The sequence below is a fragment of the Fundulus heteroclitus genome, chromosome 12, assembly GCF_011125445.2.
Source record: "Fundulus heteroclitus isolate FHET01 chromosome 12, MU-UCD_Fhet_4.1, whole genome shotgun sequence".
Lineage (NCBI taxonomy): Eukaryota > Metazoa > Chordata > Actinopteri > Cyprinodontiformes > Fundulidae > Fundulus > Fundulus heteroclitus.
This window is the reverse complement of record NC_046372.1, coordinates 1,846,682-1,958,585: the sequence shown is the minus strand read 5'-3', so window position 1 is coordinate 1,958,585 and position 111,904 is coordinate 1,846,682. Positions and strand designations below refer to the sequence as shown.

Below are 111,904 nucleotides of genomic sequence, written 5' to 3'. Positions count from 1 at the left end.
AAACTTTTCAGAGATGCTTTTGCTTATTTGATCTGAAATAAAGCAAGATAAACTTAACTGGTTTGTAATTAAGGAGTTTAAGGTTGTTTTTTTTTTTTACATTTTCTATCAATATAGCATGATAAACTTCGTTTCAACTTTAACTTAAATTAACCTTTTGCTTGCAACAAGGGTTAAGAAAATTAGCTAGTTTAGCATTGTTGCTAAACCAGCTAAAGCTTGATACAAATTTTCTCTAGTCATTTTTAATATGAAACTTTTCTGTTTAATATTATAAGCCAAAAGTTGCAGTTCATGTACAACGACTGCCTCGGGGAGGGAAGAAGCTCAGTTGTTAGCTAGCAAAGTTGACTTTAGCTTCAGGACTTAAATAAACAACAAAAAGCTAGATGAAACTTTTTTACAATTATAACAATATGGCATGTTATATTTATAACTTGGCACTTCATCAGCAATCAGGGTTAATAAGCTCAGCTTCCCAGTAAGTTTAGTTTTAGCAGCACTGTAGCTAAAGTAGTTCATGTTAGAAACAAACTAAGATCATTTCCCCATTACAAAAATGTCCCTGACATTTTTCTTATGACGGTTCATAGCTTTTACTTAGTTAATATACTGTAATTACAATCAATATAAAGTTACTATTCTTACCTAGACTTTGCAAATGATAAATTAGCATAGTTAAATTCAACGAAAATTACCAAATAAAGTATCTATGTTGTTAAAATATTGACATTATTGGACCTAAGCTTTATTAACTGATTTGCTTCAGTTAAATGCAAAACATTTTAATTGCTAATATTTGATATGCTCCAAAATTCCTTTTTACAGTGCACCAATGTGACAATTATATATACACTACTGGAAAAAATAAAGGGAACACTTAAACAACACAATGTAACTCCAAGTCAATCACACTTCTGTGAAATCAAACTTGTCCACTTAAGAATCAACACTGATTGATAATCAATTTCACATTCTGTTGTGCAAATGGAATAGATAACAGGTGGAAACTAGAGGCAATTAGCAAGAAACCCCAAATAAAGAAGTGGTTCTGTAGGTGGAGACCACAGCCCACTTCTCAGTTCCTCTGCTTTCTGGATGATGTTTTGGTCACTTTGAATGCTGGCAGTGCTTTCACTCTAGTGGTAGCATGAGACTAGAGTCTATAACCCACACAAGTGGCTCAGGTAGTGCAGCTCATCCAGGATGGCACATCAATGCGAGCTGTGGCAAGAAGGTTTGCTGTGTCTGTCAGCTTAGTGTCCAGAGCATGGAGGCACTATCAGGAGACAGGCCAGTACACCAGGAGACGTGGAGGAGGACATAGGAGTGCAACAACCCTGCAACAGGACCGCTACCTCTGCCTTTGTGCAAAGAGGAACAGGAGGAGTACTGTCAGAGCCCTGCAACATGACCTCCAGCAGGCCACAGATGTGAATGTGTCTGTTCAAAAGATGAGAAACAAACTCCATCAGGGTGATATGAGGACCCGATGTCCACAGGTGGGTGTTAGCTTACAGCCTAACACTGTGCAGAACATTTGGCATTTGCCAGAGAACACCAAGATTGGCAAATTCACCAATGCGCCCTGTGCTCTTCACAGATGATAGCAGGTTCACACTGAGCACGTGACAGACGTGATAAAATCTGGAGACACTGTGGAGAACGTCCTGCTGTCTGCAACATCCTCCAGCATGGCCGGTTTGGCAGTGGGTCAGTAATGGTGTGGGGGGTGGCATTTCTTTGGGGGGCTGCACAGCCCGCCATGTGCTCGCCAGAGGTAGTCTGACTGCCGTTAGGTACAGAGATGAGATCCTCAGAGCCCATTGTGAGACCATATGCTGGTGCAGTTGTCCCTGGGTTCCTCCTAATGCAAGACAACGCTAGACCTCATGTGGCTGGAGTGTGTCAGCAGTTCCTGTAAGATGAAGGCATTGATGCTATGGACACGTCCGCCCGTTCCTCAGACCTGAATATAATTGAGCACATCTAGGACATCATGTCTCGCTCCATCCACCAACGCCACGTTGCACCACAGACTGTCCAAGAGGTAGCACCTCCGCCACCTCAACAGAATCATGCCCAGGCGTTGTAGGGAGGTCATACAGGCACGTGGAGCTACTGAGCCTCATTTTGACTTGTTTTAAGGACCTTACATCAAAGCTGGAACCACCTGTACTGTGTTTTTCCACTTTAATTTTGAGTGTGACTCTAAATCCAGACCTCTATGGGTTAATAAATTTGATTTCCATTGATAATTTCTGTGTGATTTTGTTGTCAGCACACTCCACTATGTAAAGAACAAAGTATTTAATAACAATATGTCATTCATTGAGAGCTAGGATGTGTTATTTTAGTGTTCCCTTTATTATTATTATTATTTATTTTATTTTGAGGTGTGTGTGTGTGTGAATATTTTAGCTTTTGTTTAATAAAATACAGTTGGCTGGATGATGTCATCATCTACCTCCTGCACCAAGTTCTGATCCACCTGGTCTTTGATTTAATTTCATTTTTCCAGTACTTTTAATACTGTCCAGCAAGGACGGCTTAGGGACGGTCAGGAATGGACCACCAACTGGACAACCTCACTGGCTGCCTTCAGTAGGTGAAGACGCTGGGCTGTGTCCCTGGCAGTACGGGCGCACAGCAGGGAACGGTGCTGACAGCGTTCCTGTTCACCCTCTACACTGCAGATTTCTCAATCAATTCCCTAGGCTGCCACCTTCAGATGTTATCTGGTGACATAGTCTCCACACTGGTGAGGACAACTCAGGGTACAGACAGTGGACACAGGACTTTGTGGCCTGGTTCCAGCAGAACCATCTCATGTATGTGGAGAGAAACCAAGGAACTGATGGTGGATTTTCATAGGTACAGACTCACTGTATGTACACTGGTGAACATCCAAGGAACTGACATCGACGTAGTGGACCCTTATAAGTACCTGGGTGTTCACATAAGCAATAAACTAGACTGGAGTCAGAACACCGATGCTCTGTACAGGAAGAGTCAGTGCAGATTCTGCCTGCTGAGGAGACTGAGGTCTCCTGAAGACCTTTTTGGCCTCTTATATGGTGCGGTGTGTTGGACCAGCACTTTATATACAGTTGAGTGGAATTGGTTAGATGAGGAAGGCCAGCTTTGTCCTGAGACATGTCACCTGCACTGGGTGAAAGATGTGCCTTTGACCCAGTGCAGGTGGTGGGAGACAGAAGGACAGGCAAAATAACATCACAGTTGGACAGTATCTCCTATCCTGTGCCTGAACTGTTGCAGAGCTGGAGAGCAGTGACAGACCGCTGCATCCTAAATGCACAAAGGAACATCATCACAGATCCGTCCTCCTAGCAGCTGACTATATAACCATCACTGCTCCCAACAAACTCAATGAGTTGTTTGCATCACTGCTGTTATTTCCAGCGTTCTTTCTGTTTCTGCTTTCGGGTCACCCCACTCAGTTGCACATTTCATTTAATCTGAAGACGCCATTTTTAATAAACCGCACAGTGTTTTTTCTTCTATTATGGACGTTTTTCCCCTTCCTTATTGCCGATACTCCTGAGTCTCCTTTTTTGTAAGACAAAATAGGGCTATTCTTTTCAATAACCTCAACCCTAATCAAAAAAAGAAACACTTAATTTAATATTCACTGCAGTTTTTTTGTTGGTCTGTTGATGGCGCCAGAGCTCTAAAGTTTTCTGCTGCGTTACAGACCAAAAATCAAGAGCGTTTTGTCTGCTGTGCTGTTTTTTTTGGGCACAGAATATTGATACATTTAATTTTCAGTCGCAAATATCGAAATCTCAGTCTGTAGAGGTTGCTTCTTTTTTTTTTCTTTTTATAACATTTTTCAATAAGCTTCTTTCACCCTAACAGGACAACGTCCTAATAAAAAGCTACAAACAGGTTCCTTCATTTTGCCTTTCATCATCTCACCCCCTTTTTCCTCTGAAAATTTTCACACTCATGATGGCGAAGGACTCATCCGTCATCTCACATCCTCCTCCTCTCTCCCATCTGCCTCTGAGGCCAGCAGTGCTGAAGGACACAGGGAATCTCTCACCACCTCCTAGAAGAGGCTAATCCTCTTTGCCCCAACTTTAACTGGGCCACTAATCCTGCAGGTTTATCTAAGCAGTGAGCACCTAGCACTGCTGACAACTTGGCCTGCCCTCCTCCCTTCACCCCGTTAAGTAGGGCAGGGCTCGGTCCTGCAAGTGTCACTGTCAGCAACCCTGGAACCTCGCACGCTTGCACAGGAAGTGTGAGCTGTTAACAAAATGGCTCGCTTGCTGCAAGCAGACGTCTGCTGGCTGCCACAGAAGTGTCTCAATGAACCGAGTGACAGCCAGGCGGGACTGTGTTGCAACGGCCTTCGTTTTGGTAACCGCACAGAAGGGAAAGTTGACTCCCTCGGCTAGGAGGTCTGACGGTGACTAACTAGCTTAGGTTTTGGAAGGACAAAATGTTCAGCAATTGTTCAGTCAGTTAAGCTTTAAGATGTTTAGGCTGATTGGCCTGACGAGGACACAACACTGGACTTGTGCGAAATAATTCTTCATAGACTAAACAACACTTCAGAGCAATGGACAGCTTCACATGACCAAACACATTGAGCAGAAAAAACATTTAAGAAACTTACAGTGCCTAGAACGGTCACATTACAACCACACAACCTTTTACTGGAAATGCTTTAGATAGACAAACCCAAAGTAACACATCATTGTGAAGTGAAATATAAACGGTGCATTATTTTTTACAAATAGGAATCTGGAAATCTTGGCAAGCATTTGTGTTCAGCCCATACCAGTCAATACTTTGTAAACGCACCTTTCGCTGTGATTACTCCTGCATTGTTGTCTGTTAGGGTATGAGTCTTCGATAAAGAAATATTTGTCCATTTTTCTTTGCAGAACAGCTCTTATCTAGACATTGACTGGGCTAACACACGGATATGTTTTAATCCAAACTATTTCATTGTGTTTCTTGCTGTATGCTTAGTGTTGTTGTCCTGCAGCTAGGTGAACCTCCGTTCCAGTCTCCCGTCTTTTACAGCCTCCAACAGCTTCTCTTGGTAGTGACCTGTGTTTAGGTCAGTGTTCTCAAACGCCAACGCTCGAGGGTCGGCGCCCTGTAACTCTTTAGATGCGCCTCTGCTTCAATGCATCCGACTCCAATATGAGGTCGTTAGCAGAGCTCTGTAGAGCTTGACTGCATGCTAGTGAGGCAGTTTAGCCGTTTGATTCAGACGTAGTAGGGCAGGGGACAGTCGCAGGACACTGGCGCTCACCAATTTGAGTTTGAGAATAAATTAAGGGGTTGCCTGCGAACTACCTCAGGCACTCAACTTGAACTGTGCAGCTGCTTCCCACATGGTATTTCTCACACACTGCAGAATCATGTATCAAGCATACCGTAACTTTCTGGATGGTCCATTTAAGTTGCAAAGACTCCTGCTGTACTCTGCTGCTTCCCGCCTGCCTGCTGCTCTTGCTGCTGGCTGTTTCTGCGTGGTTGTCTTCAGACCCTCCATCACCCCCCCTACCCCCTTTAGGACACAAGGTCAGGGACCCACTTCTCACTTCCTATTTCCTTACATGCAGCAGACGTGTTCAGGGGGTAGAGATGAGCTCTACACTATGAGTTGAGATTGGAGCTGGGATGCCAAATTGGATTATGCACTAAATACATATGTATTTGCATTTGTAAAAAATAAATAAATGGAAAAGCTTGAATTATATTTTTTCCATTTCAGAAATAATGTACCACTTTGTGTTGGTCTTTCACATAAAATACCAATAACTTATACATACGAGCCTGGCTGTAAACTGTACAAAATATGTAAAAGTTTAGGTTGTATTAATACCTTTGAAAGGCTTTATATGTTTATCAAAATGACACACTGAGTATGAAAAGAGCATTTTTATTCTCTTTCCTTCTGTCTTTAATTCCTCCTAATAAAATGTCTCAGCCAAGAAGAGTGACATTTCTAAACAGAATGAGCAATCACTGGAAGCACTGGGAGATGAAGAGCAAGAGACATATTGGTCAGGTGGCGTGTGAGATGACCTTTCAGTCCATATAAGATGAAATGAGGTCAGTGAACCCGAAATGATTCAGAGTGTCTAAACTGACAGGCGAGGGCACTGCCGTGGCAGAGTTTCGGCTCGGCTCCACCGGCCTCGGTGGGCGTCTCTTGTGATTTATTGTGAGATTGCCAAGGACTCAATGTGGCGTGCAGGTGAATGAGTTTTGCTAATAAGAGCAGCATTTCTGCTCCACGGAGCTCTTTTTCTGTCTGAGCGAGCGCGTGTGAAATCATTGTGCGGCGTCTCCCACTGCCACCACATGCTCGGGTTGAGGCGGCTGGCTCATCGCTCTGTGGATTATCCGGTGTTATAGGTGGGCGTAGAGACTGGGGGTGGGAATACAAAGCTACGAGAACGGGTCGAAGGTTCTTGAGGATACCTATGTTGTTAAACATATGGATGAAAATGGTGCATGGTTTTCAAAAAAATCTGAAAGTGCTGCATGCATTCAGCGCTCCCTTTCACGCCGTTACCCTAAATAAAATCCAGTGTAATCCATGTGTTCTTTCACATGGTTACCATGCGCAATTAAAAGTTAGCATGAACACAGCCATAGAAAGTCCGTGTTAATATAAAAGCTTGTTTTTGGTTTGAGATACAGCAAAAATGTTGTAAAAGGTGCTATGGTCAGATGTGCTCAAACTTAATCTGTTTGGCTTTACCTGTGGATGAAAAATGACACGGTACCTGGCTGTGATAACACCTTTCCCATGACAGAGTACGAAGGTGGCAGCATCATGCTGTGGGAATATGTTTCTTGAGCAAAGGCAGGAAAGCTGGTCAGAGTTGTTGGGAAGATGGATGGAGCTGAATAAAGATTCCCCCAAAAAATGAAACTGCTGGCAACTTGGGTTTTAGGTTTACCTTCCAGCAGAACAACAACTGAAAACATACAGCTAGAGCTACAGGGGAATGGTTTAATGAAAGCATGAACCATAGTGAAAAGTGGTTTAATAAAGTTTTGACTCAGATGGGACTGAACACATTTAAAAGACAAAGTTTTAATTTTGTTCTATTTTTCACAATATTTTTTTTAAAACCTTTTCCCCTTCTTTCATCATATTGATCTACTTTGTGTTGGTCTATCGCATGAATCCTATTGAAGTTTGTGCTTGTCATGTGACACAAATGAGAAAAGAAAGATCAAGGGATATGAAATCTTTTGCAGGGCTCTGCTGTGCAAAAATATCTAGAACAGGTAACCGCTATATGAGCAACCATTGTTGCAGCATCACGTTTGAGAAATGGCACGCTGCAGCTGGAGCACCTGCCTTTTTTGCCCACATTTGTAAATTGCATTCATATTACCCTAGCTTCCCTTTTCCACTGCTAAAGAGCATTCTCAAAAGCACAACCCACAAAGAAAATTATTAGAAATTACCTAGGCATGAAACCAGCACTGTCCCCCCCTTTTTTTTTTCTGCCTGTGTTTCCCTGAGGTGAGGTTGTTACCGCTGTAGAGGTGAAGAAGGTCAAGTGAACAACAAGATTGTCGGGGCGGGCATATGGCGGTGATGTGAAAGGCAATCCTCAGACTAATATGCTTACCTCCGTTTATCAGAAGGTCAAGTCCTGCGTCTTAAAATGGGAATTTAAAAAAAGAACGGAGACAGACGTAGAAGTCATCTGCTTTATTTCCTCATGTCAAACATTGTACATAAGAGAGGAAAGGTCAAATGAAAAACAGCCAATCTACATTAAAGTAAAGAAACTCCAGTCCTGAGAATTGACGAAAAGCAGGGAGCCGAGAAAATGTCTCCTGTGATGGTCGGGATGGAGGAGTGACTGTGGCAGTTTCAGCAAATTGAAGATGATGGTTGCAGATCTGGAGAGGGTAAGCCATCACTGCGATGCTTGGCTGTAGGCACATTCAAAAGCTGAAAACCCCCACGACTAAAGGATTTTACAGCTTTTCTTTTTATATTCAGACTTCTTTTTCAAAATCTAAGACTCGTATATCATTATTGTTTGAAAAGAAGAAAGAAGCATTGTACTCTTTACATTTTTTTTTTCATCCTGAGGAGACAAAATCATTTTTTTAAACACAGTACTGCAGGGAAAACAATAAGAGAGATGCTTTATAGATTTCCCATTTCCATATATATTATTTTCTCAAGGTTGCGGCACCCTCGTAGTTTGGCAGCGTTGGTGCACTTGAGATCATCTGGGGGAAAGAAGAAAACACAGGAACAGCCTCACAAACCGTAAAAAGAATCAGGAGAGAGGGGAGGAAAAAAGAAAAGGCAAAATCCCCAGACTTTTGCGTTTAGATTGGATTCAGTAATAGACCAGCCGCATGAATATGTGAAGGCTGCGCGTTTTTCCAGCCGAACATACAAATAAAACGGGTGTATGCTCCGAGAATTACACCCTGCTGCACTGCTTCTGCAGAACGAGGCAGTGAAGCTGTGGCTTTTGGGGAGAAGATTTGGATTTTTGTGCAGATTTTTTATGTGGTGGTGCAGTTTCTAAAGATCATGTTTAAAATCTTAGGAAATATTTATATATTTAAAATCTCCTAAGATTTTAAATATAGATACAATTGATGGGAACCATTACCTTGGTGTCAGTGGTAAAAACACAAACATGTACAACATGGTTTAATTTAAAAGAGAAAAGCCGCAATTATTTGTCTTATATTATTATTATTCTCCTATTGATTATTGTATTATTGCACTTTGATTAAGAATCCTAAACTGAAGCAAACCTTATTGCAGTAGTTTTTAAGTGCTTGTTGAGCAGAATACTACCTATTTTTTTTCTTTTTTGCTGTTTCTGCTCTTTTGGCTCAGTTTTCAGGAGCCCGTTCTTTCAGCACCCAAAGTGTCTGTTTTGCCATAATTTAGCAAATTCAAATACTTTCTGTATTTATTATTTTCAACACATTCATATCATATTTTTGTGAAAATGTAAAATGACCGCCTAAGCGCTGAACCTCTGGTATCTGAGTAGTTTTGCTGTTGACCCAATTTAAAAAAAGGGTCATTAAATAGAAATATGGCCACGTGTCGCTTGTTGCTCGAGTTTTGCTAATTTATTCATCATGTGCCGATCAAACTAAAGTCCTGCCAGCACTGATTCTCACCAGAACTGAGGAGGAGCCACTCAATATTTGCCTCTTAGATCTGGTGGATTCACAAACGACACATCATCAATTAGCCGCCAGGGTAGCTAGCCTGTAGTCGACAAGCGGCTCTTGGATTTTGTTGTTTAAAGTCATCAATATCTCGCAACCAGTGATAGGCGGTGCCCCTTTAGTTTATTGTTTTTTTGGTCAAGATTTTTTTTTTTCTGTCAAGATAGGGAAACGTGTACTAACCCTCTTTCAGCTAGATCAGTGAGTGCACAGCAACATGTGGGGGAGGGGCAGCAGTTTCTCCATTCAGCCCGATAAAACCTTGTTCACTTTCTCTGGCATCCCAAATGAAACCATTTGAAGCTATCAGTATAAAGAAAGTGTTTTGTAGTTTTGAAACTGTAGCTTTTAAAAACCTTGGAATACCCTGACCCCACTAACCGGTCCATCGGAGCTGTCCGCTTTTATCCACGAGGATACATGAAGAAAAACAGCATATTTTCAAAGATATGTGATGCAACACAGCTGTAGCTGGTGGTTTGCAGACACAATTCTCTCCAGGACAATGGGAATTATTGATAAAAGTATTTTTTGCTGCCGGGTAAGAGTGAAACAAATCGAGCTGGCGTCATTAACTCATCCCATCTCAGATCTTAAGGAGGGATGCTGGGAGAAGCTCAAAGATGAGAGCAAGTGAGGAGGGGCTGCCATGTTGACTGGATTTGTCCATAGAAGTAAAGAAGGGACCTCCTCCACACCCGTCGTCTGTAGGTCGGAGAAGCTTCGCCAGGACTCTACAGAGCGAGCAGCTGCCTTTAATTTTCTCCTCTGCCATCCCCATGCCCCCCCCCCCCCCACTTCTAAGAGCAGAAGAGCTGAGCCTGCTTCCCCTTTGCTTCTCAGCAGTATTTAAGGTGCATAATATGCTACTATAAACCTTTGCACAGGGCAAAGGTCTTAATGGACTTATTGGGATTTACTAAGGGATTTTTACAGCCAGCATAAGTCACTTTTCCTACACTTTTGCCCTCCAACCATCCTCCACAAGACTCGCGTTGCCCTTGGAAAACGTGTTAGCAGTCAATAGCAGTCTGTAGTCCCAGAGATAAGTTATAGATTTAAATGTCCCCGATCAGAGGGGGGGCTGTTGTTGTAATTAATCATTTGCTGAACAGGATGAGTTAAAATGTTTTTTTTTTCTCTAGTTGATGAAAGTAGAGGATTTTGCTGCAGCAGTCAGAGACACAATGGGTCTCCAGTCAAAGGAGACTTGAGAGAAGGTGTCAGCTATCCTCCTTACTGATAATGCCTTTGAGGCTTTTTTTACAACCCAAACTACCCGCATCCTTTCTTTTTTAAAAAAAATCTTCTTATTCTTTCCTTCTTCCTCTGTCAGATTGCACAGGGCCCCTCAGTCATGCGGGGAGTGAGCATGTATAATCCAACAGAAAACAAATCCCTCTCCATCAAACGCAGCCCAGCTTTTAAAACAAGCCTGGGCGCCATGGTGCGGCACTCAGGCCCTCAGAGATGCTGTGGCGTCTTTGATATAGCCACACCACCCGCCTCCCTCCCTACCCACCAGCACGAACGCTCAGACCCCGCTGTCCTCTCCTCTGACGCCAGCCAGACAGCCTGTCCTAACCTTCGGTTTGTTTAAGCGCCGCTGAACCCTGTTGGCCCCGGACGGGGGGGAGGAAGGGTGGGCTTTAGATAATGACCTGCCATATGCCACTCTGCCTTTGCAGCTGAGTGAGCCGCGGCTGGATCAGCCCAGGCACAAATCCATTTGAAATTTAATTCTATTATCCTAATATGAGCTGAGCGTCCATTGTCCGAATGAGGAGCAGAGCTGCAGGGCTAAGATGCGTGCCATCAACAGGAGCTCATTAATGTGTGTGAAGGAACCAAGGGACAGACAGTTTGGAGCCTCTGCTTCAGGAAAAGGTGCTTCAGGACAAGCCTGAATTGGACGAAAAAGGATTTAAAATGATCATTTCTCTTTGATTTTTGCCTCATCTTGCCTGCCTCCTTGAATCCTTCACTCTTTAGTCATGCTACACAACCCAATGTATTTTATGTGATAAACCAACACAAGGTAGCGCATATCTGTGAAGTGGAAGGAAAATGCAACATGTTTGTCTTCGAAATGAAAATATCAAAAGTGTGGCGTGTATTTGCATTCAGCCCGCTTTACTTTGGCACCACTAAATAAAATCCATCGCAATTGAACTTTTTCTTCCTAGTTGAAAACATTAAGTGGCCAAAAAACACACCCTCCCCAGGGTGAAACATGGTGGTGGCAGCATCATGCTGTGGGGATGCTTTTCTTCAACAGGGACAAGGAAGCTTGTCAGAGTTGAGGGGAAGATAGATTTGGCTAAAGACACAGAAAGACGAGGAGTTGGAGGCAGGAAATGTTTTGAGACTGCGGCTGAGGTTCACATTCCCACAGAACAGCAACACCTAATTTTCACGGCTACAACGAAAAGATTTAGGTAAAATTATTTAATGGATTACAATGGCCTAGTCAAAGTTCAAACCTGCATCACATTGAAAATATGCATCAGAAATTCAGATTTACGTTCACAGAGGCTCTCTGTACTTTCAGACTGAGCTTCCAGTTGAGCAGGAGAATCAGGCTAGTTTTGTTGATGGTTATTGTGTTAACTGCTCTTATTCTATTCATTTTATCATCGATGTTTTTTATAGCCTATTTTGGGTTTTCTTTATTTAGTTTTATAGACCTGTACAGCACTTTGGTCACTTTGGGGTGTAGAGTGCTTTAGAGATAAAGTTTGATTGATTGATTTAGGTCTTTACTGAATACAAATACAGTAGTTTCATTTGTGTAAAACTTTGAAATTACATATTCTTGTTCCTTTTTCACAATTGTGCACCATTTTGTGTTGGTCTATCACATGAACATCCCAAGCGTTTGTGGTTGTAACGCGATAAAACGCGGTGTCAATGATTTGATCCGCTTCCTCTCAGTCTCCGTTCTGAAATCCCCCCGTGGTTTCCAAAACCTGGGTTTGATTTCAATCTCCTTGTCGGGATGGACGCTCTCAAACGGCAACGTCCACCAGCCAAGACGTCGCCCAATATTTCTATTAGCCTAGAAGGCCTTGTGCCTCAGATCTCCACTGGTGGTGGTGGTGGTGGGGGGGAACACAGACGCTAGAAACTCCACAGCCTTAACACATCTCCCTGTTCAGAGCAACATCATGTGACAGGGTTTAATGCTTGGATGCAGAAGTCAAACGGAAGGGATTTAGAGATGGGACGTATGTGTAAATCTGACAAAATAGTTCTGCCACGCAGAAAATGTGCCGGAACCAGGCTGTGGCTAAAGCATTAGGCTGCTGAAACATAATGCGTCTTTGCAATGTTGAGGTTTTACAATGGAAATTCAAGCCAAGTGGTCTTGTATTCCTCCGTCTGAGATATCCGTCAGTCATCAGAAAAAAAATCAACCCATGTAAGGCTTTTAGTTTGTATAGTTGTTTGTGAAAAGGTACGATAACCTATAGTCCTGTTTTATGTCCCCTTTTTAACCTCTGTGATCGTGATGACATCTTCCGTATTTGAGGAAAAGATTTTAACTGCATCGGTTTCTCCTTTTCTCGTGGGATGACCACAGTCTAAACATTTAGATAATCAATCAAAGGTACAAGGTTCCAATCCATACAGAATCACACATCAGATTACGTTATGGATCTGGCAGACCCGCTAGAACAAAGGTCCAGCGGACCTCTAGAGAGCAAATGTGAAGGAAAAATAATCACCAAGATATGGCTTCTGAATATATTCTTAAAGAAATTTATTTTACACCTTAGAACAAATCAAAACAAAGAAACCAGAGATAACGATTAGGGATGTGGTACATTGGGAATGTATTGACAACTGTAGTTTACATTTTTTTTTGGTGTAAGCTCAGAGAAAAAAAATGTTAATACAGTCATTATAATTGCACTTCATAAATCTAGACCGATGCCAGTATTTCTCCACAGCAAAGCTTCCTGTTCTCTCATTCTCTCCAGTTAATAAATTCAATTTGCCGCTGAAATTTGACTGACAAAAGAAATGCTAATTTAAGACCAGAGAGCCGCTGCACTGATACAATTTTTCTCACCCGCTCGAGTCCCACAAGGCAACAAAATATTGTGGTAATTTAAGTGCAGTACATTCGAGGGAATCTCACAGTCATAATGAATATTTCACTGCTCTGAATCACCAAGTTAAGACTGGCCTGGGCTAAATGCATCCCCACCTGGAGCCGAAATAGGAGACAAAACAACAAAATAAAAAAAATAAAAAAGCAGTGTCTGGTCTTTTTTTTCCTCCCTTTGACGCCAAAAGACAGGGCATGATTGTTTTTCATTTTGAATTCATTTGCAAAATTAAAGTACCCCAAAAGTACAATGTCATTTGCTTTCACCGCCACTTTAAGCACAGCTATAAAAAGGAGTCGAACGACTCCGACTGCACAGAAAATCCAAAGCCTCCAATAAAAAAATGGAGCAGGTTATCTCCTGTACATAACTCAGTCATAATGTTTATGGGACTGCTGAATCAGTCGGTCAGTCTCGCTGGAAAGCTCTGGTAATGACACAATAAAATCAAAAAAAGTCTGAGGATTTCAAAGAACACAAACTAGGAAGGTACGAACACACATGCACTCGGCCGCACACACGCTTCAACATACAGCGCCTTGCAAAAGCATTCCCTTTTTAGCTTTTAAACAATTTGACACGTCGTACACCCAAAAATTTCAATGTGCTTTACTGGGATTTTAGGTGATTTACCAACAAGAAGCAGTGCAGAATTGTGACGTGGACAGAAGAGGACATTTCTGAGTCGTCAGGAGACTCCTGATCAGTAAAAAGATGCTACATGTGATTAATTTTCGTTTATAAACCTATTCCAAGCTTTGAATGTGTCATACTGTTTAAGACACCCACCTAAACTGACAGGCTGAACAACTAGAGCATCAATTGGAGATGCAGCCGACAGGGCAATGGTATCTCTGGGGGAGCTGCAGAGATCCTCAACTCAGGTGAAAAAAATCAGCCAACAGGACAACTATTAAGTCGTGCACTCCACAAATCTGGCCTTTCTAAAGGTGAAAAGAAGAAAGCCGAGCTAAAGCTCTGGTCAGAAGTGACCAAAGTTGAACTTTCTGGCCTACATGCAAATATTTAGGAAAACCAAGGTTACATGTCACCATGAACAGTAGGGTTTGGGTAGCTTCATGATGGGGAGATGCTTTTCTTCTCCGTGGACAGGGGAGGTATAATTTACAGACGATTGTTTGTAAAACAAAAATTCAGAACCATTTACCCTTTATCATCCGGTTCACAATTGTGCACTACTTTGTGTTGGCCTGTCACATAAATCAAAATAAAAACACTGAAATTATGGGTTTCACTGTGAAAAAATGTGAAAACCTCTCAGGGATGTGGACACTTTTACAAGCTACTGTACATTTAGGGTTATCTCTATAACCTCATAGTCACATTCTTCATTGTAACATTTCTTTTTCTTCTATTTTTTGCAACATTTTTTTTCTTTTAAATAAGTATTTTGAGATTTATTGTTGGTTCCAGTGTTGGTTAGGAAAAAAAGAGAAAGAAAAAAAAGAGCTCTCCGTTCAGGTTCTTACAGAACCAAAGCAGCAACTCTGCCTCACGTCAGAACACAAAAGACTGCAAGTCAGCTTGAGGAGGAAATTTGAAATCATAATAACAAAAATGGAAAACAATAGAATAGGATAAAAAAAGAGAACTGTCGAGACACTTTTCCTTGTAGCAGCCAATACATATAATATACCTACAAATATATCAAACAACAAAAAATAGGTTCAAGTTTTTCAAGTTTCTTAAATATATCATATCCAAACTACCCAATTCCAAACTTCAAAGTTAACAAAATTCAAGCAGTGCAATTAATTTATCAATTATAACAGCAACAATAACTAATATCGTACTACCCTTTTAGATTCAACCTTGTGATCCTTTTACAAGAACACCCTAGAACTGCTATTAATCTTCTCGTGTTTATTTTCTCAGCACATTTCTGTACGCGCGTGCCGTTACTGAGTTTTGGGTTTTAAAAGCAGCCCTAAGCGTCGGTCCTTTAAGACCGTTTCAGTGACAACCTACACAGTAGCTTCATCCTTAGTATTTGGAGAGGAGATAGACAAGCTATGATTCTCATCAAAAAAACTGTTTAAGAAGATAAAACAACAAAGCGAAAGAAAATTATTAATAATCCCAAAAATCCTATTGGCAAACCACACAATGGAACATCAGGAGAATCTTGGAGCCCCTTTTCCATCCCGCTGGCAGTAACTACTACCTGTTTGTGTTAGGGATCCCCCACAGCCTGCTTTGAAACCAGCAAATCTAAGGTCCCACAGCAGAGCAGCAGCTCTTCCCGAAGCTCCCGCCGTCGTTAAAGCAGTGGCACTCACAACAGTCCCGTAACATCTCGGTTTTTTCTTGATTTTCTTCGTGAATTCACAACTCTTGATTAACTTCCTTCTCCTCTCCCCCCCGACCGTCCGTTCTATCTGTAAACAGGAAGGCGGATGTGTGCATGCTGGTGGTCCAACAGCCGCGGCACGGACACAGTCTCGTAGCCTTTGCCGAGCATCTGCTCCTTGATGCAGGGAGGGTGGATGTCGTTGATCAGGTACTCCAGAGACTGCAGGCTGCTGCTCAGCACCGAGGTGTTGCACAGGCTCTTGCTGGGCAGGCTGCAGCACAGACCCCCGCCGCTGTCCACGGCGGGGTGGTGGTGGGGATGGTGGTAATGGTGGTGGTGGTGCGGGTAGCCCATTTCTCTGTGGCCCGTCGCCGGGCCTCCTGCGGAGCTGCCCAGGAGCTCCTGGGGGTTGTAGCAGTCACTGTCGGGTGTCACCAGCACACTGTTCCACGGCGGAGCAAAGTACTGACCCACTGAGAAATTCCCGTGCATTCCCACACAATTCAAAGGGGACGAGCTGACTTTGTCCAGCCCAGCTCCCCCGCTGGCGCTCGCTGTCAGGTGGTAGGGTCTGGAGGAGGAGGAGGAGGACACCTGGGCTGCCATGAGCCCCCCACCCAGCACACAGGTTTCAGGGGACTTGCTGATGGCGCCCCCTCCTCCGCTGCCTCCGCTGTACATGCGGAGGACGGCCTGCTGTTGCTGCTGCTGTTGGTGTTGTTGCTGTTGCTGCTTCTGCCACAGGATGTAGTCCATACCCTCCGCGTATACGCCGCTCTTCATTATCTCCGCGCTTTGAGCCGGCAGCCCCGATCCCGCGTACACCATGTTAGCCTGGTGGCCCATTCCCACGACATAGCCTCCACCTGAGGAGCTTGAACCAACCCCCATGACTGCTGTGACTTGCTTGGAGGGGCTGGAATTTGTCGGTGCGGTGGAAGCCCCCTGACACACTTGCTGCAGGGCCTGAGCCTGGCAGTGTTGGTTGATCTGATAGATGATACTCTGGATGGAGGGGAGATTAGACTGTGCAGGCAGGGACAGGCCACGGCCCCCTGTTACGGGAATCACAGAGCCAGCCACAGTGACGTTTGGGGGTACGGAAAGTCCGGGGCCTTCTGGAGGCTTTGAGGGCCCAGAGTGGTATACCATTTGGCCATGACCGCTGGCTAAAGTGCTACTATTAGGGGGTGGGTACGGGGCCACAGCTATGTGAGCTGGAGAAAGCTTAGTCCGTCTGCCTTCTGAGTTCTTGAGAACACCTTTTGAAGGACCAAAGGTGGATGATGACGATGAGGATGATGAGGATGAGGATGAGGACTTGACTATGGCAAGGAGACCCTGGTAGCCTCCTGTGTGGAGATGGGGATAAGGGCTGTAGCGTTGCCCTGTGGTGTCATATCCGTTCACAGTCCGGTTAAGGTGCTTGTGCTGGGGAACCCTGATGTTGGTGGGAAAAATCTTGATGGACAGCGGGGTGTTGGCCGTCTTCTGAGCGTAAGCATCAAGTTCGGAGGCTGTTGGGTACCGTGTGGAAGGCGAAGGTACCACCAGGTCACCTGCAAGACAAAACAGGAAAAAAAAAACAATATGAACACATGAACACTGCAATCATAGATGGATAAATGTAGAATAGGTTAGGTGGGGTTTGTTTGGAACAGAATTTCCAAACTTTACAGCCAAATTCTTGCTGGGTATATAAAAAGTTCTACTGAGTCATTGAAATGGGTACACTGCAAAACGGAACTAAAAATAAGTGAAATTTTCTGAAAATTAGTTTATCTGTTCTTGATTTGAGCAGGTAAATAAGGTGATATGCCAATAGAATAAGATTTTTGCACTTAAAATAGGAACAACTCATCTCCATCATCTTATTTCAAGTGCAGGATGTCTAATTATTTTAATTTAGGGGTCAAAATACTCATTCCTTTGGCAGATGATCTTATTTACCTGCTCTAATCAAGGACAAAAACACTATATTTAAGAACATTTTGCTTATTTTTAGATCCGCTTTTGCAGTGTATAATGACAAATAAATGGCATCAACAACCAATGCATTGCTCTTGTGTATTGCTTGGTACTGCTTTTCAGATCTCTTCTAACCCCTTGTTGCTGCACACTGCCGGCCAGCTTCCTGAAAAAGGCGGCTACACTTTTACCTTGCATAAAAGAAAATCAAATTCATCTATCTGGAAATATTTCTGGTTATAAAATAATTGCCAAATTGTATGGTGGACACTAAGGGAGCGTCAGCTCTCACTGTTCTTCAGGGTCTGTTTGTCAGCCGACCGCAGGCATCTGAAGAGATACCCTAACTAATTAACCAGCTACTATCAGCTTGGTCTGCCTGTATTAGTGTATAAGTATCTAACACAGGCAGTATTGACTTACATTTACAAATTCAGTCACCTACGCATGCATTTATATTGACAGTTATCTTACTCCATACTGCAAAAGTCTAAGATCTACATCTCGAAAATTTTTATCAAGCGGTGCATAGTTGGATAAAACCAAACGGATACACTTCAGTAAAACCCCAACATAGTTAGAAAGCTTTAAACGAGGACTGGCATTCATCAGTCTGCTTCTTCGCTCAGAGCTTTCTTTCCATCTCATTTTCACACCCTGATGTGGATGTACATCCCTAGACAAATGAATCTTTTTAAAAACTCATTCTCTCAGAGCCTGCTACCTTAGGCGCTGTTAAATCAGTGCATTGTGAAATTAATTCGGACTCTCTTCAGCACTGAATTGGGTTAGCCTTGGTACCAGGCACTGAGGGAGGAAAGGGGAGGGAATAAAAGCTTGTTTAATTGAAGTGGCACATTTTAGATTTATAAGTGGAATCACTTACTGGGTCTTACCCTTGGCAACTGAATTTTCACATTCATTCAATCTTGCAGAACCGGGGAGAAACAGACCCCCACAAAGAACCAATTAAAGGTCAACTGGGAATTATAAGCTTGGTTAAGGTGAATCCAACTAAATACAGCCCACTAATGAAAGCTCAAGTTATGATTTTTGTCGTAAAAATAGATTTTTTTTTAAATAGACAGAGACAACCGTGAAAAATTGGGACATCCTAGAGTTCTTTCAAATTGAACCTAAACAACAAAAATAACCCAAACAACATATCTAAATAAAACTGTGTCCTAAATGAGAGAAAAATCCAGACATATACCCATATTTGTATAAATATAATGTATATATTTGTATATATACCCATATTAACTAATGTTACACCCTTTAGCTGACTTCAGTAAAAAGCTGCTTGTAGTAATCTACCAGTCCCTGACATCGGTCAAATTGGGCCCATTCTTTACGTTCGAACTGTAAGATATTTCATGATGTGCAGCCCGTTTCAAGTCATTCGCAATGAGATCGAGATCGGGTCTTTGAGTTGGCTGTTGTCTTTAGTGGATGTTCTTGTATGTTCTTTGAGTTGTTTTCATGTTTCACGTGCCGAGTTCTGTTTATGATTAAACATTTTTACACATGGTCTCACATTTTCCTCAATCATGGTAGGATTTCTGGAGCACTCCATGATGGTTAGCTGACCAGGTACAGTCCAGCAAAGCATCTCCAAATCCTGACTCTTTCACCCCCATGCTTTGCAGGTAGTATGCGGCTATTATACCATGTTGTATTTGCTTTATGCCAAACATTACAAGAGCAAAGGTTTCTACACTTCCCATAAAAATTTACTTGTGTAGTCTTTTTCCCGTATCACAGTCATAAGCTTTGGACAGATAGTCCCTTGATGACATTTTAGGCACTTTGGAGACTTTTATTAGCACCTTGCAGTCTGCTTTGTGGGTAAACTCGCTGGGATGGCCAGACCTGGGCATGTTGATAGTTGTTTTAAATATTCTCCATCTGTAGACTAGTTTCCTCACTGTGGAATGGCGGATTTCAAATTCTTTAGGCACCTTTTAAAATCCTTTGCAGACTCCTAAACAGTCAGGAGCACATCAGCATAAGTGTATTGAGTTTGAAACAGGTCAAACCGCACACAAAAAGCAAGTTCCCTTCATGTGGACCTGATGTGATAAACCAGTGTGTAATTTCAATCATTTGAAATAGACTAAATGTGAGGGCGTCTCTAATTTCTTTCTCTCCAGTGATTATGTTTTTTTTTTACCTTTTTCAAAAAGAAAATAATTAAACGCTCTTTTTGTTGATTATATAACTTGATTTTTTTGTTTTTTAGAATCAATCAAATTAAATAATAAAATGTGAGGCAAACATGCCTAACAAATACACACATGCTTACAAAGATGCTGTCAATCTGTGTCCTCATTTTTTCACAAGACTCTACCTTGGTAGCAGAAAAGAAGGATTCACGCATGAGGAAAACTTATGATTTCAATTCTGAGCGCAAAATAGCATAAAATTGGATTTAATGTGCATCTGAGATTAACTTTAAAATATAAAACAGAGAAAAGCCAATTATATGCTACATTTAGGTATTTTGCTTTAAATCTATATGTAAATGCTCAGCTCTGTTTGAGCAAATTCTAAAGTTCAACCCAGCGCTGAGGGTTCAGGAACTGACCACAACCCATGGCCAGTGTACCGGCACTTGGCCACAGTAGCAAACAGGAAAAATGCAATTTCAAAAAAGCCCACCACATTTCATTGTCTGGGGGCTGAGTACGGAGGTGAGGGACCGCGGTGAGATTGGATTTAAACGACATTATTCAGGCAATTTCATGGCTACTTAGTTCAGTGTAACAAAAAGCATGGGGGGTTGGGAAAAGGACTCAATTTACAAACAATATATCAGCTGCCACAAATGACTTGCAACCCGTTCAAATATGACATTTCGATGCAAAATAAAAAAAATGCTCAAAATGAACCTCGGTAACAACAGTCAGCAAATGTCCCGGCTACCTGAGGCGTCGGTGACTGGGACGCAGTCCATTTCCTTTTCAATCGTCAAACCACTTTAAAGAAACTCCACAGCCAAGTAGTCACAATTCTCATTTCTTTGCTCCCATTACAGATATCATGGGGAGTTCATTTCAACAACCCTTTGGGACTCCAACTGTGAAAATGATTAAATCTACAAGATCCATATCATAAAAGAAATAAATTAGGAACTGAATGCTAAGGGGTGAGACTGTGAATATTGAAACTAAATTTACAGGTAGACCGGACGGCTGAGTTCATCAAAGAACCTTTTTTTCCCCCCAGATTCACAAACGTTTCCAGAATTTCCTCTGTAGTTCACACACAAATACATCAGATTTGACATTTTACCCAGAATAACTGATTTTCTTTGGGTCTTTTAATTTAAACAGAGTCGGGGAGCTACACAAACATTTGGAAGCAGAGAGAAAGAGAGACCCTGGGTCAGAACCAACAGCTGGAAGTCTTACAGCGAGCTTCCAGGTACAACACTGTCTGTGCCGAGATTCCCCACAACATCAGCCAAGACTCCCGACTTCGAGGCATTAGCAGGAGTCCAGTTTTGATTGAGAAAACAGCCTGATTTGGGACCACAGTAAGGTGTTCTATTATTTTATTAGTGGTGTTTCTGGTGCTGAAAGTTGACTAATCGATGTGGTTCTTAGAATTTGAATTGCTTCTTCCTTTTTCCTTTCCGCTGTCTGATTAATATACATATTATTAGATAAAATATGCAGCAACAGAGAGACAAATAACCTCCTGGTAAGTTTGCTAATTTAATATTTAACTTTCTCCCAAACATTAATTCCTTAGTTCAGATTTAATACAAGATGTCTCATAAGAATCAGAGACTTTTCATAGTATGTGAGACTGAACTAAGAAGTTGTTATTTTCCACTGTCGCCACGTTCTTTTTTAGGAGGAGAGGCTGTTGCAAACTCTACCGGCTGAACCAGGATATAAGTAGGATCGGACTTTAACACGTGTAAATAAACTCTAATCTGTCTTTGCCTTGCAAAATCTCCTGGAATGACGTTTGTTGTGCAGCATATATATAAATGGAATTAAATAGATTGGTTCATATAACAGAGCTTAATCACGCTAAACCTTCAAATTTGTGAAAACACAGCGGTAAAAGTGAATAAACCCTTATCAGATTTAGGGTGACATCTTAATGGGCTGTTATGAGCGCGCCAGACCCACCAATCTGAGGTCTAACCAACCTCGGCGAGGCACAGCCCTGCTTCCCCTGCGACAGCAGTGTCATTTGCTTTGATGTTCTGACTTGCAAAGGAAAACTGACAGAAACTTATTTCATTTGCTCAGAAGAGAAAAAAAAAACATGCTCATTTCAAAGCACATTGCGGGTCCACATGCAAATGGCGAGGCAGCATTTTTTTTTCTGATCTTCTTTACATGAGGGCAAGAAAAAAAAAAAACATCTTTGATCATCACATGGTCTAAATGAGAAGAGATATTTGGCTTTCAGGCATATCAAGGGCCTGTGCCCTGCCGCCCCTGCGAGCCCCCAGCTGCAATATGCCCATCATTCCACCTAATTACTGCCACATGAGAAAAGAAAAACTCTAAAAATGCCAGGAAATTCATTAAAGGGTAGCTAATTCTATTCCTTCTCACTCACTGAGCCCTATATTTTTCATGCCTGCGCCTGTGTTTCTTCTGAGCGAGAGGAGGCAGCCCCTCTCGCTCGTCTTTTCCCGGCTTGGCCCTTGTTTGTCAATAGGCAGAGCCTTTGGCACACCAACCTGGCATCAAAGGGCTTCACACTTCACAGGCCACAGGGATTAGAGGCCTTTCAGGCCTACAAAACCCATCTCAGCTCCACAAAGGCTTCCGGTTATTAGAACCCACAAGCATAAAGGAAGAAGAGGAGGAGGAGGAGGCAAATGAGCATCTGGATGCTTCTGATTCTCGCTTCCTCTTGCAAAAAGTTCCATGGAGGAAATTTTATAGCAAAGTTGATTACAGTAAGTATGGCCACAAACCAAAGCATATTTCACTCTCATGCACAAGCTGTTACAGACCCTGTGTTTGATGTGCAGAGCTTCCTCATCTCTCTCCTCCAGAGCTTTAAGTCTATAAGTGAAGACTCTGAGGTTAAAGGAGAGAGTCTCTTCTTAGGCAGCCACTCTGTGACTTATTGGTTTAGGCAGTAGATCATAGCACTGAGCTGCAGCATACAGATGGTGCTGGCTGATAAACACCCTCCGAGGCAGCCAATGTTTGTGTGAGCCCTCCGTTTCTCATAAGGTAGGGGGTTTCCTGCACCTGTGCACACGCTCCAGCGTGGCCGTGCATGCAAACATAATGCATGAAAAACTATGATAAAAAAAAAAAAGAGGAGCGCATAGACAGAGACGCACACGTACACACAGAAATCTGCATCTGCATTTGTGTGTCTCATTTGCCATCAGTGGAGCATGTTGTTATCCTCTGCTCGGCGCTCTCTCATGAAATGTAGGGCAGGGACAACAACAGGTGCCTGTGCGGGCGACAGCCTGCAATGCCTCCTGGGCTAAATGCTTCACACTCGCTTCATTTCAACATGCGACAGCCTTGTAAGGATTAATTATTTCCCCTGAGGATGGAAGAATATGCTTTTCCCTTCCTTAGAGCAGGAGGCTATGTGCGCTCACAAGCACATGAAACAGCTTACAGTAAATTAATAGGAAAACCTGGGCTTGAGCTGCTCCTGCAGAAGGTGAGGGGGGGGAGAGAGAGAAAAAAAAAAGTTTCACATGAAAGAAATGTAAACAAGCCAAGCGTATGATTGAACTGCATTGGAGATCAGATAAAAACTCAGGCAAACGCATGCATTAGTTCTTGGAGATCACGCTCCAGGGAGCGGAGATGGCAGGGAGGCAATTAATGGGCTGACCTTCGTCCTTAATCACCCAGTGCCTGGCACACAATGCCCATGTGTCAGAGCAGCCCATCTCTAAATGCCACCCCTCATTAGCACCATGCACACAGTGAGCGAGAGAGAGGCTATCTGTTCAGCGCTGTACCCTCTCCAGCGGTCAGACACAGATAGCGGACTAGAGATTGGATAACGCAGAGGCGGACTGAGCCGCAGTAGGCCACGATATGATCCAGAAATCCCATTTTATTTGGAGGATGGGCACTCTCGTTTTTCTCTCTCTTTTTTTTTTTTTTGATTGGCATGAAACTCCCCAAGCGCGACGTCCTTGGTGTACCCAGCGTCGCCGAGGTGATTGCATGGCGCTGCTTGTGTGTGTGTGTGTGTGTGTACGTCTGCGCATCCGCGTGCTTTTAGCGAAGGGGCTACCCAATTCTGAACACTCAATTAACACTCCTTTAATTAGCCAGCGGTACATTTTGAATTCTGATGAACTAATTTTCTCAGCGCGAGGGTGGAGGAGGCAGCGGAGGTGAGTGGGGGAGGTTAGCCTGGTAAAGATGAGGTCCACCGGGTACAAAACAGCAATAAAGAGGGAACTGGTTAGATTAGACTGTAAAAAAAAAATCCATTAAATGTGGTGCACTTCTTCCAAGTGAGAGGTCAAATTGTATGGATCACAAGAAGCAGAAGCATAAAGGAGGACTTTAAGGTGATGTGGGGGGGGGGGGGGGAATCAAAGGCGGTGCGAGAGTGCAGCAACATATCCAGAGAACCCAAGAATGCTTTGCATTTTAATTAGAGGCTTAAACGAATGAGCAGGAGTAAAACTGAACTGCCTGAAACACCCTTGCTACCATTTATTAGTGTTCCAAGTATTCAAAAATTATGAGCCGCTCGGAGAAGTTTCTCCTTATTAGCGGAGGAAATGCTCTAAAACATCAAAAAGCCCTCAGGGTTTTCCCACTCACTCCTGCAGGCATGCATCCCTTCTGCACTGCACGCTTTGATCCCTTCTGACCACGTCCACGGCGAGCGGAGGGGAAAAGTGCTTGTTTAGATGAAGGGAGAGGACCCGTACGGCTGAACTGCAATTAAGTTTTCACAGAAGAGCAAGCGTGTAATACGCATTAACTCTGGCCAAACAAAGCAGCGGCGCAGTCTGTGACGAGGTCGGAGCAAAAATCAGGAGCAGAGATGCTCACGATGCTAAAATAAAAAAAAAAAAAAACAGAAAGAGAAAGAGAAAGAGAAGAGGGTCTGTTTAGTCTGCACAACACTCAAACGGAGCCATTCCTCGGAAGTCGCCAGGGACTGGTTCAGAGGCACCGTGTTGCTTTTTGACCTCCATTCAGGTGTGCTTTATCTCTATTTCAAGTAACATCAATATTTGGCCTACTGTTCATACAAGACAAGATCCACTCAAAGTTCAGGCTTCAGAGTTTCAGTTCACCAAGTAAGTGTTTGTTATACATGTCAATCTGGACTCCTCCACTAAAAGACTTGTTGTTTTTTGATACACTGTCATACATTAACTAAGATCAATAATTAAGAGCTGAAACAGAAATTCTGGGACACATTGGGGGTGAGAAATGAATCATCCTTTTTTATAACAGCATTCACAATGGTGATACTGCAGACACGTTTTTGGAAGGGAATCATTTTTGGAAATCCTACTCAAAGTGTGAGAAATTCACCATCTGAATGCCAATAAGATATTCAGTCTACTGGATGGAGTCTCACTGCAGTAGATGCCACAGATGGCAGCTCCCAAGCGGTCAAAGTTCTTTGCCTCTGGTTTAGGAGCGGCTTGTCACATCTGTACCCCACGCATACGATGTATCTGTGCGTCGCAGCTCTTGATGCGCTGACCCCAGCCTCAGTACATTCATTCTAGAGCTCCTCCGAATCGTTGAATGGATGTCGGTGGTGCAACTTTTCTTGACACTTTTTTCTTCCATTCAACTTTCTATGAATATGCCAGGATACAGCACTCAGTGAACAGCCTGCTTGTTTAGCAATGACTTTTGTGGCTTACCCTCCTTCTGCACGATGGCAAATGACTGTTTTGTGGCCATCTGCGAGCCAGCAATCTTTCCTATGATGGAGAAGGCCATAATGTGTTCATTAAATAAGATGTATACATCAAAATTACTTTTTTCAAGTTTGTATTCTAATACTAAGGCTGGTAAACCCAGTTCAGTCAGCACGGACAGGTGGCCGGCCACTCAACAACACTCATTAGTGTGGAAGTTGGTTACAGTAGGAAGAAAGCTGAAAGTTAGCTATTACTGACGTCAGCAGACAGAAGAAAGGCTGAAGATAGTACAGCAAGGTTGCTCTGTTTTATCCTTTCTTTCTGCTATGTATCATGCTGGATTTTCACATCTAAGTTTATTTTGGAAACCCACAATTAAAACGAGTATATACATGCTCCATAGGGAATACATACAGTGACTGATGTTTATTTGAAATGCTAACCCCTCAAACAATGTTAATATAAAAAAAATACAATGTATAATTTTTAAAAGCTTAATATAAATAATTATTAGTGGCTCATGGTGGAAAGCTAGACAAACCATGAAACTCTTATCAGTGCATCTTCAGATCTAATTTTTTTACATTTGAATTCTGTTAAACGTAAAAGACGTTGACATGTCCACCCAGGGGAAAATGAACAATATTACCCTCTGAAGGATCCCGTGACCTGTTGCTATTGTTTACCTCTTAGCAGATAGGATCAGGGTCTGTAACATGGTGTCCCCTCCTCTGTTGGCCGGCACAGAAAGAAGACGGGCTAGCAGTGGGGGAGGCCAGAGCAGACCAGAGGCGGCTTCGTCTCCTGAACAATACCTGCCTTGTGCTAATGGAGGTGTCATCTGGCACAGGGCTGATTAGTCAGCGATTACAGCCATGCCTCAATTGCCGTGACAACTGCTGCAAACACAATGGGCCCTGATAGAGCCAGCTGTTTGGTCCTCTGCAATTAACCCTGCATCCCACTCGTCTCCGGCAGTGCGCTGCCTCTAATTGACTATTGGGCACACAAAGCAGGGGCTGTCGGCCAGACCCCCTGGACACGGAGCCTCCGCCCCTCCGCCGAGGTGGAGATGATAATAATAGAGGCGTCCCGCGGACTCAGCCGCCAGTCAATCAAAGCTTCGGCTCCCCACAGGAGCTTCCTGAGGAGCTAGGGAGCAAAAGGAAGCCCATGTATGAGCCAGTCATCAACAGGGTAGAGGAGCCTCGCAGGGGGGAGACATGTTGAATATGCCCTCAACCAAAGTACTAATCAATTCAAGTGCACGTAAGGGGAAAGGAAACCCTGCTGCTTGCTTGATATCAGAAAAAGCCATTTTTAGGAACATTCATCTCGCTCTGTTCATCTCTAGGTTGATTTTTTTGTGCAACAATGCAGGAACGGGGGAAAAAAAATCCAGGCAATTATTTGTCGGGCCTTTGCTATCTATAATTGTGCAGATAAAAATCAAACTGCTGTGATTTCTCAGAGGATAAAGCTCTCTGAATTCAACCACTGCTTGTGTCATCATAATCATAATAATCAAACAAATGTTCATTGTAAGACAACATAAATTAAACCGAGGTTTCCACATATCTCCCTTTGATTTCGCCCAATTATTGAGTTATATTTTTTTTACTTTGTGCAGAGGAAAGTCTTTATTTTTCAACATCACATTACCTTCGAAGCACAAGAAATTTGCCATTCTCTCAATCAAAGCCCAGGTAAAAGTAGTAATAGTTGGGGATTGCTTTTGAAAACGCTGTGCCATACTGCCTCCCATATTGGGCTTTTAACCTGCCAACACAAATAGCAAAGAGGATAATGAGAATGTTAAAGCAATCTGCACACTGATCCTTCACAGGCAAGCGGGCATGGCACAGCTTCAAGAATGGATTTATTCATTAAAATAGATTTCAAAAGAAGCTTGGACAAAACTCACAAGCCTAATCTTTCGTTTCATTAAAGCCAATCTCATCCCAGATTGGATCTATTTTCTGCTAGAGCAGATGGAAGAACTATTAACCTGGGAGCCTAATTTGGGCTTCCTGCTCGCAGATACTGCAGCATGAGGTCATGAGGCTTGGTTGGCCTGTAGTGAAGCGGTACACGTGTGAAGTGGTAGGGAGGAGGACTGAAGCAGGGATAAAAGCTCACAGGTACAGAAAACATAATTCTACCTACAGGACAGCTTTACACACAGTGCTTTGCAACAGTCATTTTTCACATATTATCACGTTACAACTACATACCTCCATGTATTTTATTGGGAATTTATGTAAAAGGACAACATAAAGTAGTGCACAAGTCTGAAGTGAAAAGCAATATATGTTTTTAGTCCTCCTTAACTGACAGACTTGCTGAAACAGACAGTATTGTTGAAGTAGAAATGGGCTATTACCAGTACCAAGGTTTAAATACCATAGTTTTAAACAGCCAGTACATGGTTTAAAGTCTATGTAATTACCAGAGAACGTGTCAGAGTGACTGACTGGTGGTTGAGGGAGGCTTTACGGAGCCGATCGGGCCAGAGCCTTATCAGTTTGAGCCGCTGACTCAAGGCGCTGACTCAGCAAAGCTTAAAGCCGGTGCTGCTGAGGCAGTGTGCAGGCAGGTTTTAGGACGAGGCAGCATCTGCCTGCCTGTGATACAGTCTATGGCAAGACGATTAACATTTAAACGCTACACTTATATTAATTACTGATATCTCCAACATAATTTTGCCTAGTCAAAACTGATTTTAACAGATAAAAACTGCAAATACATATATATATGTTATGAAGTGTTGCCAAGTAATATTCAAACTATTTTGCCATTCATATGTAATTGTCATCATAGATATATGTAATTTATTTTTGACTAATCAGAATGACATTAGCTATATCTTAAATCAAAATTCATACTAGTCACAGTGACATTATCACTAGTCAAAATGACATTATAATGGTAATTTGGGATAGTTAAACCTATTGCTAAATGTTAAATCAGCTTGCCATATTCCAACAGCGGCAGATCTATTGAAGTCAGTTCCTCCAAATTACGTCACAAACTTTTAAACCAATAGCAATACAGATTCTAAATTCAGTGCAAGACCACCGTTTAACCCTAGGAGGGCACCACACTGACAATTTTAGGCACAAAAGCAGGATTTCAACAAATATGCACTAATTTGTCAAAATAATGACCAGGATATGTAGACAGTACTATAATACAACCATGTTAACAGTTCATTGCCAAATAAAGTTGATTTGGGGGTGAGCTACATTTTAACTTAGTTGATTTAAGTTAACTTAATGTAACTTAATACACAACTAAACTTAGATACTATGAACGTGCAGCAGAGAAGTACTACTTTAATAAAATACAGATACGCAAAAAATCGAAAGATATTTACAAGTTAGATAAAAAAGCTGGATTCATAAAATACAAAAATATTAAAATATTAACCACAAATGTTATAGGTCAAATCATCTCATATATTAATTGGTATATCAATTTAGCAGCCGTAGGAGTGTTGTGCATTTTTGTTTTAAACTTTTGTGTAAATACCTTCATAAAAAACATAATATTTTTTACTCAAGGTCATGTATTCAGAATATCATTAAGACAAATGCCTAATCTGAAAAGATCTACCAAAACATGAAACATGGTGGTGGTGGCAGCATTATACTGTAGCAGTGCATTTGTTCAGCAGATCACGGGGTATTTGGTCAGAGTTGATGAGAAGATGGATGGAGCTAAATACAGGGCAATCCTGGATTAAAACCTGTTAGAGGCAGCAACTTCAGCCTGGGGTAGAGGTTCACCTTCCAGCTGGACATGGACTTTAAACCTACTGCTAGAGCTACTATAGAATGATTCAGACAGAGAGAGACATAGCCCAACAAACGTACAGCTGTAATTGCTTCAAAAGGTGGTTCTACAAAGTATTGACTCAGGTGGTTGAACAGAAATGCATGTCACACTTTTCAGAACCTAATTAGTAAAAATGGATGAAAAGCCTGTGCCATTTACTTTCAGTTTTACAGGTATGCACTATTTGGTGTTGGTTTAGTTAAAACATTTCCAATAAGAATATGTGGTTGTAACAAGGCACTATCTGACAAGGTCAATGCTATAGTAATGTTTTTTTGAGCCTCTTGGTCTGTGTCAGGTTATGAAGCTCTATATCAATCTGTGTGTTACAGGCTGCCCTTTCCAGTAAAAAGAGCACAGCTAACTAAAAAGTAAGCTTCACAAACTCAACCGAGAGTATTAGCTTCATTACCGTTAAACCGATGATAAATAAGGAAATTTGAGGAAGCTAATGCTAGCTGCTAACTGATAGCCAACGGTTGTCTGTGTCACACGTCTTCAGACAAATGGTGCTGCGCGCACACCTGGCACACGAAAAAAGGTGCGAAGCACTGCATGTTTGAGGAGATAGCTGTTTTAGTTCAGGTTAACATACTTTAATTTTTTTCTTTTACATGGCAGTGGAATCATTTGAGAAGAATACTCTATCCCTCTGTAGCCAGGCAGCTGCTTTTTAGAAAGAAACGGTGTGAGTGAGTTTAGGATTGGAGCAAGTGTTGCCTGTTCTTGTGAGATAAACAAGCAACCAGCTCTATAACAGCTACCTTGTAAACGAAATAAAACAAACAAGCTCAAAGTCGCTGATAATAATAGGATGGAGCAACACTGCTGGAAGCTTGGAACACACTGCAGGACTGACCAGTCCCTTTTCCTTATTAGTTACTTATTGTTGCAACATCAGTCATATCAATATTGTTATATCTAATGTGCATTGTATTTGATTTGAGAAGCATAAATAAAACTCAGTTTCATCATTGCTGTGTAGAAACATGTTTTCATATCCTATACATGCTTGTTAAATGTTCCTTGAGGAGTGCCATAGGTTAGTCAGTAAGCTGAGCCAGTGTTTTTTTACATAGGTGTTGAAAAAATAAAAGAGTCCCGCTGAGCCATGCAGCGACCCAGAAACCCACTCTGAGTCCAAACTCCTTCCACCTCATGTGGTACTGGTAACAAACCCAGAAAGCTCTGTTACACTGTAATTAAAGGGTTGGGGTCACACAGCAGCATACTTTTTGCAGAAAAAAACGTGGATACTGGAGTTTCTGTTTTTGAGCAACGGGAGCTAACAATATTAAGAATGAATCAATACAACAACAAGAAAAGTGAGAAGAAAACAACACAGCTATTAACAATGTTTTTTCTTTTTGTAAAGCTGTGACTGCAACCGTTGTTGAGAAGTCTGTGACGATGTGTAGTCAGAGCCAGGACAGTGACGTAAACGGCAGATTTACCATTGTTTTCATCATCATAGGCATCAAAACCCAATAAAGAGGACGATAACCCGTCCGCAAACAGCTTCTAAACTTAACGTAAACAATAATGCAATGAACTAAAAGTTAGCAAAGCAATTATCTGTTTGAGGGTTATTGTGGCTATGCCCACCACTTATAGGCAGCATGACAGTGGATTGGTTTAAATATATCGTATGTGTGTTAGAAAGGCCAAGTAAGTAAGGCATAAATCTGACTTATATACTTATATTCAGGGACACTCCACATCTATCTGAGTTTGAGCTGTTTTGCAATAAACAATGAGCCATAAAAATCAGTCACTAGATGCACAAGCCTGGTGGTGATGAACTCTAAGAATTGTAGATAAATAACCTTTATCTGGTTATTCAGCCACCAACAAATGCTGACTGTTGGTGGCTGAACACAAAGGAACGGCACACTTTTTAGATGGATAATTTTTCGATTATCCATCATTTATGTTGGTCCAGCACATAAAATCCCAATAAAATCCATTGCATTTGAGTCTCAAACCTGATAAAATGGTAAGATATTGGTACAAATGCTTTTGAAGAGCTTTGCATTTGTCGAAATGCGCTGCACAATGTTTCAAACCCAAAACCTCTAATTAGGTTTTTATTTTAAAGGTTGCAACACAGGAAATGTGAAATACTACACCACACGGACACTGTCATGTTTACATTTTCTCATTAGAATTTATCTCCGAAGCCAGATGTAACAGAATCAGCAATGAAAATTAATTAGCTAGTTTGATGTGGCTGCCTCATGCTCCTTCCAGACAGACCTGGCTTTTTATGGGCTGTGGAGGAAATTACTGAGAACTGATTGATCCTGAAGGACTCCTCTGTACATATGGCGTGGCAGACACACACACACACACACACACACACACACACACACACACACACACACACACACACACACACACACACACACACACACACACACACACACACACCAATCCTACCGGTTCCCACCTTTTACCCCTGCCATGACAAAATCTGTGAACCATTTTTTCACTTCTCATGCAAAAAACAAGCAGATTTTATACTAAAATACAAATAACCGATCTTTCCTGTAAGTCAGGCGCACAATGACAACACAAACTTGCATCCTCTAACCTGTAAAACACAGAAATTAGAATCTCTCTCCACCCATCTTTGGATCTTTCTCTGCATTTTACCCCCTTCCCATCCTCTGCACTCCATTTCTGTGTTTTCTTTGTGCTTCTCTCAGGCTTCAAACCCCTTCTGTCTTTTCATCCCCCCCCCACTCTTGTCTCTTCCGTCTCCCTCTCTGAGTAAGTGAGTTTCATCAGGGATGCTTGCAGGGCGAAATCACCTCGGGGCAAACACTTTATTATCTGTAGTCAAAGCGTCACCACAAATACCATTCTACACACACAAGTGTCACTTTCCATTTGTCTGCGCTCGGGCTGCGTTAGCAGAGCCCAGCCGGGCCCTGAGCTTCATCTGAAATGCACCCACCAGAAGAAAGCTAACAGTGTGGGAAAGCTCTCGTCCTGCATTCCTGCCCCATTAACACCTCTGACAGGACCAGAGTATACATCCTGTCGACGGAACTAAAGCATCATAATTAAACGCAACTTATCAAACGGCAAAAATCGAGTAGCATTTGTGCAGACATCTCAGAGTCTTGGTCTTATGTGTACATTTGACTCGGCATTAAAGCCGACAATACCAGAGGGGGTCACAGTTCATGTCAATTACCAGTAATCTGACTGGGAGTCTGGCAAACCCGACACTAGTGGGCACTTCATGTGCACTTTGAACCACAAAGGAATGCAGGCCAGCAGCGGCGGCCCTGTCAGGGCTTTTGTAGGACACCCGTGCAAAACAACAAACACAGAATCTGGGGCAACATGTTTACCTCACACTATGCATTGCACTTCATGAGCAAAATGTCTAAAAAAAACAAGGAAAACAAACAAAACAGTAAGCAAAAAAAAAAAAAAAAAAACACAGCAAAATCTCTGTGCTTGTTCCCATGACAGTAAATAAAACAACAAAGAATAATAATTTCAGTGGAAAAACTTTTACGCAACCTCCTTTAACTTCCACAATTTTCATCCAGAGGCAATATAATATGTTGGACAAATGCATATAAATTAAAAACAACATCAAAATACAATATAGGCGATAAAACTAAACACAGACTGATATATTTAGGTGCTTATTTCTTTTCATTCTGACGGTTAAGGCTCACAGCTAATAAAACACAGAATTCAGTTTATCAGATAATTAGAACCTTTCTTACAGTAAGTCCAAAGAAGGTTTTTTAGCTCAGAAATGTGGGCTTTCTGAAAAGTATTACCATTTACTGTATAGTGTATGCACTAAAGGCTTAATCAGCTCGTTGCTCTGCTGAGGTGTCAACATCCTTCAGCCTCTCTGAGTTGTTGGTTCTTGAGTCTCTCATCTTACTTCATAAGTTCTTTTGGGGATTTAGGTTTTATTGACCAATCAAGAGCAGTGATATAATAGTCATTAAAGCAGGTATTTGGTCGTGTGGACAAGTGCCACTAGTACCAATGGAAAATGTGCTCATTACTTCCATAAGGCTCGTCAGCAAAAGGAACCATTAAAGCTCTAAAATGTTCTGGTAGATAGCTGCTCTGTCTATGTGGGCTTGATGAAACACAATGGACTGGCACCAGATGATAAACATCTACTTTAATCTGAACCTGGGATTACTGTCAGTGCCATGTGAATCTCCCCCAAACTCTGGGCTTTACTTTACATTCCTCCTTCTATTAATGTACTCAGATAACGCACTCTGTAAAGTCAAGTCAGCTGTCTTCCCGATGCCTTAATATGACTACAGCAGAAAATTTCTGCGTTCAAAATCCATTTTACTTGGTCCTCCTTTTAATATTCAAATTTTCTGAGGAACTCTACTTTGGGTTTTAACTAGCTAGAAGCCATAATTATCAAAATTAACAGAAATAAATGCTTAAAACACACCGCTGTGTGCGTAATGAATCTATATCTAATCTGCTAAACACAATTAATAACATAAAATTCTCGATGATATCATAATTGACTGAGATGCACCTGCATATTAGGGGAATTTTAATCACAAAGTTGCTTACTGTTTAATGCTAATACTCTGCCAAAGTGGGCTTATCTGAGAGCTTGCCTCGGTATAGATTGTGGGGGTCTGTGAGCCGTCTCTGACGAGGCAGCCCTCCGGCCAGCCCAGGCCACCCTCATTGTGCATACAGCATGGTCTGGAAAGCAGAGCTTTATCAGCAAATACCCCGAGTCAGCACGAGCAGCGGGGCGGTTATGCGCTGCGACTGGCACACCAGCCGATATTGTCATGTACGATTAGGCCAGCGCTCATGAGCCTGTGAACTCATTCGCCTGGCATCAAAGTCAACGCCAACTCCTACCCTCCTCCGTTTATATCCCCGCCTCTGCGCTGCCCTCCCGTCCGTCCCCGCGTTGTTCCATTTCACATTTAGACTCGCTGCTTCATACGTGAACCCAGGGTGAACCGCTTTAATAGCCCTGCTCTGCTGAAAACAGAGCCAAAGCGGAGCTAAAAAAAAACATCAGGGAGGACCAGTTTTATTTTCCAAAACAAATCTCTGCTGCTTAATTAACTCTATCCAGAGAGGTCAGCCTCAAGTCGCAACCAGCCGGCGCAGCCGAGGAGACGCTGGTGCCAGTTGTTTTGTCTCGACACACCTCAGCAGATGACAAAGCTGATAGAGACGGAGCGGAGCAGGAGGCAGACGAACGGCGAGGTCAGTTATGGGGAAACATCAGGAGGTGGGGGGGGGGGGGGGGGGGCAGAGATTAAACCGTTCAGTGAGGAGACAGAAAGCAACGCATACCACTAAGACAAAAAAAAAGAGAGAAAAAGAATCATGCCGGCTGCTCCTCGTCCCGCCTCTAAGAGCATATGCCATGCTGTGAGACTATTTTCTCAAAGGGATGTGTGTAGAGCCAAGAGCCAGAACCGTTCTCTGTCGCGCACAAACCTAAATGGATACGACAACAACACAAACACGCATGCAGGTTTGGAGTAAAAGACCCCGGAGGTGGAGATAGCCAGGGCATGCAGAGATAAGAGCAGGAACTAGTACAGAAAGGGAAGAAGGAGGGGGAAAAAAGTGTGTGTGTGTGTGGGGGGGGGGGGGGGGGGTGAGAGGAGGCTGCAGGCGCCCGAGGAGGGCTGTCAGACCGGAGGAAGTGCTGGTGTGCAGGCCTGCAGGTAAATGGAAGAAGAAAGGCGCCTGCAGGCTGCCCAAGGCAAGCCTGGGCCCTTCTGTTCTATCATTTAGGAGACAAGTCCTCCACTGATTCCCAATTAATATTTAACACCGCGCAGACAACAAGGCACTCTACTGCGGTACACATGCCAACGAGAGGAGAGGCAAGGAGAGAAAGAGGAGAGGAGACGAAGAGGATCTGGGGATGCATAAATGGATTCACGCTCAGTTAGATGAAACAATATTTTGAAAGACTTAAAGTCAGCGAGGAAGGGTGTTAATAGACGTGGCAGGTTTTATTTTTAATCACTGCTCGAAGCTCAAATGGGTGTCTTAATAGGACTGTAGTGACAGCTGATTGACAAAGTAATGCTTTCTAGTGTCTGTGATGAACTAAAGTTTGGGGTGGAACCAAGAAGTCAGTGATGTTTTACTTCTCCTCCAACATAAAAGACACATTTTCGCAGACGATCCTGTGTGTCCCTGGTGGGAAATTAGATTTAAAAGCCAGATTTATAGTGTTTTTGCGAGTATTCATACGCCCACTATTGTTTTCACATTTTCTCACATTACAACCATTAAAGTCTATATATTTTTGTGACAGATCATATTGGTGAAATGGAAGGGAAATAATAGATTTATTCCAAATAGTTCTACAAATTACAACCTGACAAGGGTGGCATGCACTTGTGTTTAGTCCTCCTGTGCAAATACTTTGCACAGCCACCTTTGGTTTCATTCACATCTGCAAGTGTTATGTCTCAGAGATGCAAACTTTTCCGGCAGAACTTCACCGACTCTCACAGTGACCTGGAGAGGGTCATGCTTCACCAGGGCCCCTGATGCACCGCACTTCATTCGCTATGAAGAGAAAACCATGTAGAATTTTCCTTTCACTTTCCAGTTACGTGTTACCTTGTTTTGGTCCAGGAGTTTTGGAGTGATGACAAGGAAATGTGATTAAAAGACTCGAGGATCGTCATCAAAAGAGCTGGAACATGCACCAAAAGGTCAGGAAAAGACACGCCCTAAACATAAAACCATCTACGTATTCAAATCTGACAACAGGGCCGGTGCATGTGGAAATGGGCTTTAGGAGAGCCCAGCTGAAGAGCAAACCATGGAGGGAGTAGTTAAATGTCCCGCAGGAATAATGAAGCGAACAAAGCGCTGTGGTCACGTTGCACTTCCATGCTTTCGCTACCAAACCCTCTCCGACGTTAGAGCACATTCACTTAGGTTCATGACCTCAGCAGATAAAAGCATTACTTTGTTTCCTTTTACGTGTCTTCTCGTACATTTTATATTCACACCCGGAGAGCCAAATATTAGACCAAAGTGTCGTTTTAATTTAGGCTTTTAAAATGAGATCACTGAAAACACTGCGTAGCCTGCCAGAAACGTGCAACGCTTTCTCAGAGCCTCTCCCAGAAACCACAGCATGGTGTGCTCAGCTCCGCGAAGACAACCTGTGTGTCGTTTCCTGTGGGACAGCAAGGGGCTGCACACAGTCGCTCCTGTCCTCCAAAGACACCCCCACGATCTGGCAGGCGAAGACAAGGGGGCGGTGAAGCCTTGCACCTGGGACGCCCAAATGCCAGCTTGGAACAGGGATCCTGCTTTTGAACCCAAGTCCCGCTGTGACCAAAACTACAGCAGACTTCCTCCTCCTCCTGAAGCTCACCTCTCGGGGCTGGGACATGGCTCGGCCCCCCGTGCGCGCAGCAGAAGGCGGAGGACATGGCTCTGTGGGGCACCACCAGCCGGAAATGATTCTCCGTGTGCCAGCGCTGAGACGCCAGCACAGCAGAGAGAGAGACAGCGCTACGGATGAGGTAAGAGTAATACAAGTAGCGCGTGGCCGTCTCTCTGAAACTAAAATATAAATTTGATGGAAACGTGACTATTGCAACAATCTGTCTAAAAAAACTGCCTCAGTAGGCATCGATGGCTGGAGTTATGGATCCTACGGACGGCCGACAGTCACCTTCTCACATAAAAACCTCCTGACCTCTGCTTCTCCTCAGCAGAACGGGGAACAATGACAGTCTCAGTGGGCCTCCGGTGGAATTTCAAATGGGAGTGAGAAATGAGGTGGTTCAATCAGTGGGAAAAGGTCAAGTGCATGCAGATTCGCTCTCTCCCTCGCCATCTCCATTCCTTTTTCCTCCCAGTTCGCCGTGGAGGCAATCAGGGTAAAGGTTGTTATTTCTGCCGCTGCGGCCACCGGTGACCGCGCTTAAATATTCAACTGAGGAACACTCCCCTTCTCGCCGTTTCTCCCAAAAAGCAGCCGTCGAGGTCCTTTGCCGCAATCTGATATACGCGGCTAATCCTGCCGTTATGGTCCACGCCATCTCAGACAACAGCAGAGGGGAGGTTACCTGAGCATATTACCTGTGTTTAGGGGAAGAGAGGCAGCCGGAAAGCAAGGCCAGACGAACGGCTCTGGCAGCTCTGCCTGCAGAGCCACAGTGCTATTAGGAAAACTACAATTCCCCGGTGAACCTCTGTGTCATGTCCTTAGGCTGAGGGTGACAAGGCCCCGGTTGTCTCTGTCGATCAAGCTCTAGGAGGGCTGAACCCGGCCTGACATGGAATGAACCTGGGATATCAGGCGCAGTGGGGAAATTTCATTTACACCTGGCTGATTGGCACAGCGGGCCTCCGGGCTGTTGTCACAGAGGGTTACAGCTACAGGTGGGCAAGTCTGTTACCGCGTGCAACAAGGAAGCGTTGGGGATAAATTCACATCTACACACCAGGTGATTGGCTGTATTTACCAGGAAATTATCTGAAATGCCTCCGTTTCTTTCAGGTATAATTAAAATGATTGAGGTTATTTTATACCAAAATCCCTATTTCTGGGCTTGGACTTAGAGAGACAAGGGGACACTTGGTGCGCCCTGAAGTCTGAACCGGTAACAGGACAAATCTGGGAGCAGCAGTGAGCCTTGCGGTTAACAAGGGCAGCAGCATCTACAGTGAGCCTGGATAAAATGTGCACACACAGTGTGACAGCTGCTTTCTGAGAACATGTCATCCGGGCACAAATGCGACTGCTAAGGAATTAAACAAATGAAAATCTGCCGAAATCTGAAAAATAACCAGGCAGAAATATCTCCATCAGCCAGTCAAGTGACAGATTCTGGACCTGTTATTCTTAAGCTGACATGTGGCGGCGTAATTGGAGTCTGGGCCAAGAAGGGAGGCAGAGGGACGGAGTGAAGGTGGGGGCTGGTGGGGCCTCCTGTCCAGCCACCTCAATGTTACTTACCCCTGGGTTGCTTCGAGTTTCCTTCCCCTCACCGGGGAAAGGGTTTAAGTGAAGATGCATAGAGAAATCGTCTGGAGATCAGACCCTTTATGACCGACCGGTCGGTTGCAAAAACATGCAATATTTTCCAATCAGTGAATGTATTATAGATAAGTGCCACTACTGTGTGGAAGGTGCTACTGCAGGGAGATCACTCAAAGCGAGCTCTCTTCGCCATTAATGAGGTGTTTAAAGATGCTCCTTGAGCCTCTTACTAATAAAAACATGGAGCTACATTTCAGCAGATTGCAGGACACTTAACATGCCGAGTTTGATCCAGTTGTTTGAGTTCATCTTTGCCCGTCACTGGATTTGCCAGATCAGGAAATGTTGGAAAGGTTTTAGAAATCTCCTAACTTGGCCAGCCAGATTGATAATGAGTAGCACTCTACGTTCTGCATATTATCAATCTGGGGCCGTTCCCACTGAATCTGTTTGTAGGAAGGAGGGACATTCAGCAGAACTCTCTGAGTCGCCTACCAAAGGTTTGTTTTAGTCCTCCTGCGCTGCCATGTTTATGTTGGGTTCATCAGCTTTTGCTTTCATCCCACCGGTATGTCTCGCCATAATATTGCAACGTGATTGGCCTGAACCGTTTTTTTGGACACAAAAACAGTTGGAGTTAGAGCGGTACAAGATGGATTCTCGTGTGTTTGTGAACGCACAAATACCGTGAGAACTCACCGTGAAGCCAAGGTTAGAAATCTCCCAGGTAAGGTAAAAATCTACTGACCACTCATAGATAATACTGCATAATTGTCCTGTATTTAGCTTAATCGATCCTCCCATTAAGTCTGACCTGCTTCCCCGTCCGTGCTAAAGAAAAGGAGCGGTGTTAATTTTCCACCACAACCCTGGGAGAATTAGATTTAAAATTGTCTTTTGATTTGAGCAAGGCATTTCTCCCGACTGAAAGTACTATTAAATGTTTTGGAGTGACTGATCCAGAGCGCCAACCTGAACCCGAGGAGAATCTGTGGAGGGAAACTAAGATGAGGAAGAAGGCAGGGAGAACTTAAAGACTGGGAGCTCATTAACAAGGACAAATCAGCACAATACCAGAGCAAACATGCAAACTTTGCAAAGATCGCCAGCAATTACGACCAGGTTAAGTGACAGTTTTTATTTTTTTCAAAATTAATTTTACTTTTACGTTGTTTTATCTTCTGAAAGATGCGTGTCTCATTTTCTATCAAAACAAAGTTCTTGGTTGAATCAGAAAGATTTTGTCAGAAGTATTGATAATTTGGGCTTAAACATTAAGAAATGCTAAACATGCTAATAATGCTAACTGCTGTATGCTATCAAAATTCTAAAGAAACTTTAAATTTGTTGATCTCGAATTATTTTGTCTTTGCTTTGAAATAGTTGTGGAATCCTGTTTAATAGCAGAGCTGTGTAACAGGGACTGCTCTCCGTCGTCCCTGTGGGACGGTCAACAAGGCAAAACACTTCTTGAGGCACCTGAAAACTCCCAAAAATTTAAGGAATGATTTAAAACATAACAGCAAATATGAGTCAATTGAACACAGATATTTACTTTGGAAGGATGTTGAAGAGAAAAAAAAATTCTATCTTACAATACGATGTACATTACATTGTCAGGAATGCGAAACCGTTTTTATAAAGTAAACCAAGATATTTATTTACTTTTAGTTGAGTTTTATCAATAAATACCTCTGTCCAAGAACTTGGAGGATTTGTCTATATCTGTAGAGTTTTTTTGGTAAATCTTTTGTTTTTCTTCACTTATAAACATTGTATTGTTAGTACAATTAACCAATTTATCAATCCAGAAAGTAGAAAAATACTGATGTATTTTCACTCATAATTCTTAAAGAGTAATCGCGTTAGCTAAAACAGGAAGTAGCTTTCCAAAATCAGTGATCTGAAACCGGGCAAAAAAAAATCTCCGATCGGCCGAGCTCCGGTTTAAATGTTTACCTTGAGGCCCACGCGTCAGACAATCAAGGGGAAGAGATGGGTGAAAAAAAAAAAAAATGAGATGGCCACTGGCTAAGGCTGGCTGGGGTCAGTGCCATCCATTCACCCCCTCTCTCCCTGCAGGGCCTCTCTCTCACTCATCTGTCTGGATGGGTGCCCTCTCTCTGGGGCATGACACTGCGAGAGGGCCTGGCTCCACCGCCGTCTCTGCCTTTCATGTCTCCATCTAGGGCAGCGGGTACAGAGACGTGGAGCGGAGGACGGCGGAGAAGGTGGGGGTTGTGGAGGGGGTGGCTAGAAATGTCACCCATAAGCGGGGATTTAATTAAAAATGACAGCGGCTGGTGCTGGAGAGTGCAGCCACATATGCGTGGAATTTGGGCGCAGCGAAAGCAAGTGCCTATGATTTATAATTCAAGCAATGCTCTACACTGCTTTTAATTCTCCAGCCAAAGAGAAAAATATCAAAAGGCTGCCCCTGTGAGGCTAATCCAATATGATATTTTTAAGGGCAGGCGGTCAATAGCTCTCTGAAAAGCCAGCTTCTCTGTCTGCCTTTCTGCTTCTGTCTTTTCTCCACTCGTCTGTCTCTCCCTATCTCACTCCGCTGCCTCCCTCCTTCCTCTCCCCGTGCACTCCTCGCTCTCCAGTGCATCACCCCGCCCCTCTCTCAAAGCCCAGACTCGGAGCGGGCTGTGATAATGGAAACATCCCGCTCTCCGCCTCCCGTTTCTCCTGCTAAGCTCTGCGCGCTCAGGGGAAATTGATTGTCTGGCTAGGCGATCTGAGCGCTTCCAGCTGATGGTAGAGCCAGTTAAGTCCTTTTTTATTGAGGGTATGAGGGATTTTTAATGGGAGTCGCATCAATGAACTGTGCAGCCACTCAGCATCTGCATGCACTGTTTTTTTTTTTTCTCTTTTTGAAAAAAAAAAAAGCTTCTTCTTGTGCTCTTATCCCAGCTGCTCAAACACACACACACACATCTCTCACTCACATGTAACGTTTGAGTAAAGGACAGCAGATGCAAATGGCATCGCTCACTCTTTCTTACCCGCCAGGTAATCCCCCCCCCCCCTCCCCCCCATACGCTCCCACTCGAGCTATTTGGAGGCTGTGAATTAAAAGCTTCGCTGCAGCCCCGGTCATCCCACCCATGACCAGCCTCCATTCTGGCAAAAACTGGGCCACGACCAATCAGTCACGAGGACCGGGCTCAGTTTGGCGACCCGAGTTGGCCCACTCCAGCAGCCAGGCCCACCGTCTGCTTTTTTTTGCACCCCTCCTGGGCATGGACGAACAATCGCCTTATTGAGGCCAAGTGCTGCCCCAGTGGTGGAAATCCAACACTAACCACCCCCTCCCACCCGAGGACAGAAAGAAGGCCATTATGTCCAAACATCCTCATTATGAACCTCGGACTGGGCCGCTGTAGTAGTCCTTCAATCAAAGGGTTTAACAGGTGGGGAAGTGCAGCTAGACATGGAGGGTCAGTGGGAGGGAGGGGAAAAGGGGGAAAGACTGGAGACTGTTCTTTTTCGCTATTGATTTGAGTCCTAACTCACACTGGCTGCTCCTCAATAAAGAACCTTGAGAGGAAGTGGGCTAATCCTGTGAAATTGGAAGTGGGGAATCGATTAAGAGCACTATGGAGGATTTCCTCCATTTCTCCTTCTTACCCCTCCCTTCTTTTTGCCTTTACTAATTTTATTTTCAACAGTCCGTCTTCCTCCCTCCCCCCTCTCAGCTCACCTTTCCCTGAAACTTCATTAGTGAACACGGGTGAACCTTTACTTAGACAAAGAGCCACATCTTCCAGAGCTTTATAATCTCTCAAGTTTCCGCTCTCTTCCACAGCTCCTTATGGATAATCCCCACAGAAACAAGGAAAAAAAAGCCAAGTCCAGAGCTGAGGACAGAAGTAGCACACAGTCACCTTGTTGGTGCTGCTCTCTGGAACAGTCTACTGACGTGTGATTTGGAGCTGAGAAGTAGCTAATTGGTCAGACAGAACCTGTGAATGAATTTGCTGGCCAGCGCACCACCTCTCCCTCCCCCTACAATAAAAAAACTCTCATGGCTGAATAAATCGCGCCTTGCAAAAGTATACATACCCCCTTGATCTTTCACGTTTTTGTCACAGTCCAAATTACCAAACCTGGTTGTGTTTTATGGGAATTTTATGTGAAAGATCAACAGAAATTAGTGGAAAGTTGTGAAGTGTAAAAAAAATGTGTGTGTGTGCGTTTGTGTGTGTGTGTGGGTGTGTGTGTGTGGGTGTGTGTGTGTGTGTGTGTGGGGGGGGGGGGGGGGGGGGGATTTAAACATACAGCCAGGTTTGGATCAAAGCATATTCATGTGTTAGAGAACGGCCTCGCCAAAGTCCAGAGGCTACTAACGACATACAGCTGTAATTGCAGGGGGAAAGCGGATCTCCAAAGGGGGGGTTGAATACAAATCTACTACTTACAATAGATTAGCAGTAAAAAATAAACCTTTGAATGTCCTGTTTATTAATCCTTCCACCTGAGAAATCGTGCTCTGCGTCGGTCTGACTGAGAAGTCCTGCTATTCCCACGCCATCTTTGCACATTTAGGTTAAAACTGCAGGATTTCAGCTGTTGTGCACATCAGGAGGATTTGCAGAAGCTCGTGGGTTTGCCATGTAAACAGCAGTTGTTATACATGCATGCCTGTTCAGTATGGAGAAAATTACCCCCTTCTCTCACTTATTAAAAGGTGCTTATCTAAATCACCTTCTGAGTTGGGGAGAAAATCACCTTCCTGACGGCTGCGGCTCTCTGTAATCCCAAACTGGTTAGGGCTAGTTCTGGGAGGTCTTTTACAGTTTTCCACCCTCGCCCTCCTCTGTCCCTTTACACCATTTTGTGAGCGGACAGAGGACGGTGCTCGGGGAACAAACACAGCAGCTGCCACGCTTTAGATGCGGCCTGCGCGGCCAGGGCCAGACACTGTAAATGTTTACAGACCCTCAGGGTCAGCAGGGCCGGCGAGGCCTGTTAAACAGTGTCTGTTCAGCTCTGTTGTCACGACTGCACAATCAGCACAGCTAAACAGCCGCCCGCACAATGAGTAGCCAAACAACTCGGCAAGCCAAGGTCTAAGTGCAAACCGAATAAAGCTGTTTAGAATTCAACAGAGTGGCGAGGGAACAAAGCGGCAACAATGGAAACTTTTCTTTCACCTCACCGTCCGGGTTAAACACCGACTTCCATCATTCAGCATGAGCAGCAGATTAAATGCAAACGACAAACAGACAGGGTTCCTAAACATCTGTTGTGTGGAAACCTCCGGACTCTGCTCTCCGGGTTCCTGAGTCCTTTGCCCTCCTCGTGAAATATAAAACACTAAAAGTTCCCTGACTTTATGACAGGCAAAAAACAGAAACTGGAGGGACGGGGAAGAAGGACGGAAAAGCACAGGTACCAGAAAAAAAAGGACAGAAGGAAGGAAAGGAGTAAGGCCAGAAGTAGAAAAGAAGGAAGGAACGACATAAATAAGACAGGTAGGACAAAGTAATGGAAGGATGAAAGGAAAAGAGAACAAAAACAAGGAAGGAAGGAATGAGGGAAAAAGGAAGGAAACAGACATAAGGAAGGAAAGAAGGGAAGGTGGGATATAAGGCAGCATTTAAGAATACAGACACAAAGCAGGAAGCATATGACATTAAGACAAAGAAGAATCAAGTCTTGAAATCCAAATAGTTTTTCCACACTCTTCTTTTTCCGGACTTATCCAGACCTGGAAAATACTGAAATCAATTCCCATAATGCCCCAGACTCCTTCAGCCTTTTTTTTAGCAACCCCAAACACAGGTGAGCTGAACACCTGACCTCCACTCCGCTCCTCTGTGCTACTAACTTACATTTCCGTCCGAGGACTTGCGGCGGCTCCAAGGTCTTGGTAGCGCAGACCGGGTGCTGGGGTGGAGGGTTCTGCCTCCTCTGCAGACAGGCCAGCATGGCGAGGTGGACACAGTACTACAGCCGGGGGAGTTCTGCGGACAACCTGAGTCAGAGCGAGAAAAAAAGAAGGGAGGACGTTAAAGCGAGCTGGATGCGAGGTCAAAGCTGCGCACGGACGGGTCTGGGAAGCCATCAGGGGGGCTTTCTCAGCGAAGATTTAATTGGGAAGCATGCCTACAGCTGCCTGCCTCTCAGCTCTGTGCGCTGAATGATAAACACACACCTGCACGGTGTGGAAGTGGGGTGGGGGGATGAGGGGGGGGGGGCACTGTTGACACGGGAGCGGAGCAGAGTCCAGAGCAGTCACTCTGCAGCTTCAAACAGCATATCCACAAAGCCATTCAACCGCATCTCCTGCCTGTGAAGCCCCGCTCCAAACCAAACCTACAGAATCGCACAGAAAATAGCAACACTCAGCCACATCGGGCCACATTCTTTCCAGGGCAGGCTGGATGTGGTGATTGATGGCGTTATCTATGAAGAGCAAAAAAAAAAAAAAAAAGAAAAGGGAGCGCTGAGAAAACAGCAGTCGGTCTGCAACAGCTTAACATTCAGCAGCTCTGGGGGACTGTCAGGGAAGGCCTGGGGGCCCCCAGCGAGCTGCGTCGGGATGCATGTGTTGAACTGTACAGTCGCATGTGAAAGTGTGTCTACGTGAGCAGATGTGATGGGATGGGAGGGGAGAGACTGCCAACCGTACATCAGGGCTGGTGGCGGCACTAATCAATCTCCCTCTAGGCCATAAATCTCCAACTCTCCTTCCCATCCACCACCTTCACTCAGCAACAGGGAGGCAGAAGCGACTGGTCTCCTCTCAAAACGCCCGTCACATTCCCAGAGGAAACGGAACGTGGTCATATATAAATATGAATGTATATATATATATATAAAAGAAAGCTGAATAACAACCCCGAACAATCAGAAACCATGGAGAGGATCATTCATCAGGAGCATCACTGTGTCACACCACACAATGATGACTGATTACAAAGTCTCTCACTTGCATTATACGGCAGATAAAAGCAGCCAAAGCAACTATTTAAGCCCAGAAAGTGTTTTTGTAATATAAAGGATCCAGATTTACTCCTCTGTTGTTTATTCAGCATGTGTTGCTGCATGCTTTTATTGAAGCCCAGTTTCACCTACAAAGGATATTGGTCACATTTATAATAATAATAATAATAATAATAATAATAATAATAATAATAATAATAATAATAATAATAATAATAATAATAATAATAATAATAATAATAATAATAAAGGATAGTGGCTTTAATCTTGGCCCTGTCTGTGTGTACGTGTTTTTTTCAAATACATCAACATGAAACACTATTGTTTCCATCTAAGCCGGTCTCCTCCCATATTAAAACGCAGAGCAGAGGCAAATATTTCATCTGCGCCTTCACCGCCGGCATCTCTGGCTACGCCGCGTGGCAGATTATTGAAAAATGATTTCTCACGCGCATGTCACAGCCTCGTCCTCTGCTATTTATTTTCCCAGTGAATCACTAAGCGAACATTTAGCCACCTGCCATCAGTCCATTACTGGCTTTCATAGATTATCACTGTATTATGAAAGAAAACAATTGCAGTGATTACAGAACAAATTAATGGCACCTCACGCAGCACTGGCCCCTCTTTTTTTCTCACTTAAAGGCTATACAAATGCAGAACACTCCTGCAAATGGTCGTAAATTTCCACCAGTTGTTGAAGCATTCAATGAAAAGAGCTCCGTAGATGACGGAATGTACCTGATGTAGTTGATTAAAGCGGAAAGTATAAAATGTCGCCACATACTTTAGCATGTCCAAGAACACTTTAATAATTATTTTTGGGCCAGTTGAAATATAGCATTCTGCTCAAGGCCCTTGGAAGCCAAAACTGGTGACGCTCTGCTGAGCAAAGTGCAAGAGAATCAAATCGGTGGGACTTAATCTGGGGGAGTGGTGGTTAGCGCAGGGCTCTTGCATCCTGAGAATGCTGCAAGTTCCTCGGTTCGAACTCCACATGCTCCCACTCTGTGTCCCCGGGTGAGACCCTTACTCCCAGAATGCTCTCTGGGTGCTGTGGCAGAGCCACTGCTCCCTACGGGGTCGGTTAAATGCAGAGGACACATTAATTTTCAATGTAATGACAAATAAAGATAATAATTATTTTTTATTGATCGGTTATCTAACACAAATAATAGGTTCTGAGTCGCACAAGCAAGCTGTTTTTTCTTGCTTTTTGTTGTCGTGTTGTTTCACATGCTTCATTACTACTCCGCTGAGTGAGACAGAGCACAGGCACAAGGGGAGGAGCCCAGCAGACTACATGTGCAGGACCATTTTGGCATGCAAACATCGCATAGTGTCACGTGTGTTGTCCACACTCCCTTCATATGAGAGCCTAGTCTACAGCAGGGGACACGCGTCACGTGAAGTAAGCGGCGGTTGGGTCAAAAAGACAAAAACAGTATCTCTATCATTCCTCTCAGTGATTAAAAATAAGTTAGCCCAAGGTGGCTCCTTAGAAATGAGATAACATTTGAGCAACTCTTCAAAAGGAATGGACCCACAAGATCCGGCTCCGTTTAAACTGTCGTAAATCTAATTTGTGCATCACAGTGTGAAGCTGACTCCTGCAGCAAACCCAGCGCATGCTGCTTTTGGGCTAAAAAACACAACAGAGATATACATTTTTCACCACGGCCTCATGCGGAGGGATAATTCGCCGGTTCATCAACTGTTTGCCTGAAGAGAACACCACATCAATCCTCTTTTTCTATGCTTGTAGTCCCTGAGGGAAAAATCATCAGAATAAAGAAAGAATATCTTCTGATCTCCCCACACTGTCGTTCTATATACAGTCAAAACTGTTGTTGAAAGAAAAACTGCAGGGGAGCATGCTTTTTCCATCTCTGTGGAACAATCTCCCTTTAAACATTCGGTACGCATGTTCTGTGGAGGTTTTTAAAGTCCAGCTAAAGACCCACTTATGCTGCCTAATTCAATGCCTGAAACTATATTGTTTTAATATTGCTGTTTCCTTTTGTTTGTATGTTTTTACCTGTTTTTAAATTGTATTGTTTTATTTCTTCTTTTACTATTTTTATCACTTCCTGTACAGCACTTTGAATGAAAGCATTTTATAAATAAAGTTATTATTATTGTTGTTGTTGTTTTACTTCAGGTTTGATCTGACGTGGATCTTTTCTGTTTGGAGCCATGTTTTGAAGGGGAAGCATTACTGTCACAAAAAACCTGGCAGACGAGGCAACTCTTCATTATCTAAAACAGCGGTGACAGATATGGCGGTGTTGGATCCTGAAGGATTAGAACGTGTTAAAAATTAGGCACGGGATGATCTTTCTCAACTTGTCATTAAATTGTCTATTCGGGAACAATGCGTCCATTTCAGTTCTATGTTCTAGCACAGATGGATCTGTCTCATTTTTCTACTTTTTCTTTAGTTTAATTAAATAGTTTCTATGTAGTAGGGATAAAGCTAAGTGGTTAACATGATCGAATTACGGTAGTAATACCATTTAACATGGAATAACCGTCAAAAGGGTGTTTGGGTCAAAATTCTTTTAAAAAAATTGTCAAACGCAGCATCTCAAACACTTCAGAGAACATGGAAGCAGACGGCAATGAAACTAAAGCAGGGATATTTCGACCATCAAAGAGCACAAAATGTTAAATGTTGCCACACTTTGAACTTTATTACTTCACAAAGACAACCTTTTTGAAGAGGTTTTACTCTTCCCTTCAGGAAATACAAGTATTCCTCTGCCTCCAGCTAATGCTGAAAAAGTTAACTTATAGCCAGAGGTATGAGGTTTGCAATTGGGTCCGGTTTCACTGTTCAACTTGTTACCGTCTTGTTAGATCTCTTGGACCTACCGGTACCCCAGCCAGTAGTCCAACACTACCACTGCTATAAAATAATTACTTTTGATCTTGTTGTGTTAGAAGACATGAATTAGGTAATAGGTATCATGGCTAATGTTGGTTAACACCTAAATAAATAGCTAATCCTACTATTTTCTGACTTGTAGAAGGCTCTCAAATTGGGCGTGACTGACTGGATTCGTTAATAAAACAGTCTGGATCTGGGGAAGCTTTATTTGTGAAATCCTAAAAAAAGGGAATTTTATACTTCATCATAATTATTCTTAACATCTCATCTTGTTTTTATAAACCTGATATCAGGCATCAGCTTCTCTCTGGTTGTATCATTACACTCTTATCATTACTAGCACAAGCATTAATCCTCCTACTACTACTGCTACTAATAATAACGTTGACACGTTTATGCTGTGCTGTCTTGATACAAAACTTTTATTCTGGTATGTTCCCCAATATGTAGCATATGCAGAGTAAACTTTACCTGAGCCGTGGTATCTTCCAAAGTAAAATGCAGGAGTTAGATAAAACACTTTGGGATGCAGTGATCTCCTGTCAGAGTATTTTTAAAATAGCTGTTGTTTTTGGCAAAATTGTGCAAACTGATTCAAATCTAATAAGAAATGTTATTTTCCTGTCTAAACACTGAGGCAATCATGATCACGATAGTGGATTTTAATGTTATTTGTATAACTTCTGACATTTTTTAACAATGTATTTAATTCATTTCCAAGCTTTAGCCACAAAAACACACAAAAATACTGCAATTTTAAGGACTGTGTTTGGGTTTTTATATCCCCCCGATTACGAAAACCAAAGTTTTACCACAGCCATTTGCATTTGAGCAATAAATCCCCAAACGAAGTGTGGCGGATAAGCATTTGTAATTGCTCTATAACAAAGGCTGAATGGTTTTCCCGGGTTTAATAGTTAAAGATCAGGAGCAGGTCCTAAAAAACATGCGTCAACCTTGCAAATAGCTCAAGTCTTTCACCCAGAAACAGCCTCTTTTTTTTTTCTCTCCGTAAAACTGTTTTCTCAAGACATTACGTTTGACCCTGGACCCCGAGGCTTCTACAATGCACTTAACACCTGAAGTCACATGAGTATTTTTAAAGCCTGTCACCAGCAGCACAAAACAACACTTTTAGCACAAAGCTGACAGTGAGAAAAGCACTAAAATGCATCTCACTGATAAATCTAAGCAAATTAAATATCCACACAGTCTCAGTTCACATCACCCCCTTCTCACGCTCTCTCTGTCACACACACACACACACACACACACACACACACACACACACACACACACACACACACACACACACGCACGTTGCAGATAGAAAAGAGGGACCACTCTATGTCTCGCCAGGTGCTCGGGGAAAAAAAAAAAAAAAAAAAAGAGGTCGCTCACGGTGCCATTTCCTCTCGCACACAGGCAGCCCTGGCCCAAACACACTGGTACTTTGAGCTCATTACTGGCTATTCACATAATCCTTTCTCTGTGTTCTCTCTGCAAGGATACTAATTTCCCAACGAGCCCATCCTCACAGTCCATTTGTTCAAAGATAGTGGTTGAGAGAGGGGAAGCAGACACGTGGTGGAGATTGAGACTAAAAGCTGGTCTTAACAGGGAGGGTGGTGGGGGTGGTGGGGGTGGGATGCCGGCACACTTTTCCCCTCCCTGAAATGAAAGACAATCGTGTAACTACCCTCCATTTTTCTCCATTTGCTGTGCACCAAATGTATTCGGAGGCATTATACTTTGCTAAAGGAGACCGGCTCTTTTTTTTTTTTCAATTCAATTTCAGGAACCAATTTACTGCTATTATTGCCTTTAAGAGCGAGGCAAAAGGAGCAAGTCTTCAGCTTGTTTGTCATGTCCCCCTTTTCCCCCTCATCTCCTCCCATTAGGTCATTGTGCTACTTAGCAGATGTCCATCAGTGGCAGGAAATTATCCCCGAAACCAAACGCCTGTGACCCATCGCCGGGCTGCCCTGAAACCTGCCCGTCTTGCCGAGGTCAATCTGCGCGAAGGCGCTGGGCTTTCTGTGTATCCGCGCGCACGCACGCACTCGTCGCTCAGAAACGCCGCCTGCACTTCACTCGCGCATCAAATCCGCCGGGTTTCCTATTACACCGGTGCAGAGATATCTCCAAAGCTGGGATGTCTATCGGCTCCATCCCCGTTCTCCTAACCCCCGCTGCAGGGCTCGCAAGGCAGGGCGAGAGGATCACTCCCCCCGCGAGATGAGGGAATAAGCTGGAATCAAGAGGCTGTGGGCTTGGCAGAGGGCTATTTCTTAGTTAAAAGGTTCTTAAACTGCAGAGGAGATCAGAGGAGATGGCTCTCCGCACCCAAAGCTGTCTACTCAGATAAGCATCCTGCCGAGTGTGGGGTGGAACAGGGTGGTCACGGGTGAACAAACGCTGTCTGTCTCTCTGTCTGTGTGTGAGTGTGCTGAGGTACACATGTTGCAGGTGAAAGACAGAGTATGGCAGATGATACCCAGTGGTAGCTAACCTTAGCACCTTTTGGTTTCACATCGACGGCTGCTAAATAAAGGTTTGGTGTTCATGCATCATGCAGAAAGTTCCTCATATTTGTCTATCCGCAACCGACATCAGTGCTTAAGGCTAATGTATGAACGCTGCACTGGCAGGCGGGCAACTCTTATTTCTAATTTTTCAGCGGTTTTTTTTTTCTCACCTAAATTATTGTCTTTACAGTTTTTTTAAAAAGGTATAACAGCTTCTTACACTCAGCCAATGGCTTATTTTTTTTCATTGCCAGGAGGAGCGTGGTTACGCTCAGTGTGCTATTGCCATACATTCCAATTATTGCTCTCAGGGACAACCTTGCAGGCGACTGTAACAAGGAGAGAAGGCATTTGATTATCCCACAGATTGCGGTAGGCAAAAGCGTTCTTTCTTTTTAAAGACAAAAACTAGCTTATTATTTTCGACAGGACCACAGGAGCCAGGGCCTCTGCAGAGAGAGCTACTTTGCAAACTGGTGAAAAAAGAAAAAAAAGAAAAAAAAAGATTCAATACATTTGTTTTTATCTGATAGTGTGCTACAGCAAACTTTTGGGAATGTTTGTCTGCTACACTTTGGGCACAAATATCCTTCTAAAACTTAGCCAAGCACACACACAAACACACACACACACAAAAATGTGTGCTCACAGAAAATTAAGAGTCATTTCTGGTTTTATAGTTTTCATAGATTAAAGGACTGTGAGAAAGCGCATTAATTTCCTTCTTTAAAGTGAGGTTTGTTCACAATCAAATATTTATGCCCCAACATTAAGAAAATGTTAATAAGATTGAATAAAATCAGCTGCAAAACCCATCAATAGGAATCTTGTGGGTGATTTTTGATCTGTATTTATAGTCTTCCACAGCTTCCTGTTCTCTCTGTCTCTCTCCTGAACTACCCAATGAAATGACTGGTTGTAGAAACAAGTTTCTTTTTATAAATACCATATTAAAAGTTCGCTGCTTTTACAGATTTCATCTTCTGAAATCTCACAGATACAAAAAAATACCTAAATTCGAGTGTTCTTCACTCAGAAATGGTGGCCTCAGCATAACCTTATAGATCTGATAGTAAAAAAACAAAACAAGGTATTCCTGTTTCTCACCGTCAGCTCAAACTGGACATTCCCTGATTCTGGTCACAATGAAATTTCTCGCCGCATCTCTAGAATCAACAAATAGCCGTGTCCTTCTCTCCGTAGGGCGGAGTTGCCTGCGGAGCGCTAAAACTGCTCTGCTTGTTGGAAACTTCAGTCCTCCAGCTGTTTTTTTAAAAGCCAGATTAGAACCATCAGAAATCATGTAAGAAACATTATGTAATGTCCAACATGAAAATCAAGCTTCAATGTCCGAGTATTAGGAGCCAGGCGTAGAGCCGACATAATGTGTTGGGGGGGGGGGGGGGGCGGGGCTTCATCCCAACTGAATGGTGACCCTGCCGTCTCACAATGGGACGACCCATGCAGTGCTTTTAACAAGCTGCTGTGTCTCCCCTCTTAATAAGCCCAAACAAGTTAATCCAATAGACACACTCAAACCCTTTCTTTTTCTTTTAACAAGGCACTGCCTCTACCTCGCTAATCCCTGGCTCCCCGTTCTCCGTCACCATGCCGTCACATGAATGGAGGCAGACTGAAAGCCTCCATTAGGAAGTCCCTCACCCCCACCCCACCATTTACCAGCGCTTAAATAATTTGCGCTCATACTGTATATTCTAAACACCCACACACTGTGCCACCCACTCACATGTGCCAGATAGAAAACTGCTCTATTCGGACGGGGGGGAACACAATGGGAAGGGTTATGCTCGCCGACCCCTGGTCCACATACTGCAAACAAGCAAACCGCACACAAACGAAAATTCAGAGGGGACGTTTGGCAACAGGCACACACTCTGGGACATAAAAAAGGCATTGTTAACAAACCATCCCAGCTCCACAAACAAGAGCCACTGATTCTCTAACAATACAAGCCCCTGGATGCACTCACCCACCAGCTCTGCAAAACCTCACACACGCACAATAAATAACCTGCACAACAAAAGGCCATTGTGTGTAAAAAAGCCCACAGTTTGGACATTATTGCCATGATATACGGTGCCAGAAAAACATATTGGCAGCTGAGCATTATAAATATATAAGTGATATACTGTTGCGTGTCAGCGTTATGGCGGCTCATACGGCCCCGCGTGCCGAGAAGTCGCTTTTATAACATGTTTCTCTGTAGATGAAGGGCAGCTTGGGGAAAAACACTCATCTGCTAGCTTTCCATATTCAAGTCAGCTTCAATAGCTTCACCCATGGGATGAAGGGTGAGGAATGTCTGGCAGTCCAATCACAGCGAGTCGTCTGTCATCTCTAATCAAAACACGCCTGTCTAGACTAATGTCAGCCCTGTTATAGAAATGAGCGCTAATTGACTTCACAGCCAACTGCTGCATCTGTGAACAAAGCAACCGGGCGTTAAGTTTTAAACTTTTGCAAATGCAAAAGGCATTGGTTTAAAAAGTAATAAACATTGTCAAATAGAGACAAGAGTTGCGAATTCATTTGACATTTAAGGTCGATTTTTTTGTTTTTTATTATGTGGAATATTTAGTAGCGCTCAGAGCAGAAACGTGTCCATTCTTAGGGTTCATTCAGTATTTACAACATCCACCCATACATCCAATGTCTATATTCATCAGAGGTGCCTATCTCCAGTGGTCATTGGATGAGAGGCGGGGTACAGCCTGGACAGGACACCAGTCCATCACAGTGTAACATAGACACACACTGGACAAACAACAACACGCACACACACTCATACTCACAATCTGGAAGGACCAATTAACCTGACAGCCATGGTTTTGGATTGTAGGAGGAAGCCAGAGAACCTGGTGATCCAAACCCCATGCAGAAAACACTCCATGCTGGGATTTGAACCCAGGCAAAAGTGCTTCCAGCTGTGCTGCACATATTTACAGCATGTTTAAAAAATTATCATTATTCCCCTCAGTTTTACATATTTGACCCCCCCCACACACACACACAAAAAAAAAAAATAAATAGCAATTCACATAATTAATCGAGTTTTCAAATTTTGTTTACAAATCACGAAATACCACATTGGTTGGCTTTGATTCAACAGTGATGTAAAGGGTGGTTTAATTTTGGCATCTGAGCCCCTTAGGATCAGTTAAAACTTACACTACTTAAATATCTGGACTGGATTATCCTGGATTAAATACAGATCCTTTAAATCCCAGTTTATGAACAGCAATACAATCTTTACTAACACGTTTCTCTTGACTCACAATAAGAACAGGTCGGTCGCGCAAGCCTTTCAGGAATAAACTGCAACATCTCCAGCAGATGATGACCTCTGTGGAGCCCACCTATGATTTGATACCACAGAAATCTTTCTCTCAATTATCATGCATTGCCTCAGGTGGAAATTGCCATGATATTCTTTAAACAAGCACTAGAGGTGAGGTTATTTTTTTCCAGTTTGAAGTTAAATATTATTTATTTTTCCCCTATACACGCCCTTACAATCTCCCAACGTGTATAGGCTGGATTAATCAGTTCATGAGAGAGTGATTTGGGCCGATTCCTCTGGGGGTGCGCATGGGAATTCACCTGGCTACTTTGTTGAGTCTCTGTCGTAATCAATGCACTAGTGAGAGAACAAGGGCTAACTTCAGTAGTTATAGCTTTCTTACTTCATTAGACATTACGCCTCTAAACAAAAGACCTGTGCAGTCACAGCGCCAGATGCTTTTCTTCTTCTCCCATGCACGTGCACAACACTGGTGTCATTTCAACATGTCGCCAGAGGGGGCAGACGTCTGCAAAAATGGAGTTTGTGCTATGCTCCTTTAAAAAAAATGGATGTGTAAATAACTAGCATCAAACTAGACATGATTGCTGCTTTCAAATAAGCTCTTGTCATTGTATTGTGATTGTTAATGTAACATAATCTGAAGGATGGTGCTACATGTTGAAGAGGCTGTCAGGACTGTTGCCCTGTCGCAGAAAAGTCCTAGGTTTGAATGCCAGCTGGGGGCCAATGCTGTGTGGAGTTTGCATGATCTCCCTGTGCATATGTGGGTTTTCAATAAAACCAAATATACCTACTGCATAAAAGATTAATTTACCAAAAAGTTCAGTGTTTCTTAAAACTGTGATTTTTAACCACAAAACAAGCTATTTTCAAATAGGAGGTATTCGGAAAACACATAACTTTTCCACAGGACTGTGGACGTTTTACGGCTCAAGAAAGGAGCCGGGGCAAAAATGTGTATTTGGACTGTAACTGTTGCTGACTCCTAGTGTACGTGGATTTGCTCAAGCTTTTAGCCACAGTGGGTCATGATTGTTAAACTTATGCTGCTTTTCATGTGCCAATTCAATTAAAAACAGCTTTAAAAAGGCAGGAATACTTGCTAAGCCTTTTTTCATAAAGCTTCCCTCTACAAGCCATGTTTTTTTAGTCGATGTGGCAGATGTGAAATCTAAACATGAGGTAAGTCCTGACGCTCATTACTTTTTTTTTATTTTTACTTTTTTAGATGTACTCGATTTTCATCTAGAATGATGGATCTTGTGATTTGCACAGAAAAGCATTTGCAAATGGTTCCTTTTTCTCATTGCCAATAGAGTCAAGATGCACCTACAGCATGAATGAGCTTCTGCGTCCTTGAGCAGTAAGAACATGGCTTAACATTATCAGACAAACCACAGGGGAGACACAACCTCCTCTCCTCCGACTGCCGCTGCATCAGGTGTAATTTAAGCAGCGTAAAAGTTGTAGCCAACCTAACTGATGGGGAGTTCATGACTATTCTCCAGGAAGGACTCCAGATATAAATCACCGGCAGCACCCCGACTTCAACTTCTCCCAAATGTGAGAAACAAGCTGTGCTTTCTGTCTTTCCCCAGTGAGATTTATATTTTCTTGCTGTAAACCTCCTCACACAACGTTTGTAGAGCATTGTTGATATTGCAGAATCTCTTATCCCAACGTGACACCATTCTTCATTGTCCCAGACACCTCCTTTCATGGCTTAACGTGGCAACAATAACACACTGGTTCTCAACCCATCCTGTGGCGTCTCACTTGAATATTCAAAAACTGCTCATTGTCTCTCTCCTCGTGTGTGTGCGCGCGTGTTTTGTTCGTTGTTTGTTGTGCTGTCATTCCTCGTTCCTTTGGCTCCTGAACTTCAAAGAAAGGCTTATGTCAGTTTATGATAGAATAGAACAAGCAGGCGGGAGAACAGGGAAGAAGAAAGAGAAAACCTTTTTTGTGCAAAAGCACTCCTGCCCACAAGCGCGTGTTTATTGACGGGTGTCCAATAAATCAATGGGAAATAATTGAATTGAAGTCCAAACACCATCCGCCTGCAGGACCCGGCTTGACTGACCCAGATTCCCTCGGTCCAAAATGACAACTCCGTTGTCTTTCACTGGAAGATGTCACAGATCCAATAGTCAGTCATGCATAAGATTAGTGTGTTGCCAGGCCCACAAGGCAATCAAATAGTGCACCGTCTAGATGTTGACACTGATCTCATTCGATATATCTCGAGTGTGACAAAGCCATTTTTGCTCCGCTTGATATTAAGGACTGAAAAAGAGCGGATGACACAAGTGCTCAGAGCTAAGCTGGTAGGAAACGCTAACCACCATTTTCCTTCACGTGCTGCGCTGTGCATACTGATTCAACTTTTCGACAATTTATCGATGTATTTTATTTGAGTTTTATGTAACCGACCGACTCAAAGTACCATGTCATTTTAACAAAAGCAAGAACAATCATTTACACTGTGAAAAAAATTTCACAAATATCATCTAAAAGGTGTCATGTGCTTTTTTATTCAGCTACCTTGAGTAGTCTTTGAAATCTTATTTTGCTAAAGTGAAAGCTGCAAACGTTTTTGGAGTATGTCTCTGAAAACCATTGTTTCACCGATTTAGCTCAGTCCTCACACAGACAGCTGGATGGAGAGCGTCTGTGAACGCCAACTTTCAATTCTTGAAATTCTCAGTTGGATTCAGCATTTGGTCGTTTTAAATTGAATTTGCGTTGATCTAAACCATTTTGGCTCTGGCTGTACATTTGAGGCCATGGTGCTGCTGCAACACCCTGGTCTCCAGCCTTTTGAAGTATCTAACAGGTTTCCTCCATGGACAGCTGTGTTTTCAGGTCCAAATGTTCCACTCGGGTCTTTTTTTTTCTCATCTGGGCTTTCTACACTCTCGTCTGAGTCAGGTGTGAGCTTCTACTGATCTGAGAATCTATAAAAAAAATACTAAATGGTGTGCTAAATGAAAGCTCATGACATTTTCAATCTATTAGCAAACAATGAGTGCATTCAAACCGTCCTCTGTTATTATATTCTCTGACACACTGACCCAATACATTTTCAATACATATGCGCAGCCCTAGACCAGAACACCGTCTTTACAGATCTTTGCTGCATCTCCTCTATTGCTTGCGGGAAACTACACTACAGACAGGATTTCTTAAGGGTTTTCTTCAACAGTGGCCTACCTTTTGACACTCTTTCACAAAAGCCAAATATGTCAAGTGCACAACTAATGGCTGTCCCATCGACAGTTTCTCCTACCTGTGAGTGTCTGTAGCGCCTGCAGAGTTACGACTGGCCCTCTGAGCTGTTTCTCTGATGAAGGCTCTGCTGGCCTGTCAGTTTAGATGGACGGCCAATATCCTAGAAGATCTGCAAATGTCCTACGCTCTTTTCCTCCAAAGGATGGATTCAACTGTGAAATACTCAATGCTTGGGAGGTTTGTTTCTGAAAACATAACCTTTCTTGGTGGCACTGAAATTTAGATTAGGACTATCAGAGAAAAGGGGATGGTCTATAAATGCATGCCGGACACACTAAAAACCATGCATTCCTTTCCTTACATCTCACCATCATGGAGTACATTGTGTCTGTCATATGAAATACAATAAAATATAGTAGATTAAAGTTTGAGGATGTAATGTAACAGAAGGCAACCCCCCCTAGTCTCTTTACTGTAGTTTTCATCTCTCAGACTCAGCAGTCTTTCTCTTTACTCCAGATGTTGCCATCCTTCTCCCTCTGGAAAATTGGCCCTGGCCATGCGAGCATAGGGAATCCAGTTGGACAGAGTGGGAGGTGAGTCTGCGGTTGGTAATCACCTGCCGGCTAAAGGCGCAGATGGCGCAAACATAAGCAAATGTTTGTGCAGCGGTGATCCAAGAAGTGTCTCTGACAGAATGACAGACAAATACAGGAATGTGAGAAGCCCGCAGCAGGCTAAGGAATTACCACATGCAGATTTACTGCAGGAAAAAACTGTCAACCTGGCAGAGAGTGAGCTACCTGTAGTGCAAAATAAGAGTTAAAGTACTGATGTCGGCTATTTTAACAGGTAAAGTGTGCGCGGAAGGGCTTGAGGGGCGGTGAACAGAAACTGAGATGATTTAAAATGGGAAACATACAATGTGATACAACTGAATAAGGGCAAGCAAGCCCAACCATTCCAGGGAGGTCATTGCGTCTGTGCAGATTAAATATCCCCTCCTTCGCAATGATTTTTTGCAATCGTATCAATGCTACCTTTATTTTTTTATTTTTTTGCTAACCACAAGAATTGCTTTATCTCCCAGATCTCAAAAGCTACCCAACCACTCCAAGGTGGTAGCGTTCAGATTTTCTTCCTATCGCACATCCTGACACACTTCCACCGTCCTGATGCACATAAAACGATCAGCACAATCGGGTGTAAAGCCTGTTAGCGTTTTTCTCTCAACTCTAGTTGAGAGAACTTAAAAAGAGTCTTTTAATTTATTGATGTTTGCCAGCAGATATGTTTTTATGGTAGTCAAAGCATCAAACATCAAGTTAAAAAGCCCTCTGAGATGTGTCTCTTCTAAAAGCCTCTCCTTTAGCTTGCACGCGTGTTACGGCTTGGGTGTCTTGGTTTGTCCTTCACCAGAGACAGGTAGCACTGCCAAGACCCAGTAATTAGTGCAGATGGAGACCGTAATACTCTCTTCCCCTCCCTGCAGAAATGCCAAGGGAGCCGATCTATAAATTCCTGCATATTAATGCAATTTAAAACCACTCCAGACACCTTGCTGGAGGCAGCTGATAAAAAGGTGAAAGGCGGGTTGGTTTAGCCGCTGATATGTCGGTGACATAAGTCTTGTCTCAGCAAATTTCTGACCCCTAGTACCCACACCAAAATAACTTCATAATCTGTCTCTTTGCTGGAAAATGCTCCCCTAATCCTGAGCTCAGGCCCTTACAACTGGCTGGCTATCAATAATTAAATGGTAATCTAAAAACCCATTTTAGTCGGGTCATCTTTCCGTGCCTTTGTCCCAGCCTCTCTCCCCTCTCTATCTATTTTTTCCTCTTTCTGTAAGATCTAGTTTTAGATTTCATTAGCATGAGAAAGCAGGCTGGTAATTGTCTTCACCCTACTGAGTGATCCCTGGATAGAGGATTAGGAAGAGAAAGCCCTGTTTCAACTCTGAGCACACATGCCGCCCAGAGCCACCTCACCCAGATTAGATTTGTCTGCAGGAGGAACGAGACAACTGGTAACCTCGGGCAACATTAAAGGGACAGTTCAGGATTTTTCTTTTGAAGGGAGGCTATGTTAAAAGGTTACAAGCAGTTGACATTTTCTCTGTTGTAGATAACTTTTGGCATCAGGGCTTCACAATATTAGGAAGACGTGTGATAATGTTTAACGTTGCAACGATAACATTGTGCGTATTGAATATGTACTTAAATTTGATTGTCGATGTCTTTCTGCTTTGGGTTCATGCAAACTTGTGAGTAGCTTCTGCACACACTGGGCGAAAGATTAAATATATAGTTTCCATTCGAGTGTAATTATATAATCTATAGCTGCTGTTTTGGCAGTAAAACAACCTGGTTGCATGACAATTCAGATTTTAAGGACTCACAAAACATCCTAATGCCCCTCTAAAAACCTTTTCAAATGATCTTATGGTTAGCCTTATGAAACATTTAAGAATGTTTCATAAGGCTAACCATGAGGAAAACTGCGGTCCGGTTTTCTTTGAGCTCTAACTTGCCAATCACTGGTCAGACACAATGATGGAAAAAAAATGCACATTTCCTTCACTGGATTATTATGTTTTGCATCGCTACCTAATATTTATAGAAGCCCTAGCAGTCCTTTGTGACATTGCACAACTGAAAGAATACATTTGCTATATAATGTTTGGCAACTACACTTAGTTCAAATCCAGGTTAGTTGGTCCAGGAGGTGTTTTACACAGATGATGATTATTCGCATAGGAAACAGTGGAAGGATAACAGGGCACCAACGTAAGGTAATGAAAAAAGCTAAATTTACAAAAAAACCTTCTACGTGTTCCTTTCTCAGCACTTGTTTCACATAGGAAGATGTGGTGGCGCACATCCTCCGACTCTCCATTTCCTGAGTAAATAATTAGCACCATCATAATAAATAATCTTGCAGTGTGAATATGAAAATGGTTTAAAGATCCATAAAATAGTGTTTTCTGTACCCGATGGCTAACAAATTATCTGATACAGGTATATAGAAGTTATTGCTCAAGACCTTTTAAATACAGATTCATCAGTTAATTGGTCAGAGATCTGAAATGGGCAATTTTTATTTTAAACTAACAGCGCCAATCTGTGATTGGAAGGTTAAATACAGACAAATTGAATACATTAAATACATCAAAACTAAGAACTCCCATCATGTTGGGTTTATACACACACACCAACCAATAGCATGTGCCTTGATGCCCATTTTTTGAATTTAATTTAAAAAAACGTATTTGAAGCAGAGATTGGAGGTTTCCGTTAATCCTTCATTTTCCTTTGGATTGAAAACCATCGCTTTATGGAGTGGATGGGAGCTTTTGTTTCTCCCAGCACCAGCTTTGACCCCTCTGTTTACCATTTTCCAACCTTTCTTCGGTAAATTTTCATTTTAATCTACTAATATGCTTTTCTGTTGCAAATACGGATTGGGAGAAGGCAGCTTATAGTTTCTCCCTCTCTGATACGCACAGAGTATTTAGAGCTGAATCTCCCTAAATCATCCCCCTGGGCCACCCTGTCCGTCACTAATCTGCCTGCCACCGCCCACTCATAAGGAGGTGTCACATTTCTGGCACTCCTCCACGGGATAAGCACTTCAAACACCAGAGCCTCTCCACTTGACCTTTCCACGGAGATGATCGATTAAGCTCCTTGGATTTATTCCATAAACAGGCAACCATTACATCAAAAAGGCGAGGAATTTACCTCTGAGGCAAACTTGAGATCCATATAAGCTTCATGAGGATTCCGATTTTTATTGGCTTTTTAAATCCACTTCCCGCACAACATTAATAACCACAGAGCTTTTTCCAGAGTCTGTTAGGGTATCGGGATCAGGGCGGCTCTCTACCTGTAATAACTGAAGCAAACCGCACAGCAGAAGACCTAATTCAGCAATCTGTGCTGTTTGAAAGCAGCCAAGCAGGAAAAACAGTTGAGCTCCACAGCAGCAGTGCAAATAAGGCAGCTTTAAATAATGATGATTTAAAAAAAAAAAAAAATAGCCTAAAATTCAGACCTGTTCAGGAAGCTTCGTGGAGTATACCAGGGAGCAGTGAGGCCGGTAAAAAAAAAAAAAAAAAAAAAAAAAGCCTCTCGCTTGCAGCATAAGCCATTAAGTTACAACACTGCAGGCTTCCTGTTTTCATGCTTGAACACCTTCTACATGCTCTCAGTAAGGACAAGAAACAATCCCGGGCGAAACAACAGGCGGGAGAAACCCGAGACGACAGAGAGCATTTCAGCGACAAACTGCTTCAAACCACAGCAAATCGCACACGCCACTTCAAACCTTTAATGTGACTTCTCCGAGGATTCTGAATCCGGTTTTGTTTTATCCGTAAAAAGATTTCTTTCCCCCCGTTCCTGGTCACAGTGACCAGCGAGCCCGCGCCTCGACTCCTGCTCTATGGTAATCATATCCCATTTGAATAATGAGGCAATACCGCCACTCCTGCTGCCCCGTTCCCCCCCTGCATCCTTGACTGGAGTCTTTGATAGACACTAATTCTAGCTCCATCTATAAAGCTCCGCTCATACATTTTTAATGGATTCTATTACTTTAGGATTAAATTATAAAAGACTGTCCTCCTTAAATTTTTAATAGTTTGCATAATTGGTATCAGGGCCCGAATGCGCACCATAAAAACCCAGTTTGTACAGGACTGGGCTACAGAACGAGTCACACAAAACCGCACGTGGCAATATGACACTGTCATACTGGAGCACATCTCTGCCCACGCCTGTGCACGCACACAAGAGCGGGGCTTTATAGCTGCTGCTGCGGTGGGCTGTGAATGAAAGGGGACAAAAAGGTCAGGGATAGCTGCTTCTTGGCTGCAGAGCTCCTGTAGGAGTCGGAGACAGGAGGAGTCACCGAACGCGGGGGGGGAAGTGGAGTGAAGCAGGTGTCCATGGACAACCCGCTGACCGTCTAAAACACTCACCAGGGCAAACAGCAAAAACTACTTAGCTGCTTTACAGCTCCTGCTATCCCAACAGTCTGTGACGATAAGAGAGAGTTCAGTCTGGCTAAATAATAAGTATTTCTCCTCCGAGTTAAAGGGGCAGTTCAGAGTGAAGTAAAACATCTCAAAAGGTTAGAACAGTTAATATCTTACCTGCAGTAAACAAATCTCCTAGCAACTGCATTAATTACACTCCCAGACCACTTGATCTGTGAGGGGGGAGTGCTTCAAAGTCGGGTTTTACCGTCTGAAACAACTCCAAACTCAAAAGCATTCCAGAGATTTGTGTCTATGCTACTTAATGAACCTTTTGAAGCATTGCTGCGTGTGCTCTGGGCATTATTTACATGGGAGATGGAGGCTGGAGGCAGCGGGCCGCCAATGACCTTCCCGTGTGAAACACCTACTGAGAACACGTAAAGCATATCCGGTAAAACTAACTACCTGGTAGAAATGTGAAAATGCGTAATGCCGCATTCAGTTCAGCTATTAACATCGTTTCTTTGTACAACGCTTAACATTAAATCAAGGTCACACCAACACAGATATTATGCAAAGCAGAGATTTACAGCTCAGTAGGCAGCTCCTGTCCACAAGCAAACAGTCTTTAGTGGAAAAAACCGAGGTAATTAAACCGTTTTGTAGACTGTGTTCGTCTTATAAAAGTGTATAATGAATATAACTGGACTCACTGTAGGTTTTTGTTTGGAAATCCACAATAACAGTAAAGCTGTTTTCATGGGTTATTCCACGTCTTTTTTGCTTTTTCCTCACAGTTTTCATTAAACTCAATCAAACTTAATTGGAATAAGTCAAAATGACTGAGAGGCTGGTTAAGCACAGAGCTAAGATAGAGCTTAGCCTTAGCCAGGAGGTTCTTTTCCTGAATTTTGAAGTGGTAAATGTTGATGTTATCCCTGTACCTCCTGCTGGAGGGTAGAGGTTACAGTTTTCAGTGTTTTTTTTTCAGTTTTTAGTGACATCAAACAGACCTTGTGGACACAGGTTGTTTTCCAAAACATGAGGAAAAAAATACATCAAGTGTTATGCACGCTGTCCCAAAATGCACTAATTTTTTCATTACCAGCATGTGTTTCATACAGGAAAATAATATGTGGTGCACCGCCTCCAACCGTCACTTATAATATAAGCCACCATAACTATTTTATGTTTTTTTGTTTAGTTTTTTAGTTCATACGACATCCCTCCATAGTATGTGCTTCACAGAGAAATGTTGTTGGTGGGACGATGCCTCCTACCTGCATTTCATGAGTAAATGAGCAACCAATACAAACACGGTGATGATTTACAGATTTAGGAGACATTCTTATGAACTGCCATTACTTTTTGGAGATCGGGGATATTTTAAGATGGTTGTGATGCTCTTTGGTTCTAGCCTCTCTCTGCTAGCTTCAGCCTCTGGGAACAACTAATCTGGATTTATACCTCATTAACATAGTAGGAGACTCATGTACTGCAGGTAGGATGTTACTTGCCCATAACATTTTACCACATCGTAACTTTTTTTTTTTAAACCAACCATCCCTTTAAATCTCATTTCCTGCACCTCCACCTCAGCTCCTTCCAATAACAGAGTATACAGCAGAATAAATGTGTGTCAGGCATCTCCTTTTAAACGGGAGGCTCCTTAGAAATCTGTGCACGTCACGTCCCCCCCCCCCCCAAATTAGCACCACAGGGACACCTTTCTCTGCGCCCCCGCCTGCTGGCGGCAGCTCTTTGGCATATCTGTACCGAGGAAAATATTTCACACTGTATGAATTATTAAGCGCGGGGCCAGTGCTAAGCAGTGTGGAGATAGACCAGTTATTCACAGCTCTATTGGGACGGATACGACGGGAACCCGGGCCGCTCGCCTATCAGATCATTTGTCTCGAGCGATAGACAATTTACAATGAGAGAATTTTTCAATTTATTCATTCTGCTGTCACTGCATTTTCCAACCAGCGCTCTTTCCTCTCAACAACCCCCTCCTCCTTCAACTTTGTCTCATCTGCTGAGGGGGCTCTGTGCCCGAAAAGGATTTTCTGTCTCCTGCTCACTTTTTTTTTGTTTTTTTGTTTTTTCAGTTTGAGGAAAAAAGATGGCAGGAGAAGGTTCCTTTCACTGTAATCCTAATCTTATCTGAGGTGAAGGCATGGTGAGGACATCCGGTGACATCTGTTGGGTTTAGGCCCCAGCGATGGAAATTCTGACTGTGGTGAAAGAAACAACACATGGAGCCAGTAAGAATCCGCTGATCAGAATTACGTGGCCAATTTCTGATCTGCAGCTTTGTCAAGCTTTGACTTAGAGAAATGCCGCTTCTGGACGATTTCAATTTCTCTTTGGAGAATATACCGCAAGAAGGCGTTTAACAGCATAATTAAAAGTACTATTTCTTGCTTTTAAAGAGACGTGTGCATCTCTGCATCCTCTGGGTTCATTTTAAACACCTTAGTGCAACTGAACTTTTCCTCATCGCCTGCATCAGTAACAGCCTCAGCACTGAAAACAGCTGAAAAGAGCCACCAAAGTCAGACTCAGGACTTGAAAAGTTGGAGATCCTAACACTGGATCATATATTATTGTACAATGTCTAGTTATTTCGCATCTGGGGCCACTGAATGTAAAAAAAAAAAATTATTAGGTTATATTGCTATTAGTAATTCATAATGCAATCGTTACATCCTTGTAGTTCTCTGGGCTGCAACTTGAACTTTCTTAACTTGGCTGTGACATTATTCCTAGATAAGACTTATGAGACCAAATGAATACAGCAGTAGACTCTAGCAAGTTTGGACCACTTCTGCTTAATATAGCCAAATACATCTAATGAAGACAATTAAAATAAAATGTTTTTTGGCAAAGTTACATTATTGGTCGGATTAAGAAAAAAAACTCAAAGGGAGGAATACTGCTTGTTTTTGGTTAGAGGACAATGCCAAGCATATATGTGTGTGTTTAAGCAACAGCTTAAACACACACATATAGATGGACTTATAGCTACAAATGCACTGCATCCTGCAATTTCACTCTCAATTAAGTTGAAGCAGCTGTCTAAACACCCACAGATATCACTTTTGTTCCCTTCAAACACTGTTAAAAAAGGACAAACCACAGAGCAGAGCAGGATCAGGAGCTGAAAAAGCGGCACTCGAACATTTTACCAGACAGAATCTCAAATCCACAAGGACAAATAAAAAACAGTTGTTGGCTCGCAGAGCTGTCTATACAATAGATAGAGAGTAGACATTGTTGCCGTTTTCTTTTTTTTTTCTTTCTTTTTTTTAGGTCTAAACATTCAGTGAGAGCAGTTTGACCTGTAAAGCTGCCCTGGCTGTTTCTGTGGCGTCCTATGAACCCCAATCAGAGACGGGATGCACTGAATGGGTCCTGATGTGAACAGGGGAGATGTTAGATAAATGTTCCTCCCAGGCCAGGCCTCTGTCCTCCTTTAGATGATGCATTCTTACACTCAAACGCTGCCCAGCTCCCCACCCTCAACATGCAAGCGCGCACACACAGACACACACTAACGCAGACATGCAGTGCCAACAATTCCAGCGAGGGCAGCGTTTGTTTGGGGACAAGGTGACCCTGTTGCCCGGGGGCCTGTGAACAAGCACAATAGGGGCCTCTCATCCAGCACACACCCAGCCGGCTGTGTTGGGCCCATGACGGGCGGAGGGTGGGGTGTGTGAGGCATCACAACACCCCTCTATTGCAGCTTTAAAGCCTCATTCAGGAAGCCTTTCACACCCTGCACAGACGGAGCAAAAATCCCTGCTTCTAACCCAGAGTCACGCAGTCAACAGATGGGGCGGCTATTGAGTGAAGGATCGCGCCGGCAGAGGCGGCTCCCCATCCATCCCCGCTGGAAACAATGGGGCAGCAGGTCAAGAGTGCTGTCTCCTGGAGGAGGAGGGGTCAGGCAGGAGGTGGTGCTGGAGGGGTGTTGCTTTGAAAGACAGTCAAGCTATATGAGCACTTTGAAAAGCAGAGGAACCGAGAGAAACGTTTTCTTTCGGATGCCGGACACAGGGGAGGAGGTTGGTGGCTCGCTGTGAGGCGCTGGTTGCCGAGGATTGGAAATCATGTGGAGGAGTGTGTGTGTGTGTGTGTGTGTGTGTGTGTGTGTGTTGGGGGGGTGGGTAAATTTGAGTGAGCAATGTTTGTATTTAACCTGCAAACAAAAACATAAAGATACGTGATGTGCACACACACACACACACACACACACACACACACACACACACACACACATACATCTGACACTTCCAGTGGCAGAAAACAGGAAAAAATAGCGTGCACAATGCTGAGAACTTTTTAGTTATTAAATAACAGCTATAAAATTATAGAGACAGATGCCTAGCGCACAATCTTATATCGGCATTTATGAAACTGACTATATGAAACCATCCAGCTCACGAGATGATATACATACTGGATTCACAAGAAGGAGACGCATTGAAACAACAGTTTTCAGTCAAAACAAATTACGAAAAATGTCTTTTCAGTCTTTCAGTCTTTCTAAACTGGTGGATTCCGAGTCCCAAAAATGTCTCTAAGGCCTTTGTCTGGGCAAACAAATGCCAAACCCCACCCTGCCCCAGAAACAATGGACTCATCTATTCACAGTCTTTACAGTAGGTGGCAATACTCTTCTACAATGTGAGCTGACAACTATCATTTCACACCATAGAAGAAGAGATATAAACTCGTTTACATAGCTAACTGGATCATAGGGAAACACAGGAACGACTCAGACTGTTTGAGGGCCAATTTTCCTGGGAAACAAATTGATCACTGCAAGATGCACCACCCCTTCAGGATCAACAGGGAAGAGGTCATGTCACCAAGTAACCATGAGAGTCAGTGGGACGCCTGTCATGTGAAATTCACAAAGGTGGGCCAATCCAAGTTCTGGTGCTGCTACCTGATGGGCAGCATCAGAACTTGCTACTCAAGCAGTATAGATCCTCCCATCATTCAGCAGTAGCCGTCTCTGTGAGTCTGGCTCTTCAGGTCCGCTTTAAATGAAGACAAAACACAGAAACAGACTGGACACTGAGCGTGACTTCAAAGCCGCTTGGTCTACTATAGCACCAGACTTTGAGGCACTCGTGACGGGCAAAAATGTCCTCAATTCTCCCATTAATTTCCGCAAATTCAGGTTTATGATGTTTATGATGATCTTTATTTGTTGTTGCAATTGTATATTGCAACAAAATTTGTCTTCTGCATTTAACCCATCCCTTAGGGAGCAGTGGGAAGCTTTTACAGCTGCCCAGGGAGCAATCTGGGGCTAAGGGTCTTGCTCAGGGACCCACAGTGGAACCAGATCAATTCAGGTACTTATAGCCTTCTCAGAATGCAAGCATGCTGCCCTAACCATAGGCCACCACTCCCATGTGTTACACCCAAGGTTGAACTTAGACACCCTTCAGTTCACAGCACACCCTTTTCAGTATTTGACTACGAAGAAAGCAGGTACCCAGAAAGAAACATGTAAAAACTAGTATGTTTGAAAAAAAAAACCTGCTGCTGAAGAAACAATTTTTTTTTATAGTTCATTGTTGGTTATAGTTCCAGTGAAAGTTACATAATTTGAGGTTTTTTTTGTGCTGTCAGTAGCTGCAAATTTTCATTTCATGTATCTTACATCAAAACACAAAGTGTTGTTGTGCGATGTTTGGTCCTAAAACCCATGACTACTATTTTAGAGAACCTACTCAGTCTAATATTCCTGTGCAGGTGTGAGTAATCTACGAATTGCACTTTTTTTTAATGTGAGTCTAGTTCTAGTGTGGGATGCACTCATCTCTCTTCAGCATACAGTTATCCAGTACAGTTTTTTATATCTATATTCATTGTCAATTTTTGTAATTTTTATGACTTTTTAGGACCCTGCAAAAACCCTGCATAGTTATAATCATCGGAAGAGAGATAAGTTATGCTTATTTTTACCAGATGAAATGCCAAGCTGGATAGTGCTTAGTGAGACAGACTTTAATACTTTTAACATCGCAAAAAAAAAAAAAAATAGATCTCATTACGCTGCTATAAAGCCCGAAATTAACAGTCCACCATTTCCTTGTGCAGCTCAATAACTCCCCTAAAGTCTACATTACTTTGACAATAGATTGTTCTAATTTCGTTACTAGTTAATCGATTTCTTTTGTGTGCGTTTCTTCTCAAAATGAAAAAGCAGCTCCGGACCACGGACAGCTATGAATAGTCAGTCAGTCATGTGTGTGGACGTGCACTGGGCCATGACCGCACAGATGATCGCAAGGCAGTCGTTGCTCGCTCTGGGAGAAAGTATATCCATTTCCATTGACCAGCAGTGCTGCTATCATGTGGCTCTGACCTGGGAGTCTATTAGTCATCTAGTTTGCCCTGCCTCACTGGGTTTCCATGGCTGGAGTGGAGACAAAAAGACTGGAGGGTGCTATTCAGTGATCCCAGCATTTCTCGTATCCCATAAACATTCCTGTGAGCGAAGATGCCAAAAAACTCCTGCCACATGTTCCTCATCCCTGAGAGATTTGGTTTATGGGGCTGTTTTGCACAGGAAGGCACTCATTACAGAGCGGAGGGTGTCAGAAGCCCTGCAGCTACTCGCCATTTACAACCACTTGACAAGAAAGTCTCACAAAAAGACTTCCTACCACAAATAACACATAATTAAACACAAAAGCCTGGTTGATGAAATCAGAGTGGAGTATGGCTTTTCAAGGTGGAATGGCTGGAGAGAAAATATATGAAAAAAAAAAACTTGTCAAGGACAGCATTATTTCTTTCTAAACAAACTGTCAGCTAAGCACGGAGCACAAAAGCTTATTCTACCTTCTATAGGTCACATCAAAATACATCAATGGTTTGCCATTTCGGAATATGCTGCTGTTGTGCTATTTGAGGGCCAGAATTGAAGAAAATAAAGCCCATTCCAACCACGCTTTGAAGAGATCAATAAGCGCACAGAAAAAAAAAAAAAGAAAAGAAAAGGGCCATAAACACAGAAGCTTTTATTCAGAGTGCCACAGTACTGGTAAAAGCACAAAATACACCTGAAGAGTGTAAGCTAAGAGCGGCACAGGACAAGAGCCCACGCCGCTATCAGGTGGGGCCAGAGAGTCCTGGCAATATTAAGACCTCAACACCACAGTAGCTATTAAATTTCTAATATTGTTGGTTTTAGGCAGCCTTTCCTTTCCACAATGGGACCTGATTCAACCCCGGCTGTCGCTTTCTCTCTCTCCTCTTTTTTTTTTAGCCTTTTCAGTGCAGTCTCACAAGGTCCTCTTGGCTCTGAGCAGACAATGCTGCTGGGCGGCGGCCCTTATTTAAAAGATTAATAGGATGCTGTCTTGGCAGAGAAGCAATCAGTGAGGTTTCGGTGACAGCAGAAAACGTGTGAAAACAAGGCAAAGAGGAGCGACCATTGTCCCGGTTACCAACTGCCTGCCGCGGCTCAATTGAGATAGCTGCAGCTTTCCAGCCCTGCCGTCAATCATGGTGGCAAGCGTCAATAGGGAAAATTTAAATGATAAAACGATAAGTCATGAGCGGGCGATTTTGCTGTCAAAAACTGGACGGGGACCGTTTAAAATGACTGTGTGCCGAGATTTCGACACAGCCAAATGGAATTTGGGTTTGCGTGCGTTTCAGTTCACTTCAATTCAGCTTATTTTCATAGCGCCAATTCACAACATATGTCAACTCAAGGCACTTTACAAAGTCAATCCAACTGAATCAAGCAGACTGATTGGTTAAAATGTTTTCCATCTAGGGAAGCCCAGCAGATTGCATCGAAACATTTGACTTGCAGCATTCACTCCTGCTAAATGAGCCTGTAGCCACAGTGGACATCATGGCTGAATATGTGCTCGCAAGGTGTGTAATGATATTAAAACTCCATGATACTACTCCTTATGGTGAAGTCTGTCTCTCAAAGCGCTATGTAGCAGCAGTTAGCACGTCAGTAAGTGTTGGGAATTACTATTAACCCTGGATGTCAGAGCGTGTGCATTAAACATCTGTTGTCTATCCATATTTGACAATCTTATTTAGAGAAAAGAAAGGAAGCGGTTTTCGAATTGCCATTTTTACCTGACAAAGATAACAACAGAAAGACTTGGTTACGTAAGTAAGAAAGCATTCTCCATCACATTTTAATTGTTTGTGTGGTGGGATCTTTAATAATGAGGCTGAAAAGGGAACGTGTCTCTGCATCCTTGAAACAGAAAGTGAAACTGACTGCATGCCCTACTTTCTAATAAATATGGCAATTAATTGTGTGACCACCTCAGAGCACTCACAGAGCACTGCAATGTCGTCCCCACATGATCAGTAATTTCTTAAGTATGAAAAAAGAAAAAAAAAAGAAAGAAAATTAGATAGTAATGTCAAAAATAACGGCAAAAGTAACATACCTCCACACCACTGATCCCACAATACACACAATATTCAGTGCTGGAGCACATGAAAAGTGAGAAACACATTTTGAAGATGTGCTTAAGGACTTTATGTTCCACAAAATATACTTTATTTTCTCACATTTAGACCACTATTCATACACCAGCATACAGCCGCTTTACTTTTTTGCTGATGGGAATATAGGAAGCAGATGCTAACTTAAGCACCGTTAGCAGCAACGGTTAGACAGTATTGAAGTAAAAGTGTTAAAAAATCCTTTTGTATCTCATCTGTAACTCTGTTTCTTTTTCTACAGAGCATCTTAAATGCCCCCGATAAACAATGGAAAGGTGGGGGAGGTTAGCTGATGAAAAATCTGTATTGGTCGACTGTCAACCCAACAGCGCAACTCAAGAAGTACTTTGTTTTCGGATTTCTCTTTTCGCATTTGTAGTCTTCAAAAGAAAATGTTGTTGTCTTCTGTTATAATCTGGGTTTATATTCCTTTCAATCCCTGTTTACAGCTGGAAGTAACAGATACAACAAAAAGCTGACTAAAAGACAAGTTTACAATGTTTAACTGGAGAAAGCTAACCATTTTCTCAGCTCCAGTAAACAGGATCCATCAGATTTGGCCCGCAGTCTGAATGAATCTGCAGCTGTCTCTGTCCCTGAGAGGCCCTCAGTTATCAAGTGCTTTAATAGTTCCTAAAGACATCCATAAAGAGGCTTAGGGATGATTGGAACATGTTCAGGGGGGAAATTTTAATCTCACCCATGTTTGCTGAAAGTATTTCCTCAGTTAAACAAAAATCCATTAAAGAGAGCATGACGGTGGGCCCACTCAGGGGTCTAAACATTCAGCTTAGGGAACTTTGTTACTTGTCATTTTCTTCTCTCCGTTCCCTCGCATCTGTCTAATATTTCTGCCGCTATCAAATAAAGGCAAGAACTGCCAGCAAAAGTATCGTTAAAAAATGCATGACAGAAGCTAATGACAGCCGCAGAGAAGATGACAGAGCTGGGGGGGAAAAAAAAAAAAAAAAAAAACACAAATGAGCTGCTGAGGAAGTAAGAGAAAAACACTAAACAGCTGCTTCCCCCCTTGTTCCCTTTGTTTTTCCCCAGGAGAGAGTCCCATGTGATCTGCCTGATCCTGGTTTGTGGCTGACAGAGGGGACCGCAGCTCTGCTCATCTCCCCACTCACATGGCTCCGTGCCCCTCCGCCGCCCGCCTCAGCATCGCTCCGCTGCCAGGAGGGAGAAGATGGTGGGGGAGAGAGGAGCGGGGGGGGGGGAGGGGTGGACTGCATCAAGGAGAGACTCTCCCAGTGGGTTCTCGTCAGTTCCAGGCCATTGCACCTTGCTCGCTGGGACTTTGTTTACACACACGTGCACACACATCCATGCAGAGGCAGATGACTATTAATGGATACGATAATGGGTTGTGTTCTTGGTCCTCCCCCCCCCCCCCTTCTCACACAGTCAGATGTTTTGTCTTTAGGAACCGCTGTGACAACGTGACTGGCAGTTTGAGGCCTCGCAAAGCCTATTAAGGTGGCGCAGGAGCAGATAACTCTCAATCAAAAGCCAGCGATACGGTTGATGTGGTCAGTGGTAATGTGCAGCCAAAAGGCCTGACATACTTCTGTGGTCTTTGGGGATGAGCAGAGAACGGCAGGCTGCCCTTGTGCGTTCAGTCTCTACAGATGTTGCCTTGGAGAGTGGCTGACTAGTTGGCTGCTGTGACAGCTGGACAGCTGTTCCTATAGACGCAGCCACAGAAGCATGCCACAGAAACGTGCATGCGTGTGCGCGCATGTTTATTTTATCCGTCTGAAGTTCCCAGGACGTGCAAAGCTGTCAATTTTACCATTGGTGCATGAGTCGGGATGGGGGAAGATGGCACCGAACAGGATACGGAGGGAGAGCACAGATGGGCAAAAATCAGACACGGCTGATGTTCTTTAAAGGGATGGTTTGGATTGTGGGTTTTTTTTTTTTAGGTTTGATTCTGTGAAGTTCTAATCAGTGATAGTTGGCTGTGGTAGAAAGTTGTCATGTCGCTTTATTTAATATTTGTGGGTTTCAGACCAAAACTGGCAATAGCCAAGCTCACCGCAGGAGTTGGAGGCGAACCCTGCATTGGTACCGGGTGTGCTGTGAAACCTTTTCATCCACAGCAGAGGAAAGCGCAAATAATGCAGAGTTCATAAAATAACAAGCATGTACTGGCTCTTTTTCAGAATGCAAAGCTGCAGTTCTATCGGCTGAAATGATGTGTTTATCTTGTGGTAAAACCACCAATCGAACTAAACCTGGAAGTGACACAGAGAGGCAGAGAAACAGGAACAGAGAGAAAAGGGTGATGAGAGATGCTGTAATCCAGTGAGCACATCGGGGTTCCTTTTCCACATTCACGAGTTTCTTTCTGCTCTATTGTGCCCGATGGTCAAAGTTCAACAAATTTCTGCTTTGACCGCAGCACGGGTTCCACGAAGCTGGACATGGCTCCACAGCCACATGGGCTCAGGGCTCCCCTTTATGTTTTTGCCGTGCAAACCTGTTGTTGCACAACGCATGCACTCAGAAAAGGGAACTTAAAATAAGTAACATTGTCTTGAAATTAGTGTACTTGTCCATGATTTGAGCAGGTAAATAAGATGATCTGCCAATGGAATATAATTTTGTTTTGCACTTAAATAGGAACAACTCATCATCTTATTTCAAGTGCAGCATATCTAATTATCTTGTTTTAGGGGGTAAAAATACTCATTCCATTGGCAGAAAATCACATTTATCTGCTTAAATCAAGGACAACTGCACTCATTTCAAGAAAACTTAACTTTTTTTAGTTCTGTTTTTGCAGTGTGCAACACAATAAATGGGTTTCTAAATGCCACCGGTGCCACTTTCAGTTTGAACGGCCTTAACAGCTAGTCAAATGTGAGGACTTATGTTAGCTGGTTATTTAGCTGGGCTAAACTTTTGGTTATCTTGGCAGCCCTGGGTGATGGTACGTTCTTGTGCATTTCCAGGACTCACTTTTAGATGAACAAGTGGACTGGCACAGCTTCCGCCCTCTGCTAACATACTTTGCATAGTAACACAGACGTCAGTGAGCTGTGAAAACACTGACCAACTTAACATCGCTCATTTGCAAGTAGGTAGACCTTCAACGTCCTCTAGTACTGAACTTTATCCCAAAGATATGAACATTTTCAGTTTGAGTTGTTTTAAATTTCTATAATCAAATACTCTGGAGACACACAGCCTAGATTTTGGATTTTAACAAACTGTGATATGGCATAACTCTTCTACATGTCAGGGAACTATTAACACTAATAACTTAACAGAAAAAAAACAAAACTATTGCTTTAACAGAACCTCCTGTCATAAACTGATTTTTTAATTACTCATGTAACTTGGCAGCCCAAAGATAAGTAAATGGAACATCAGTTCAGGATGAGACAGTTTATTTGGTCAGTCGTGTCTGTTTGATCAAACATGACTTCTTTATAACAAAAGTAGTGAAAATCTGTTACAATCTTTATGGCATACAACTTTAAATATTTTTTTTATCTCTACATAAAAGAGGGATATTTAAGGAAAACCTATTTTAATAGCAACATCAGCAACAACTGAAGTTTAAATATTTGTCATGCTTATATATAATTTAGATATGCTCTGCCTCTGTAAAACAAAAACTAAAAAAATAAAGATGCATTAACTTAACCTTTTCTTGCCAATTGAAAATACTGGTTTTGTTTGATGTTTGAACTGCCAATTCACATATTTTTTCATATTCCAAAGCCAAGAAAAAAAAGATTTAAAAAGTGCTGCAAGTTCTTTGATGGTGATTATAGTTTAGAATCTAACACAAAATGAAGAAATTATCTGTGCCTATCAATGCACATGCCCCTAATCTTTTGCTGATTTGCATAAAACTCCAAAAAGTACATTAAATGTCATGCTGTTTAACAATCTAAAAATAACCAGAGGTCTTAGTTTTAATGCATTTATTGAATACAGAAAAACTTGGATTTTTGTTATTGACTCACTGATCAGGAAAACGTGTCAGATTGTGATCTCCGGCTGATTGACTGGTGCATTTTTAACTCCATATAATAAATAACCGCAAGAAACCAGCACACATTAGAGGCAACGGCATCACCAGTCGTCGCAATATGGCAAAGAAAAGCTGAAAAGCAGCTGAAATGTTGAAAACACTCCACAGCATTAAACCCTTTCACCTGCTGAATAAACAAACCATGAGTCTAACAGCCTGGAGCGATGCCAGTCACTCGTGCCAAAACTCAAATGTGTCCTAAGCGGGCCAGCCTATTCATTATGCCACAAAAGGTCAGCAATTTGTTCAACTCAATAAAAATGTTAATAAACTTAAGAGCTCGCAAGAAGCTGCGCGCACAGGCCTCTGGTCGGCCATCAAAAAAACATGAATATGTGGCTCGTGCATCTGTTTGAGTGGAATGCTGCCACTGCAGCATTACATGGGTCAAAGGTTGTAGAGCTGCAGCTATCTGACTGGAAATAGAGCTCTGGCCCGGTCATAATCCTGGTTAAACTCCACCAACAGAGCGGATATAAACACACAAGCATCAATCTCCAACCAGCAGTAGAGTGAGTTGATAAGTACCACATCTCCGGCTCAAACTCTCATCAATCCCTGCTATAAAGAACGAGGCGCTGTGTGATAATTATTTATGAAATCTTTTACTGGGGAAAAAAAAAAAAAAAAAAGATGATTGCTGTGGATGGAAGTCTGAAAGTGGGTGGGGGTAGGTCATTGCTAAGCAACCAGTCATTATCCTCCAGAGTGCAGCGAGGTGACCGGCCATCCGTCTAAACTCCGGCGGCTCGCCTGGATTCTGTAAACCCCCGCCGCCGCCGCCGCCGCCTCCCTTCTTCGCTCTGCCATTCTCTCTCCCTCGTCCTCGCTCCCTTCAGCCGTCTCCCCGTCCGAATACAAACAGAGATAAAGAACGCTGCAATCGCTCTTGACACACAAATAGGTTAACACAATAAAGCCGGCTTTGCTTGGCTCACTCGAGGGAGGAAAGCAATTCCAGCAGCAGGCAGGAGGTAATAAAACAGGGCTACGAGTGTGTGTGTGTGCGCGCGCGTGTGTGTGTGTCCATACATGTCCTCATGTCAACATTTCTATGTTTTTGTGTGTGAGTGGAAGCAGGCACACAGAAGCTCCTTGCCCTGGAGGCCTAATATCCCATGGATTTTCAGCCCTATCCCGATACAAACAATAACACCGGGAGAAAATGACGGAAATTCCAGGGTACTCTTCCATTTAGAAAGAGGAAATGGTGCTTTTATATTAACAATATATCTGACCTGCTCGAGCCTTATGCATACATATAAATATATCCCTATGGGTTATATGCCCGCTCTGTAGTAAATGGTCTCCAGCATGGAGAATGAGTTTTATCTGTGCATGCCTCGGCTTACTTTCCCTCATGCAGCTGCCAGGACTGGCAATAAATGATAAAAATCTCCGGAGTTTTATTAAATCGTCCTGCATTCACAACTAAATCGGGAGTGCAGAATATATATATATATATATATATATATATATATATATATATATATATATATATATATGGCGAGGTGGCTTCTGCAATTACAGCTATGGACCAGACGACATTGTTTTCTCCAGTCAGTGGAAATTTCATTACCTTACAGCAATGGCCACAGAATTGGGTAATAGCCTCTTTTTTGTCACAGGCACAAAGCGTCTGCGGGAGGTGTGACACCCCATAAGCGTTATCCATTTGCAACAAAATGCATCGAGCCCGTCGAGGTCCAGATGCTGGTCAGCATAATGTGCCCTGTTACTCAGCGATATGGAGGAAGTGAGAGAATAAAGCGGACGGCTCCCGAAACGGCTGTGGTGTAATGAAAAGCACGGAGCCTTGACACATCCATGCAGCGGACGTCTCTTTCCTAAGGCGCTGAATATGGAGCTGGTCAATAATTACAGAAAGGGTTGGTGCATTTGCCTGCAGGAGGGCTGAAGTGTTAAGAAACCCAAATTAATGCTTCACTTTTCTAATTAAAACCGTTTTCTGGACATCTTCCAGCAGGAAAACGACTGAATCAGATGCTGCACAGCTAGAGGACGACTTACTTTCCAAATTTAAAGGAGGGATAGAGGTTATTGATCAGTCTTGCAGCATTTATTGTGCAAACGCTGATGAAGACACAGTAAGGCTGAGACTAGACGTGCTGATGAATCGGCTTTAGCCCCGAATCAGACGGCTGTCGTGTTGATCGTCTCTGACTTGTGACCTGCTGGTGCATGACTTAAAAAGCCCAATATTTTTCTCATCAGTGAAACGGTTGCAAAAGGTCACATTTTTCTGTCTCAATGTTGTAACGGCTCAGAGCCAGTTCCCTAACTCGGCAATTCACACCTTTATTTATTAGCTCAACATTGATGGCTCTGTTGGACAGAAAATAACCAAAATGAGGGACCACAGTTCATAATTTATGTCAGTATCATCTGTTTTACAGCACGCTGTGTTTGGGAAAGCTCCAGGATCATGACCATCTGATCACTGATCAGTAACAGCAGCTGAAAACGGGAGTGAGGCCTCCAGGCAATATAAATAGTTTGGAAACTGAAATTATGGAAATTCCTTTATATGCTCTGTATGTGATGGGCCATGCTACCTGTAATACAAGATGATAAGAATTTGTTTATATTCTCATTTTTATGTGTTTAATACTGAAGGAACAGGCTGACAAATAGCGATGGCAAATATCTACATGTTCCACTGGTTTAATGAGATGCAAACAGAAGGGCTAATATATATTGTATACATGCAACTTTTTTATTTTTTGTGTGTCCAATATGGAGGCCATATTGGACACTAAACTCGGGGCTGTTTTGGCAAACCCCTGACTTTTCCAGTTGGAATTTTGACTTCAGGGCTTTATTTCCTATTTCTGACAGGAAACCAGGATTTTTCAGTATAAAAAAAAATACCAACAGTGTTTAGGAAATGACTGAAGTGGCTTTGATAGATTAAGCTGGAAAGATCAACGACGGGCACAGAGCCGTGCAGCACAATGACCGACAAACTGTATAATGGATGAGACGGAGAGCTTTTGTGCTAACCTAACTTTTGTTCAATGCAAAAGGTCAGTATTTTGTACAGATTTATTTTGTTTTTAAATCACACAGAATAAAAATAACCCCCTACTCAGTTTTTTAAACACATATATATAGGGCACTCACAATATTCTAATTGGTTTTTGGACTCCATGCCACGGCCTCCTGCCAAAGCTCTTCTCTTATCTGATCCAGCCGGGGGTTGGTGCTGAGGTGACACCAGTTTATCCGGCAGGAAAGACAAAGAACCGAAGCCAGAGAGCGGTGGAAAACCACCATGAGGCCAGTGATTGTAACGCAGAAACAGCAATACTGAATCATTAGCCCATCTTTGAATAATTAGCTCATTAAGGACGACAGTTAAGCGTAAGTGTCTGTCATTCTCCTCGCTTTTACCCGTTTCTGTCCTTCAACCAGGTAATCAGACAGCAGAGATGTAAAATGGTGGCCACTGTCGACAGGGAATAAATTACCAAAGCATGAAGAGAAAACATCTTATCTGGCTGATGTATTTCCTGCTTCTGCAGAAAGCTACAAAGCCCAAGGGAGCGCAGTCAACCAAAATGCAGAGAGATGGAGATTAGCATGATGTGCAGTTCCTTGTTCCATTAAAGTTTGATCTTCCTCAATAGCCGAGGAGAATCAGATATCTCCCATTCAAGATTAAAGTACGCCAGCAGAGAGGGGAGGTGGGGGGAGATTAATCAGAGGCCCATGTGAGATAAAAACAGCCTCGCTTCTGGCATGGAAAACAGTAGCAATAAAGAGTTCAGCTGATAATGTGAAACACGGCGAGCCACAATAGCAAATCAAACAGCATGTGCGGGCCTCCAAAAAAACAAATCAAAGCGGAGACTAACACCGCAGCGCAGCGGCTGGAGGAGTGCAGCGGGGGCTGATCTGATTGCAGCCCAGGCCTTCATTTTATTACTGGTTAAGGTTGAAGAGGGCAAGCTGTGGATTTTTTTTCTCCCATGTTGCTCTGTCGCCAGCCTCTCATTCCCTCTCCTCCTCTTCTCCTTGAGATCAATGGCGCTGGGGTGATTTCACAGCAGCCTGCATTGTCACCCAGAACAAATCAATGTGACCATGAGGAAGGCAAGAGCGGCATTGTTTTTAAGGGGAGCAAATTCGCTGTTGGAGAGCTTGTCAGATTTGCTTTATTCTCTTTCTTTCCCCCCTCCCAAGAAAGTCTTTGGAAGAAGCGAGCGCAGCCTCGTGTTTTCTGGCTGAGTTATGGAGCAAACTGTAAACTGCACGGCACTCGTTGCTAGCGTACTCATTAACCGCGTGAAAAAAATAACTTCATGGTTTCTGTTGAACTGTATTTCATATCTGCGAGAGCTCTCTTAAAGAAGAAAAATGGACAAGCCGGCCCTAACCTTTCTAAATGAAAGACTGTACATTAACCTCGGGGCCTGGAGAGATGTGACTTCCATTCAGGCTTACAGGGGAGGAGGAGGAGGAGGAGGAGGAGGAGGAGGAGGAGGAGGAGGAGGAGGAGGAGGAGGAGGAGGAGGAGGAGGAATGCTGCTGTCCGTCATGCGCTAACTGGCTGCAGTTAACCCTGATGAGGATCAGGCAAGGTCTCGTGAGCAGAGTATTGGTCAGGTAATCCCTGGAAAGCGGTCGAAACAACAGGAAAGACGGAGCCCTAATGGGCTCCTAATGGAAAAGCCAGGAAAAGGAGCCATACCTCCTGAAGCTTTCCACACTGGGTCAAGTTAGTCACAAACCCGAAGGTGTTTTATCATAGAGTCCCTGTGTGTGCCACCGAATCTCAGCGTCACAGAGAGAACAGTAGTGAACAAACAGCTACAATAAGAAAGGTCGGGGACAAAGTTGTTTATAGCAGGGTGAGGTTATAAAACATCATGCCAAGTTTTGATCATCTGACAGAGTTCTCCGTTCAATCCACCATCTGATCATGGAGACAGTGTGGCACAGCCGCAAACCTTACGAGCCGTGCCGGCGCACCTAAACTGGCGGGCAAGGAGCGCCAGAATCAGAAACGCTGCCAGGAAGCGTTTGGTAACCGCTGAGACGGATGGAGCAAGACGCACGGAAATCCTGAATAAAAATCTAAGACAATATCTCCATGAGACACATTCACATTTGTGGTTGGAACATGAAAATTGTAGAAGAAAAATGTACATGCAGTCAGATAATTATTGTGTAATCCATGTAGAAAGAAAAAAAACTGACGTGGTTTTTTTTGTGTTTTTTTTGTATTTTTCAGTCCAACAACAGTTTCCAGCACCGTTACCGTTCAGACTCAAGTCATCGTTACTGGGCCTAAGATCTCTGTTGTTCTGCATTCAATGTGGCCGATTAAAGGTTGGAACTTACCGACCAGCCTTAGGTGAGGTGTTTTCGAATGTGTCGCCCTCAACAGTCTAAACCCTGTCTGTGCGTCTAAATCAAGTCTGTGACGGACCTTCGGTTCTGTTTCATGCCCACTATCTGCCCCTGTGGCCCACTTCAGGACCAGAGGTTTTATCTAACGGATGACAGCAGCCCATCTGACCCATCCGCAATCAGACACACAGAGGATCAATCATTTAGAGCTAAAACACTCACGCCGATAAGTGCAGTTTGATAGATATCTTGCACAATGCATTTTAGTGCTACCTGCACTACGCTAAATACACAAACAGAACCGTTCTCACCCAATACTGCCTCCCCGGATCGCATCGCCACCCTCATATCACCTGGAGACCGAGCATCTTATTCGCCCGTGTTCCTTCATATCGACTCTGAAGCTCGTGTTTGTTGTTCTCGACAGTATCTCGCATGTAGAGCTCCTGTTTTATTGCGTTTCTCTTTTCATGCTCGGCCGCCACATCCCAGACACTAATGTGCCGGGGTATCAAATGCTGCCAAATTGAAACGCACCGAAAAGGGCATGTCTCTTTTGTTGGGCTGCACGTTAAAAAACACAAGGCCTGCCGCAGACTTTTGATACGAGGCGCTTTGATCAGGCAGCTAATGAGGCACCGTTGACATTGCTTTGAGTGAAACATTTTGTTTGTTCTTTTGAGTGTCTGTTTATATTTTACAGGTAGGAAACATTGTGCTTCTCTATGAAATCAGCTTGCAGAAGAGCAAACGCTTTTTTTTTTCCATTCACGGGATAAAATATACAATTCCATCCATCCGTTGTCTATACCTGCTGACCACTGCAGAGTCATGGGGGGGGGGGGGGGGGGGGGGCTCTCCAGCTCATTGGGCAAGAGTCGGGGTACACCCTGGACAGCTCGCCAATCCATCACAGGAAAAACTATAATTTCCGGTCAACATATATGTTTCCATGAGAAAATCTGGCAAGTCCATCCATTTTTTTGGGACTCCATTCAGCTGCTCCCCATTCATGGGTCATCACAGCAAGTCAGTGCAACTTGCACACAGATGCCCTTCCTGAGACAACCAGGGTTCCACCCAGCATATTTTTTACCGGCCAAAATATTCACTCTGACCGACATAATCCCACTACGTAACTGGGCTGAGATAAACCCTAGTTGTTAGCAAACGGACACTGTAGTTCTCGCGTCAAGTGTATGAGGGATCGTGTACGTGCGCGCTTGTTGTCATACGAGCTGAAAGCAGAGGAACTTAAAGAAGCACCCACCCAAACACGACTTATTTAGTGCAAACATTTACTCGTCATGTGGCAGCTAGCACTCTGAAATTTACTCGCCAGATGGAAAATTTACTCGCCTTCGGCGTCTGGCGAGTGTTAATTTTGGACCCTGGTTCTAACCCAGGTCCCCCAAAAATCAAAGGCAAGGATTTAACTCACTATACCGCAGAGTGACTTAATCGTTGCATACTAAATGCAAACTCCAAACAGAATTCAAAGATTCAAAGAATCTTTATTGTCACCACGTGTTACCGTGGTGAAATTTCTTTTTTGGACAGCCCTGTTTGGGATTAAAACCCAGGACCTTCTTGCTATGAGGCAACGTTGCCAACAACTGCTCCACAGTGCAGCACAGTGAGGCGGAATGTGGTGTTGAAATATGATTTAATGTGCGTGAATTAAAAAGTCTGTGCAAAAACGGACAGGCAGGACCGGACACAAAGTAGGTCCAGAGTCACACACATTTTCTCTTTTTCTCTCCTGCTCTCAAACACACACACACACACACACACACACACACACACACACACACACACACACACACACACACACACACACACACACACACACACACACACACACACACACTTCTGCATCCAGTATTTCAGTCATCCTAAGTGCCAAAATGAGTTTTACTGCCTCTGGGAAGGTGTTGAGACAATCAAACCATGCAGGGATTAAAAAAGATTAATACACAGCACAGGAAATTAAACTTCAGCAACTTTAACGATATTCATGAGAGCAGCTCACTTATTCCCATCAGGCAGGCACTTTTAATAAGCAAAGAATACGGTAAGGAGCCCAAAAGCTATCAATCAATCAGAGCGATATGCAATTTGAGTTGCGAGAATTGATAAAATGCCAGGCTTCTCTTAGCTTATTGCTTTTTTGTTAATGCATTGCGTAAAATATATGTCTTGACCTTCCAGCTGTTGGCAAATTTAATGAGTACAACAGATTAGACTTTACTTAAGTAATGTAGGTGTTCTCAATTCAGTCAGAAAGTAAAGAGGAATGCTGTAGTTCTCAGAATTTAGATTGCAGAGTAAAAAAAGGAAAGTTATTTTAGTTTAAACCAGGGGACCAATAACTTCTGGCATTAAAATCATTGCACCAACAGGCACAAAATAAATACTTTTTTTTCTTTAAAGAATTTCAGCTCTGGGTCAATTCGACTATTTCCCACCTTGTTCTCTGTTTTAAGTTACATGCTAACCTTTTAATTGCATCAAAGTGCGATTTTGTACCATTAAACGCATCCTTTAAAATCTATATACCTAAAACCATTAACTTCTCTTTGCAGCATCATATTTCTATAAATTATGGAAATAAAATGGTGATAAAAAGTCCCGATTCTGCATATAATTTGATTTAAGTGTATATTATTAGTATGAAAAGCAATGTTACACCTCCTTTCCATTTACCTTCAGTCATTATCCCCATTTGGACAAGCTCTGAGTCAGTTTGCCCCTTCATCAATTTGTAATACCCCTTTTGTAACTATGCATGGCCCTTCCAAAGTCCATTTTGTACCAGTAAACCAACCATTATGTATCCATTCACTCAAGCCATGCTATATGCGTTTATTTTTATAGCTACGTATTTAACAAATTATGAAGACAATGATAAAAAACCGACGAGCTCTCACATTTTGTGACAACTGCAAAACAATAACCATCGGGTTCGTCACAGCGACATACATTGCCGTGAAATTTGCCCTCTGAATTTAACCCAGATAAGTTGTCGGTCGTAGTACGAGGCGACCCTCTGACGGGTGCAAACAGAAGCCTGGTCAGAGTACCAAAGCTCCTGTAACAGATGGCTTCCTCTCCCACTCATAAAACGCCACGAAGCAAACAAAACCCCTAAGTTAGAACATGGCCAGCGCTCTACAAAACATCCTTTTGATATATACATGTAGACATAACACTGTCTAGGGAGACGGGAACAAAAGGGCGGTGTGAAAACATTTACAGCGGGGGACACTGTTCCCAAATACACCCCCCCAAGTTTAACAACTTAAAGGTATCAACCTCTTTCTCCTTCAGGAAACACAGAGAGCTACAAAACGAGGATGACATGAAGGTCCAGGGGAAGATCTAACAGTAGGCCAAAAGATACAGAGGCAGAAAAACAACTCCAAAACTCCTAAAAGATAACTCAGTGACCCAGATATTGAAGCCCCCCCCTCCTCCTCGTCTTCTCCTCCTCCATGCCATTCCATTCTCCCATGCCTTTGTCCAACCATCATGTTGAGTTAAGGCAGGCATTATGCTGGGAGACTATTTGTTTAGGTGAGGAGCAGCCACAGAGCTAATATGAGCACAATTTGCTCAGCAGGTCATAGGCGCGGAGTGGAGGAAGTAAATGAGGCAGTTCTGTCCCCCCGGGTGCAGCTCCTGTCTCATACATCACTGGATGTTTTATTCAATACAGCCAGGAAGGACTCGATGGCAGGTGCCCTGACTGTGGGGGCGCCGGCCGGCCCTGCTGCTGGAGGAGGAGGGGGGTGGGGGGGGGGGGGGTGGGGGGGGTGGGGGGGTGCTCTCCCTATTACATTCAGCCAGCCAGCCCTGTCTGCAGGGCTACGAGACAGAGCATGACGGGAGCCAGCGTAAGGAAGATCAATTTGGAAGGATGCTTGTACAGTCTAATGATAAAACACACTCGGTGCAGCTTACCCCCCCCCCTTCTTCTCCCACTGCACAGTCAGCATAATGGCAAGCTCGTATCTTTGCAGCGTGAGCAATGAGGCTAAATATTGCAAAGCAACCTCAGCAAGCCGGCGGCGAGGCTCAAAGTTCAGAGCGTGACTTTTATTAACTCGCATCTATATTCCAGGAAAGGCGTGAATTTCAGACGCACCTATAATAAACCGAAGCCCGCGCGGAGGACGCATCCGCCACAGGAGCGGACGCATTCCGGCTGAGCTGCATATGCAGCATTTGGCTGAAAAGTTTTGCACAGCGCATCTCGGCGCATTTCACGGGTTCCAACACCCCCCTCCTCGATAAAAGCCTGACACACAACCAAGGCAAGAAATGATATATGACTGAGAAAAAAAAAGTCCAATTGCACCAGACACTTCAGCAGTGACGCACGGGGGCGTACAGACAGATAAAAAAAATCGCACCTTTTGCTCCGAGCCGCAATCTATTTCTCTCTCTCTCTCTCTCTCTCTCTCTCTCTCTCTCTCTCTCTCCCAGCGCCACCGGTGCCTGCGGTGCGCTGCCCTCCACAACACGCGTAATTGCTATCCCTTACTTGAAAAAGCCCCAATATTCCAACATCAAAGCAGTTCCTAAAGCCATTCGGCTCTCTTTAACAACGCCGCCTCTATTGTGGACCACGCATGGAAACAAAAGCTTTAAATCTGAGACCTACGTGGCTATGTTTCGTTTCTTTTTTTTTCCCCATAAAAGAGGCCGTCCGGACAGAAGGGGAAAAGAAAAAACATCTATAAACAGAGGAAAATGCAAAGTATACCTACCATAAAGCGTTCCTTATTAAAGACTACAACTCCATGCAATCTCCTAAGCAATCTGCCTCGTTCTTCTTTGGGCCAAATTAAAAATGATTCATTCCGCTTCCCCCAGAAATCCAGCTGCTGCGGCTCCTCCGCAAATACTCAACGCTGATTAAGTTTATCCCAGTCTTCCGGTGGTATGCAAAAAAGGAAAAATTTAAAAAATAAAATAAAAATAAATTAAAGATTCCACACTCTCGTCTTAAGCATGCAAAGTTATTAGGCTTCGCCCCCTTTTTTTCCTCTCCTTTATTGGGCTGCCGGCAGAATGTGGAGGTTAGAGCGCAGGTCGGCGGAGTCTCTCGGAAGCCTCGCAGGGATTGCGCACCGAGGAGAGAAGCGCTTCTCGTTTTTCAGCGTTTCAGCTTCTGGAAAGCAAAGTGAGAGGAACCGCTCGCTCTTTTCTCTCGCTTGAGAAAATTCTCCCGAGCGATGGAAAACGGGACTCTTTCACGGCGTATATTCCCAAATTAAGAAAAAAAAAATCCAGCGCTGTTACGCATGGGTCCGTCTCCTCCGTACGGGCGATTTTTTTTAGGCGGAATACAAACGTAAATGTTTAGGAAATGTATTTAGGCAATTTCTGTGTTGATACCCTGAAAGCAACCTGGAATATCCTCAACTGATGCAAAGAAAAAAATCCCGGCGATCAGCCTCTGCTCCGTCCGTCACTTTCTCCGAGGGGGTCGGCAGCCTTCTCTCTCTCTCTCCCTCTCTGATGCGTTTCCTCCGGATTCAGACGCAGATTTCCACATGCGATCTTGGAGCAACCTCAGTGGCAAAGCTCACTCGGCCTCTCTTTGGTGTTTCGACCAAATTTAGAACCTGCTCCGTCTGAATAAAGAGCTAGCTGCTTGACGCAGCTCCGGGGACGCGGTCCTGCCCTTCTGCCGAGCCGCGGAGACTGACAATAACCCGGAACGCTGCAGACTGTCAGGCTGCTCAGACCGCCCACCGACCAATCACCGAGCTCGGGGAATAGACACATTCCCACGGGTTGGCCAATCACCGGTAATTGAGTGCTGTTACCATAGAGATGCTTTGGCGTCTCGGCGTCTGAAACCACGTTGTTTATATACGCGGAAGATAACAAAAAGGAGAAGGATTTGAAATAAATTGCTGTGACGGGATGGAGATTAAGATCTTTGATCAATCTTTTAGGTGACGCAGAAGCTGCGGCTCGTTTTCAGCTTCCGTGCCCGGGGTTGAAGGGCATCTCGTCCTCTAATGGGACGAACCGGACCCCTGAGAGAGTCCAGTTGGCTGTCCTGGTTTGTGGCTGGTCTGCAGGGAAAATGAAAGATCCTGCTGACAGAGACGAGATGGGATTATTCAGAAAGAGGAATCTACTGTTGTCGTTTATAGTTTTGATTATCATATTGAGCAAAACATTCCCAATAATTGCTTTAATAATAGTTTCTAACAGGAAGTTGTGGCTCCAAAAATGTCTGGTCTTTGTGATATAATTTCAGACCACTTTGAATTCTTTGAACACTTTTTCCACCTTTAATGTGACATACAACTTGCATTTGAATTAAAAAAGATCACAAAAAGAGTTGCAAGAACTTTAAAGAGCCATTTGAGTCAGCTTAAACTTTAATTCTTCTTCAGTTCACAGAAGAATTATATTGATTCTGATAAACCAGAAACTAAGTTCATTCATCCATTATTGAAATTTGCTTATTTTAATTCTTTAGCCATAGTTTGCAGAGAAATTACGTGGGATCAAAATTATAGCTTTTGTAAAAAATAAATAAATAAATAAATAAAATGTAACAGTCAGGAGAAAGAGAGTAAACATAAATCTACAGCATTAGATATTACACCATGACGCAGAGAAAACACCGGTAAATATCAGTTATTGACGGCAACAGCAATGTGGTATATCAGTCAAAGATGTCAGAAAAGATTATGCTAATCCAAGCCAATGAAATAATTATTTCACGACTGTATAAAGTGTGTTTTGTGTGTGTGTGTGTGTGTGTGTGTGTGTGTGTGTGTTTTTACGTCCAAGACACAAGTCAGAACTAAATCTGACAGGAAATCTTTGGAGTCACCCAAAGAGGGCTGTGAAGACGAGGTTTCTTCCCAATTTCTTAGATTACTAAAACAAGCAAGGTAGAATGAACAAATATTGTCAAGTCACGATATAAGCTTTTTATCAACAACAACAACAACAACAAAAAAACACAACCCTCCAAACCAGAGCTGAAATCAAATCAAAACCTCAGTCAGTGAGAAAAGTTGTGAACGCTTATGTGACTCGATTTTTTTTTGTTTTGTTTTAAACTTACATGAAGGGCACATTAAAATTAGAAACAGTTTTGTAAATATTTATCTCGGTCTTTTGGTTACTATTTTTATCATAAACCATTGAGATGCCCTGCATCTGTGTCTGTTGTAAGAGCTCCGATGTTTCTTTTCATAAGTTAAGACCCAATTTTTTCTATAAAACCACAATGATTAAAAAGTACAGCAATGATAAACCATCTTTTGTGCAGATGACACTTCTGGTTTATATGGTGCCATACAAAAGTATTCACATCTCCTTTAACTTTGTAACATTTCATCATGTTACAACCAAAAACATCAAGACATTTTACACAATGGACCAACACAATGTATGATGATATGTGTAAGGATGTTTTTAATAGTTTTCAGTTCTTTAAGGTGTGTCTTTAACATATCCAGATACTGATATTTTGCCCACTGTCTTTTACAAACTAATGTAAGTTCTGAGAAACTGGATGGAGAACATCTTTCAACATTATTTTTTAAGTCTCTCCACAAGTTTTCAGTTAGAAGCATGGATTTTGACTGGAGCACCCAATTGTATTGATACTGTAAAGCAGTATCATATACCTATATCTATCTATATCTATATATAGATGGATAAAGATATATATCTCGGGGTTTTCGGACGATGAGGCGCACTTAAAATCCTTACATTTTCTCAAAAATTGATGGTGCGCCTTATAATCCGCTGCGCCTTATATGTGCTTACCGTTGTGCTTACTGATTGATTTTATGTGGTACAATGCGCTCAACAATCTGTTAAAATGTGTAAGTACGACTTTGGTTAGCAACGAAGCCACTCTGCTAAATGGATATTCAGCTCAGGGGCACCTGATCGGACCCCTGAGCCGTCTACAAGACCTGCCTGACTGTAATGTCTAAACTAGAAGTGCATTCATGTAAAGACCCCCACATTCTCGGGTTTAGGTAACTCCGCGCAGGTGCGCACGTAAAGGTACCTGAAGAGCTCAATTTTTATGACTTCTCGACGGAGAGAAGTCTGCGCATCAAACTGTTTTATATGTGGCACCGAGCTTGATACTCTGAGCAGGCGAACAGGTGGTCGCAAGGACGTGCAGCATCACAGTCCCTCTCTGTCTCACTGACAGGTGTGCGGTGGGAGGCTGCTGGAAAAGAAATGGCTCTAGGTGCTCAGCTAGCTGATAGCACATTTTACCATCCGAGCTGTGTACGTGAAGGGGCGGAGTGATATTACACACTTGGGATGAATATTTAGTGTGCTTTATAATCCGGTGCACCTTATGGTATATTCTAGCCCTCAGACAAATGTAGCTGCTGACCCCTGCTGTAAAGGCTTTGAACTTTAAACTAAATGGTAAATGGTAAATGGACTGAACTTATATAGCGCTTTTCCAGTCATGTTGACCACCCAAAGAGCTGTACACTATAGCCACATTCACCCAGTCGCTCTCACTAACGCACACACATTTATACACCGAGACGCAGCTCATTGTATATCTGGTTGTATGTTTAGTCTTGTTGTCCTGCTGGAGGTGAACCCCCTTCCTTGAGTTTTTTAGGTTTTCTTTCAGGAATTCCTGGCTGCATCCATGCTCCCTTCAACGTTGGACAACGAGATGCAGGATATGTTTTCCACCACGCATGGCCTTCTGGATGTCAGCCGGTATGTTACATTTTGGTTTCATCTGACCAGAAACCTTCTTCCATGTGTTTCTGAGCGTCAACAATTTCTCCCGTCAGCTGTGGACCCCTGCAGCTCCTAGAGTTACCACGGGCTTCTTGGTTGCTTTTTACAGGTTAATGCTCCTTGTCTGGCCTGCCAGTTTAGACATATATTTGTAGGTTTGCAGTCGTGCCTTACTCTTTCCCAGTTCAGATAATTGATTGAACTGACTGTAATTTAGAGTAAAGTAGGCTGAATACAGATGTTTGCCACCTTTTCAGGTTTTTCTTATTAAAAAAAAAACTTCATAACTTCACAATTATGCAAGGAACGGCGTTTGTCTATCGCATACAATCCACACAAAATACACAGAAGTTTCTGGTTGAATTCAAAATGTTCCGCAGGGCTGATTATTTTTGCAAGCGACACCACAAAAGTAACTGGAACCTTGTAAAGAGCCTGTTTTTGCTAAATGTCATTACAATAGCAAGAAAGTGAGCAGTGCACCTTGACCGCGGCTCTGCGTTGCTGTTCTTCTCGGTGACTGTGGCCTGTGCACGCAGACCCTGGGACTCAAAGCCGGTACAAGCAATCACACATCATGGACTCTCATAATAAGCTGACGCTGGGAAGTGGGTGATGCAGCACTCAGCTTATGCCAGTGCTGATAAGAGCCTGAAAGTATTACCTCGGTCTGGCAGCCCGCTCCAAGAAATCCATCCTGAGCCAGGTCATCAATTCTGCCCTATCTGATTGCTCACCAATCCCTGGCAGCTCCATGTCGCCGTCCTGGCTCCTGCCTTTGAATTTTCTCTATGACTTGCACTTTCATGCTAGTTCTTGCACAAAAAGAAACATCCACATGCTCTGTGCACACGCGGTTCTCTTATGAGGTCTTGCACCCACGTGAGAAATGGTACAAACGGGTGAACATATGCTCCCTGAGAGGCAAAATTTCCAGAACAATGGATCACCTGGCTCGGTCGATCCCTTAAATGCATTAGCTCCAATTACTCTGCCGCTTTGGCGGACCTGCACATCGAGCATTAAAGTCTGCGGAGTTCAGCCACGTCACCTGCTCTGCACGGCTTCAGCCTCGATCAAACAGATGAACAAATAATTGAAAAATACTAAACCGGAGCTGTGCCGTGCGCCACCAAGGCAGCGGCGCAGGCAAATAGGCCGTTTGATTAGCTGATAAGCAGATGACTCAACAAACATTCAAGGCATGTTTACTGTGGTTTGATTAGAGCACGCCTAATACGCAGAAGATTGGACTCAAATATGCTGTGAAAACACTCAGCTGTTCCAATCCCCAAGGCAGCATGAGGGCACATAAAAACAATGAATTATTTATGGGGGAGACTAGTGAAATATCACAGTGGATAATTTTCTGTGGGCTATATTAAATGTAGTCTTCAGAATAATATGTGTGTGTCTCTGCATTTCTCAGAAATCATTCCCTCCGACAGACTCTGGAGCCTGATGATTGGATATAACATCGCGTTAGGATATTTCGCTGCCAGGAAACCTATGGCGGTTTCACTAAAACACCAAAATAAAGGCTCATTTACATGCTAATTGCAGCTACCTCTTTCCCAGTAAATATGATCAAAGGATCTTCACTTTGTCTCTGTTTCAGACATCAGCTCTGGCTCAAAGTGAAAAGTCCCAATCAAGGCAAGCATTTTGCATGCCTCATTGGAAAAAAGGGTTCATGGTGCCAGTAAATTCAGGTTAAGCCTCAGCAAAAAAAAAAAAAAAGAAAATTACCAAGCCGATGCTCTCTGAACGGAGCATCTCATAAATAAAAGCTCCAGCCACAAACATTAGTGTCTTGGAACTGAAAGCCTTACGCTGTTACAATTTGTTCCTGAAAGTGAACTCAGTTTAATTGAGCAAAGTTCAAGACTCCACAAACAGTAAAGCAACAGAGAGAGAGAGAGAGAAAGAGAGGGGGGGAAATCGATGGCAACAGAGGCATGGAAAAAAGAGATAGCATTGATTTATCTGCCATTGATTCATGAGGATCGCTGCATTGTGCCCTGCGGGTGAAACGCACGCTGTCTGCCAACTGATGGGGATGAATCTGAAAAGGTGTCAAGTGGTTAGAGGACACAGAGGTGGAGGATGAGATGGGCAGGGACCAGGCGAGGATGAGGGTGGCTGCGATGGAAGAGAGCGGGGGCCGGGCCAGAAAAGACAAGGGGGGAGGGGGGGGGGATCAACTGGAAGAGAGTAGCAATAAAAAGGTTGGAAGTGAGAAAGTAACGTTGAGAGGATGAGACCGTCACTACGCAGAGGTGACTTTGCATGGTGAGGAAAAAAGAAAATCAACATCACAAAAACGTCTGACATTGAAAAACAAAAAGTCCCACATAGACTTCTCAGAACCTCTCAGCAACCTCACTGACAATATATAAACCGTAATTGAAAAACTATTCATGCCTGTTGATTTATTTATTTCTATTTCGTCAACAGAAAACAACCGCAACCTTCAATCTGTGGTTTTACGCACAAATTGTCAAAAGGATGTAAAGTTTTGAATATTTCTTTTCATTAAAAAAAGAAAAATAAATTATTGGCTGCATTCAGCTCCCTGTATCCTGATATTTCCAAATTAATTTAATTGAGCCAAACTGTCTTCAGAAGTCCCCTAATTAGTAGAAAGTCCAACCGTGTGAATAAAGGCAGCTGCTCTTCGAAGGCCTCCAAGGTTTGTTATAAAAAGTTTGTGAAGAAACGGCATAATTTAGAGCGGCGTTAGGTTGTATATAACAATATTCCAAGTTCTGAGCATCTAAAAGGCTATGGAGAAGCTCCAAACCTACCAAGAAATGGCTGTCCAGCTTCAGTGGCAGGTCGGGCAAGGAGAGCGTCTTATGATTTCAGGAAGCTTACTGACAATCTTCCCACGCAGAGTTCAAACCAGGAGTCAGGATATTAGATGGATCGATGGTTTATTTCTGAAGCAGGGACAAAGATTAGAGCGAGCACAGAGGCTTTGGTAAGGTGGTTCTGCAGAGCCTGGGGAAGGAGTTAGTCGAATCAAGAATCTTTATTATCATCATGCAACCATAATGAAATTTGTGGTGAGACGCTGGCTCAGAGTTCACTTATAATACACAGACATAGATCAAAGATATAAAGGTTGTTGTTTAGTCTACCAAACAACAACACTTCCCGAGGAGCTTAAAAGTGTGCGACTAGCCCTTAGAATCTGGTAAAATGTGAATGATCAAGTAAAGAAATAAATAAGACAGGGAGTAGTCTGTATACAGAAGGATGTGAAAATACTGTGCAATTGCACAAATCTACCAGATAAATACTCCCTGAGAAGTAGCAAAAATTTGAATGTTCAAGTTAGTTAAAAATGTCAAGTAAAAAAAAAAGAAAAAAAAGCTATTTGCATGGGCGTCCAAACAAACACTCTCTGAGAAGCTAGAAGTGTGTAAACAACAGCGCTTGCTGACGCAGACAGGAAAATGATGAAGAATTTTCTGAATGACAGATAGAAAGGGATGGGTCACTGCACAGAAGGTGGTGGCGGAAATGGGGAGGAGAAGGCAATCCTGCTATGTTAGTTGAACATCAGGCAAATATAGGACATCTCCCAGCTCCTACCATCTGCAGCAGGTTGATGAGATGATTCCAGCCAGGTGTGCGCTCTGAAACCAGAGGCCACGCCCTCCAGTCAAGATCCTCTGCTCTGAGAAGACATCATGCATGCACACAAACAAACAAACACAGAGAGCATTACTGAGAAAGGCAGCCAAGAGGCCCATTGGAGGAGCTGCAGCCCAGTTGGGAGAATATTTCTGCAGGACAAATGCACGTCACAAACCTTGTCTTTATCCAATGAGACACAGTGACTGTCTTGTTCACACTGTTGCCTTGCAGCAAGAAGGTCCTGGGTTTGAATAAATTGAATAGACTGGTGACCTGTTCTGGGAAAAGCCTGCCTCTCACTCAGTGACCGCTGGAGAGAGGCACCTACCACCATCCCAGGTTTAGATAAAGTTCTGACTCAAGGAAGCTGACCACAGGTCCTAATAAGCACATTGGAATATCAGAATCAGAATCAAGTTTAATCGCCAAGTAGGTTTGCACTTACAAGGAATTTGACTTGGTATTGATGGTGGAGACAAAAAATAAGAATGCAGCAAAATAAGAAGTAAAAGGATATATACACGGAAGCTGTATACACTCAGCAGACTGTGCCTCAATGTAACGCAGAAGCTTGTAAGTCCTTGTAAGCTTGTAAACTTGGAATATATGCTCCAACGAGGCTCATTGGTCAGATTAAAAGTACCTTTTGAAAATAACAATCTTTATTCAGGTAATAAACCTTATTTTCATTAACCGTACTTGTCTGAATTCAATTTTTTCAGATTATTCTGATGTAATATTTCAATCTAAAATACCTTGCTTACCATGCTTTGATTAGCTGTAATCGGCATATCCCCGTAACTTAAGGACCGGAGTATGGATCGGGTTGGCATCTTGGCCCGCTGGTGCGTTGGTGGTCCTCAGTGTCCGGGGCTGGATGCTTGGGTGGGCGCCGGCTCGCTCCTGGTGGCTGCTTCGTGGGGTATCTAGGCCCATGGTTGGATCCGCTCCGGCATAGCTGGCTTCCGGCGGAGCCCACAGGCTCGTCCTGGGGGCTTCAGCACTGTGGCTGTTGAGGGGTTTCTTGGGGCTCATCTCTGCTCTTAGCTGTCACTTTGTACATTTCGTAATAAATAATACTGTATATTTTTCAGTGATGTTATCAAGGCGTTGGTTGTATGTACCTGTAATACTTTATCGGTTAGTTTTGTTGTTCTTTTTATATCTCTTTGCAGATGAAGAAGCAGCTGTTCTCCCTTTTAGCATTTTATCTCATGTTTCTCTCCTTTTTTCCTCTTTTACCTTCACATTTCAGTGTCCATTAAATATGAAATAGTCCCAGCATAAAATCTAATAAAGCTTCTTGCATATATAAATCAAGCAGAGCACTATGGCGAAAGCAGTAAGGCTCTACTTGTGAAATAATAAATATCTGTTGGGCTCTTTGGCATTAGGACAACAATTCTTATTGCCACACTGTCAGACAGGAAACAAACACAAAAAAGCTTATAAAAACAGAATTATTTTCTACGACGTGTTGCGATATGTCTGATTCATTCAGGCTGCCAAAGAGAGCAATATTCTCAGCAGATCAAGGTAGGCTGAAATAAAGTGCTCAGTTGTGTCCTTTGGAGGATGAAGCTCTTGTGGTGTAGAATGGGATGAGGGATTTGGGAATGTTGGCAGCCTTTTAAGAGCCTTGGAAGAATCTAAGTTTTCTAGTAAACAGGAAGACTACTGTTTAAGTAAAGTTTGCTGTGCTAAAAGCATTAATAGCTAATATAAGACAGAAAAAGAACAATGACTTAGTACTTGGCAAGTGTGATTTTCCATCCAATTTTTGCCCTAGTTTGTGTTTGTGCTAAACTCAAATTAAATGCTTTGAAGTTTGTGGTTGTAGCATGACAAAATGTGGAAAAATGTGAGGGGTAGAAATATTTTTCCAAGGCATGATATTGCTTGTTTTTTAACACTTCTTGGCCTGCAGCGACTGCAGCGTTGGGACATCTTTGGTTGGTTTGGTCTAAAGTTGAATATTTGTGCAATTGTAATTTTTATGTCCTTATGTTGCAAGTGCTACACGAGACAGACATATTTAGCAATTTTTAAGTCTGAGCAATCAGCATAGATATGCCTCATGAGAGCCTTCATCCTGGTAACCGCATGGTGATGAGAGGAGGTGAAGACAGGGTGGAGATCATAGACCAAAGGGCAGCCACTTAGACCCAGACAAGCAAATGTTACTCCACAACGTTGCTATCTTTACAACATCTCTTAGACTCCCTTTGAGAATTAGGAGAATTTGACAATTATGAGGCTCCCATTGCAATCCTTACATGCCAACCTTTATTTCACAGGCTGGAAAAATGCCACATATTTTTTGCATTACTGAAAAAATGTAATTCAACTTTTTGTTGCACACAGATAACTGTGGCTGAATTAAGGGATGTTTATTGCCTTGTTGTAAGACTCTTTCACATTTGAGGTGCAGTGCAAATTGTGCTGAAACTTCCTTTGTGTTTCAAAGTTGTTTTCAATGGGGTTTTGGTTCAACCCTGGAAAGCCTCTGGGTTTCCTGTGTGTGACCGCTTAGATATGATGAAAAACTATCTAGCGTACACACAGGAAACGGTTTGCAGACAAGCATGTTTTCTGTTATGTGCCCCTTTGCTATAGACTGTTATTTTAGATAAATTGCAAAACCAAATAACTATTGCTGCATGAAAATTAGTAATCAAGCTATGAATGATCAAATTGATCCTAATATTTTCAGTAGAAAGTACTCTTGTTGCATGCATGGTTAAACACAAACACAGAGAGAATACTTATTGCCAAATGTTGCAAAGACTTGAAAAAATTTTAAACTTAAAACTTGACAAACTTTGTACTCAGAATGACAGTAGGAATGCACTGCCAGTACAGATTCTTCTTCTCCTACCAATTGTTGAATATGGGCATAACTGATTTGCTAAAACAATAGAAACTGCAGTGAGTACAGTGTGCCTCAAGTCAAAGGGATGTTCTGCAAGTCTGAGTTCCCTCGAGGCATCTGGCATTCGAAGGTTTGCTGGCTTTACAGGCTGCAAACAAGTTCACCTCCCAGCGGGAGGTTTACCCTGAACATGGGACAAGGGTTACAATGCATTTGTTCAGATCAAAATATCGTCATGTGTTAAATTGGTCTAGTCAAAGTCCAGACCAAAAAGCGGTTAGAGATCTGTGGCCAAACTTGAAAACCGATGTTTACAGATGCTCCCCATACAATCAGATGAAGTTGGAGATATTTTGCAAAGAAAAATGAGCAGGTATGTCTCTATTTGTCCCAAAAGACTTGCAGCTGTAACAACAAGGTAAGGTGATTCCACACGGTTCTGATTTATATTACACAAATCTTTTTTTTTTTTCCTTTCTCTTTACATTTATGCATGACTAGGCATTGCTCTATCACATACATTCCTATAAAACACACTGAAGTTTGTAGATGTAAAGTGATAAAATGTGAAACACTTCAAGGTATATGAATATTTTTGCAACCAGTCCATTTCACTTTTTCATGTCCTCCATCAAACAGAAGCAGAGAAACGGTTCAGAGTTAGGAGGTTTGCACATTATGACCCCTGTCACACTTGGGCTTGTTAAACCTGACCATGGATACTCCTCTTCCTCATAAAAAAACAGAGACACAAAGGAACAGCAGGAACACAAGCTGTTTGAGTTTGCTACACCTAACTACAACGATTTGGTAAGTGAAGGGCTTTGAAGCTGGAGTTCTTAGGTCTGTCACTACTGTGTGAGAAAATAAAAACGTTTTCAACACCTTTCATGTTTGTGAGAACCTTTGCGGTACCTGCAGCTCCCAGTAAAATCTAAAAAACAGACACATTTACCAGTTTCCTTGTGTTATCGGTTAATACAAATATTTAGAAAAATGCAAATATGTAAGATCAATGCTATATTTCGCTTTTGAGAAAAAAATGCACAAGCAAAATGTCAGCATTCTGCCAAATCTGTACTTTAATATATTAACCCAACTGATACTGTTGTAGATGCAGAGATCTACTTAAGACATGCTTAAACAAACACCCTTTCACACTGAGCATGTTTACTACAGTCTTTCTTTAAAAGCAGCTGGTTCAGGCAGGGCTGTCAGGAACACAGCTACTGCTTTTGTCATAAGAGAGCTTCAAGTGCTGAATTTGTTCTCTCTCTACACGTCAGTGTCATGGTGTTATTAGAGTTTCAGTTTACTAAGAGCTTGATACAGTTTTAGTTATAGCCTCCAAAAGACAGGCACTTAAATGTACTGCAGAAAAAACACAGCCTCCAAGTAATTAAATGGAATGAAAACCTGTAAGTTCAACATTTTACATACACAGCTCATCATTTTCTATATTTTTGTAGCTCAGATGGTTTGTGATGATCTCCAATAAATGTTCCTTAACATATATCATTACCTTCCTCTTAAACTGACAATAATAGTCACAATATGTGAAGTGTGACCTTAAGGCCCCCGTAAGGACAGCCTAGCAGAGATGATGTTTTTGAAAACCAGAAAGTGATGAGAATTCTGGATTGCTGACAGGTTAACCCAGAAACGACGAGAAGGGCAAATAAGTGAATTGTGCATTGCATTTTCACATGCGCCAGTCATACGAGTTCAGAATTTTGGCTAACAGATAAACCCCGGCATCACTGTAACGTGTGCAGATAGCAGACGTGAGCATTATTCTCACAGGTGTTGGTTTTAAGGCTTTTAAGCTTAAATATATGTGCTGTACAATGACTGTGCACTTTATGCCATATTCACTTATACTAATATAATAAGCTTTAAAGTTACAATATATAAGTAACATAGACCCTTAGTGGATAAAAGTCAATCAACACATGCACAATGCCTTTCACGGAGACTTTCATATGATTGGCTCAGAAACCAGGAAGTAAACATGGGCTACTCACTGAACCAAAGTAGTTCTGAACCGTACTTCTAGGTTTGAAAGGAGAAAAACGTGACTAAGACATTACTGATGGAGCGGACTGACTGTTTATCGGGAATGCTACTTTCATCCCAGGTGACAAATGAGAATGATTTAGGTTTATTTTACAGTAAATATCTTACTTATAGCTCCTTTAACAGCGGTGGATTGCAAGGCTCCTCCGAGTTCACTCAAAGACGGGAAGAAGAAATGCAGTTAAAAAACCTCTGCTTACTCTTTACAATTTCCAGACAGAAAATAGATGTTCAGACAGACTACAATTGCAAGTATTTTGCACACATTTATTGTGTCTAATATTCATCTTTATGAAGGCTATGATCTAATCTTGAAACAGAGGAGGCTGCCAGGGTATCAGGCAATAGCCAAAAGAGGAATAGAGAAGAGAGACAGAACATAGAATCAGTCCGACAGAAATTTAATTTTGCCCACGATTGCTTTTTGAAGTGATTCAAATGCATCCAGGAATAACAAAGAAAACTTGATAAAAATAGTAGAGGAACGCTGCGTGGCACCATAGTGGCACCATAGTGGCACCGTAAGACGTCATATCACTTCACTCACATTAATGTGGCCAAAAAAACCCCACTTTATTTAGGTTAGTTGGGTCTTAGCAGATTAAAGAAATATGATAAGGGTTACAGTAATACATAATATTGCTTTAAAAACTATGGTAAGTAAGGTGCGCTGTACAAAATCATTTTATTATGCTCTGATGGAATGTGCTGTCAGCATATCCCTGTGCACTGGGGCATCTCGAGACTATCAATCCGTATAGTGCTTCAGAGGTGCTTTGGGTCACGAGAAGGCTGCGATGAACCAAGAACCTGCTTCCAGCCCCGTCACCCTCACTGAAGTAAATACCGGTCTCTGCCTCACCCCAGTGTCTGTTTTCCACTACCCCATCTCTTAAATTACTCTTTTTTCCTAGTGCAGCTCGCAATTACAGCTAAATCAGTGCTTTCAGCACTTAACTAAGCTTAACTTTAGTGTCCCAGCTTAAGACAGAGGCAGTGTTCCTGCAGAGGACAGACGATGTAATTTGACAATCAGTGTCTTGAAGAGAATCATAGTTGCTTTCTGTGATCTTTGAATGTTGTTTGGTAGCCATAAAAAGGACCTTACCCATAATTCACCATGCAACCCGAAAACTGCAACTCGCTTATCAGTGATATTAACACAAAGTGGTGGCTACAGAACAGGTGAGGAAAGATTGACTAACCTCCTGAATTACATAAGGGGAACACCAGTCCAGACAGCAGGAGCAATGTGGAGGCCTTTTGGAGTGCTGGTTTGGAGGGGGATGTCACAGCGAGTAAGGAGATTCCTTCATGGTGAAATCCTAGCCAGTCTTGGGTACACAGAAAATCGACAAAACTGACAAATCCAGACCAAAAAAAAAAAACAGAGCTCGGTCAGATGACAGGCGGAGGTTGGTTTTACGGAAGCAGATCGCAGAACAATCCAGAGAGGTACAGGCAGAAGGTGAGAGTCAATAATTGGGTCCAGAATTTAAACACAAGTAAGATCAAGTGTGTGATCAAAAAGAGGCAGGGCCAGAGACGAGAATTTAAAGGGCAAAAATTAGGTCCAAAACAGGAGACTGTGATTAGGCATGGATGGTACACTAGATGAATTTACTCGTACAAGGCTTTTAGAGTCCAGAGCTGAGCTGAGGTTAGAACTGGGACACATGGAATGGGGGATGAATGCAAAGCTTCTTATGTAGTTGCAGTCAACTCCACCTTGGACATAGCAAAGGTACCAATGAACTGAGGAGCAAGTTTTCATATTGTATCTTAAGGGGAATGTCTTTAGTCGATAGCGACACCCTCTGGTCAGTGATGTATTGTGGTGCCGGAGAACAGTGACAATTGGCTCATCTTGAATTGACAGCTGAGTTGGTGAGAAGGCTTTAGCTGGCTTTCCTCCAGATGCATAGACAATGCATAACTGATGCATGGATAGTACATTCTCTGGACTCTATTGTCTTCATAGTAATCACCAGTAGCTAGAATCCATAAATTGTGAAAAAACAGAGACAGACAGGTGGTTCCAGATGGAAGAGAACTGATGCTGTGTTCAGCCCAAGGTAGATTATGTGCCCACTTGGTGGAATCATCTTCACAAAGGATGCAAAGCTTGGTTTCTACCTCCTGATTCATCCCTTCCATTTCACCGTCAAAATCAGAATTCAAGCTAAAGGAAAAGCTCACTTGGATCCCTTGTGGGTCACAGAACGCTCTTCAAAGCGGCGAGATGAATTGTAAACCCTGGTCTGAAACAATATCCATGGGTAATGTGTGGAGACAAAAACAAACTTCATGAACCAGGACCCCAATGAGTTCTTTGTTGGAAGGGAGTTTCTTCAAGGGGCCAGCTTAGCCATCTTTGAGAAATAGTAAACAATGGTCAAGATGACTGTGTTGAAATCAGAGGAAGTGAGAAAGTCCATACTTATGTGAGACCATGGCTGATGGGGCTGGGCTGGGTCTTAGTGGTCCACCTGGCAGCCACCTGGCTGACAAGGCTTGGTTGCAGAGATGGTAGGTAGAGATTGATTCTTTGGTATCCTTATGCAGAGTGGGTCACCAGAATTGGGCCTAAACCACAGTCAGATTCCTTATGAGGCCGGGGTGACAAAACAGTCGAGAACCGTGAGGGGGGTAACAGACATAGAGCAATATTAGGGTCCATAATGGGGCAAAGGGTTTGGTGTATGCTAATTAAAGACCTCTTAAGTTCATGGTATTCCTTAGGGACCTTGGAAAGATCAGGGTATGTATCTTTGGTCTTCTCTGAATTAGAAACAACAAGAGAGATGTCACAAAGGCAGGTGGACAAACAATGCTCCAACCGACTCAAGAGCTCTCTTTTGCACAAATCAATATGTGGATTGTGGGCTTTCAGACAAGAGGCCAAGATTGAAGGGAGTTCATGTAAGTGAATAAGTAAAAAAAAAAACTCTCTACATGGTTACCACTTAGTCTCACAAACATGTTCAGTGTTTTGAGTGATTTGATTCATTATGTGACCATCTATGGCTAAAACATCTTGAACTTTAGATGTAGGCATAAAATTAACTCCTTAAAGTCTTCATCAACTCCAGAGCAAACAAAACACAGAAAGTTTGTGAACCTGACCCAGTCTCAGGATTTCTGATGGCACAGGAATAAATGGAGATGATTTAACTGGTTGGGAGAGAGATCTCACCAACATTGTTGTTTTATTAACAGATTTGCAAATGGCAGCTATAAAAAGAGACACATTCCTATGTAATGGTTATCATGTACATGTACAGTAAAGTATGCCAGGCAAAAACTCAAAAGGTGATAAATTAACAGAACAGAAAACATCGAAACATGATTTTACATAAAAACCTAAAACACATATATATATTTGCCTCTTATTCACATAAGCTGCTCTCCTTCGAGATCTAACTAAAGATTTCCAAAGCCAACAAACATGTTTATGCACAAGTATCTTTTTAACAATTTTAGTTAACTTATATTTCTTTGCAAAATATGTAATTGGTTCTTTTTTAGAGCTATAAAATGTGACTTTAATGTTTGGTATTGTGAAATACATGGTCCACACTCTGTAATTTGTCATTTACATCGATGAATAAAGCTCATCAGAAAATTCATGGGGCTTTTTTTTTTATGTCCTTTTGGAGATTCATGTAAGGTCCCTTTGAAATCCTTCTATTGCATTTTGAGTTGCTCAGGCTTGTTCTTTTTAAGTTTTGAGGCAGCTGGTTGAACACTTTTCAAGTCTCTCCATCTCAGTCAGTCAGGCTTCAGTGGACAGAGGGACCATCATCCTCTGACTCGCACAGCGCTCAGCTCTGCCCAATTTTGCACCTCCGTTCACGAGTGATAGAGCACTATCAGTTCTGACAGCTCCCCAGAGCCATTGGGATTTGAGTGCTCCCTCCTTTTTACCCACCCCGAACCCTAGAAACGCACACATACACAAAGCATGTGCAACTACAGTGCTAGCACACATACACACACACACACACACACATGCTCTGTCTATTAAAAGGAGGAGGGCAGAAAATGAATGGCTGAACAAAAGATGTCAAAGTAAAGACAGAAAATGAGAAATGATGATGATACATGTAAAGCTAAGGACATTCTGATATATTGTGTGGTGTAATAATAATAATACTTAGCTTTTGTTTATATGCACAAAAAGATTCAGTCATGGTTATTCCTTTTTTATAGGTGCTTTCATCTATCTATCTATCTATCTATCTATCTATCTATCTATCTATCTATCTATCTATCTATCTATCTATCTATCTATCTATCTATCTATCTATCTATCTATCTATCTATCTATCCATCCATCCATCCATCCATCCATCCATCCATCCATCCATCCATCATCTTTTGTTTGTTGTTCAGAGGTCCAAGAGGTAAACCAAGAGATCCCTCTCACCAGATCATTCTGGGGATTCCAAGGCACTCCAAAGTCACAAGGGATATTAAGTCACTGGCCAATTTACGAGACACATATGTTAAATTGCTTGTTAACACAAATGGAGAAGAACAGGTATAGTATTTAAATGAGTTAGAATGTGGTGTGTTTTTGGGGTTCCAGAGGAGCCGAGTAAGCATTTCAGAAACGGTTGACCTACTGGGAATTTCACACAGAGCTATCTCTGGTTTTCAGAGTCTGATAAAGACAAAAAGGGAGGAGCAGTTATGCGGACCGACCCTCTTTGATAACGTTTAGAGGTCAGGAGTGAACGGGCAGACTGGTTTGGGATGATTGAAACAGTAGCTCAGATAAACACCCGTTGCGACCAACGTAAGCAGAATACTATCTAGAAACAAACAGTACATCAAATGTTTGAGCAGATGGGCTACAGCAGCAGAAGACAACGGAGGGTGCCTCTCTCATCACCCGGGAACAGGAAACTGTAGATTCACACAGGCTCACCAATATTGGTTAGCGACAGATTTGAAAATCATAGCCTGGTCTGATGACTCTTGATTTCAACTGCAAAATTCAGATGGTAGAGTCAAAATTTGGCTTGAACAACATGACACCTGAATGTCATGAACATGAAAGATTTGGTCTATGCTGCCATGTATGAACAGTTCAGACTTGCAGTGGTGTTGGTGCAATGGTACATATTGATATTTTCTTGGCACACTTTAGATGACTTGGTAGAAATTGAGCATCATTTGAAAGCCACAGTCTGCTTGAGTTTTGTTATTGATCCTTCATCCCTTTATAACCACGATTTGGCTGTTTTCTGACGGCTACTCCCTTACCTGAACCTATCAATTCAAACTGCTTTTCTGAACATCACAACGCTGTACTGCAAAAAGTTTCACCCGATCCCAATTCAATAGAGAACCTTTAGGCCTCAAGAATCTGCAGTAACTATGTCTTGCTCTCATGTCAATATGAGACCCTGTTGATCCGTCCCATCAAGAAGAAGCGCTATTCTGAAGGCAAAGGGGGTCAAGCCAGGTACTAGCAAGGTGTGTGTGTGTCCAGGATCTTCTCTCAGATGGACAAGTCCATAAAATCCTCAAATTACCGGCTGACTCATTTTGATGCAGAGGGAAGCTGGTGTACTCTCAGATCCACCTGGATAATAGAGCTCCTAACCTTAGGTTTGGAGCTGTGGAGAAAACTCCTATCAGCCTCAATATTTTTGTCATTACTCACCCCGAGCCTAAAGCAAGCAATTTAGTTCTTCCTTTTACCCAAATAAGAACCTTGGGGGTTTAGTTATTTAATTTAATTATGTAATTTTAGTAATTACCTAATTTATGAATCCATCTATCTGTTAAACTTTATTGATTATAGAATTTGTATTAAAACATTGAAAGCCTTTGTGATAAGTGGCTGCCTCTAAAAGCAATACAAAAAAAAAAGGGTTGAAAAAGGAATACATTAAAATCCAAATGGACAAAATAATAACTATTCTTGCAGGGTAAATGTCTGGCAGGAACTATTTTAACATTTTAACACAGCAGAGCTACTAAGAAACCAAAAAGAATGAGCGAGATCTGAGAAAAATCTCTAAGCGAGGTCCTGAGAGCAGAAAGTCTTAAATGGAGATGTACAATAATTTCAGCTTGGAGAAGAAACTGGCTGATATAAGCAGCAATTAGCAGGACGTAGAGGATGCTTTGTGGAAATTAAATAGCCCATTTCCCCACGACATAATTAATGCTCAGAGTGATTTGAATTGGAGCAGCTGAAATTACTCTGTAAGAAACTGGATCTGAAGGAGCTCAGAGGAATCCAGGTGTTCATTTACATGTCCGTCGGCAGCTTTGCGTCTGCATGTCAGCGATGGTTAAAAAGGTGCACTGGCAGAGGTGATCGCTGGATGTGGATTATAATAACACCTTGACCTCTGTCTGGCAGTGTTACCCATATTTTTCCATCTCCTCTGGCTCTACCATGCTTAACTTCCATCTCAGATTGTTCTCGCACATCCACGTGATTCATTTTTGCCTTCCTCCACATCTGCTGCTAACCTTTGACTCTTCTCACCACTTTTTAATCCCTTTTTGTTTCACAAAAGGAGCCCGACTGAATTATTTAGTATTCATATTTCCATCTTCATCATTCCTCCTCACTCAACTTTAACCTCAGAAAAGCTGCCTTTCTCTTGCTTGGTGAATTATTAGCCCATCTTCTGTGAGACCTTGCCAATCTATTAATCTAACTTGCCATTTACTGTCTTTTCTCTGCAGCTCTGTTAAAGGTTGGCTGCCTCTCCTCTCACTCTATCTGTCAGTCAGTCTTTGTGTGCAAATCCCACATCTTTCTCCCCCAGACTGAATTATTCAATTTAGATGCCATTTGTTTCACAGTTGGCAACATAGACTGTGTGCACTCTCCTCCGTAGAAACTGTGGTTCTAAATGGCAACGGCACTCACTATCCTCTGCGACTGTTAATATTCCCTGGAAAACTTTTTTTTATTTGACATCAATTGTCTGTCCTGTTCTTAGAAGTAAGAATACACACACACACACACACACACACACACACACACACACACACACACACACACACACTCACACTCACACACAGACAGACATGGTCATTAAAGGGTTCAGGTATTTACATTTATTGTCGAGCCTTGAGGACATTTTCAATTGCGTTTTGCGCAGACAATCCAGAGTTGTCGCTATTTAATTGCTACTGACTATTTTACATGCTTTGTGCCTGACTGCACTGTATTTCATCCAACCCCAGAATGTAGATGATTTCTTGCATTTTAAACGGATTCTGAGGATGGGAGGAGGGACCCACCACAGCCAGGGCCCAATTCATGCAAGAACTGCCCCTGCAGTCAAATTAGGCAAGCTCGTTGTGCAACTGGTAATTTTCGAAGGGCTGACAATGTTTGTAGTAAGTAACAATCAGTGTTCATAAATATGGATTTAAAACAGCGACTGACTATACAGTAAAGTGATTTTACAAGACCTTACAAGGTTTAAAAATACCATTGCAAGCAATGTTTATAAATTCAGATAAAAAACACACTTGTCAACACAAACTCAATGCATGTGTTGCTAGTGATAAAAAAAAAAACAAATGTGTTGTGTGAAGATAAGAGACCAAAAAACTGGTAAAAAAAAAAAATTGTGTTATTCCAGTGTCAATCCAGGTTTTTATTCATGTTCAAGTTCAGTTTTTTTATTGTTTTGTCCTAAATCAAGCTGACTAAAGATATGTCTAATTGAAGAGTTTTAGTGGTGGAAACCAATAGAACAAGTGGTCGGCAAGCACAGACTCCTGCTCAGCACTGGTAGTGATTTGATGGAAACCCTTTTGTGACGAGGCCTGAATGACACCGCTCCTATGAAAGAGAAAACGTTTATGATGTGTGTGTCTAAATGTGAGGAAATCAAGTTCTTCCACATCTCTGAAGCATTTCTTTCACTTCAATATTACCCGGTTTCCCATAGTGCATGTGAATTGTGATGAATATAATTCAGTGTTTAACTGCGTCAGGAGTGCCATGATGTCACTGTTTTGTTCTGTTTATTTAGTTATTTATTTATTAGTGTTTAAGAATGAACTGATCATCTGGAAATAAAAGTCTAATGATCAGCGAGCTATGGTGGTCTAGTTATTCTTAACAGAATAAACCAGTAAGTTGATCAGACTGCCATCATTTGGAACCACTTCAAGCATTGAGCATGTGGAGATGAGTCAATCATAATTAGTGCAGACAAAGCTTCTGCATGGCATAGCTAGACACTAGGTAATGATTTTTGGGTCACTGGCATTACATACAAGAAGTACTTGCGTAAATTCTGTAGCAGTGTTGTGCATTTGCGATATATATGTCGCCTCTAAAAAGCAAGACTAATTCCACTGAATTATTCAACATGCTAAAACAAAACCCATTGCCGCCTGCTTTACCTGCAGAATGAATAAAGCATGTCACAGTATCAGATGCAAAGGCAGTGGAGCATTACTTACTTATATCTTCCAACACCACTGAAATCCTAGGCTGTCCTATCCACAGAGACGTGACCGGGTTTGTGTGTTTGTTTGCCTCTCTTACCTCTTCAGTGTAAGGTGTGATGAGCAGGTTTGGCCCCACAGCTGCAGCTTGTTTTGACGAAATAAAAGGAGATTCCACGAGGCACATGTCAGATTGTTGATTCACATAGCATGGTAACCAAGCCTTCATTCACTATCCTGTTACGTCCAGAGCTGTTAATCGCCTCACTGGTTCTCAAACCTTTCTCCTGAAAAAAGTCACTTCCTCCGCTCAGCCACCGACTTCTCGCTCACCTGCCTGACCAACTTCATCGTTTCACCACACATCTCCTTCTGGACAAAACAAAATTTGTCACAATGTCCAGTTCTTTGTGTTTTGAGCTTCTTTTGTGTATTGGGACTGATTCTTTAGAGGTCCTGGATCATGTCTACTTTAGTTTGTTAACCTTTGATGTTTGTTTATTTTTACTTCTGTGGATTGAGGTAGTTGATTCTGTTAGTTCTTTCTGTCATTATTTTGGTATTGTATTCTGTTATACTCCCTGTCTCCCCCTCTAATTATTCCTCTTCTCCCTCAGCCCTCTACCCTCATTACTCTCAGCTGGTCCCTATTACTCACCTAATTACTTACAGCTGCTCTCAATACCTTCTCTCCTCACTCCCTCTGTATATAAGCTGTCTGGTCGTCTCTTACCATTTGCTAGTTCCTCTGTTACTTATCCTATGGTTGGTTGTCCTATGTCTCCTTGAAGACTTTGTGCCCCTGCCTCTCTGTTCCTCCCTGGCTGTTCATTCTCAGTAGTATGTATGGCTGTAAGTTCTTGTGTTTCTCATTAAACATTATCATCAGCATCTATGCTTAAGTCCTTGTCCTCCCACAACATGACATCCTCAGAATGATCAAACCACCAAACACCACCACCTTCCAGTCTCAGACTCTGTGGGTTTGCTCACCTCCTCCGGGAAATCCTTGTTCACCAACAGCAAGACTATGCTTCCCTCTCCTCATTCATGCTCCATCATCCGCTGCTCAGGAGAAGTAAGTGATTATCATCACTTACTTCTCCTCCTCAGTGCCCAGTTAGAGTCCAACAGGAAACCCAGAAGAGAAACCACTTCTAAAACCATTTTATAAAAACCTGTTAAACCTTTGTTCTGTGCCTGTGATAGTCACATGAACCAGAGACATATTAATGTCAATCATGACAAACCCAGACATGCAATAGTGTTGTAGAGGTAAAAAAAAAAAACATGAAGTAGCCATGTATTACACGGCACTGAAAGAAATTGGAATGAAAATGTTAATGAGTGACCTTCCTAGCAAGTTAAATAGTTGACTATAATACCTCTATCATACTGTATGTCAAAGATTTCTTCTTCAACATTAGACATAATGGCTTGTAATGTTTTTTTTTCCCTATTGCCAGTAATGCACTCTCTGGCACTGACAAAAATGTCTCTGTTGGGACCATTTAATCTCTGATGCCGAGGTTTCCAACACCTCTAGTGTCACCTCTGCTCCAACTGCAATTGGAGGCAATCGGTTGTCTGGGCAACAAACTTCTCTCCTGGCTTCTGTCATGCAAATCCCTCTGAAGAAAGGGCAAAAAGTTAAGCAAGTTAAATGGTATGACAGAGAGGATTCTGTGGAGCTGCAGGCTTGTTTCAGTTTCATTTGCTTTCTGCCTACCAGTTATTTTTATGTCTACTGGAAAGATGGTCAGTTTGGCATGGAAATTTTACCGCCTATCCAGCTTACCGACTTTTGCAGACATGAGTTTAAGGCCGCCTTTGTGAGGAACCTCTTCAACGAGACATAAAAGCATGCTTTGCTTATATCTAAAACAAACACAAAGAGCAGCAAGGTTACAACATTCAAAGCTTAAATAATGCGGAGAGGAAGAGGGATTGACTAGCCTGGCAAATTAAATCTACGGGAGCCTCTGTGTACCTTGGGACCCTCACAGGGGCATTTTCTCCTCAGTGGCCTTAGAGCACCCTTCCTCCTAATGGAAGGGAAGCAGAACAGATGGGACACAAATTGCACTTTCATACACCTCAAGGTTCAAGGCAATTTCCCCTCTGTGCCTGTGAAGTTCTCGGAGTGGCTCTCCATCCTTTGAGCCTTTCACTCTTCAAAGAGGTCTGGATTTGTTCATTTCCCTCTCTCTCTCTCTCTCACACACACACACACACACACACACACACACACACACACACACACACACACACACACACACACACAAGGTTCAGTTCATGCGAGTTACTCTATATGTTTTAAGTTATTTTATTTATGTTTGTCATTTCTATAGAGTCCCACTGCAAAGCAAACCTACTTTCCAGTCTCAAGTCTTTTGCAACCTCTAAGAAAGTTTTTTGGGGGGATTCCCGAGTGTTTAACGGCATCAATCCTTCCATTACCTATGAATAACTTCCCTGTCCCTCCTGAAGAAAAACATTCCCACAGCATGGTTCTGCTAACACCATGTTACACGCCATGTTCCAGGTATTATATTACTTTTTCCCACACACAGTGTTTTGCATGTTGGCCAAAATCTTCAGTTTCTGTCTCATTGAACAGAACAACTTCTACAAGAAGACCCATGCTTTTTTGTCCCCTATTGACTTTCTTTTTAAAATGGCTTTCTTCTTACCTCTTTTCCATAAAGGCTAGATTAACTGCATGACTGGCAGGTTTTCAGCTTTGCCGTACTATTTCCATTCTTAGATGAGAGATTGAACAGTGTTCTGCAGGACATTAAATCTTGAGCTCTTGTTTTATAACCTAAGTCTGCTTTAAACTTTATCCATGACGAATCTTCTGTGTTACTTGGTCTTCATGCTGCTTTTTGTTCACGTTCCTGCTGAGCTGTTTTATTTAAGTGTTTCACAGTAAAGCAGGCTGAGTACAAATGTACTCCACACTTTTCAGATTTCTATCCTTTCCAAACGGTGAAAGCCAAGTCTCCTTCTCCTTTCACTTCACAATCATGCGCTACGGGTTTTTTTTTCACAATGAATGATTTGACTATCTTGAGGATTTGACCTAGATTGTACGTACAACGTAATTTCATATTTTATTACATGTGACAGGGATTTTCTCGTATGCAGAGGCAGTATTTTGTTCAGCATCTTCATTACAACAATAGCATAATGTGCGCTACTCTTCGCAAATGCAAAAGACGAGAGAAACGCGGTTCCTGGAATGATTTCCTCTCCTCCATTTAATGTTTGGTGTACATACTACTGCTGAATGGCCCAGGTGCCAGCAGAGCTGCTGCGGAGATAATAAAAGACCTCCAGCAGCATTGTTTACGGCGCCATTAACAAACAAACATTAGGGCCCATTTGACTAAATACTGCTGTCAGAGAATATGGCGATCAATCACCATGGCAACCACCCCCCATTAATTAATATTGCAGTTGGAAATTTAGAAATGTTTGCATGATGAAGATGGAGTATGGACAGATTTTTTTTTATGTGTGTATGTTTCTTTTTCTTTTTTTTTTTTTGGTTCTCAATGTGCTCCGGCACATCTCATCTCTGGCCTTTGTCCGATGCCTGGCTCTGCATACCAACCGAGGGGTTAACTGCATCCCCAAAGCAATTACGGCCAATTGTGGCACTAGTTAGCAATTAGTGGATTAAATGTAATGAGTCTGCCGTTGCCGTGGTGACTGTATTTTTTTTAATGATACTTGTCAAAACGAAGAGCCCTTTAAAAAGGAGGCCATGGGTTTTAACAGATGGAGACAGATAGGGCCAGTCCATTTAGAGCTATCATCGCTTTAGTTTGTTATTGAATGTAATTAGTTGTTTTTATGTAAATGTGAAATGAAAAAAAGCTACCAAAAACTCTGTAAAAAAACATTGCAATTAACCTCTGGAATCATTGTTAATGGTAAAGAAGGCTGAGCATCAGATGAACCTTTTCCTGTTGGTACGAACACCTGGTGTGGGCGGTTTGAAATTCATTTTGCCGTGTCTTTGAGCTTTTGTGTGTGACACGTGAAATTAGCTGCTATCTGGTGAATTTTGATGTCTATATGGCAGCACTAATGGCGAGGCTGCATGGTATGATGAAGAAGTTGTGTGCACTCAGCTTGTATGTTGTTCCTTCAGCTGTCAACCATTCTTGTTAAACTGTTCAGTCATATGCATATTGCAGAAATACCGTACCATCTGTGCTTTTGTCCCTTCAGGGCGCTGCCATATTACAGTGTGAAGAGTCTTATTGAGCAGTATAATGGATTCCAAAACTACGCCATTTCATATCCCGTGTAATTTAATCACAACGTTGGATGGGTATCTGATGCCCGTTCCTCCCTTTTTATGAAACCTTCCATACAAACGGGGGCCAAAATCCAAAAATGATTTATGACAAATTCACCAAGAGAGGGCGAGAGGGGGGAGAGAGAGAAAGATTAGGTAAAAATCTGGGGAGATAAAGAGGAGACGTCTGTCTGCTGCTGAGGGCAGTGAGAAAAGCCCTGTCTGTATAAAGCTCAGGGAAATGTGCTAAGGGCCCTGACAGACAGCAGCGGACCATCTCAGAGCTGACACAGACATCATCTTTCTTTTTCCTCTTCCAAGGGCAAGGAGAGAACCGTGACACTACCAATTATATACACCCCTCCTAAGATGGTCATCTTGTACTTTATTTAGCTGCTCCTGTGAAAGTATACAACCTTAGAGTGGAGTGTTCCTCAAAATGAACATGTCATCGCATTTCCAACCAGTATGTGACACAGTGGTAGGGGTATATAATGGCTGCAAGTGTGCACTACCAAGCACTTGATCGCAGCTAGAGAGTCGAGGTCTGATCCTGTCAACTGAGCGCATAAGGAGTGGACAGCATGATTTATCCAGTGTGCTCCCCTGCATCTCTCTGCAGCCCAGTGCTGTGGCAGGCAGCATCTGGAGTTGACAACAGCCACTGCATTTAGAGATGCTGTTTATGGGCTCCAATTTCCTGAGTTCAAATACACAATACGGATACCAATAATGTGCCAATCCAGGACAGAAAAACTAACTGTTTAAGGATATTATAAAATCTGTGCTCATTTCTTCACTTTTATTCATATTTACTGTTAATTACATGTTAGTCTGAAAGCAACCCTTTTCTGTCTATATTCACAGGCGTGTCTAATGAAGATCTGCTAAATTTGGTGACTGATGATCAACTCTTGCATTTCAAAATATAGCAGTCGATTCTGAAGCTAAAAAAAAAGAAATTCTGGAAAAACGCTACGTCCAGCAACAAAACATGTCCAAATACAACATGTTCCACTAAAGGCTGAAATCTTAAAGGGATACAAAGCATTTTATTTTGCAATACAGGTATACTGTTGTTTTTCTCCTGAACTCCATGGTTCTCTCCTTTATTATTATTACTGTAACAATCTGACCTAACTTCCAACTGTCCACTTTTAATGTGAATTTTGAGCAAACTTTTAAAATGTTGCAACAAAGAAAGGAAGAAAATTGGAATTAGTCATGTTTCCAACAACAGGTTTGGAGCGAATTAATCAAGCTACGCAAAGCCTAATATCATCAGAAGTTGACGTCACGCATGGCTGTGATAAACAGGAAATAGAGGCTACAAACTAGTATGGATAACACTTCATAACAGCACACAAAATTATTATTTTTTCACGGATGAGACAGAGTAATACTTGGGTCTCTTCATCGATCCACACGTATCCGTTGCTCATCAGTCATGTGAGGTAAATGTTCGCTAGGTCAGAACTTATTTGGCAAATATGCTTCCAGCTCCTGTGTAGCGCTTTAACTCTTTTTCAGAAAAGCCAAAAAACACCTCAAGCAAGCATAAAAAAGTTATTTGCAAAATTGAGCAAG

The 111,904-nt window shown here is 42.7% G+C and overlaps 1 protein-coding gene across 1 annotated transcript; it reads right to left on the bottom strand.

Annotated features, from left to right (window-relative positions):
- Nucleotides 1-12,974: 12,974 nt before the first annotated feature.
- Nucleotides 12,975-85,906, bottom strand: fam222a (family with sequence similarity 222 member A). Its single transcript, XM_012863569.3, has 3 exons — nt 84,971-85,906; nt 44,180-44,322; nt 12,975-17,216 (listed from the first exon to the last, which is right to left on the bottom strand). The coding sequence occupies exons 2-3, from the start codon at nt 44,274-44,276 to the stop codon at nt 15,739-15,741; spliced, it is 1,575 nt and encodes a 524-aa protein (XP_012719023.2). The 5' UTR covers nt 44,277-44,322; nt 84,971-85,906; the 3' UTR covers nt 12,975-15,738.
- Nucleotides 85,907-111,904: the final 25,998 nt, after the last annotated feature.

Bases quoted from the DNA above. Each gene is read 5' to 3' on its own strand.
- fam222a (XM_012863569.3), bottom strand. From the start codon at position 44,276: ATGCTGGCCTGTCTGCAGAGGAGGCAGAACCCTCCACCCCAGCACCCG. The intron at 17,217-44,179 runs GTAAGTTAGTAG...TTTGTCTTGCAG, and splicing joins GCAAGTCCTCGGACGGAAAT to GTGACCTGGTGGTACCTTCG.